General features: G+C 40.8%; 1 protein-coding gene across 1 annotated transcript; it reads right to left on the bottom strand.

Moving 5' to 3' along the window:
* Window positions 1–311: 311 nt before the first annotated feature.
* On the bottom strand, window positions 312–62089 carry LOC120519006 (basement membrane-specific heparan sulfate proteoglycan core protein-like). The gene is made up of 13 exons (XM_039742077.1): window positions 61945–62089; window positions 60464–60496; window positions 53235–53519; window positions 47363–47641; window positions 35718–36002; window positions 33517–33783; window positions 26921–27208; window positions 20745–21026; window positions 16260–16538; window positions 13265–13549; window positions 11961–12233; window positions 6530–6817; window positions 312–1250 (listed from the first exon to the last, which is right to left on the bottom strand). Exons 1-13 carry the CDS (start codon window positions 61976–61978, stop codon window positions 1216–1218), a joined length of 2913 nt encoding a protein of 970 aa, XP_039598011.1. The 5' UTR covers window positions 61979–62089; the 3' UTR covers window positions 312–1215.
* Window positions 62090–121896: the final 59807 nt, after the last annotated feature.

Genomic DNA, 121896 nt, shown 5'->3' with positions numbered 1-121896 from the left:
TTTTTTAAAACATCAACAGCTTTATACCTTTTTCTCAATGACATAACTATAGACTATTTATAACACTATTTTTCTGCAAGGTGTTTCCACTAAAATGAAAACATAAATATTCTACAGCTATCCACTAGATGGCAGAACTGCTATAAGTAACTGAGAAGCATGGCAGCAAAACTCACAAGAAAGTTGGCTGCATATGTGGTTGCTGTTATATATTCGTATTTTCTGTATACGTTCTAACACAAATAAGTTCCACAGGGTGATGAACAACAAGAACACTTTATTTTACAAACTGAACCAACCGCAAACGCCATTACCCTTCTCACACATGCTGCTCTAAATCTCCACCCCCTTATTTATATTACACATGCGCACACAACCATTTCCTTTACCATATAATAACATTTACAAATGAAGCTGTATACATAACAGTGGCCATATACTGAGATACAAGTTCTCTCATATGTCAAGCCCTGACGGGCTCAATGATATACGAGTTAGCTTGTACGTCATATTCAAAGTGTTAAAGCAGCAGCAAAAGAATAAATGAGTCAAGAGTTTTAATGAAGATTAAATCCAGAGGAAACATTGCAGTACAATTCAGTAGGATGAATTAACATTTTAACATCATTAAAAATTAATAACATTTGGTTAAAAGTAAAGTGAAAGTTTGCAATTATGAAAGCAAACATACTTGACATTTCCCTACAGATTAGTCAGTGGGTTAGCACTGATATATATGAAGTAACTTGTGAGGTCGTTTTCTCCTTCTTAACCATTCAGGTCTGCTGTGTCTGGTGATACAACTTCTATGTGACATCAAATCCCAATGTGGACTCTTTTCATATGTAACTCCTGCCTGGTGGAATGCGCTGTCAACTTCCATTCGAAATTCTGAGTCCCTTGACGTATTTATGAAACATCTGAAGACTCTGATGTTTGGTGAATTTCTGTCTAACTGATATCAGTTGCCAGGTGTTCAGAACCCAGGAATTGTCACTCGCTTGTATTTTGTTCTCATCTCTTTACTTGTGATGATCAGTTTTGTCATCTTATCCTGTAACATTTGTTCCTAAACAGTCCCTCACAATTTCTCAATTATGTTGACCTCTTTTGTAAGTTGCTTTGGATGAAAGCATGTGCAAAGCAAATAAATGTAAATGCAAAGAGTGCAGACTTGAAGCCTGAAGCCTTGAGTTCACTTCTGTTCTTTCAGTTTTAACAGGATTTGCAGTCATCGTTATTTAGGTCTCCTAAAAATAAAAGATCAAGATCATAACAGAGTTTATTCTTGATATTCTTACAATTCAAAATTATCCTGATTAGTCAAATCAGTAGAGTGTTGTACTGTGTTAGCCATAGATTGATACAGGTTGCCTGATTAAGGGGCCTTAGCTGCCTTGAAAGCTTGCATTTGTAATCTATTTAGTTAGACAATAAAAGGTGTCATTTCACCCTACTTTCACCTGATTAGTCAAAGCAGAATAGATAAAAACAGTGCTCAGCATGCTGAACTTTAAACTGAATTTCAAAGTAATCTCTTATATATATTTCTGTTCTGGTTCGTCCTGCTTCCACTTCAAAACCGGTCCCGCCCACACGCAGCCGACACGGCATTTCTCGATTCCTATTTGTCGTCTTCCACAGATAACTCAACCTCCTGGCCACGGACCATACTGTTTTAAAATATATGGACAAATTTATCACCAAATCTCTCCACTATACACTAACATTTTTACCTCTCCAGGATATGGACAGTTGTATGTTTTTGACACAGTGCAAACTGCTGAAGTACGCAAACTCTGCATGCAGTAAAAATGTACTTCTCCAGCAAGATTCAATGCTCAAAACCATCAACCCCTTCGCTAAATCATACAAACACATGCATGAAATCACTCAGTTGAATCCAACAGCATCTGTACGAATGGTTTCAAGGAAAACCATGGGCAGGATTTACGATGATACAATGCCCCGACATGTCACACCGATGTTGCAGCGATTTTCGTTGGTGAACCCCCTGCCGAAAGGAACATTTGCGTCTATCCCAGAGGCAACTCCTGTAAACAGATTTCCACACTCATTATGAATTGAGATCCTATGGTTTACCCACTTTTATTCCCTTACGGAGACATTGGCTGGCACAAAGATTAACAACATGTTCCCGATGAAAGAACCGCCAACCGATTCAGGCTTACTCAATGCCAATTTTATGCGTACAGATTATCAATGAGGAATACATTTAGTATTTTGCACTATTCCAACAGTACGTCGTAGACGCGTATGTTAAAACAGTGGGCGCGCTTCTCAACTATCTCAGATTACATCAACAAGATCTGCGCATGGAACAATAGAAAGGACTATCAGACGCACTGCAAGCAAAGGCTGAAAATAACAACGTACGTGTAGGCAAAATGATCATATTACCGTCCACATTTCCAGGAAGTCCAAGATACATGCAACAAAACTATTGTTGTACGTGGCTTTTTCTAGAGTTCGATCTTTCGACTCATTATCTGTCGTCTCCAGCAAAACACCTATTCACAACTACATCTTTCAAGAAGTATTTCTTTCTTCTTGACTTCTGAATTCCTTTCTCTCCGTTTTCTGTTGCTTTTCTTACACAGCCGTATGCTACAGTCGGCGTCGGGCTAGTGGTTAAATATTTTAACAATCTGGCAGAATTTTTGTTAGGAAACAAATTTTATTATCTAAACAAGAAGTGGAACTCTGGATTGATAACTGGGGTTGGAGAAAGAGAGGACAGTTTACTTCTGTTGCTGTTGTTCTGACCGTCCTTACCCAGCTGGCTGTGCAGTGTGACGGTTATTACGATCAGGAAAGCTGAACAGGTGTTGTAGTCTGAATTCTGTTGTTATCTGAGGTTCTTGGGACTACTTGAGTGATGGCCTTCTGGCTTCTTTTGCACCGTTTGTCTGGTTTAGCCATGTTGAGCTGGCCAATCTTTTTACTTGTTGCTTGTTTATTTCTTGTTTGCCGTCGACCATCTTTGACCTGACACTGACAAACTCCCCAATCCTCAACTGCCTTCATATTTTTTTCCTTGTGTTTTATTAACTGTGAAATTTCCTGAGACACTGGGCTTTGGTTATAGTGGCATCAGCTAATTGGATGTACCAGTAGTATTGTGTAACTAAATGAGTACTTTGTTCTACAGTATATCTCTCTATTAATAAAATATAACATCTGTCTGTAGAATTATACATACAAAAAAAAAATCCAAAATGAAATCAATCAAATCCAGGACTGCCAAAACAATGATGTGTCACAATCAGTACATTCAATTGTCCACACTAGGATTAGAGACCTAATTTGAGACGCATGATTTCAGCTTCTCCTCTGACGACAGCGCCAGTGAACATCCAAACCTGTCTAATTTTTTTTTGTCTTGGATTCTGTACTCACTTGTCTGAATTTCATTGCGAACTCTCTAAAGTTTTTTTTTAATCCATCCATCCAACTACAGAACCACATTAATCCAATTTTGGTGGAAAAAAATGATAAATTTTACAATATCAGCAGAGTGTGCAAGCGAAAAACAACTCTGGAGAGACCACCATTTCATCACGGGATGGAATTCAAGCCAGGAGAGCCAACAGCAGGGGCAAAAATCTTTAGTTAAAAGAAACATGTCCTTTCTTCTGATATAAATCTTATTCTAAAATTTTATTAATTAGATTTTGCAATATATTAAAAAAATTTTGAACAGATCCTTTAAGGAACAATTTTTCTAATCACTATATATCAAACCACTTACACCTTAACACCAGCAAGACCAAGGAGCTGGTGATGGATTTTAGGAGGCCCAGTCCCCTCATGGACCCTTTGATCATCAGAGGTGACTGTGCAGAGGGTGCAGACCTATAAATATCTGGGAGTGCAGCTGGATGACAAATTGGACTGGACTGCCAATACTGATGCTCTGTGTAAGACGCCTGGACAAATTTGTTAAGAAGGAAGGCTCTATTGTAGGAGTAAAGTTGGACAGTTTAACATCTGTGGCAGAGCGACGGGCATTAAGCAAACTCCTGTCAATCATGAAGAATCCACTGCATCCACTGAACAGTGTCATCTCCAGGCAGAGGAGTAGCTTCAGTGACAGACTTTTGTCACCGTCCTGCTCCACTGACAGACTGAGGAGATCGTTCCTCCCCCACACTATGCGACTCTTCAATTCCATCCGGTGGAGTAAATGCTAAAATTATTTAGTTATTGTCTGCTTTTACATGCATTTTTATTACTATTTAATTTAATATTGTTTTTTGTATCAGTATACTGCTGCTGGATTATGCGAATTTCCCATTGGGATTAATAAAGTATCTGTCTATCTATCTATATATAAAATCCAACATCTGTCTGCCTGTCTGTCTGTTTGTCCGCTTTTCATGAGAGTACTAATTAATGGATTTAGATCGTTTTTTTTTCTATAATTTGCTTGAACATTCCTGTTGATTTTGCAACTACTTTCATCGTCCTAAGAATCATAGTTTGCTTGTAGCAGTGATATATTCGCGCTAATCTGAGACAGAGGCTGTGGGCCGAGGGGAGGGGATAGCATGGCATCAGGAGTGGGGAGCTAGGCAGGTCCCTCCTCATTGTCCTTTTTCACTAATACGCATAAGTGTCGGATGACCTCCTCGCAGGCTCAGTCAAGGTTTGTAGTAACCCTCTGAGATGATATGGGGTGCTGCTGCTAACACTGTCATCTCCTTCTTTCTCCACAGTCCCGAGAAGCCTCCTTGTGAAGTCATTTAACCCCGCCCCTTCCCAGCCAACCATCATAAATCCCTGGCTGCCTTACAACATACATTTTAGAAAAGGTCATCCACCTGAAGCTAAGCATGTTCAGATGCAGTCAGTACTTGGATGGGAGACCATCTTGGAAAAGCTTGGGTGACTGCTGGAAGAGGTGTTGGTGAGACCAGCAGGAGGCTCTTATGCTGTGGTCTGTGTGTGGATCCTAAAGCCACAGTGCAGTGACAAAGGCCACTGTACTGTAAAAATGGTGCCATTCTTCAGAAGAGATATAAAATTGAGGTACTGACTCTGTGTGGTCATAAAAGATCACTGGGCATCCTTTATAATGAGCAGGCTGCATTCCAATGTTCAGGCTAAATTGCCCATCATGGCCTCGTCATTCTGGCTCCCCTAATCATCCCCTGTCTCTAATTGACTATCTCTCTCTCTCACCACTTCACCACCTAATAGCTAATGTGTGGTGAGTGTACTGGTGCAAAAATGGCTACCATTGCGTCATCCGCATGGTTGCTGCACATTAGTGGTGGTTGAAGTGGCTCCCCACTCACTGTGAAAAGTGCTTTGAGTAGTGAGAAAGCGCTATTTACATGTAAAGGATTATTATTATTATTATTATTATTACTAGCTAGAGCAACCCGATGGACAGAACTCTGCTACGAGCGACTGCAACCCTGCTACCCTTTGTTTCCTGAATATGGGATGCAGGCCAAAGAATGTTATTTCTTTTCTTGTTTTGTTTTTTTGTTGTCTACAGACAATTAAAGGGACAAACCTGGTTGGCCCCTCAAAATTTCTTTGCTGTTTCGAGACCTGTCATTCCCATAATATAATTATACTAGCCGACGCCGGCTGTAGCATACGGCGGTGTAAGAATAGGAATGGAAAACGATGTTAAAGGAATTCAGAAATCAAGAAGAAAGAAATACTTCTTGAAAGACGCATTTGTGAATGGGTGTCTTGCTGGAGACGATTTGTGTCAAGAAATAGCCCACTGATAGGAACAGGCAGTTGCCGGATCCCAGAATAGAGATGATGTTGTACAAAAACCCGTCAACTGAGAAGATACTCTTGTTCATTTTATAACAAAGGCTTAGGAAACAACCGTCACAGTATAAGGAAAATAGCAAGGAATGAAACTAATGCCAATGGTCCTGTAGCAGGCTACGGAAAAGACTCCGAGGCACACACATGGCCGAAGTGAAAGGTCACGCAGTCAGGCTAGATAAAGGGCAGTGATGTGACATCAATGGGGTCATGAGAGAGGAGCGGGGAATGCAGTAGTCTGAAGGAGGAATAGGAATCGAGAAAAGCGGCGTGGGGGTGTATGAGAGGCCGCAGGCAGCGTGGGGAAGTGTTTGGAATAGGAATCGAGAAATGTTGTGTGGGCTGCATGTGGGGGGGACCAGTTTTGAAGAGGAAGCAGGACGAAACAGAAGAGAAATATATATAAGAGATATGATTTCTAATAAAGTCAGCAGAAACTAGTTAATAGTTCTACCAATACAATAACTGTAAAAGGCCATTAGAGAGCACTGCTTCGTAATGTGCTGATTGGGTGCTGATTTGAAAATGAACTTAATCTGTGAAACTGCAGGGACTCTCCAGTAGAGGACGATGTTACTTAATGTAGGAGGAAGCAGGACGAACCAGAAGAGAAATATATATAAGATATAATTTCAAAAAGTTAGTCCAGTCTGTGCTGCACAGGTGAGTGACCTCCGCACCCCACTTAACCCTCCTGTTGTCACGTGCTTACCTTGATCAGTCAGTGTCACAGCATTGCTGAACTTTGTGTAATGGTCAGGATCTTCTATAAAAGCGTAACACCAGTACTTTCCAAAATCTGATTGAGCCACAGACTGGACAGTGTAAGTGTCTTCGGTGATGTTCTTAAGCTCATTCCACACGCCTGCCTGGCTCCAGTGGTACCAACGATATGTCCAGCCAGATAAGTCACCGTCACTGCTGCACTCCAGAGTCACGTGGTCACCAGTGTTAAGTGGTACCTTCGGATTCTTTATCTTCAGTGTCACTTTTTGTGTCGCTGTAGAGAAGAAGACATCAGCGTTACACTCAGAGACCAAAGTGAAGTTTCTAGCTAACGTTCAAATCCTTGCATTTGCTTTTCACTGACAATGTCATGATTTGACTTTATTTTGATATTTTTGTAGTTATTTCTTGGTTTCAAAAAATATTAAGCCATGCGTTCATGTGATTCTTAGGTCAAGAATGTAAGAAACTTGACAAACGAGTCCGCCAAGCTAAAAAGTAGATAAGGTTTGTGCTTCAACTACATACCTTGGTAGTGTGTTTCACAAAGCTCAAGGAAGAATTCATGTGGTTGTAGGAAGAGTCAGCACAGGTTAGCCGACTAATCAATGGGAGCAAGAGATTGGGAGGGAATGAAGCAGTAGTTTGATTGGTTGAATAGAGGTGATGCCTGCAGTCAAATCACTTGGAGTAGCAGAGTGTTGAGAGATTTTTCAATGGGTAAAAGGTGTAATTATGCTAATTACATTTATTAGTAACTAGTGGGAAGGCCACCACCACATCCCACCAACCCCCCCACCACTCCTGATGTCACGCTTCCCCCTCCCCTCGGCCCGCAGCCTCTGTCTCAGATTAGCGTAATAATATGCTACTCGATTAGCACAAATAAATCGCTCCTGCAAGCAAACTATGATACAAAGTCGCAAAATTAACCGGAATGTTCAAGGAAATTACCGCAACAAAAAACCAATGTAAATCCATCAAGTAGTTCTCTTGTAAAAAGTAGACAGGCATACAGACAGACAGACAGACGCTGGATTTTATATATATAGAGATACATTTCTCATATGTTGAAAAATGAGTTCCTGTTTGTAAAGTAAAGTATATACCAATACCAATACAAAAAAATGGTTTTGCTAGATATCGGCATAATATACCATGATGTAGATTGTAGGCCATAGCACTCACTTCTGCCTCATATGTTTCATAGTGTGGCTCAAAATCAAGCATCCCACATAGTTATGGCCTCAACTGTCCAATATGGTGCATGCTTACTTTGTAGCCTTGTTGACTATTGTCGTTGTCAGACACTCTTAGTTCTGCTAAACACTACATTATTGGTGTATTACCTAAGACAGCAAAACAAATACACATTTATATATTTTAATATATATACTGTCACACACGTGTGCATGGGAAGCAGCTGATTATACACCTGCCCCCTCTTTCTGAGTTCTCTACAGGTCTTACCCGGGAAATCCCACCAGGAGCCGCCATTTCCAAGAAGGACACATCACTTCCGGTTCAGGCCCCAAAGATGATGTCACTTCCAGTTCCGGCCCAGAGGATGACATCACTTCCGCCCTCTGTCCTATAAAGCCCACTGCCTTTGCTCTGGCAGGCAGTTCTGTTTTGGACTCTGTTGTGTAAACTATATACAATGCCTCAAATACTTTTGCAGCCAGGATACCGCATTAAATGGGTGGCTGCCCCAAACCTTTCCACGCCTCTCGTCTCTACTTATTACAATACACACTGTATATATAGAAATATATATTTTTTTTAATTTTTTGAAAAACCAACTTCAGCCATCTAGGCCAGTGACAAAAGAAATACTACAGGCAGCCAAGGAGCTAACAGGAGCATGACCCTGCTATGGTCCCTTTTTTGTGATACAAGTCTAGCTTTACTTTCAACAATTTTCAGAACATGTACTGTACCTATTGGAGGGCCACCAACAGATTGATCTGCCATTGACTAACCAGCCACTCAACTGAAAGTTGCACTCGTTCTCAGCAATGACAATAACAGGAAAGGCATAAGTGTTTTTCAGTTAAATGTTTTGAACAATTTAAATGGCTAGAATACAGTATGGCTAAGGATGCAGCGTACTACAAAGCGTTGTCACACATGCACACCTGGGGACCACCTTTCATTAGGACATTAGAACCCTCTAGATGAGAACAGGCCATTCAGCCCAGCAAAGCTCGCCAGTCCTATCCACTTATTTCTTCCAAAAAAACATCGGGTCGAGTTTTGAAAGTCCCTAACATCTTACTGTCTACCACACTACTTGGTCACTTATTCCAAGTGTCTATCATAGATAGATAGATAGATAGATAGATAGATAGATAGATAGATAGATAGATAGATAGATAGATAGATAGATAGATAGATAGATAGATAGATAGATAGATAGATAGATACTTTATTAATCCCAAAGGGAAATTCACATAATCCAGCAGCAGTATACTGATACAAAGAAACAATATTTAATTAAATAGTAATAAAAATGAAAAAAATGAAAATAAAATTAATGTTAGCATTTACTCCCCCAGGTGGAATTGAAGAGTCGCATAGTGTGGGGGAGGAACGATCTCCTGTCTGTCAGTGGAGCAGGACGGTGACAAAAGTCTGTCACTGAAGCTACTCCTCTGCCTGGAGATGATCCTGTTCAGTGGATGCAGTGGATTCTTCATGATTGACAGGAGTTTGCTTAATGCCCGTCGCTCTGCCACAGATGTTAAACTGTCCAACTTTAATCCTACAATGGAGCCTGCCTTCTTTACAAGTTTGTCCAGGCGTGAGGCGTCTTTCATCTTTATGCTGCCACCCCAGCACACCACCGCGTAGAAGAGGGCACTCGCCACAACCGTCTGGTAGAACATCTGCAGCATCTTATTGCAGATGTTGAAGGATGCCAACCTTCTCAGAAAGTATAGTCGGCTCTGACCTTTCTTACATAGAGGATCAGTATTGGCAGTCCAGTCCAATTTGTCATCCAGCTGCACTCCCAGATATTTAAAAGAATCATTAATTAATTAATTAATAATTAATTAATTAATCATTTTTTGTGTAAAGAAAAATGTCCTAATGTTTGTGCAAAATTTCCCCTTCACAAGTTTCCAACTGTGTCCCTGTGTTCTTGATTAACTCATTTTAAAGTCACCGTCTTGATCCACTGGACTAATTCACTTCATGATTTTAAACACTTCAGTCAGGTCACCTCTTAATCTTCTTTTGCTTTTAAATCTTTCCTCATAACTCATGCCCTGTAGCTCTGAATCAGCCTAGTCGCTCTTCTCTGGATCTTTTCTAGCGCTGCTATGTCCTTTCAGGCTCTGAGAAGGCAAGCAATACCACTTTTGAATAAGTGGGGCTACTGGTGCTCACCGTTTCTCTTTCTCTTTTTCTCTCCACCACAGTTCCCGAGAAGACCTCGCAGGACACCACAAAGTGCAGAAGTTTGAACTGAGAAGACGTTCATCAACACGCTGGAGAAGAAGTTTACTGAAAATACTGAATTGTTTAAACTTGAGGTTGTATGTTTAGGACATTTCCCCAAATGTCTGTCCAGTCAGCTGTATTCCATAAACTGCTTTGAAATAATCAGCTTAAAGAGGAGAGCATTTTAGCAGCGACAATAACTCAGATTTGCAGCCCATTTCAGCATTTCTTCAGCTAAGACGCACGTATATTCATCACTTCTGTGTCTGCTGACATGACATTAATTCTCAGTACTGACTGGGCATTCATCACAGGTGAAAATTCAGAGTTTCAGATGTGGGTAAAACAACTGAAACTGAATGCTGTCATTCTAGTTTATGGAAAAAGTTCAGATGTTTAAACTAACATAATCATCAAAGGTGACTGTGTGCAGAGAGTGCAGACCTATAAACATCTGGGAGTGCAGCTGGATGATAAACTGGACTGGACTGCCAATACTGATGCTCTGTACTGTACCGTACTGACCCCTACTCTCTCTTCTGTTTCTTTTTCCGGTTTCTTTGTGGTGGTGGCCTGTGCCACCTCCACCTACTCAAAGCTTCATGATGCTCCAACAATGATGGATGGATTAAAAGGCAGAATTCTACGTGACCATCATCATCAAGCCCTTCCGTGAGAACCCTAAATCCAAAGAGGACTGTTTCATTTATGTTAGGTAGAATGCCCAGAGGGGACTGGGTGGTCTCATGGTCTGGAATCCCTAAAGATTTTATTTTTCTCCAGCCGTCTGGAGTTTTTTTGTTTTTTCTGTCCCCCCTGGCCATTGAACCTTACTCTTATTCGATGTTAATTAATGTTGATTTATTTTGTTTTCTTATTGTGTCTTTTATTTTTCTATTCTTTAATATGTAAAGCACTTTGAGCTACTGTTTGTATGAAAATGTGCTATAGAAATAAATGTTGTTGTTGTTGTTGAAGAGAGGACAGAGCTGACTATACTTTCTTAGAAGGTTGGCGTCCTTCAACATCTGTAAAATGATGGTGCAGATGTTCTATCAGACGCTTGTGGCGAGCACCCTCTTCTACGCGGTGGTGTGCTGGGGAGGCAGCATAAAGAAGAGGGACGCCTCACACCTGAACAAACTGGTGAGGAAGGCAGGCTCTATTGTAGGCACGGAGCTGGACAGTTTGACATCCGTGGCAGAGCGACGGGCGCTGAGCAGACTCCTGTCAGTCATGGAGAATCCACTGCATCCACTGAACAGGATCATCTCCAGACAGAGGAGCAGCTTCAGCAACAGACTGCTGTCACCGTCCTGCTCAACTGACAGACTGAGGAGACCCCACATTATGCGACTCTTCAATTCCACCTGGGGGGGTAAACGTTAACATTATACAAAGTTATTGTCTGTTATACCTGCCTTACATTCTCCACCTTGCATTTTTTAAATTGCACTGCATTGTTATCACTCTTTAATTAATATTGTTTTTATCAGTATGCTGCTGCTGGAGTATGTGAATTTTCCCTTGGGTTAATAAAGTATCTATCTATCTATCTATCTATCTATCTATCTATCTATCTATCTATCTATCTATCTATCTATCTATCTATCTATCTAACATAAAAATAAATCAGAGATGCTGAAGCTGACATCACAATTCAAGCTGTCCTGCTGACCAAACTGAACTGCAATTTTAAGGCTACACAATTTAAAAAAATGGACCTTCAAAGACGTCAAACTGGGCTTATTTTCATGATGTATAAAACACATAGTGGGACGCGTGGGACTTGTCAGTACTCCCTGTTGTGTATTTCTGTATGGCAACATAGAGTGTAAATGAATTAGTTAAAAGAAGTCATTGAACCTTAAATGAGTTAAAGCTCCCTTCTGTAAATTCTGCTGCTTGAGTTGTGCTGGACTGTTAGTGACCATTTCACACTGCTGACCCTCCAGTACTCACACACTCACCTTGAACAGTCAGTACTAAAACATCACTGAGATATGGAACAAAATTAGATGAAGAGCCGTAACACCAGTACACTCCGCTGTCAGACTGAGTCACACTCTGGACTGTCACAGTGTTTCCAGAGACGCGGCGAAGATTCATCCATCGAAGTTCTTTCTCCCATTTGTATTTAGTGCTAGTTAAGCCCCCATCAATGTTGCATTCCAGAGTGATGTTGTCTCCGACGTACACGGGTTTCCTCTCATTCCCCATTTTCACTGTTGCCTTTAATTCATCTGCATATAAAAAGAGATGAGATTTAAATGACAAGAGCAAGAAATCAGCCAACCACACCTGCTGCTTTAAACTTTGTAAGTGAAGCGAGTTTCTATTTTTGAATTCTCATCCCTCCTGTTATGTTCTCATGCTGAACATGCCACAGGGTGAGGTGGGTTTACTTGTGTAACGGGGATTTATTCAACTTGCTTAATTTCCCCCGAATTCCCTTAATAATATTGAATTTAGTTTGTGATAAAATTGTTTTAAATTATTTTTATTGTTTTTTTATATACAGTATATTATTGACCTTTGCCCCATGTCATGATTTGCAGGCTTTGTTTGTCTCTCCCCAGTCGCACTTAGGCTGGCTAGAGAGAGTGGAGTCATATATGATGGGAAGCTAATTATGTGGTTGGTTATTTTTTGTGTCACCGTTTTCAGTAATCTTGATGAATAAAACCCGAGCAACATCCTGACTTCCGTGTGGTCCTTTGGGTTTCCAGTTCACAATGCAGTGCAGTGACCGTGTCTCGAACGCAGTGGCAGATTAAGGACCAGCTACACTCGAAGGCTCCTCAGTAGAATTAAATCAGCTGACCAGCCTGTAAAGTTCTGTGTCCTCATGATTTTTCTATTTTTAGAAACATTATTTGTTTATTCAGGCAGAGCAGAACTGAACAGGCACTAAAGCGCAATGGTAGTGAGCCTGCTAACCACACACCATGTCGGTAAAAGAAGAAGAATCAAAGAAACAAACCAAAAGATGCCTTTATGGGAAACTTTTTATGAGAAGAGAGACAAAAAAGTTCATCGTGTGGGGAGACTTTTTCATTTGTTCCTCTGAGTTAACAAACAGACTGGCAGTAAGAATGAGAGGTGGGCTTACTAAGTTTTAGTTTATTTCCTTACAGAGATCTCTAATATCAAAGAATTTACACTTCAATGTATAACTCTCCTCCTCTGAAGTTTATAAGCCCCAACATGGAGATACAGTAGTGTGCTGCACAGTAAGTGACCTCTGCACATCACTAAGTTGTCACAAACTCACCGCGAACTTTCACTGTCACAGCATTGCTGACCTCTGAGTAATCAGGTGGATCATCTCTGACAGCCCAACACCAGTACTCTCTACTGTCAGAGGTCCTCACAGACTCCATCGTGTACGTATCTCCAGTGATGCCAGTAATCTCTTTCCACTCATTTCCCCAGGTTTTGAACCAGCGATATCTCCAGCCAGGTAAGCCCCCCTCAATTCTGCACTCCAGAGTCACATTGCCTTCTTCGTAAATCAATTCCTTCTGAGTTCTCAGCTTTAGGGTGACATTTAGGTTTTCTGTAAGGAAGAAAAACAATCAAATGTACACAGTGTGTCAGAGACCTACTTAAACTGCTGCTTTAATGTCCATAAACCAGTGAGTCTGTAGCTAAAATGAAAATCCCTGTTTTAATATTATCATTTCTAAGACGTCTGACTGAATTTTTTCAGTGCGTAATAATAATAATAATAAAAATAGTTCTTTACATTTATATAGCGTTTTTCTCACTACTCAAAGCACTTTACAGAGTGTGGGGAGCCACATCAGCCACCACTAATGAGTAGCCTCCTGGATGATGCGACAGCAGCCATTTTTTGCACCAGTATGCTCACCACACAGCTGTTAGGTCGTGAAGTGGTGACAGATAGTTAGCCAGTTAGAAACAAGTGATGAGTAAGGGGCCAGAATGATAAGGCCATGGACGGCAATTTAGCCTGGTCATTGGGGTACATCCTACTCTTTATCTTTTATGATCACAGAGAGTCAGGACCTCAGTTTTACATCTCATCAGAGGGACTGCACCAGTTTTACAGCCCAGTGTCCCCGTCATTGCACTGGGGCATTGAGACCCACATTCGGACCACAGGGTAAGTGCCCCTGCTGGCCTCGCCAACAATTTTTCCAGCAGCAACCTAAGGCTTCCAAGATGGTCTCCCATCCAAGTACTGACCACCCTTAATTTCAAGTGGATGACCTCTTCTGAAGCACAGGTGGCATAGCTGCTTTTCAACAATATGAAGACAGCAGGCCTGTGTTTAAAAAGTGAGTGTATTGAGTTTCAGTGTCCATTCAAAGAATTCCCATTTCAAAGAGTTAAATGTCAGCAGTTCTGAAGTTACAGGACAGCCGGGTGCAGATGTTGCTCCTCTAATAATATCAGTGTTGGGCAGTTTGTGACCACTGCTCATGTCCTATCATCCTCTTGGAGTTCCACCATCAGTGTAACTGAGTTACCGAGGTTGAAAAACACAAGGGACCCCTCTGTGTGTGTCACACCAGTGCACCACCTGATTGTCATGTTTCAGACGGGGTTCCTCCCTAGCTTTGGTTCAAAGTCTTGTTTCATGTCTTTTTTTGTTCATTTTTGTGCCATTTATTTATGTTAATATTACTTTTGTTGATTACGTGAATTCTTTATTTTTGATGTTGTCTTTAAGCTACCTGTGTTATGCCCCAAGTGTTTTGTAGGTGGTCCCCCAAGAGGAGGGACCACCTGTCAATCATCGGTAGGAATTGCCTTCCACCCTTTAAATCACTGGAGGGTCTCCCATTGTGTGACAGTTTGGGAGTCTGATCAGTTCTTGTGTTTCTCTGTGCTTTGTGCCTTTTTGATTTCTCTGGAGTGTTGACCTTTGTGTTTTGATCTTTGACTTTGCCTCGTGATTTCTATATTAGGATTGTGTTCACCTTGGGTTTTCCTTCTGGTTTTAGGCAACTCCATTTCGCTCTTGTACTCTTTGGAGCGCCACAGTATCACAGAGCATCTTTTCTGGAGAATAAAACATTTTTTATTTTTATGAAATGTCTGTGTTTGCCTGTTTATCTCACTGGGGTTTGGTGGTAGAGCCCCCAATAGTGGGCACTATTGGAAATGGTTTTGCAGCTTTTGGAGACTTACATGCCTTACGAGTTCTAGTTCTTAACATCGATAAAACTGATTCTCTAAGCTGGAGGTAAAACTCTTAATGTCACATCGACTGGACTGTGTGTCACTGCTGACGACTGCTGGAAATGTAGTTTTGTTTAGTAATTTGTTTTTTTCGCCTCATGCCCTGACACAGGAGTAGGCACTATGGTGTAGTGGTTAGCTCAGCTCTTTTCTGCCTATGCTGGGGAAAAGGCATACTGTGAAAAATAAATAGGAGCACTGAGACCAGTAGATGAGAGAAAATCATTGTCAAATGAGTAACAGAGGCCTGATCCAAGACATAAAGAGAATTAGGAAATCAAAATCTAATATAATCAAAATGAAATATGACTGGATACCATAAACTGATTTTCAAGAGCTAAACACACTGCAAAGATTATTTTTAGAGTCCACAGACTTGGACTTCGGCATTAGCATGGCAGCATCATTTATAGGCAAGCATTCAAAATGACAAGGGACCCCTGTGAACAGAAACAGGCAGAGAAGAAAACAACGTTGCAGTGACTATGCAAATGGCCACAAAATGGAGGGAAGTCTCCAAAATTCTGAACAGAAAATGCAATGACATTAAAAAAAATATATCAACCATAAAATGGAACAAAAAATATATATTTTGGGGACATTTGGTGGAGGTTACACTGGCACACCCAGCTGGGAGGACAGCCTAGGGAAGACTCACGGCACATTGGGAGGATTAAATCTTGAAGATGGCTTGTGAATGTGTTGGGATTCCACAGTATGGGTTTTCAAGTGTGGTTGGGGAAAGAGATGTTTGGGCCTCACTGCTAAGACAGTTGCCGCGACAAATTGTTCTCATAAATAAGTGTCTGAAAATAAATGAATGAATGAGTGGTGCAAAGTGCAAAATTATAACATTGTACTTTACTTCTCCAGTGTTCTGGGTTCAAATCTCAGCCTAGGCTTTGGTCTCTGTGGAGTTTGCATGTTCTCCTAATGTCTGTGTGTATTTTTCTTAATGCCCTCCAGTTTCTAACCACATCCGAATACTGTACAGCTGATTTGACTGGAGTCTTTGAATTGTCCCAATCATAGTGTGTGTGTAAAAGTTACACACTTACCTTGAAAATTTAGCGTGACAGCATTGCTGGGCTCAGAGAAATAAGGAAGGAAATGTCTATTACCAACACACCAGTACACTCCAGTATCAGACTGAGTCACAGACTGGATCGTGTAAGTGTCTCCAGTGGTGCCATTAAGTAAATCACTCCCTCCTGCCCAGTTCAGTTTGTACCAGGAGTATGTCCAGTCAGTAAAGCTGCCCTCAATGCTGCATTTCAGAGTCAGTGTGTCTCCGACGTGCACAGGTCTCTTCATTTTCAGTGTCGCCTTTAGTTTATCTGTATGGAAAAAGAAATGCAATTTACAACAGAGAAGAAACAGACATTCAGAGCTGCTGCTTTAAAACTACAGTGGTTTCTCTTTAAAATTTCCTTCCTTTAATATTTTCATTCTTCATAGTTTCGAATGGAAAGTGGAGTTTGTTCTAAGACTTCTCAGTAGAAGGACATCAGCAGGCCAGCATGGAAGAACTCAAAGCCATTTTCCAAAAATACCAGCATCATACTGGACTTGCCTTCTGCTGCCATCATGATGAAAAGTTCAGGCCATCCTCTTGCCTCTACATATTGTCACTCGTTCATTTGTACGTTGTTTAATTTTTAATTTCTGTTTGTAAGAAATAACAAGAAAGTTTATAGTCCAGGTGGCCCTGGATGTCTGGAATAGTCCTGTGGCAGTGGCTCAGTAGATCATCTCACCAGCTACAGTAATCCCTTGCTATATCGCGCTTTGACTTTCGCGGTTTCACTCTATCGCGGATTTTAAATGTAAGCACATCTAAATATATATCACAGATCTTTTGCTGGTTCGCGGATTTCTGCAGACAATGGGTCTTTTAATTTATGCTACACGCTTCCTCAGTTTGTTTGCCCTGTTGATTTCATACAAGGGACGCTATTGGCGGATGGCTTAGAAGCTACCCAATCAGAGCATGTATTACATATTAACTAAAACTCCTCAATGCTATAAGATATGCGTCCCGCGCGGAGCTTGATTGTTTGCTTGTCTCTGTTTCTCTCTCACCCTCTCTGACATTCTCTGCGCCTAACGGAGGAGCTGTGAGCAGAGGTGCTGTTTGCTTAAAAGATACTGACGCTCCTCTAAAAAAATACGGCTTTATTGCGGTGCTCGGCATATTTAAAAGCACAAAAGCACATGCATTGATTTTTTGATTGTTGCTTTAATCTCGCTCTCTCTCTCTGACGTTATCTGCGCCTGACAAGGGGGCTGTTTGCACAGAGGCTGTTTGCTTAGAAGATCCTGACGCTCCTCTAAAATGCCGCAAACTTAAAAGCACAAGTATTGATTTTTTGATTGTTTGCTTTTCTTTGCGAGCGCTCTCTCTCTCCCTCTGAAATTCTCTGCTCCTGAAGAGAAGAAGATCTATTTGCATTCTTTTAATTGTGAGAAAGAACTGTCATCTCTGTCTTGTCATGGAGGACAGTTTAAACTTTTGACTAAAGGGTGTTATTTCATGTCTAGAGGGCTCTAATAATGTTAACAGTGTGGGAGAGTTTATAAGGGCTTAAAATATATAAAAATAACTACACAAACATATGGTTTCTACTTCGCGGATTTTCGTCTATCGCGGGGGGTTCTGGAACGCAACCCCCGCGATCGAGGAGGGATTACTGTATTTGGATTTGGGAGTTCAGATATCAATGTGAAACAATTAAAGTCACCCAAAATAATATCAGTAATGTGAGTGTTTATTTCTAGAAAGAGATGTCTGATCTGATAAAATCTGCATTGCAATCAGAGAATTTTCTTGACAGTTAAAATAAACTGCAAGGAGAATAATGGATGCAAATGTCCTTGTCAGATAAAGTGTTTATCAGAAATTCTAGACAATGTCAGAAGGCTCTTCTCTACATTGTCACTCTGGTGCACCACAAATTGTTCATTTGAAAGCACATTCTGCAACATTCATGACGTCAAAAAGCTCTGAAGAGACTAAATCCACATAGACTGGCAGCTTCATCATGGATGAACAAACTACGGCCAGTGCTGAAGTGAGAGGGCAATCATCTTGCGACTAACTGAAGCACATCCATTTTATTGTGCAGAGATTGGACATATGAAAGAATCAAACCCTATAAAAGTGACCAAAGACCATGTTTTCTAAAACGGACAAAAGTCCTGACTCTGTGTCCACTCTTTCTTCGATCTGTGTTCACGGTTCTCAGGCCAAGCGTCTTTCCTCCTGTTTGCGCTTCTCTGTGGCCTACTATGTGGACCACTGTCAAAGTGTCTGCTGCAGTGGGACCAGATGTATGAGAAAGTACTCCGTTGGTGAAGACAGAAAACCAGCGAAAATCAGCACAGGTATACAGTGACCCCTCGCTATATCACGCTTCGACTTTCACGGCTTCACTCTATCGCGGATTTTAAATGTAAGCATATCTAAATATATATCACGGATTTTTCGCTGGTTCGCGGATTTCTGCGGACAATGGGTCTTTTAATTTATGGTACATGCTTCCTCAATTTGTTTGCCCAGTTGATTTCATACAAGGGACGCTATTGGCGGATGGCTTAGAAGCTACCCAATCAGAGCATGTATTATGTATTAAATAAAACTCCTCAATGATATACAATATGCTTCCCGCACGGTGCTTGATTGTTTGCTTTTCTCTGTCTCTCTCACTCTCTCTGACATTCTCTGCCTGACGGAGGGGGTGTGAGCAGAGGGGCTGTTTGCCTAGAGGACACGGACACTCCTCTAAAAAATGCTGAAACACTACCTTCACATTGCTCCCTTCTTTGCAGCCGCTTTATCGCGGTGCTTCGGCATACTTAAAAGCCCAACAGCACGTATTGATTTTTTGATTGTTTGCTTTTCTCTCACGCTCTCTCTCTCTATCTCTCTGACATTCTCTTCTACTGACGGCATTCCTTTGAAGAGGAAGATATGTTTGCTTTCTTTTAATTGTGAGAAAGAACTGTCATCTTTGTCTTGTCATGAAGCACAGTTTAAACTTTTGACTAAAGGGTGTTATTTCATGTCTAGAGGGCTCTAATAATGTTAACAGTGTGGGAGAGTTTATAAGGGCTTAAAATATATAAAAATAACCATACAAACATATGGTTTCTACTTCACGGATTTTCACCTATCACGGGGGGTTCTGGAACGCAACCCCCGCGATCGAGGATGGATTACTGTAAATAATACTAAACCAAAGACACTTGAACAGAGACAGTCGCAACTAGTGTCTTCTCTTCAAGTCCATCTTCTCACTAATGGAAGACATAATTGTGTAATTTAAGTTTTTTAATATGTAGATCAGTTTTCTCATGTTCAAATCTTTACTCACTATCAGACTTTACAGATTAAGTAATAAGAATAAAAACACACAAATCAATAGATCAGCATGTCGCCTCCTCAAAAACTGTCACATGAAAATTTGTTTATCATCCTTGTAAGATTTGATGAACAACTTCTGCCTTAGGTAAGAGCAGCTACAGACCAGGAGAAAGACACTAAAGCACAACGTGACTGTCACACTTTGAAAACAAACATCACACACACTAAGTGTGCTGCCTCCAAAGGTAACGTTTTATCAAAAAAAAAGACTTAAAAGAGTTTTACGAAAGATGAGACTTTTCTCATCTGCATCTCTGAGTTAACAGACAAACTGTAAAGAGTGGAGGCGAGGGCAACTCTTATCTTCAGCACTTTTGGACCAGGGTGGTGATCTTACTCAGCTTCAGTTTACTTCCATACAGAAAACTGTCATTTCAAAGATAAGGTAAATATCACCTGTTGAAGTTACACTTCACTCCTCCAAAACCACCAAGTAGCCACATGGAGACAAAGCCTCTGTCCTTCCAGTATGCCCTGAACAGGGAAGTGGCCGCTACTCACTGCTGATCCTCATGTGGTCTCACACACACACACGCACACACACAGTCAATGTCAATTTATTTATAGAGCACATTTAAAATGCCGTTGCCAAAATGCTTTTCATTAAAACATACAATAAACATAAAATAAAACAAACAGAATAAAATACAATAAAACACAGTACAACCAGCAGTAAACTGAAACAAATGACTAAAAGGAGAGAACCATCAGTATTACTGAAGGCCACGGAAAGCTACAGAATAGAAATGCATCTTCAATCTCGTTTTAAACAGTTCAACTGAAGGTGCCTCCTTAATGTAATAAGGTAAAGAATTCCACAGATGAGGTGCAGCAGCTGCAATAGCCATGTCCCCCTTAGTTTTGCTCTTGGTACGAGGGACCACAAGAGACACCTGGCCGATAGATCTAAGCTCTCTGGATGGCTGGTGTATAACACATAATTCAGATAAATAGGTGGAAACATACCCATGTAATGATTTAAAAACCAGCAGCATTTTTTAAGCAATTCTAAACATACTTGACTGTGTCTATAGTAACAGAATATTATTTATCAGAGCCAGTCCATTGCCTAGGGTCGATCATTCCTATTGAGTGACTACACATAAAGTTGTTTACTCACCTTGAACAGTTAGTGCCACAGGATTGCTCAACTCAATGTAATAAGGATGATCGCCTCTGACAGCAGCACACCGGTACTCTCCATTGTAATGTGTCATCACACTCTCAATCGTGTATGTCTTATTGACAACATACAAATATTTCCATTGGCCTGAATGTCTTTGAAACCAGCGATATCTCCAGTTAGGTAAGTCACTCTCAATGCTGCACTCAAGAGTCACATTGTCCTCTATGTAAACAATTTCCTTCTCATCCTTTATCTTTAGCGTCACCTTAGGATTCTCTGTATATAAAAAAAAAAAAAGACGTCATTCACAAAGTGACACAAAGCTGACAGAGCCACTCCAGCCTGCTTGTAAATAAATGTGAGTTTCCAGTTCAAAAGTTTGTACTTAAATCACTAGATTTGTGTTTTTTCATTCTTAAAATGTCCAACAATGAGGCTGGCATGTAAGAATTTACTTCCCTCAGTATTCCAGTTTTAGTTGTGCTTGATATTATTTTTAAGTTCCTTGTAACTTATTTACAAACTCACTGGACTTTTCCAGTGTTGAGAACTTTACATACAATGGAATCTTAAAGTTAAGATAAAAATAATAAAAACATACACATCAGTATATTGGCAATCTGTCACTTTACATTTTTTTACATGGATATTTATTTTGCATCATTTTAAGACTTCATGGATGCTTTTCTTATGGGGAGAAGTAGAAGAATTGGACAGAAACACTAAACGTAATGTGAGAGACCCTGCTGACTACCCAAGGGCCACAGTTTTATGTTTATTGAGACGGGAATCATAAGACACCTTCAAGGGAAACATTTAATCAAGAAGAGAGTTTAGAAAGAGGAGTGAGAGACCAAACACTTCTTGTCTTATATGTGACTCTGAGTTAACAGCCAAACTGAAAACTAGCTCGTTTTTTTAACACTACTGCTCTGGTGAAGAAAGCTTCTTGGGTTATGTTTTTCGTCCACTGAGTGAACTGCTATACCAAAAAATTTAATATCATCAGTTCTGAAGCCACCTGTCTGCTGTGTTTTGATGGACCCTCTCTATTTATTACATCATCACTGAACATTTAATTACTGCAGCTCAGGTCTGATCTTCGTGTAACAGAATTACCGAGGGAGATGAAAAATGAGAAAGATCTGTCTTGTGTATGTGCATCTCATGCAAGTGCACCACTTTATGAGATTAATTCTTCAGGCCAAACAGAAGACTCCTGATTCCGTATCCATTGATTAGTTCGTAAATGCAAATAGTACCTGAACATTTTATTTTTTTACATGGTGATTAGACACAAGATCTGGTACCTCACTGTAGTGGTCAAGTCTGCTCCAAAATCCTGGGTCCCAATCTCAGTTCTTGCTACTGTCTGCGTGGGGACTGCACATTCTCATAATTTTTATGTGGGTTTTTCTTTATGTTGTTAAATTTCTTTCTGTATCCCAAAACTATGAAGGCTAATTCTTTGGGCTTTAAATTGACCCATCCTAGTGTGTGTGTGATCACGTCCTGTGATGCACTGGTGGTCTCCCCAGAGTTGTTCTTTTGCTTGCACACTCTTCTGACTAATTTTTTCACCAAAATTGGATGAATGTGTTTGTGTAGTTGGATGGATGGATTAAACAAGTTTACCTCACAGGATCACAGTCAAACTCAGACAAGTGAGTACAGAATCCAAGAAAAAATAAAAAATCAGAGAGGTTTGGATGGTAACGGGTACCAAATGACATACTGTAGTCAGGGGAGAAGCTGAAATCACCCATCTCAAAAAAAGACTCTAAACCTAGTAATGGACACTGAATGTACAGACTGTGATAAATAATTGTTTTGGCAGTCCTGGAAGTCACTTTTGAAATGTTTTATATTGAATATTTCTATTGGTTTAATAATTTTATAGTTGCTCTTGGGACTGTTTTTTATGTATTCACCCCACCTCAACTTTGCTATCCTTGGTGCCAGTCACATTCAACCTATAAAAGATGGTGGCCTCAGAAATATATATCCGAGTATTGAATCTTATCAAAAACAAAGAAACACATAGCATAGTAACCAGTCTATTTAATAATTCTAATTTAGCATTTCGTGTTTTGGTCAATGCTTTTCTTTTCATATCGCTGAAAAGGTCTATTTTAAGCACAAATCCCATGATAACAAAATCATTTCAAGGACATAAAAAAACAAATAATTATTTGCAGAGAAAGTATGGATTTCACAAACGTAGAATTTGTAGACCGATTCGATCGGGCTCCCAGTCGCTAGTTTTTAAATAAAGAGGAAGTGATTCAGAGATATCTGTAATTAATGATATCTTTAAATAAAGATCTTTGGCAAGCCATTTAAAGATAACTTTAAATAAAGAGGTGTGCCAATTAGAGATGGATTTCAAGATACCTTCAAATGATTAAGATATATCGCTAAATGATTTGAAGACATCTGGAAATATTTAGAGATAACTTTAAATCAATTCAAAATATCTTTAAATGATAAGTTGTCCCGACATATAAGTGACCAAGTAGTGTGGTAAACAGTAGGGCTTTAGAGACTTTTAAAACTCAACTTGATGTTTTCTAGAGGAATTGAGTGGATAGGACTGGCGAGCTTAGTTGAGCTGAATGACCTGTTCTTGTTTAGAATGTTCTGATGTTCTACAGCTCTTGACATGTGACAGAATATAACATTATGTAATAAACTCAAGGCTGTACAATTTCAGTGTCAGAGTGGCCTGAGCCCACATTGATAACATCCGGTGCAATCAGGACCCACTCTTGAACACAATCAGATGGCCCAAATTTAGAATCTCCACTGAACATAACAATCACGTCTGTGGGATGTGAAAGAAAAAACCTCCGCGGTCTCAGGGACAACATGTGCACTCCACATCGATTCATGGGATTCAAAACCATCGTTTGGACTCTCTGGAGCTCCTGAGATAACTGCTGTGTTGACCATAATGAGAATGTTTATATTCAGACATTTGCTGTCAGGAGGGATTCTTGGAACTGAAAGGCAAACCACACTTCCTAATATCTTAAAGAATAAATATATACAGCACATGATGTGCAAAGTGTGACACATCTGAAGTGTGGGCTTAATGTAAAGAGCAGTCTACAAGGAGGAAGAATCACCTGAAGCACATTTGTTGAGCTATGTTGCATACAAGATGCAGATAAGTGAACTTTACTGGATTATTTGAAAGCACAGTGGATGGTGTTAAACATTTAAATAAAATAAATCTAACCTGTGAAAAAAATTAAGAAATAATAAGCCATTCCAAAAAAACAGTAATCTCGAGAAGCAGGATATTAGAGCAAATAATCAGCAGTAAAAAAAAAAAACAAATTACTGACAGAAATAAATGCAGTAAAAAGCTTTAGAGACTGGTGTTGATGCTGCAGGACATTAGAAGTTAGAGTGTAAATGTGACACCCTGCTGATTGAGTAGCACAGTGACACGAGATACTGGACACGTTTAACTCAGAAAAGAATTCAACCTCCGCGGCTTTTTTCAAATCTGTTATTGTAAAATAAGTCTGCTGGGCAGCTTTTCCAGTCATATATGATACATAAAGTACATTTTCAGTGTGTAAAGTCATATTTAAAATATCTGGAACGTGCTTGGGCTAAATATCTATACATTGGAAAATATTTCTGAATACAGAGTAGATAGACATATATACAGACAGACAGTCAGACAGATAGATAGTGTAAGAGTTGAATTTGAATCCTGGTCCAATGTGCACCTAGCCTGTGTCTGAATCTCATATCCTTCTGACCTTATGCTTAAAAGCTGATGCTGTTATTTTATTATTCACTATGAAAAATGCATTTTTATTATTTTTATATAAACCTTAAGAGAAAATGTTATATATTATGGTATAATCATCTTATATATAAACATCTACACATGGAAGTCTTTGTGTGTCTGTCTGTCCGGCCCGGAATTGCGAGGCTACGGTATGAAACTCAAAGTGCCGGCAAGGCGGCCCCAAGTTAACGAGTCGGAAGAAGAAAGAAGAATGAGGCTATTGCACAAAACTAAAAGAAAGCGGCGAGTAAAGGCAAACGACAGAAAAACTCATTTGCCGCTGATAGACAAGAAGGCGAGCACATCCACAAAACAAAACCACTGACTCTGCATTTCAATTTTTTTCTGACGATTTCAATAGTTTCTAGGAGTCCGGGCTTTTTGCAACATAAGCTTACACAGCAAGTTTTTCTAGATTTTGCTTTGTACCAAGTTTCCTGTTGATGTACCCAGCTGAATTATAAATTTAGACCATTGTTCTATAAACCATGAGAAACAGGATAAACATGAGAAAACTCACACATCTCTTAAGAAAAGAATAATAACAATACATTTAAAAAGTCACGTATACCCTAAGCTAACAGGACTATCAATCCACCTAGTGGGCGGGTTAAACATTAGTCATTTAAGGAATCAACGTTTGTCACGTCCCGTTCAAAACTGGGTGTAACTGATCATGTCAAAAGTTTTTATTTATGAATGGATTAGCAGTAACTTTCTCAAACTAAATAAGGAGAAAACAGAAATCTTAGTTATTGGTAAAATTGGATATATTGAGGGTATTAGAAATAAACTTGATTCCTTACGTTTAAAAGTCAAGTCGTGGATATAGAATTACCTATTGACTCTGACCTAAGCTTTAAATCACACATTAATCAGATTATTAGGACTGTATTTTTTCACTTACGAAATATATCTTAAGTTAGACCTCTCATAACTTTACAAGATGCTGAGAAATTAGTTTTCAGTCGACTAGATTACTGTCATGCACTCCTTACAGGACTGCCTAAGACAGACGTCAATCGGTTACAGTTAGTACAGAATGCAACAGCAAGAATCTTAACTAGAAAAAAAAAATATGAGCACATTTTATCAGTTTTAGCGTTGTTACAATGGTAACCCATGTCATTTAGACTTGACTTTAAAATACTACTACTAGTTTACAAAGCATTATATAATCTTTCCGTGTCCTATATTTTGCAATGTCTGTTCCCTTACAATCCAAGTTGTAGCCTCAGGTCTTCAAATAAAGGTCTCATTATAATTCCAAGAGCCACGTTTGAAAGAACAGGTGAGGCGGCCCTTTGCTGTTAAACACTTAAAATCTGGAATACTTTACTGATAGAAATTCATCAGGCTAATACTGTGGAACAATTTAAAAAACTAAAATCCCATTATTTTAACATGGCTTTTTCATAGCCACATTTCAATTGTATCCCTATTAGATTATATGAGTATTAGAGTATCATTTTCCTCTAAGTTCTACAATTCCGTGCTAACCTCTTCTTTTCTCTGCTGTCTTTTCCAGTTCTTTTGTGGTGCCTTAACTCGGTTGGCCGCATGACTATACATCTAAGAATGGAGTGCTAAACAAGTAAATGTATCCAGAGATAAAACCCAAACAATAGAAGCAAATAGCAGAGCAAATTACAAAAACAAATATATCAAAATTCAGAGCCACCTAACTAGGCTCTGCTATCTGCCAGTTTCTCTCTCTTTCTCTACTACTCCTCTTTATCCTGACAAGTCTCTTTATACAACTTTAACTCCTTTAATTTTTTGAATCTACCATTTTCCCTAACATACATCAAAATCCATCCATCCTTCTATCCATTTTCCAGCCCGCTATATCCTAACTACAGGGTCACGGGGGTCTGCTGGAGCCAATCCCAGCCAACGCAGGGTGCAAAGCTGGTAACAAACCCCGGGCAGGGCGCCAGCCCACCGTAGGGGACCCACACACCAAGCACACACTAGGGACAATTTAGGATTGCCAATGCACCTAACCTGCATGTCTTTGGACTGTGGGAGGAAACCGGACCTCCAGGAGAAAACCCACGCAGACACGGGGAGAACATGCAAACTCCACACAGGGAGGACCCGGGAAGCGAAACCGGGTCACCTAACTGCGAGGCAGTAGCACTACCACTGCGCCACCGTGCGGCCCTACATCAAAATCATTAGCTTAAAATGTCCTTCTAACCTTAATAATGTATTCTCCAGATGATTCTTTAATAATACCTGATATTCAAAATAACCAATTGATAAATAAATGTAAAATCTATTGACCAGCCACATTAAGACAAGACCTCTAGTGCCTCCAGTCTGCACCCCGCTGACCCTCCTGTTGTCACACGCTTACCTTGAACAGTCAGTGTCACAGCATTGCTGAACTCTGTGTAATGCAGAGGATCATCTCTGAAAGCGTAACACCAGTACTTTCCACCATCAGACTGAGTCACAGACTGGAGAGTGTAAGTGTTTTTGAAGGTGCTGTCAAACTCTTTCCACATGCCTGCCTGGCTCCAATGGAACCAACGATATCCCCAACCAAATATGTCACCATCGATGCTGCATTTCATAGTCACGTCATCACCAGTGTAAAATGGGACCTTCGGATTCTTTATCTTCAATGTCACTTTTTGTGTTGCTGTAGAGAAGAAGACATCAGCTTTACACTCAGAGACCAAGATGGTAGAGCCAAGGCTACATAAATGAAGTGAGATTCTAGCTAACATTCAAATCCCTGCATTTGCTTCTCATTGACAATGTCATGATTTGACTTTATTTTGACTTTTTTTGTAATTATTACTTGGCCTCAAAAAATGTTAAGCTGTGCTTTTATGCGATTCTTAAGTGAAGAACATAAGAAATTTGACAAATGAGAAAAGACCATTCAGTCCATCAAGATTGTTTGTTTCGCTAAAGACTAAGCTGTCCCAATATCACATCCAGAGAGTTCTTAAAGGCAGATAAGGTTTGTGCTTCAACTACATGCCTTGGTAGTTTGTTCCACAAAGCTCAAGGAAGAATTCATTTGGATGGAGGGATTGAAAGGGAATGAAGTACTAGTTTGATCGGTTCAATAGAGGTGGCGCATTTAGTCAAATCAACTTGAGGAGCAGAGTGTTAACAGGCACTTCAATTGTTAAGAAGGGTAATTAAGCTAATTACATGTATCAGGAATGCATTTGTCATCTGTTGAAAAATGAGTTCCTGTGTGTAGAGTATATACTAATACATTATACCGATATCTAGCAAAACCTTCACACTTTTCAGTTATACCATAATATAGATTTTAGTTCATACCACCCACTTCAAGCACACGTGTTATATAGTGTGGCTGAAAATCATGCATCATACATAGTCATAGCTATGGCTAGACATAGGCTAGACATTGTGGTGCATTCATACTTTGTAGTGTTGTTCGCTATTGTTTTTTTTTTTTTATATTGTGACCCCCGTCACCCCCCAATGCACTGTGCACTGCAACTCTGCTAACACAGACATTGATGTCTTGTCCGTTTCCTTGTTTTGCAACTGCTTTAGCTGTCAACCTTCCCCCTGTCAGTTCTGCATTGACAGGAAACCTCTAGCTAAGAAGATGGTTGTTAAGTTTATCTGGGGAACTTTTAAAATTGACAGCTAACCTGGCCTTGGACTCAACTCTCTGTCTGTCTGCTCTCCTCCAGAATGTGCCTGCTGACTCACAGCTGCTGCTGAGTGCTGAAGTGCCAGCTCCCATTTAAATAAAGGCTTGAGAATGTTCCTGTCTTTGCAACAATAAAGCTGATTACTCGGAAATTGGACTCACTTCCTTCTCACTTGTGCAAGTCTGTGACCCAAACTATATATACTGCTCACATAAATAAAGGGAACACTTTTTAATCAGAGTATAGCATAAAGTCAATGAAACTTCTGGGATGTTAATCTGGTCAGTTAAGTAGCAGAGGAGGTTGTTAATCAGTTTCAGCTGCTGTGGTGTTAATGAAATTAACACCAGATGCACTAGAGGGGCAACAATGAGATGACCCCCAAAACAGGAATGGTTTAACAGGTGGAGGCCACTGACATTTTTCCCTCCTCATCTTTTCTGACTGTTTCTTCACTAGTTTTGCATTTGGCTACAGTCAGTGTCACTACTGGTAGCATGAGGCGATACCTGGACCCTACAGAGGTTGCACAGGTAGTCCAACTTCTCCAGGATGGCACATCAATACGTGTCATTGCCAGAAGGTTTGCTGTGTCTCCCTGCACAGTCTCAAGGGCATGGAGGAGATTCTAGGAGACAAGCAGTTACTCTAGGAGAGCTGGAGAGGGCCATAGAAGGTCCATAACCCATCAGCAGGACCAGTATCTGCTCCTTTGGGCAAGGAGGAACAGGATGAGCACTGCCAGAGCCCTACAAAATGACCTCCAGCAGGCCACTGGTGTGAATGTCTCTGACCAAACAATCAGAAACAGACTTCATGAGGGTTGCCTGAGGGCCCAAATGTCTACTGTGCCCTGTGCTCACTGCACAGCACCGGGGAGCTCAATTGGCATTTGCCATAGAATACCAGAATTGGCAGGTCCACCACTGGCGTCCTGTGCTTTTCACAGATGAGAGCAGGTTCACCCTGAGTATATGTGAAAGTAGTGAAAGGGTCAGGAGAAGCCGTGGAGAATATTATGCTGCCTGTAACATCGTTTAGCATGACTGGTTTGGTGGTGGGTCAGTGATGATCTTGGAGGCATATCCATGGAGCGACTCACAGACCTCTACAGGCTAGACAACGGCATCTTGACTGCCATTAGGTATCAGGATGAAATCCTTGGACCCATTGTCAGACCCTACGCTGGTGCAGTAGGTCCTGGTTTCCTCCTAATGCATGACAATGCCCGGCCTCATGTGGCAAGAGTATGCAGGCAGTACCTGGAGGATGAAGGAGTTGAAACAATTGAATGGCCTTCACGATCCCCTGACTTAAACCCAATAGAACATCTGTGGGACATTTTGTTTCGGTCCATTAGGCGCCGCCAGGTTGCTCCTCAGACTGTACAACAGCTCAGGGATGCCCTCATACAGATCTGGGAGGAAATGCCATAAGACACCATCGGTCGTCTCATTAGGAGCATGCCCCGACGTTGTCAAGCATGCATACAAGCTCGTGGGGGCCACACAAGATACTGAAAAGCATTTTGAGTAGCAGAAATTAAGTTTTTGAAAAAATGGACTAGCCTGCCACATCTTCATTTCACTCTGATTTTAGGGTGTCTACACAATTGAGCCCTCTGTAGGCAGAAAACTTTTATTTCCATTAAAAGACTTGGCATCCTTTTGTTCCTAAGACATTGCCCTGTCGTTATTTGTATAGATATCCAACTTCATATTGAGATCTGATGTATCTAATGTGTTTCTTTAAAGTGTTCCTTTAATTTTTGTGAGCAGTGTATATACCTACAGCCAATCAGACCAGTGATAAAATAAATACTACAGGCAGCCATGGAGCTAACAAGAACATAACCGTGTCATGGTCCGTTTGTCTGATACAAATCTACATTTCTCTTCAAAATACGTATCTATAGGAGGACAACGAACAGATTGGTCTGCCATTGACACACCAGCCACTCAACGCAAGATGGACTCATTCTTAGCAATGACAACAATAGAAAAGACATACTGTTAGTGTTTTTCTGTTAAATGTCATGAAGAATACAGTATGGCTAAGGATGGAGTTTACTACAGAGTGTTGTCACACATGCACACCCGGGGACCACCTCACAGGCTCCAGGTAAGCGATACCATTTGGTAATAATAGGGGACCCTGGCCTAACTGTTTCTTTTCTCTCCACTACAGTTCCAAGAAGACCTCCCAGGACATCACCTAGCACCACCCAAAATGTTTATTTCAGGTGGAATAGGGTTGCCCATTTGGCACCCTAAAATTTAATTGAAACCCTTAACCCTTCCATCTTGTAACAGTGTGCAGACATTTCCAGATGTGCATAGTGAGTTAGGTTTAGTAGAAATGGGTTAAAAATTGGAAAAACATGAGAACACTGAACAGCAACTCAAAAGCATGCAAGGCAACTGGGGTCCATGAGGCTGTGGCATAGTTTTGAAACAACTTCTGGGAATTATAATAATTCATTTATACAGGGAAGCATCAGCATTTGAAAGCTGTTTTGGACATTGTTTTATTCAAAGGCACAGTAAAACTGAAGAGTCACATAACAAAGAAATTGTTATATAAATGTCCGAAGGCATTGCAGAATATGACCTGTGAATTTAAAATAAGCTCAAACAACTTCCTAAAAATGCGAATCTAATGAGCTCAGTCGGCAGCTTCACTACTGTTATAGAAAATAAAAGCTGAATGGTATGAAACAACTTTGACCTTGGTTGACAAGTATAATGAGAAGTCGAAACACAAACTTGTTTTGGTGTGCATTGGCCACTCTCATGTAGGGACAATCAAAGAAAAGGCAATTGGATTTATGCAAGGAGCAGATATGACTCATAACTCAATATCAGAAATAACGCGACAGGTTTTGGAGTTGTGGGACAGGGTCCCTCTCTGTGTGTTGGAGTCTGCCTTAATGTGCAACAGTCATGTCTAGAAACTGGGGAGGGAACACAAACGTTTCCTAAGCTGTATAATTATACTGCAGTTTCCAAAGTCTAAATCTGACTCTGTGCACTGAGGCTCTGGTACCTGGACACATACGCACTCTTATAAAACTCTAAAACTCCTTAGATAATTTCATGACGGGGTCTCAAAGGCCTTCATGGAAATGCAGAAGGAGATGCTTTTGGTAGACACTGCCTTGAACCGACACATGTGGAGTTCAAAATCAGGATCTGTGATTAAAATACTCATAAATGGCCAAACAAAACTAGAGGCAGATTCTTTATTACAACATATTCAGATAAAAGAAGCTTTTCTTTCTACTTGTAACATTTGAAACATTTTTTGAATCTCAATGAAGTTTGCTTTACATCCTAGTGATCCCAGAGTTCCACCCGGATAAAGCAGTCAAAGTTAACTGAGGAGTTAATGGACAAACGTGAGATTGCTCACTTTAATGCCACCGTCTAACATAATCAGAATCAGCTTTATTGGCCAAGTATACAGTATATACACATACAAGGAATTGGACTCCGGTTCTACCTTGCTCTCTGTGCATGTGTAAGCATGTATATATTATATACACATGGGGACCAGTTCAGCACAAGTACTATCTCTGATGCTGTGAGATCGACTCAAGTGTTCACGAGAGTGATGGCCTGTGGAAAGAAACTGTACAAGTGTCTGGTAGTTTTGGTGTACAGCACTCTGTAGTGCCTACCAGAGGGAAGCAGTTGAAAAAGACCATGACCAGGGTGTGATGGATCTGCTATGATGTTTTCTGCCCGTTTCCTGAATTGAGATCTGTATAGGACCTGAATGGAGGGCAGATCAGCACCAATGATTTTTTCTGCAGTCCTGACTGTCCGTTGCAGTCTGTTTCTGTCCTGTTTTGTGGCAGATTCTTTGATAACTGGGGGTCTGCTAATATTTAGATTAGATTAGATTAGATGAACTTAATTAATCACAGGGGGAAATTCACATACAGTTCATTTAACGCATCACAGATCTAAGGCAAACAAGTAATTGTGTCCTACAAAGATGACAGCAGATCTTTAGAGGACGTGTATAGGGTTTTATATGCTGCAACTGACAGTCACCCAGGATCCATGACATTTGGAACACAACAGCTGCTAGATTTCCCATGCCCGCTTTACAGAACAGGTATCCAGGACACAGAATTCTCTATGACTTCTCAGCTAGAAGCCCTTGATATCTGCCCTGATGATATTTTTCAGCTGTTGATAATATCAAGACATATTTGCAGGATTTACTGTCATCATATCATTGGAAGAACTTATGCATTATGTCCTCTGAATTAGAAATGGCTATGTCTCTTGACACTAATGAGATTATTGTCCTCTTCAGTTCTTAGATTGGTAGGCCTGCAGCTGGTCTAGAAAATCAAAACCTAACAAGAAAGGTAAGCACTTTCTGTATGTGTGTGTGTGTGTGTCCTCTGTGACACAGGAGTGTATAGCTGCCTAATTCATCTGAGTGGCAGTATATGTATGATATTCCACTACTTTGTCTGTGTGATTAGGCCTTATGAGGACTTGACTATACATTTTTGGAATTGTGTCCCTATACTGGCAGGATAGTAATTCAGACGTCAGGCCAACCACTTTTGCAGAGATGGCAGCTTCCTCACACCAAAACAAATTTCTGGCTATGCCACCAAGCCAAGTGTAATAATAAAGATATCCATATGGACTGATACAGGGCATTACAGATTAGGATTTCAGTGATGGCCCTAAAAAGGGGATTTGATTTGGTCAAAGGAGACATTCTATGAGATTTACTAATAAAAATGAGCAACAGACACAACACAACAATGGCCTGGACACCCAGTCTCCATCAAACTGTGATTCCCAGTCCCAGTAGAGCACAGAGTGCAAAAGTCTGAATTGAGAAGATGTTCATCAAGTCTAAACTTCAGGCTGAAAACACACAACATGCTGGAGAAGAATACTGAGAATAGTTAATTGTCAGAGTTGAGGTCATATGTCTAGGACATTTCCGCAAATGTTCGTCGAGTTAGCTGTATGCCACAAACTCTTTTGAAATAATCGTCTTAAAGTGGAGAGCATTTTAGCAGTGAGAATAACTCAGATTTGCAGCCCCACCTGCTTTTTCCCCACAGTGCACTCCTTGTTGTGTGTGTTTCTGTATGGTGATACAATGAACTCAGCTGAAATAAATTATCAAAGTGTAAACAAATTAGTTAAAAGAAGTCATTGAACCCTAAATGAGTTAAAGTTCCCTTCTGCAAATTCTCCTGCTTGAGTTGTGCTGGACAGTTAGTGACCACAGCACACTGCTGACCCTCCAGTACTCGCACACTCACCTTGAACATTCAGTAGTAAAACGTCACTGAAATATGAAAATGGTGAATAGCCAGAACACCAGTACGGTCCACTGTCAGACTGAGTCACATTCTGGACTGTGAGAGTGTTTCCAGAGACGGTGTGAAGATTTGTCATCCAAAATTCTTTCTTCCATTTGTATTGAGTTTTAGTTAAGACCCCATCAATGCTGCATTCCAGAGTGACGTTGTCTCCGATGTACACGGGTTTCCTCTCATTCCTCATTTTCACTGTTGCCTTTAATTCATCTGCATAAAAAAAGAGATGAGATTTAAATGACAGGCTTTAGGGTGAGGTGGGTTGGCTTGTGTAATGGGGATTTATTTAACTTTCTTAATTTCCCCACATTCCCTAGTTCATTTAATAATATTGAATTTAGTTTAGGATAAGATTGTTTAAAATTATTTTTATTCTGTTCTTTGTATACTGTATATATTATTGACCTTTGCCCCTTTGTTTGCCTCTCCCCTAGCTAGAGAGAGTGGAGTTATATATGATGGGATGGCGATTATGCAGTTGCTTATGTTTCTGTGTCATCATTTTCAGAAATCTTGATGAATGAAACCTGAACAACACCTGAAGACTTTTGTGTGGTCCTTTGAGTTTCCATTTCACAATGCAGTGTCTGTGTCTCGGACGCAGTGGCAGAATGATGACTAGCTACACTCGAAGGCTCCCATCAGGAGTCACCACAGTGAATCATCTTCTTCCATAGCTTTCTTTCCTCTGCATCTTGTTCTGTTACACCTATCACCTGCATGTCTTCTCTCTTCTCCTTCTTCTAGGCCTTCCTCTTCTCCTCTTACCTGGCAGCACTATCCTTAACATCCATCCATCATCCAACCTGCTATATCCTAACTCACAGGTGTCTGCTCAAGCCAATCCCAGCCAGCAGAGGGCGCAAGGCAGGAAACAAACCCCACCACAGGGCACACACACACACACACCCACACACCAAGCACACACTAGGGACAATTTAGGATTGCCAATGCACCTAACCTGCATGTCTTTGGACTGTGGGAGGAAACCCACGCAGACACGGGGAGAACATGCAAACTCCACGCAGGGAGGACCCGGGAAGCGAACCCGGGTCTCCTAACTGCGAGGCAGCAGCGCTACCCCCTGCGACACCGTGCTGCCCTATCCTTAACGTCCTTCTCCCAATATACTAAGCATCTCTCCTCTGCACATGTCCAAACCAACGCAATTTTGCCTCTCTGACTTTGTCTCCCAACTATCCAACTTGAGCTGACCCTCTAATGTCCTCATTTCTAATCCATCCATCCTCGTCACACCCAATGCAAATCTTAGCATCCAGCTCTGTCTCCTGCTTTTTGGTCAGTGCCACCGTCTTCAGCCCATATACTGTAACATAGCTGGTCTCACTATCGTCCTGTAGACCTTCCCTTTCACTCTTGCTGATACCCATCTGTCACAAATCACTCCTGACACTCTTCTCCACCCACTCCACCCTGCCTGCACTGTCTTCTTCACGTCTCTTCCTCAATCCCCCGTTACTCTGTACTGTTGATCCCAGGTATTTAAACTCATCCACCTCCGCCAACTCTACTTTCTGCATCCTTACCATTCCACTGACCTCCCTCTCATTTACACATGTGTTTTCTGTCTTGTTCCTACTGACCTTCATTCCCCTCCTCTCATATCTCCACCTCTCCAGGTTCTCCTCAACCTGCTCCCTACTATCGCTACAGATCACAATGTCATCAGCAAACATCATAGTCCATGGGGACTCCTGTCTAATCTCATCTGTGAACAGACACTAAAATGCAATGTGAGTGAGCCTGCTGACCACACACCATGTAAGTAAAAGAACAAGAATCAAACCAAAGAAACAAACCACAACATGCCTTTAAGGAAAACGTTTTATGAGAAGAGAGATAAAAAAGTTAAGTGAGTGGCAAGACTGTTGTCTTTTTTCATGTATTCCTCTAAACTAACAAACAGACTGACAGTAGGAATGATTGGGGCTCCTGAGGTGGGCTTAGTAAGTTTTAGTTTATTTCCTTATATTCTTTTCTCAAAGAATTTATACTTCCATGTACGGTCCTATCCTCAAAAGCTTATAAGACTCACATGGAGATTAAACCCTCTGTTGCTGAGTCTCAGACAGAGAGTAAGTGACCTTTGCACATCACTAAGTTCCCCGTCGTCACAAACTCACCTTGAAGATTCACTGTCACAACATTGCTGACCTCTGAGTAATCAGGTGGATCATCTCTGACAGCCCAACACCAGTACTCTCCAACATTATTGGGCCTCACAGATTCTATCGTGTACGTGTCTCCAGTGATGTGAGTAAACTCATTCCAAACACCTCCGAAGGATTTGAACCAACGATACCTCCAGCCAGTTACGTCTCCCTCAATTCTGCACTCCAAAGTCACATTTTTACGTTTGTAAATGTATTCTTTCTGATTTCTCATCTTTAGTGTGACTTTCAGTTTCTCTGTAGGGAAGAAATGAAAAAAAAAACAAATGTACAAAGTGACTCAGAGGTTTGAGTGCTAATCAAACTGCTGCTTTAAAGTCCATAAATCAGTGAGTTTCTAGCTAAAATGAAACTCCCTGCTTTAATATTGTCATTTTTAAGGCTTCTGAGTTAAAAAATTTTTCAGTGCTTAATAATAATATTAATATTCTTTACATTTCTTTCATCTCTTTTCTAACTACTCAAAGTGCTTTAAAGAGAGAGTGGAGAGCCACTTCAACGACCACTAATGTTTGGCATCCACCTACATGATGTTACAGCAGCCATTTTTGTGCCAGTACGCTCACCACACATTAGCTGTTAGGTAGTGAACTGGTTAGAGATAGTTAGCCAGTTAGAGACAAGGGATGATCTGGGGGCCAGAATGACTAGAACATGGTGGACAATTTAAACCAGGACATCAGGATAGACATTACTCTTTAGGAAGGATGACCAGGGATCTTTTATGTCCACAGAGAGTCAGGACCTCAGTATTACACCTCATCCAAAGGACGGTGCCATTTTTTACAGTACAGTGTCCTCATCACTGCACTCGGGATCCACATTCAGGCCACAGGGTATGCGCCCCCTGCTGGTCTCACCAACACTTTTTTCAACAGCAACAACCAAGCTTTTTCCTAGATGGACAGGCATCCAAAATTCTGGCTAGGGGCCGCAAATTTGCTTAGCTTCAAGTGGGTGACCTGTTCTGAAGCACAGGTGGCATGGCTGCTTTTCAACAACAACAACAACATTTACTTATATAGCACATTTTCATACAAATAATGTACCTCAAAGTGCTTTACGTGATGAAGAAAGAGAAAAAAGACAAACTAAGAATTAAAATAAGAGAACACTAATTAACATAGAATAAGAGTAAGGTCCAATGGCCAGGGAGGACAGAATAAACAAAAAAAAACTCCAGATGGCTAGAGAAAAAATAAAATCTGCAGGGGTTCCAGGCCATGAGACCACCCAGCCCCCTCTAGGCATTCTCATCCATCCATCCATCCATCCATCCTCTTCCGCTTATCCGAGGTCGGGTCGCGGGGCAGCAGCAAGCAGAGGCCCAGACTTCCCTCTCCCTGGCCACTTCTTCCAGCTCTTCCGGGAGAATCCCAAGGAGTTCCCAGGCCAGCCGGGAGACATAGTCCCTCCAGCGTGTCCTGGGTCTTCCCCGGGGCCTCCTCCCGGTTGGACGTGCCCGGAACACCTCACCAGGGAGGCGTCCAGGAGGCATCCTGATCAGATGCCCGAGCCACCTCATCTGACTCCTCTCGATGCAGAGGAGCAGCGGCTCTACTCTGAGCCCCTCCCGGATGACTGAGCTTCTCACCCTATCTTTAAGGGAAAGCCCAGACACCCTGCGGAGGAAACTCATTTCAGCCGCTTGTATTCGTGATCTTGTTCTTTCGGTCACTACCCATAGCTCATGACCATAGGTGAGGGTAGGAGTGTAGATCGACTGGTAAATTGAGAGCGTTGCCTTACGGCTCAGCTCCTTTTTCACCGCGACAGACCGATGCAGAGCCCGCATCACTGCGGATGCCGCACCGATCCGCCTGTCGATCTCACGCTCCATTCTTCCCTTACTCGTGAACAAGACCCCGAGATACTTGAACTCCTCCACTTGGGGCAGGATCTCTCCCCCAACCCTGAGAGGGCACTCCACCCTTTTCCGGCTGAGGGCCATGGTCTCGGATTTGGAGGTGCTGATTCTCATCCCAGCCGCTTTACACTCAGCTGCGAACCGATCCAGAGAGAGCTGAAGATCACGGCCTGATGAAGCAAACAGGACAACATCATCTGCAAAAAGCAGTGACCCAATCCTGAGTCCACCAAACCGGACCCCTTCAACACCCTGGCTGCGCTTAGAAATTCTGTCCATAAAAGTTATGAACAGAATCGGTGACAAAGGGCAGCCCTGGCGGAGTCCAACTCTCACTGGAAACGGGCTCGACTTACTGCCGGCAATGCGGCATTCTACCTAACATAAATGATCAGTCCTTATTGTATTCAGGGTTCTCATGGAAGGACTTGATGATGACGGTCACATGGACTTCTGGCCGTTAATCCATCAATGTAAAACAGTATGAAGACAGCCTGAGTATAAAAAGTAAGCTTGCTGAGTTTTGGTTTATGTCCATTGAAAGAACTTCTATTTCAAAGAGTTACATGTCATCGGTTCTGAAGTTACAAGACAGCCGTGTGCAGATAACAACAACAACAACATTTATTTATATAGCACATTTTCATATAAACAGTAGCTCAAAGCGCTTTACATAATAAAGAATAGAAAAATAAAAGACACAATAAGAAAACAAAATAAGTCAACATTAATTAACATAGAATAAGAGTAAGGTCCAATGGCCAGGGGGGACAGAAAAAACAAAAAAACTCCAGACGGCTGGAGAAAAAATAAAATCTGTAGGGATTCCAGACCATTAGACCGCCCAGTCCCCTCTGGGCATTCTAACTAACATAAATGAAACAGTCCTCTTTGGATTTAGGGTTCTCACGGAAGGACTTGATGATGATGGTCACGTAGACTTCTGCCTTTTAATCCATCCATCATTGTTGGAGCATCATGAAGCTTTGAGTAGGTGGAGCTCCTCTATTAATATCAATGCTGGACAGTTTGTGACCACTGCTCCTGTCCGATCTTCTTGTAGTTCCACCATCAGTGTAACTGAATTACCAAGGCTGAAAAACGCAGGGGACCCCTCTGTGTGTGTCACACCAGTGCACCTCTTGATTGTCATGTGTCAGCCAGGGTTCCACCCCTGTCTGTGGTTCAAAGTCTTGTTTCATATCTTTTTTGTTCATTTTTGTGCCATTCATTTCTTTTTAATGTTGCTTTGTCTTTAGCGTACCTGTCTTATGTCTCATGTGTTTTGTGGGTGTCCCCAAACAGGATGGGCCACCTGTCAGTCATTGCCAGGAACTGTACTCCACCCAATAAATCTGGGGGGCCTCCAACAGTTTCTGGTGGTTTATTTTGAATGTGCTCTGGGTGTTTGATCAGTTCTTGTGTTTCTCTGTGCCTTGTGCCTGTGGTATAGTGGGTCCATAGCTGAAAAAAACTAAAAAGTGGAGGTTTTAATAAATAATCGATTGGCCTTCTCCGTGGGCGCATGCACAGCTGCGGGGAGTTTGTGGAGTAATTGGGGTGAGAAAGCACCTGCACGTGAGGGTGTGGTCTTTCTCAATTGCTTCATCGGCTACTTGTGGCACGTCACTGAGATGCAGCGCCCACAGAGCCTTAAAAACAAGTTAGCGCAAGGCAAGAGGGGAAAAGAAACAAAACAGGAAAAAAACAGATGGCGGAGTTTAAAAAACCGAGAGAAAGGCAGAAGCTGGAATGACCCAGTGCTTATATCGAGAGACGCAGGTGGACAGGGATGGTGCCCCAGGATAGCGCATGTGGCAATCACTCAGGAGGGGCATGAGGATCACTCAGCTGAGCAACCAGGAGCAGGAGTGATCGCTGCGCTCCAGAGTGTCCTTTCGATTGGCAGCGGTGGGAGAATGGCGCACTTTTGCTGGGTGGAGCCTGGATTGGCAGCGGTGGGCACAGAATGCCATGGATTGGGCGGCGGGGACACAGGCTAGGTTTAAAGGATGTCTGCACCTGTTGGTGGACGTCTCTCCATGCTGTGAGGTCCGGGAAGGCTAAGCCAGGGAGGCATCGGTTTTAAAAGGGAAGCACCGGGTACTGAGGATTTTAAAGAAGGCGTCCACATGTATTTGAACCTTGTTTTTGTGGATTTATTTATTTGCATTTTTAACCTCCACTTTTCACTTCATTTTTATGGATTATTTATTTATTAACTATTGAGCACTGCACTTTCTTTTTGAACACTTCATTTTTGTTGATTGGTTTGTAATAAAAGCACTTGAGCACTTTTCACCATCCTGTTGCTTGGTGTGTTTTGTCCCCATCTGCCATGCTGATTGCAATTATGGTACTGATGGTGTTGGGTTCAAGAGGCTCCCAAATGGGAAGAGGGAGCAAAGAACTGACTCACACCATCACAGTGCCTGTTTAGTTTCTCTGGAGTTTTGACCTTTGTGTTTTGATCTTTGACTTCGCTTTGTGAGTTCTGTATTGGGACTGTGCTTGCTTTGGATTTATTTAATAATAATAATAATAATAATAATAATAATAATAATAATGTGTTTTATTTATATAGTGCCTTTTCCATGCTCAAGGCACTTACAGAATATAAGAAAGAACGGCAGGGTATACAGTGTATAGCATAGTACAAACCAAATAAATAAATAAAGAAGAGTAAGACAGTAAATTCAGAGAAAGCCCAACAGACAACAGAATTGATGGTCCAGCACACACACACACAGAGGTTACATTAGCATCTTGACAGAGAGGTAAACTGAGAGAAGGGGAATGAAGTCAAGTAGAGCTAAAAGCCTTCCTGAACAGATGAGTTTTAAAAGAATTCATGGAGTCAGCTGACCGGATTAATTTCGGTAGGTCATTCCAGAGTCTGGGCGCTATACAGCTGAAGGCCCTGTCACCCATGGAGTGTAGATTAGTGTGGGGCACAATAAGATTACCAGAATCAGAGGACCTTAGTGAGCGGGCAGGCACATAGTGATGGAGAAGGTCACTGATGTAGTTTGGCGCGAGGTTGTTTAAGGCTTTGTAGGTTATTAGAAGGATTTTATATTTGATTCTGTAAGACACGGGGAGCCAGTGAAGACGGAGCAGGATGGGTGTGATGTGCTCGCTGCTGCTGGTTCGAGTCAGGACTCTTGCAGCCGAGTTTTGAAAAAAGCTGGAGCTGAGATATAAGATTAGAAGGGACACCTGCCAGCAGCGAGTTACAATAATCAATGCGGGATGTGATAAACATTTTTATGTTGTGTTTTTAGACAGCTCCATTTTGCCATTCTGGTCTTTAGAACTCTCACAGTATATCACAAAGTATATTTTGTGAAGAATAAAACATTTTTTTATTTTTGTGATGTGTCTGTGTTTGCCCATTTATCTCGCTGGGGTTTGGCAGTATATCACCCTCTAGTGAGAATTATTAGAAATGCTTTTGCAACTTTTTGGGACATGCCTTAGGACTCCTACTTCACAATATTGATGAGACTGATTCTGACGGCCGAATGCAAGACCCTTAATGTCACATCGACTATACTGTGTGTCACCGCTGATGACTACTGGAAACATAGTTGTGTTTTTTTTGCCTCGTGTCCTGACACAGGAGTAGGTACTATGGTGTAATTGTTAGTTCAGCTCTTTTCTGTCTACACTGGGAAAAAGGCAAATTGTGAAAAATAAATAGGAGCACCTGGACCGGCAGATGAGAGAAAATCATTGTCAAATGACGAACAGCTCTCTGAGACAAAATATAAAGAGAATTAGGAAATCAAAATCCAATTTGAACCCCAAACTCATAATCAAAATGAAATTTTATCAGATTCCCTAAGCTGATTTTTAAGATCTAAATGCACTACAAAGATTGGTTTTAGAGTCCAGATATTTGGACATAACTCTCTTTTCTTTTGTATTTGTTTCCCTCTCGTGGATATGTTTGTGTTCTCTGTAGGACAGCTGTGACATTTGGCTCTTATGAACTTCTGATATTAAAGGGATTGGTTTCAGGGTTCTTACTGACTGATACCGTCTCACTCCACATTATCTCTAAGGGAGGAAACGTTTGATATTTAGCTTGAAAAGTTATTTCCATAAAAGCAAAGGTTATGTGGCAATAGTTTGAATATTTTGAGACAACTGAATACTTTTCCCTTGGTGTATATGTATTTATACTAGCTGTACCCCATGACTCCGCCCGCATAGTAGTGAAATAGGACAAACTTTAAAAATCAATAAACAAACAGATATCACTAGATAAGCGGAGGCAAGGTACACTGCAAAAACGTAAGGGTTGATCGACTCAAACGGAGGCTGGTGCGTGAGTGAGGAGGGCCCTGACTGGCTCCCTACTCCTGACATCATGGTTCCCGCTCCCTTCAGCTTGCAGCCTCTCTCTCGGAATAACATGAATAAATCGCTTCTGCAAGCAAACTGATTCTTAGCGGGATGAGAGAAGTCGCAAAATCAACCAGAATGTTCAAACAAATTTTAGAAAAAAAACAGATCTAAATCCCTTTAGTAGTTCTATCGTTCACTAGCTAAGTGAAGGTAAGGTATGCCCCAAGGCTGGCGCATAAGTGGAGAGGGAATGCCCCCTCCCCTCGGCCCGCTGTGTCTCTCTTGGATTCGCCCAAATAAATTGGTACTGCAAGTAAATTATGATACTTAGTGCGATGAGTGACGTCGCAAAATCAACCGAAATGTTCAAGCAAATTATAGAAAAAAACCTGATCTAAATCTGTTAAGTAGTTCTCTCGTGACACGCGGACAGACATACAGACAGACAGATGTTGGATTTTATATAAATATATATATAATATTCAGGAACATTTTTTATTGAGGGATTTTTTTTAACATAATGGATACAATGAATGGAAAGTTGTGCATTGTGCTTACAACCTGCATAAATTATATTTGGCTATTAAAAACAAATTGACCAAGGGACAAGCTGAGACTGGGTAAAATGGCCTTCTGTTTTACCGCTGGTGTTATTTTTCTTAAGGGGTACCCCCACCGAAACAGGCCTTACAACTTATGAGATATTATTTTGGGATTCTTAAGTAACTTTCAAAAATTGCAAAGTATGCAATACTGACAAATATGGAACAAAGCTTTTAAGTTTTTGTACACCTCCAGGTAAAAGCTGCTCTTCCTAGCACATTGGAAAGAACAGTAGTTGCATTTGAACCCAGAGACTGAGCTGTGCTAAAGGTCTGCAGATGAATGAATTATCCAACTCCAAGGAGAAACGCCATACCAGAGAGGAGATCAAGCCATGGATTAGGCCATCAACGAATTGACTACAGGATAAGGTACTTAAATTCTAGTCCAAGGGATCATGGGTTCCTGCTGTTAACATCTCAACTGCTCTGGTGACCATTGATGCCGGAAGATGATTGTGGGTCCAGAATTGTGAAGGGCAACCTGCATGGCATCCACACCAGAGCCCCAGTCACCAAATCAAAAGCTCCAGATATTGATATCTTTTGCTTTGGTGTATTGGACCCCAAGATCTGATTCACACTGTTACTCTTGAAGGATCTATGTTCTTTACTGTCCTTTGTTTTACCAAGTACTTGAATTTTTCTTGCCTTAGCATTCAGAATCACACTCTAATCTCTATTGTTCTGCAGCAATGTCTTTCAAAGAAGATTTGAACCATGGAGTTTTGGAATTTACAGGAGGAAAAGGTAATTATTTGCAGGCACAGCAAGGCAAATGAACTCTTTTCATGAGCAACATGTACAGTGGTGTGAAAAACTATTTGCCCCCTTCCAGATTTCTTATTCTTTTGCATGTTTGTCACACAAAATGTTTCTGATCATCAAACACATTTAACCCTTAGTCAAATATAACACAAGTAAACACAAAATGCAGTTTTTAAATGATGGTTTTTATTATTTAGGGAGAAAAAAAAATCCAAACCTACATGGCCCAGTGTGAAAAAGTAATTGCCCCCTGAACCTAATAACTGGTTAGGCCACCCTTAGCAGCAATAATTGCGATCAAGCATTTGCGATAACTTGCAATGAGTCTTTTACAGCGCTCTGGAGGAATTTTGGGCCACTCATCTTTGCAGAATTGTTGTAACTCAGCTTTATTTGAGGGTTTTCTAGCATGAACCGCCTTTTTAAGGTCATGCCATAGCATCTCAATTGGATTCAGGTCAGGACTTTGACTAGGCCACTCCAAAGTCTTCATTTTGTTTTTCTTCAGCCATTCAGAGGTGGATTTGCTGGTGTGTTTTGGGTCATTGTCCTGTTGCAGCACCCAAGATCGCTTCAGCTTGAGTTGACGAACAGATGGCCGGACATTCTCCTTCAGGATTTTTGGTAGACAGTAGAATTCATGGTTCCATCTATCACAGCAAGCCTTCCAGGTCCTGAAGCAGCAAAACAACCCCAGACCATCACACTACCACCACCATATTTTACTGTTGGTATGATGTTCTTTTTCTGAAATGCTGTGTTCCGTTTACGCCAGATGTAACGGGACATTTGCCTTCCAAAAAGTTCAACTTTTGTCTCATCGGTCCACAAGGTATTTTCCCAAAAGTCTTGGCAATCATTGAGATGTTTCTTAGCAAAATTGAGACGAGCCTTAATGTTCTTTTTGTTTAACAGTGGTTTGCGTCTTGGAAATCTGCCATGCAGGCCGTTTTTGCCCAGTCTCTTTCTTATGGTGGAGTCGTGAACACTGACCTTAATTGAGGCAAGTGAGGCCTGCAGTTCTTTAGACGTTGTCCTGGGGTCTTTTGTGACCTCTCGGATGAGTCGCCTCTGCGCTCTTGGGGTAATTTTGGTCGGCCGGCCACTCCTGGGAAGGTTCACCACTGTTCCATGTTTTTGCCATTTGTGGATAATGGCTCTCACTGTGGTTTGCTGGAGTCCCAAAGCTTTAGAAATGGCTTTATAACCTTTACCAGACTGATAGATCTCAATTACTTCTGTTCTCATTTGTTCCTGAATTTCTTTGGATCTTGGCATGATGTCTAGCTTTTGAGGTGCTTTTGGTCTACTTCTCTGTGTCAGGCAGCTCCTATTTAAGTGATTTCTTGACTGAAACAGGTGTGGCAGTAATCAGGCCTGGGGGTGGCTACGGAAATTGAACTCAGGTGTGATACACCACAGTTAGGTTATTTTTAACAAGGGGCAATTACTTTTCACACAGGGCCATGTAGGTTTGGATTTTTTTCTCCCTAAATAATAAAACCATCATTTAAAAACTGCATTTTGTGTTTACTTGTGTTATATTTGACTAATGGTTAAATGTGTTTGATGCTCAGAAACATTTTGTGTGACAAACATGCAACAGAATAAGAAATCAGGAAGGGGGCAAATAGTTTTTCACACCACTGTATTTAATGAATATTTGTAACCATTGTTTTATTAATGGAAATACTGCATGATTATTATGAATTTAAATTGTTTTGGGTTTAACCCGTATAGCAAGTCAGCACTAAGAGTAAAATCAATGTGTAAGAGTAAATATTTTCTAGATAGATGTTTTTTAATAAGCCTGTTGATACTTGGTGAGAAAAGACCAGTCACCTTTAAGAATTCTGTGTGTAATTTGGACTATTAATCAGAGTTTATCACCTGATTATTAGTAATTATCATATTTGCACTTGCAGCATTACCAGTTAAAAGTCAGTCCAGTTTACACCTTCTTGGTTATTGATTTTAATAATAGAATGAATAATATTGAGTTTAACATTAAGGAAAATTTGTTCACTGAGAAGAATGATTGAAATTTAAGAGATGATAAATAACAATATTTTTGGGAATAGAGACACCCAGGACAAAATGTCTACATCTATTATAAGATGAAGGCTATTGAAACAAGCAAAATGCACCATTTGTTTGATAAGCATTGTTTTTCATGAAGACTGAATTTTATTACGTAATAGCAATTGATACACAGAATGGAACAAATGTCAATAATACTGTATTAGGAACTTCATGTTAGGATTAGATACAACATTAGGACATAAAATGTAAGATAGTGTGTTATGATTACATGTGCTAAATTAGATACAGGATATAGTACAACCCTTTAAAAGTTTGTAGAAGAGGGTATAAGGGAAATAATGTTTGTGGGATAATGTTGTTTTTTTTAGGAACTGGGGTACTTAGTTCCATATAGACAGAAACCATTGGTGGCAATACAAGACAAATAATTAATACTATGGCTTCTTGGGCATAAGTAATATAGAAGATAGCAAAACAAAGTAATAATTCAGGACTAAAGAGATGGACTGTCTTATGTATGCAGTGGTGAGTGTGCAGTTTGTGAAATTGCAAAGCCCTGATGATCCTAGGTGGCGGCAGAAGATTTAAATAAAATACTCAGTTACAACTCTTGCAATTTAAATACATAAGCCAGTGACTGGCAGTGTTGATGTCTTCTAAAAGGAGGATTGATACTTACTTTCAGCACGATATCTGTTTGCTTTATGCAACAAAGACGATAAGACCACAGCTGAATATACGTTGGGCAACTTTGTAGATGAGAACATGAGGATGCAAACATGGTTGTGTGTATTTGGACTATCTCTGATATTTGTATACATCATTGGCAACATAAACTAGAGACATTTTGAAGTTTTCAGGTAAATACTTGTACTGTCTGTGTCACCACCAATGATAATATTAAATGATTTGATCATAAATGAAAAATACAGGAATAGGTATACTTCTGTAAGCTAACATAATTAATGTTTGTTGGATATGAATGAATTAAATACATTGATCAAACAGTTACTGATAATTTTTTTTCTCATCATACTTAGAAGTTATGGAACACAATTTTACATGTTATTGTTTGTGTTTGATTTTCAGTGTTCAATATTATTGATTTTATTTGAATGATTTGCACTGATTACTGTTTTTTCGCAGATCAGGAGGAGAGAATGGGTGATAGGATTGTTATTGAAGAAGGCAGGCCCTGAGGTGAAAGGCAGCACAGGTTGTTGAAAAGCTGGCACCCCTTCTCTCAACTTGAGTCCAAAATATAGTGTGGCTTTAACAATTCCCAAAGGGAGGAATATGTTACACTGTATGTAAATGCTGTAGTTTATAAAATGAACATATTTCCTTAAACTATAGAAGAGAACTCCCTGTTCAAGCATTAGCTAAATAGTAATAAATGTTACAGAGGGACAAGCTTTTCTCTTGCCTGATTACTGACTTCTCCTGTTAGATGATATGTTTCTTTCTTTTATTAAGATATTGATTTCTAATGCACCCTCTGCAAATTTGCCTTTTTACTATTACTAAAGAGATGTGCATTGAAAATACTATCTGCATTAGGTGGACTATAACACACCCCTAAAATAAGGCTTTTTCCCAAATGCTTTCCAGATTAAGCCAATGAAGCCAGATGTCCTCACTAAGATGGGGCTCATCCTCCAAGTGAGTAGGACGTACATTTAAATTCCATTTCAAATAAACAGCAACACCACCTCCTTTTCTGTTCTGTCTATTCTTCCTACAAAGATATGACTTTAAAAAATCATAGGATCTTCTCCTTTCCAAGTAATGTGTAAAATGTAGTGATGACTCACTAAGCTCAAACGATACTCAAAAGAGAGCTGAATGTATGTTACCAAACATTTAAGTTCAGACGATCAGATTATGTCACTGCCTTAAACTTCTAAACTATAAACCCACTGAGAACATTCATGGGAATAACATGTCTGTGGTCACACACTTACCTTGAAAACTTAGTGTAACAGCATGGCTGGGCTTGGAGAAATAAGGACGCAAATGTCTTTTACCAGTACACCAGTACACTCCAGTATCAGACTGAGTCACAGACTGAACTGTGTAAATTTCTCCAGTAGTGCCATTAAGTAAATCTCTCCCTTTTCTCAAATTTAGTTTGTACCAGGTGTATGTCCAGCCAGTAAAGTCACTGTCAGTGCTGCAGTTCAGGGTCACTGTATCTCCAATGTATACTGGTTTCCTCATTTTCAGTGTCGCCTTTGGATCACCTGTATGGAAAAGGAAATGCAATTTTAAATGGAGAATTAATAGACAATAAAAGCTTCTGCTTTAAAACTTGCAAATGAGTGTGTTTCTCTTTAAAATTTAATTCCTTTTATATTTTCATTCTTTACAGTTCAGATGGTAAGGGGAGTTTGTTTTAAGACTTCTCAGTAGAAGGACATCAGCAGTTTTATTTCATCACAGTCGACTGTGCTTACGTCGAGGTCAGCTTCCAAAGAGACTGACATCATACAGGACTTGCATTGTACTGCTGTCATGATTAAAAAGTTCAAGGGCCTCATGAATAACACGGTGCGTATCACACTAAAACATGGAGTACGGACAAAATCAGAAATGTTCGTGCGCACAAAAAAATCCAGATGCATTTCATCTGCTGCATCTCATCTTACAATGATATCGTCATCATATGTAAATATGCGCTAAAGTGGCTCAGGTTGTGCAATATTATAACTGTATTGCAAGTTTACAGTGAGGTAATTGTACTTATAAGTACAGACAGTTCTACAAGGAGCACTTGATGGACTGATTGCTTGCGTTTATAGTTCTTGGGATGAAACCGTTTCTGAACCGCGAGGTCAGTACAGGAAAGGCTCTGAAGCGTTTGCCGTATGGGAGCAGTTCAAATAGACAGCATGGCTTAGGCAGCGAGTGCTTGATGCTGTATCCTGATAATTCTCTTTCTGATCAGCTACTGTAGAGCTGTGATTCCACACTCAGATACAGTGATATAAATACCCTGAGTGATGCAGTGAGAGTAATATGGAAAAAGATGATCCACTGTGGCAGCCCCTAACAGAAGCAACTGAAAGAAGAAGAAGAGGGTGCAGTGAGAGTAACAACGCTAAAGCAGCTATGATATTTGGAATAGTTTAGCCATTCCATGGACTATTATATTGTTACAGGTTAATTACAATCAGTAATTGTATAAAAATAATTACAATTACAGATGCCGTAAACTAATAAACAATATGCTGTTAATTTCAGTGTATATGATAAAGCCGTGTCAGGGATGTGGATCTAAAAACGAAAGGGAAATCACACTGGAACAAAACACTGCTTTGACGCTGGGTGCCGCGAGTTTGCAAAACCGAGTGGAGAACTTGCGTACGCCAGGGTTTGAGCTAGCGTGAAAATGTGAGTTGCTTTACGCCAAGTTTAGGTTTTATACATCGCAATTTGAGCATGGAAATGGGCGTACGCAACATTTTTGTGCATATGCACTGTTTATACATGAGGCCCCAGGCCATCTCCTTGTCTTTGCATATCCTTACTCATTCACTTGCAAGCTGTTTTTTATTCATGCTTCACATGATTTTAATTTCTGTTTGTAAGAAATCACAAGGAATTGTATGGTCCATGTTGCCCAGGAGGTCTGTGGAATAGGCAAGCATCTGGAACAGTCCTGTGGCTGTGGCTCAGTAGAACATCTTACCAGCTATTTGTATGTGGGAGTTCAGATACCAGTGTGAAATAATTAAAGTCACCTAAGATAATATCAGAAATTTGGGGATTTAGTTTTAGAAGGAAATAACTGATCTGATAAAATCTACATTTCCATCATAGAATTTCCTTGACAGGCAAAATAAACTCTAATCAGAATAATGGATGAAATGGTACCCATCAGATAAAATGGTTATCAGAAATTCTAGATGATGTGAGCAGGTTCTTCTCTACATTATGACTGGCTACACCACAAATTGTTTATACGAATCAATACTCTGCAAGTCTGAACGACCTAAAACTAGGGAGACTGATAGCCTCATCATGGACAAAGACATTCCTTCTAGTGCTAACTCTTTTAGGGCGGATGTCGACTTTTGTCGACAGGAGGGGTTGAGGGCGCATGTTGACTAAAATCGACATCCAGGGATAGAGGGCGATAATCAGCTGTTAATGGCGACAAATCTCACTGTCACGTCACAGGCATTCCCTCTGTGCTTGGAGGAATGCTAGACTCGTTGACTCGGCAACTAATCCTAGCGTGTGCGTGAGTTGCGAAATGTAAACAATGGCAAGATGGCATCGACATGTGACAAGGGAGCGAAGTGAGTGCAGAAAAGAAAACACTCGGCAGACAATGTTTTGCGCATTATCGCGGAGTCGGACTCTGATTTTTCAGAATCGGATTTTATTGACAGTGATCAGGAGATCGAGCAAGAGAGTGAGAAGCCGGCATCAGCTGATCAAACACCAGCCGATGCCGCGCCAACGGATCTGCTGCCAGTTGAGCGCTTCGCGCAGCCAATGCATCTACGGCAAGGTTCGCGTGGGATAAATACACAGACATTGATCCATTGAGTACCGATCTGGCTGCTGGACTTCACAAGACGTCATGGCTTGCTGTTGCTTTTCAGCTACCGTCAGATGAGATAAACAGGTAGGCAGAGAAATTTTTTGAATCGCGGGCTGCGTTTGCATCGCATTCTCGTTTTTCAAAGTGTAAACCCACAACAAAAGACGAGATGACGCGTGCTGTGGTATTACAAATAGAGATGGGACAGAACTGGTGATATAACTTCAGGGAGCATTAGTCCAAACGTGCTTTGTCCCCTGATGGCTTTAACAGGTTATGCAGCATGGTGATAGGTATGTGCTGCTGCAAAGACAGTGCATGCAAGACAGTAACATTTGTCAAAAGTAAATATTTTTTGTTGATTTGATATGTTACACAATTGCTTTGTGTTCTTTTTTAAAAAATGTCAGTTTTTGGAAAAATATTCAGCCCTGGGAGATAACAAAAAAAAAAAAAATAGCCCTAAAAGAGCTCAACTGAAAGGGTAATTGGCTGGTGACTAAGTGAAGTACATCCATTATATTATATATATAATTTCTTGATAAATTTCAGTCAGGTTTTAGAACAAATCACAGCACAGAAACTGCACTTGTTAAAGTAGTAAATGACTTGCGGGTAAATGCAGACAGAGGCCATTTATCTGTTCTCATCCTCTTAGATCTGAGTGCTGCATTTGACACCATTGATCATAATATTCTTAGAAATCGCCTTAGTCAATGGGTGGGCCTCTCTGGCAGTGTCTTAAATTGGTTTGAATCCTATCTGGCAGGGAGAAAATTCTTTGTTAGTTGTGGTAATCAAATCTCAAAGACACATGATATCCAATATGGTGTTCCACAAGGCTCTATCCTGGGTCCGCTGCTCTTCTCAATCTACATGCTTCCGTTAGGTCAGATTATCTCAGGGCACAACGTGAGCTACCACAGCTATGCTGATGACACACAGCTGTATTTATTAATAGCACCTGATGACACCGACTCTCTCGATTCACTAACACAATGTCTTACTGGTATTTCTGAATGGATGAATAGTAATTTTCTCAAACTAAATAAAGAGAAAACTGAAATTTTAGTGATTGGCAATAATGGATACAATGAGGTTATCAGAAATAAACTTGATGCACTAGGATTAAAAGACGGAAGTAAAAAACTTAGGGGTAACTGTTGACTGTAACCTGAATTTTAAATCGCATATTCATCAGACCACTAGGACAGCATTTTTTCACTTTAGAAACATAGCAAAAGTTAGACCTCTTATATCATTGAAAGATGCTGAGAAATTAATTCACGCTTTTGTTTTCAGTCGACTAGATTACTGTAACTCACTCCTCTCAGGACCACCCAAAAATGACATAAATCATTTGCAACGAGTGCAGAATGCAGCTGCTAGAATCCTAGATAGGAAAAGAAAATCCGAACACATTTCTCCAGTTTTGATGTCACTTCACTGGTTACCTGTGTCTTTCAGAATTGACTTTAAAATTCTGCTTTCGGTTTATAAAGCCTTAAATAATCTCGCTCCATCTTATATATCGGAAGGTCTGACACCTTATATTCCAAATCGTAACCTTAGATCTTCAAATGAGTGTCTCCTTAGAATTCCAAAAGCTAAACTTAAAAGAAGTGGTGAGGCGGCCTTCTGCTGTTATGCACCTAAAATCTGAAATAGCCTGCCAATAGGAATTCACCAGGCTGATACAGTAGAGCAATTTAAAACACTGCTGAAAACACATTACTTTAACATGGCCTTCTCAGAACTTCACTTTAACTTAATCCTGATACTCTGTATGTTCAATTCATTAAAATAATTATTCATGTTGGCTCTAAAATCCGCACTGACCCCTACTCTCTCTTCTGTTTCTTTTTCCGGTTTCTTTGTGGTGGCGGCCTGTGCCACCACCACCTACTCAAAGCATCCTTATGCTCCAACATTGATGGACTAAAAGCCGGAAGTCTGCATGACCATCATCATCAAGTCCTTCCGTGAAAACCCTAAATCCAAAGAGGACTGTTTCATTTATGTTAGGTAGATTGCTCAGAGTGGACTGGGCGGTCTCATGGTCTGGAATCCCTGCAGATTTTATTTTTTTCTCCAGCCATCTGGTGTTTTTTTTTGTTTTTTCTGTCCACCCTGGCCATCAGACCTTACTCTTATTCTATGTTAATTAATGTTGACTTATTTTATTTTCTTTCTGGGTCTTTTATTTTTCTATTCTTCATTATGTAAAGCACTTTGAGCTACATTTTTTTGTATGAAAATGTACTATATAAATAAATGCTATTGTTGTTGTTGTAGTGAGTGGACATATGAAAGAATCAAACCCTGTAAAAGTGGCCAAAGCCCATGTTTTCTAAAATGGATGAAAGTCCTGACTCTCTGTCCACTCTTTACTCTTCCTGTAGTCACGACTCTCCAGCCACACCTCCCTCTTCTTGTTTGCATGAAGAACTAGTGGTTGTGCTGCAAGTCTACTAGATGAACCACTGTCCCAGTGTCCTGCTGCAGTGGGACCAGATGTATGAGAAATTATTCCATTGGTGAAGACAGAAAACCAGAGAAAATCAGCACAGGTATAAATTCTGTAATTTCAACATTGAATGAAATTTACAAAAAGCATTGACAAAACAAACATGGACAGTCACACTTAGTGTCCTCCCTTTAAGTCCATCTTCTCACAAATGGAAGATGTAATAATTAAATTAAAGTTTCATGTGAACATTGTTCAAATCTTTACTCACAATCAAACCTTACAGATTAGTTAATAAGAATAAAAACACACAAATCAATACATCAGCATGCTGCCTCTTCAAAAACTTCAGATGAATGTTTATCATCTTTGTAAGATTTGATGAATGACCCTTGCCTTAAGTAAGAGGTGCTACAGATCTGGAGAATGACACTAAAGCACAACATGACAGTCCCACTGTAAAAACAAAAATCAAAGTTTTAAGTGCTGCAAAGATGCCTTCAAAGGTCACATTTTATCCAAAAAAGAGTTAAAAGAGTAAGTAGGCAAACTGTAAACAATGGAGATGAGGGTAACTGTTGTCTTCAGCACTCTTACTTACTGTAGCTTTGGTTTACTTCCATACAGAAAACTCAAATTTCAAAGAGGAAAACATCACCTGTTGAAGTTACACTTCACTACTCCTCCAGAACCACTAAGCAGCCACATGGAGATACAGCCTCCATCTTTCCTGTGTGCACTGGACAGTTAAGTGACTGCTGGTAACTGCTGACCCTTATGTCATCACACACACACACACACACACACACATACTCACCTTGAACAGTCAGTGTCACATTATTGCTGAACTCTATGTAGTAATGATGATCATCTCTGACAGCTGCACACCAGAACTCTCCACTGTCAAGCGAGGACACCCTCTCGACTGTGTAAGTGTCTTTAGTGATGACACGCATTTCCATCCATGTGTCTAAATGACTTTTATACCAGCGATACTTCCAGTTAGGTAAGTCACTCTCAATGCTACACTCCAGAGTCACATTCTCACCCTCGTAAACTACGTCCTTCTGATTCTTCATCGTTAGTGTCACCTTAGGATGATCTGTTTAAAAAAAAAAAAGATGTCATTCACAAAAGTGACAGAAAGCTGACAGAGCCAATGCAACCTTTAATCAAAAATCTCTTAATTAATTGAGTTTACAGTTAAATGGTTTGAGGTTAAATCACTATATTTGGGATTTTATTCCTAACATGTCCAATTATAAGACGGATATATATATATATATATATGGGAGAGGTTGCAAAATCAACCAGAAAATCATAGAAAAATACCCGACCTAAATCCGTTAAGTATTTCTCTTGTGAAAAGCGGATAGACATACAGATAGACAGATATAGAGATTAGGAAAATTCTTCCTTATAGGATCTGTTTGAAACTTTTTTAATACATTACAAGATCTAATCAATGAAATTTTGGAATAAGATTTATATCAGTGGAAAGGATATTTTTCTTTTAATTAAAGATTTTTGCCCCTGCTGTTGGCTGTCCTGGCTTGAAGTCTGTTTTCTTAGGTTTTGTCTCCTTTTTGTTCATGCTTTCTTTTTTTAACTTTCTGACGTGCTTTATTTTCTTTTCATTTTTTTTTTAATTCTATCAAGTCATTTGTTGTATGAATTGATTGTACGGAATGTTATTTTCCTTAAATTAAAAAAAAAAAAAAAACTTTGCAGGCCGGTCCTTTAAGGCTTCAAATGACCTCACCCTAGTGTGTGTGTGATGAAATGGTGGTCTCTCCAGAGTTGTATTTCACTTGCACACTCATGTGATGTTGTAAACCCTGGATCATGTTTTTCACCAAAATTGGATTAATTTGTGGTTTTGTATTTGGAAGGATCGATTCAAAAAGTTTAGAGAGATGACAATGAAACTCAGACAAGTGAGTACAGTATCCAAGACAAAAAAACAAAAAACAAAACAAAAAAAGGCAGGTTTTGATGTTATGTGGTGTCACATGACATACCGTCGTCTCAAATAAAAACTCTAATCCTAAGCCCTGTAAGCCCCGGTGTCACAAAATTACAACGTCACATTTAACTCTCTCTCCCAAAAACACATTTAATTTTTTTCTTTTTTTTTTGAAATACCACATTTGCATAATCAATGGGCTCTATTGTTTAGCCTTGCAATGTCATTGGATGGCGGATGTTTATATAGGTTTGGCCATAAGGCCATGAACTCATATGACCTGCGAACTTTTCTGGAAGCACATCTCCTCGTTTCATTGCACTGGATATTTCAGCACTGAAGTAAGCAAAATTTCTGAAATATTTTTTTTTGTGATTGTTAGAATGTATAACTCATGGAAATGTTACGTTATGGTAGAATGCATGCATCAAATTAGATTTATATCTTGTTATGTCTTAGTTCAGCGTTTCTCAGCCTTTAAGTATTTGCGACCTGAGTTTTCATAACAGTTTTAATCGCGCCCCCCTAACATTTTTTTGAAATGTAGACGCATATTTTATTAGACCTACTTAACTTTTATCGACATTTATCTAACTCTATATTTATTGTTCTAGTATTGTTCAGAATGTAGTTTAAGTTAATTTGTTTTGGTTTCAACAGATGTTTTTTTTTCATATTTTCGATTCTTGTTCTCTTTTTTTCACGTCTTTGCACCCCCCTTTGTGTTACTTCGCGTCCCCCTAGGGGGGCCCGCCCCACAGGTTGAGAACCACTGTCTTAGTTGTAATTTTCCAACGCTGGGTGAGAGTGGTAGTCAAAATAGCATGTGCACCTTGCACAGTACATGTTATCATTGCAACTCTCATTTGCTTAAATAAAGTATTAATATATATAGAAATACAATATATTTGATTGTTACATTACACAATGTGTAAATGTCTGTTATTTGTCATAATTTATAGGTAAGACGAGATTTGGGAAATTCTGAATCTATGAATTATTTCTGGTTGCTGTATTTGAAGCTCTTTCAGTACCAGTATTTGAAACTGCACCTGTATGATATCAGTAGATATATAGTTAATTGGGATTTTCTTGCCTTTCTTTGTCTGCCCATATATCTGCTTGATGCACAAAACAGACAATGGCTTTGGAAACCTTTGAGAGGATGATGCAGGTGCAAATGTTCTGGAAAGTAGGGATGTAACTACTTTGGGAGGTTGCATGTATGGTGCATTGTTCAGGGACAGGTTTGAATGTTCTGGAATGTGGGGATGTAAGTGGTCTGAAATTATTTATACTTGATCGTACTCTAACTCTTACTACTATTTCCATTAGAGAATGTGACCAGCAAAGAAACTTGTCTACACTGGGTATGATATGTGTGAAGTTGAGATGGAATCAGACACCAGTGATTCAAGTGATGAGGAGGTGGATGAAATTGCTGATGAAGTGAACAAAGAGAACCAGACACTCACTGATTGTCCAACTGATGATGAGGAGACAATTGTGACAGCCAAACTAAGCCAACCAACAAAACAATTTTCCAAAGAAAGAGTTGCTCAACAGGAGACAGCATCCACTCTAATCCTGGTAGGAATCAATTTCTACTGTTTACCATATTTAATATTTCACTGAATATAATGTTTTAATGTAAGTTTGACATCATAATTAATTATTTTCTTATCTAATTCAGACAAACACAGCTGACATCACAGCAAGGAGAAGGTGACCATCTTTAGCCAGTTGGAGTCCAGTGTCACAGGTCATACCACAGAGCCTAGACCTCAGAAGAAACCATCCATGTGTGATGGAAGTCCACCAAATGTGGTCCTACCCAAGAGATCATGCAAACCACCAGCAGATGTGTACTGTTACATGGTTGCACATTTCCCGGTGAAAACAAACAGAGGATGCTGCAGACACTGCGTAAAAGGCAACAGGAATACGCTCTGCAGGAAGTGCAATCTCCGTCTCTGCTCTTCTGAGGAGAGAAAACGCTTTCTGGAGTACCACTGCAAGTGAATACTGAACAGTGGTTCTTTTACAGTTTTCATTTAGTTTTACGCATAATATTTTCATTCCATTTCTTAAATAAATTATAATTCATAAAAATATGACTGCTGTGTGATTACTATTCATAATATATATTGTTAAAGTCCTATGAAAGCCAATCACACTTGACTGGACCCTTGGCTGTTCTGTATACAGGCAGTCCCCGGGTTACGTACGAAATAGGGACTGTAGGTTTGTACTTAAGTTGAATTTGTATGTAAGTCGGAACAGGTACATTATTTTAATAAATGCTATTGTTGACCGACTGTAACCAAGTGCTCTGCCAATCAATGATGGAGTTTCACCTCTCCCTGACCTTTTTATTATTTCTACTTTGTTTTCAATGCTGATGGTTTTTCTCTTCTTTACTGTATCACCGCCACTTGCATCAGATTTGTGTTTCAGAGACATTGTTGAAGGGTGAAGACAAAAGGTTAAGATGAGCTCTTCTGCACAGCACTGTACACGCTATCACAGAAGGAAGGCACCAGTCGTCAACACGTCTGATGTGCTGACAAGAGACAACTTCCTGCTATGTACGTAACTGTACAAGCAGGCTTGCTATTGAGAATGACTGGGGCATTGATGGGTGATTCATCACCAGCCCACCTCACAGTCACCTCCACTACAGTATGCTGCCTGCAGCATCCGCCCACCGAGAACGAACACGGTGCAGCCAAAGACGGGTAGTGAATCGCCCACCACCACCCACATTCAACAGGCAGCCACCCTACAATGCCACCCACCGCCGCCCCGTTCACCCTCAATGGCTTCTGTTCAGCCACAACCTGGTCACCGCTTGCAGCATTACCAGACGCCCACCGAGAACGAACGGGGCAGCCATGTGTGGTGGGCAATCAGTGAAACCGCTTACTGCTAGGAGCCGCCCGAGGGACACTACACTGCACGGGCAGAGAAATCGCCCCCCTTCAACCACCGCTTGCAGCATCCCCAGGCCGAAGATGACGGAGTGGCAGCTACTGAGGCGCATGCGTCACAGCTGCGGCCTCGTTCGTAAGTTGTAGGTCGGATGTCCGTAACTTGGGGACTACCTGTATTTGTTCTGACAGCATGAGAGTAAATGGCCAAATTCTGCTTCCAGCTAGGCCCAACGTTGCAATACAGTAATCCCTCGCTATATCGCGCTTCGACTTTCGCGGATTCACACTATCGCAGATTTTAAATCCACATCTAAATATATATCACGGATTTTTCGCTGGTTCGCTGATTTCTGCGGCCAATGGGTCTTTTAAATTATGCTACACGCTTCTTCAGTTTGTTTGCCCTGTTGTTTCATACAAGGGACGCTATTGGCAGATGGCTGAGAAGCTACCCAATCAGAGCATGTATTACATATTAACTAAAACTCCTCAATGATATAAGATATGCTTCCCACGCGGTGCTTGATTGTTTGCTTGTCTCTATCTCACCCTCTCTGACATTCTCTGCGCCTGACGGAGGGGCTGTGAGCAGAGGTGATGTTTGCACAGCAGCTGTTTGCCTAGTGGATACAGACGCACCTCTAAGAAATGCTGCTTTATCACGGTGCTTACAGAAGCACACTTATTGATTTTTTGATGGTTTGCTTTAATCTCGCTCTCTCTCTCTCTGACGTTCTCTGCGCCTGACGGAGGAGATGTGAGCAGAGGGGCTGTTTGCTTAGAAGATACTGACGCTCCTCTAAAAAATGCCGCGGCAAACTTAAAAGCACAAGTATTGATTTTTTGATTGTTTGCTTTTCTTTGCAGGCGCTCTCTCTCTCTGAAATTCTCTGCTCCTGAAGAGAAGAAGATCTATTTCCATTCTTTTAATTGTGAGAAAGAACTGTCATCTCTGTCTTGTCATGGAGGACAGTTTAAACTTTTGACTAAAGGGTGTTATTTCATTTCTAGAGGGCTCTAATAATGTTAACAGTGTGGGAGAGTTTACAAGGGCTTAAAATATATAAAAATAACTACACAAACATATGGTTTCTACTTCGCGGATTTTCATCTATCGCGGGGGGTTCTGGAACGCAACCCCCGCGATCGAGGAGGGATTACTGTATTACGTTTACGTTTAACGTTTCCCTAAAAACTTACTAAAGCATAATTTTTTTTTATAAAATCTTTATTATTTGTGTCAAAGAATTCCTAAAACAATATCTGACAGGTGAAAACATTTTTTTTATATATTTGGGTCTTACAGGGTCTAACTAGTGTGGACAATTAAATGTACTGATTGTGATCAATTCACATTGTCATTGTTTTGTCAGTCCTGGATTTGATTGATTTCATTTTTGATATTTTTTTTTATGTATACTTGTACTGGTTTAATAATTTTATAGCTACTGTTATGAATCATTTTTTGTACGTTCACCTCACCTTTCCTATTCTTGGTTTCCGATCACATTTAACGTACAATAGACGGTGACCTCAGCAATATGTATCTGAAGTCTGCATCTTATCAAAAAGAAGGAAAAAGCATAGTGTGGTAATCAAACCATTGTGTTTCGTAATTCTAATTTAGCATATTGTGGTTTAGTAAATGCTTCCCGTTTCATACTGTTCCTCAAGTCAAGTCAGGACAAGTGGCTTTATTGCATACCATCCGTTCACCATATTATAGCAGACAGTGGCGTGAAATAACCTTCAACAAGAGCGGAGTGCAGCATATTCATGAACACAGCACAAGTGCAAGACAGATAAAGAACTTTACTATACTATAAAAGATAAAGAATAATTAAAATAAACAATAGGTAATTAAAGAGAGAGAAATAATTGAAATAATTAGTAATGAATAAATAATTAATAAATAATAACACTAAAACTAATAGTAAAAAACAACAGCAGTGATAACAAATGTACTGCATATAAATTTGCTACTGGGACTGATCTGAGTGCATGAAGGCAGCACAGAGTTCACAGTCCGGACCCCCAAGGTGTAGAAGCTGTTGTGGTACTTGGCGGAACTGGTTTGGATACCACAGTATATTCTGCCTGAATAGAAATGGGACAAAGCGACCATGGGAGGTGTGGGAGTTTTCGTTCTCAATGCTGTAAGCTATGTGGATACACAGCTTTACAAAGATGTCTTCAATAAAGGGCAGATGGCCTTCCTCAAGTCAACAAACATCTCTTTCGTCTGGTCCACATTAAGAGTCGGGTTGCTGCAGTTGCACCAGTCTGCCAGTCGTTGAATCTTCATACTATAAACTGACTCATCGGGATTGCAGATGAAACCCACCGCAATTGTGTCATCCGCTTAATGAAGGTGTTGGAGCTGTAAGAAGCCGTTCAATTGCGAGTCAACAGAGTGAACAGAAGTGGACTGAGTACTGCTTTTGTGTATTTAGTTTTCTAAAATAAAAATCTCTCATTTTTCACCTTTTCAATTAGAATTGGAATTCATTTAAAGCATAAAACAAATGGCAGAGCATCTGTGTCACAGAATCCTGCATTGGATCAGGCCATTTAAGGCCTTGTTAATTTTTGTGGGTTTGGGTGAAATCCAAAATTTCTAAAAAAGTGTTACAGATCTGAGTAAAAACCATTTAAGAATTCAATTAAAAAACAACATTTTGCTGTTTCTTGTATTGTGTTGCTTTTTTCCCTACCTACCCTGACAGCACAGCCTGCAAGTGTAGTCAACATTGAAAAGAACCACAGAGTTAAGTGTGGACAGGGACAGAAATGCCTGTCATCTTATTCTCCAATGGAAAACCAATAGCCGCCTCCTGACACCTTTATTTTCATTGTGAAAATAAAATGGCCAATAACATTAAACAAAAGTAACAACCACAAGAGTATATCAAATTATAATTATTATTATGTTCTTCTTCTTCTTCTCTCGGCTGCTCCCATTAGGGGTTGTCACTGCGGATCATCTTTTTCCATATATAATTATTATTATGTTAAGTCCAATATATGGAGACACTTGTGTCACTGTTGGTTAAATGGTAACCCTGGGTTTGCTTATAACTGTAAAGCACGAAAAAAGTCACAAAACTTAAGGAGTTACTTCCACTGGAAAATTTGAAAGCTTGTTACCTGCATATGCCAAGGAAGTCATCACCGTCAACCCTGAAAATAAACAAGAAAGCAGAAGTTTATCCAGAGTTCAACTTTAAGCTGTGAGTTTTCAGTTCCTTCACGAATATCGATGCTGGTAGCCACTTCGACTCAAACATCGAAAATGCAGAAGTCACAGAGTTCAAACAAATTCAGAGGGTCTCTTAAAGCTGACAGCGTGATTCCATTGTTGTGCACATTGCAGATTTCTAACTCAGCTCTCATACTGGCCCTTATTATTAGAAAATATCCTGAAATGCAGGATTGCTATTTTTCACACTGTCGTCAGCTATTCTTACAAGTGGGAAATGAAGCGAATATTTTCATGTTGACAGTTTCTCTTCTACAGCCACTGGTTGATTGGTGACTGAATATAAGCCTAAAATGAAGGAGTGTGTCTTGCAATACGTCAGCACCATCCATGAGTGGTCTCTGCCTCACACCTCTACACTGCCAGGATAGCATTTAATATCAAATAAACCTAAAAACGAAATAAGCCAGCTCAGAAAATAGTACAGAGACTAGATGGATGGATTATACCCTCATGCTGCTCTTTAACGAAGGTTTTGTTTAACGTGAATTTATTGCCGTAATATTATCAATTACACAGAATGTCATCTGTTGAAACTCATAATTGTAACATTTCAGTACAAACATTTCAGATATTGAAATCTGATAAATTTGTTAAGTATAATGCAAAAGTTGCCTTTTGAATCAACATTTTGACAAATTCTTTATTTTTATCTATCTATCTATCTAGAAATTCACTTTATATATTTAAAACATTTTGACAAATTCTTTATTTTTATCTATCTATCTATCTATCTAGAAATTCACTTTATATATTTAAAATTTGGTCAGTATTTTTAAGTATTACATTATGCAGTGTATTCAACTTAGTGTTATAGCGTTATAAAACTCATTCCGTGTGTGCTCACTTTGACTTTATGATTTCAAAACTGATTTTATGTTCACAAATATTTCTCAACGTACAGATTTTTAACCCAAGCACTTTCCAAATATTTTAAATATGATTTTACATACTAAAAATGTATTTCATCTATCACATCTGATTTGAGAAGGTGTCCAGCAGATTTATTTAACAATAACAGATTCTAAAGAAGCTGCCGAGAGTGAAATCTTTTCTGAGTTAAATGTGTCCAATATCTCTTGTCACTGCGTTACTCCATCATCAGCAGGGTGTCACATTTATACTCACATTTCTAATGTCCTGCAGCATCAACACCACTCTCTAAAGCTTTTTACTGCACTTATTTCTGCTGGTAATTTGCTGCTGTTTGTTTTTTTTTTCACTGCTGAACATTTGCTGTGATGTTCTGCTTTTCACCATTATTGCTTTTCGTATAATTTTTTTTCACATATAATTAATTCATTTTCCATGATTTTCACAGATTAGATTATTTTTATTTTAAATGTTAAAAACCATCAACTGTACTTACAAACAATCCAGTAGAGCTGACTTGACTGCATCATTTTTGCAGCACAGAACAACAAAAGTGCCACAGCTGAATCTTCCTCCTTTGCATAAAATGACCACCTTGTTGGCTGCTCTTTGTGTTAAAGCCCACACTTCAGACATGTCAAAATTTGCAGATTATGTGCTTTGTATTTATTCTTTAAGATATTAGGAAGTGTGGTTTGCTTCTCAGTTCCAAAAAACCCTTATGACTCCAAACGTCTTTATATAAACATTTTCTCGTTATGGCCAACACAGCAGTTATGTCGGAAGCTGCAGGGAGTCCGAACGCTGGGTTTCATTCCCATATCTTGCCGTTATCGATGTGGAGTTTTACATGTTGTTTCAGAGAATGTGTGGATTTTTCTTTCACATCCCAAAGACATGAGTGTTCAATGGAGATTCATAATGTGTCCCATCTGATTGTGTTCATGAGTGGGTCCTGACTTGCACCTGACATTATCAATGTGGGCTTTGGCCACTCTGACCCTGAAATTGTACAGGTTTGAGTTTATTCAGGACAGGTCAGGTTGGGGAGCATGCACTGGTACAGAACGTTGCCACACCAACCACACGACAAAACAACTTGGGATCCTGGTTGGCAACTCCCCTGGCAGACACATAGTAGACTCCCACCCTTCAGAAAAGACCCTCTATGTGCCACAGCCGGGTGTTACATGGGTGTCCCCTTGGCCTGGTCCAGCCACTCAGGTCCTCTTACAGTGTAGGACAGAATGCATGATTATACAAAGAAGGTGGCTAAGTTGCTGGTCTGAGAGGGCTGTGGCTTTGGGAAAGAAACTATTGAGGTGTCTGTTAGTTTTAGTTTTAATTGACCTGAAGCGTTAAAGTTTTTGGAACAAATGACAAGCTGAATGAGATGAGATCATATAGTGATTATTTTGACCTGGTTAGTGACATGAGATGTATACAGGTCTGCAACATGTGGGAGTGTGCTCTTGCTGCACCAAACCAGACAACAATGGAGAATGTGATTACACTTTCAATTATGGCTTTGTAAGACTGAACTAGGATTGCCTGGGAAATATTTCATTTCTTTAGTTGATGTAAGAAGTACAACCGCTTCTGAGCCTTTTTACTGGTGGAAATGGCATTAATGTCCCAGCTTAGAATGTTTGTGATAGTTGTACTCAGAAATTTGAAGGATTCCACCATATTGTCTGCAAAAATCATTCATTTCTAGTGGGATAGGTTGTAACTGCTGTTTGTGAAAGTCAATGACCATTTTCGTTGTCTTGGTAGTATTGAGGACTAGGTTGTTGGAAGCACACCAAGACACAAGACAAGATGCCTTCTTTCTATAAGCTGTTTCATTACCATTAGTAATTATTCCAATAATGGTGGTGTCATTGGCAAATGTAATAATTTTTACTGAAGGATAAGTGGACCTGCAGTCATTTGTGTACAAGGAATCAAGTAAGTGGGAGTAAGGAGGAACACAGCCTTGAGGGGCACCTGTGCTAATATGGAGACAGTCTGAGAGTTGGGAGCCCACATGAATGTATTGTTTCTGGTTTGTCGTAAAACTGTAACTCCACATACAGATGGAAGGATTCAGTGCAGACTGTAGAAGTTTAGTTAACAACAGTTGAGGGACAAAGGTGTTAAACACTGAACTGAAGTCTACAAACAGGATTCTCGCATAAGTTCCTTTACAATTCAAACCCTTCTGCACAAAGTGAAGGCCCATGTTGATGGCATCATCCACAGGTCTATTTGCTCGATGTGCAAACCAAAGAAGGTCAAGATCAGTAGCAGTAACAGACATCAGATGGGTTAGAACAAGCTGTTCAAATACTTTCATTAAAACTGATGTAAGAGAAATAGGCCTGTAATCGCTGAGGCAGATTATTTTATCACTTTTGAGAAAAGGAACAATAACAGAAGCTTTAAAGCAATCTGGTATGGTGTTCTGTGCAAGAGACTGGTTAAAGATGTCTGTGAAGAGAGGAGTCAGCGGCCTAGCACAGGGCTTGATTGTTACAGGTGAGACAGAATCCGGACGGCTGATTTTTTGCAGTTCTGTGTTGCAAACAGCTTCCTGTCATCGTATTCTGTGATAGAAAAGGAAGAAGAGTGGTGAGGCATTTGTGAAGAAGTAGCTGGTGTCAAAACCCCTTCAGAAATGGAGGGGCAAAGGGGATTGTAGCTATTCAGCACCTTGTTGGTCAAATCTGCCATAAAACTTAAGATTATCAAGGAGGGATGAATCTGAGTAAGCACTGGGAGATGTATTTTTGTAATTCATAACAGACTGAAGGATTCTCCATGCAGAGGAGCTATTGTTTGCTGAAAATTGAAGCTCTAGTTTATTTTTGTGTTTCCATTTAGCATATCTGATTTCATTGCTTAGCCTATTCGTGGCCTGTCTGTGAGCAGTCTTATCACCAATTGTATGGGTTTCTGTTTTGACTCAGATCTGAAGAGGACGTTACCATATTTACTGCATAGGTTTTTGGCCTTCTCTCCATGTTCATAATAAAGATGCTGTGATAAGCTGTTCCATTTCTTTAGTGGTCAAGAGGTTAAATTGTGATTGCAAAATCTGTTGTTTTTTTCCTATAGTGTGTCTCATTGGGGGATCTGTAGTATTCTAGATCTTTTCTGGTAATTTTCCTGATTAAATCAGATGTCTTCTTGATTTTCAATTCATTTTTGTGAGAAAGATATGAAATAATCTGTCCTCTTAAAAATGCCTTCACAGTTTCCCAGAGTATACCTGCTGAGACTTCTGATGGTGTATTTGTCTCAAGAAAATAATTAATTTGCTTGGATATGAATTCTGTACAGTTCTCATCAGCTAATGACAGTGGATTAAGATACCAGCGAGATGCATGTGTAGGACACAGTAGTTTAAGCTCCATGATCAGAGGCTCATGGTCAGAGATAACAATAGTGTCATACTTACAAGATTTGATAGTGGGCAAAAAATTATTATCTATGAGGAAATACTCAATTCTTGAGCACAGTCATGTACGGGTGAGAAGAAGGAGTATGCTCTTAGGTTAGGATGTAAAAACCTCCAAGGGTCTGATAAGCTGTGATCTGTTTCAAAATGTAAAATTATCTTTGCAGTATTAGATGTTGTTGCTGTTGTAGCTGTGAATCTTTCCAGTCTGGATTAAAAGCACAATTAAAGTCTCCAGCCATTATAATCTAGCGAGTGTTCAGATTAGGGATAGATGCAAATAAATATAATCAAAATCATATTAATATTAGTTAAATTACCCATCACCATGACGATGCCCTTCAGAATGAGATATTGCATCTGGCACAACAAATGAAGTAGTTCTGTGTATTAAGATTCCCACAACCATCCCACACCATTTCTTTGTATAGCTGGAGTGAAACATTTTGCCAGACCACTCTCTTTGCAACCGAAACTGGTCCTTGTTTAATAAGTAAGTCTCCTGCAAAAATACTATCTTGGCATTTAGGCCTGTTAAGTGCAAAAGTACTTTCTTTCATTTTAATCTATGATTGAGACCCTTGACATTCCAAACTGTGTAATTTGTTTTTCTTCAACACACTTTATTCATACAAGGATCACCTTTGGGTGCTCCAGCCCTCCATAATCTTGTGTCTAACTCTAATTTCTTTTCACTATACGTTATATTTACTAATACAGGGTCTCCTACGCTCTCAAGACAGAATCAAACCCTGATGGCATGGAGTGGAAAATATATTGGAAACATTCCTTTGAAATTCAGGTCCACGTTGATATGACTGCATCATTCATGCTGCGGATCTCACGTTCTACCACATCCCAAAACTGTTCAGCTGGATTCAGATCCAGTGAACATGAAAGCCTTTGAAGAACATTAAACTAATTGCCATGTTCACAAAACCACTTTGAGATGACATTTGCTTTGTGACATGGTGTGTCATCATGTTGGAAGTAATCATTAGTAGATGGGTCAATTGTGGCAATGAAGAGTTGCTGATGGTCAGCCAATAATACACAAATAGGTTGCAATAGTCAAACAATGATGATTGGTATTAACTGGTCCAAAGTGTACCAAGCAATCATTCCTCACATGATTAGACCACCACCACCAGCTTGGAGTGGGTGCGTGGATTCTGCTCCTACCATCAAATTCTGACCATACTATCTGCGTGTCTCAGCAGAAATTAAGACTCATCAGACCAGGGTATGTTTTTACAGTCTTCAGCTGTCCTGCTTTGTTGATCCTTTGCCCACTGCTGCCTCAGCTTTATGTTCTTGGCTGACAGTAGTGGAACCTGATGTGGTCTTCTACTGTTGTTGCTCATAAGCCTCAAGGTTTTGAGATGAGTTATCATAGTGATTCTGTCAGCTCAAATCATTCTGGCCATTCTCATCTGATCTCTCTAATAAATAAGGTATTTCCACACACAAGACTACTGCTCAGTGAATGTTCTTTTGTTTTCACACCATTGTTAGTAAACTCTAGAGATGGCTGTGCATGAAATTCCCAGGTGATCAACAGTTAACAGAAATACTCAAACCAACTGTCTGCCATCAGCAATCATGCCATGGTCAAAACCACTGATATCACATTTATTCCGATGCTGGTGTTTGATGTGAACATTACCTGAAGCTCCTGATGTTTATCTGAATGATTTTATGCATTGTACCACTACCACATGACTGGCTAATTAAATAATTACACGGATAAGCAAGTGTACAGGTGTCCCTAATAATTTTTTTCATTGAGTGTATAGGTGTAAAATTTGCATTGAGACAGCTCATAGAGAAACATCAACAAAAAACAGAAAGCATTGCATATGGTGAGCATTGATTTGGAGAAGGTGTTTGATAGAATGTCAAGATGTCAGGAGGTGCACGACAGAGAAACGATGACCAGAGAAGTGTGTGAGGACTGTTCAGGATGTGTATGAGGGAGTGAGGACTCGGGTTAAAAGCAGTGTTAGGGTAACAAACGATCAAAGTTTGAGGAGGTCTGCACCAGGGATCCTTACCTGTTTGATCTGGTTGTGGATGTGCTGAGTCATGGGATGAAAATGACCAATCCCCTGGTGCAGGTATTTTGCTTATGACACTGCGTTGTGCAGCACAAGAAATAAGGAAGTGGAGAGGAAGTTGGAAGAATTGAACAGGGCTTTCGAAGATAGAGGATTGAAGATAAAAGACAATATTTGAAGTTTAATGATAAGCAGGATTTAGAAGTTTAACTGCAGGAATAGCTACTGAAAATAGGGGATACTTTAAATAAATAAGAACAGTGATGGAAAATCAAATGCAGAGATAACCCTTAGAGGGCAGTGTGGATGGAACAATTAGAAGAGGGTTTCAGGAGTATTATGTGATCAAAAAATTAAGGCGAAGGTTAAACATAAGTTTTTAAGACAGTGGTAAGGCCAGCAGTAATGTATTATGTATGCAGTATATAGTTGAGACATGGATACTAAAGGATCACAGGAGAAAAAGTTGAATGTGTCAGAAATTAGACTGTTGAGATGAATATGTGGAGTTGCAAAAAAGGATAGAATAAGAAATGAGGCAATCAGAGGTACAGCAAAAGTTGGAGAAAATCTAAGAAAGCAAAGTGGTTTTAAGTGGTGTGGACACACGATGAGGACAGACAATGACTACGTGGACAAAGGGATGATGGGAATAAAAGTTCAGGGGAAGAGAAAGTGAGGAAGGCCAAAATGGAGGTGAATTAATTAATAAAGTAAAAGAAGATCTGAAGGAAAAGGGCTTGACTGAGCAGGACGTGCAGGACTGAGCTGTTAGGAGAAGGTTGATCAAGAATGTCGACCCCACATACAAGTGGCAAAATATGAATAGGAAGAGGAAGTGTATAGGTCTAAAATAAAACAGATCTTTTCATCTTTGCAGTTTTCCTTTCACAGCCAAAAAAATTAACTGGTGGCCGTATGAGTGAAAATGCCCTGCAATGGATTGCCTCAATCCAAGGTTGATTTGTGCCTTGTTCCCTGTCCTGCCAGGATATTGTCTTACATCAAATAACTCAAAAACTGAATTAAGTCTGTTCAGAAAATGTATGAATGGATGGACAGATGATATCTTCAAGCTGCTCTTTAAATATGGTGCACAAAATTTTACTTGACTTAACTTAATTGTCTTAACTTTACCATTTAAATGGAATTTGAATCAGTCATGAAGTCAGGTCATGAATACAAAATCTCAGTATAAACTTTCTAGTAATTATTAGTTCCTCTAGGATTACTCATTTCTGCGATCACATAATTTAACTCCTATTTTTTAAGTCCTTGCACATTTAATAAAATGTAGAAATTTTCTTTAACATAAGTGGTTTTTGAAACCTTAGGAAAGGTTTTTAATTTTCAAGCTATGAGTGCCTATGGACTGTGCCATCAAACCAACACCCAGACAACTTGATGAGTATCGTGTATTGGGACAAAGTCAGTTAGTTCAAACATGGAACAAGTCAACAAGTTCAGGAACAACAATCTCCAGAAAGTGCAGGTAAACTGTTTTGAACTACATGTAATGTAAAAAAGAAAGTCCACAATTAACAACCATCTTTAATCTGTAAAGAATGTGTAAGAATAATACAAAAGGATCAAAAAATGAAACTTACAATACAGTCAGAGTACAGTCGTGGCCAAAAGTTTTGTGAATGACCCAAGTATTGGTTTTCACAAAGTTTGCTGTCTTAGTGTTTTTAGATCTTTTTGTCAGATGTTTCTATGGTGTACTGAAGTAGAATTACAAGCATTTCATACGTTTCAAGGGCTTTTATTGACAATTACATTAAGTTTATGCAGAGAGTTAATATTTGCAGTGTTGACCCTTCTTTCTTTTTCAAGACCTCTGCAATTTGCTCTGGCAGACTGTCAATCAACTTCTGGGTCAAATCCTGACTGATGGCAGCTCATTTTTGCATAATTGATGCTTGGAGTTTGTCAGAATTGGTGGGTTTTTGTTTGTCCACCCGCCTCTTGAGGATTGACCACAAGTTCTCAATGGGATTAAAGGGCTGGGGAGTTTCCTTGCCATGGACACCAAATTTCGATATTTTGTTCCCCAAGCTACTTAGTTATTTATCACGTTTGCCTTATGGCCTGGTGCTCCATCTTGCAGGTCACCAAACTGTTCTTCGATGGTTGGGAGAAATTACTCTCGTCGGATGTTCTTTATTCATGGCTGTGTTCTTAGGCAAAAGTCTGAGTGAGTCCTGCACTCCCTTGGCTGAGAAGCAACCCCACACATAAATGGTCTCAGGATGCTTTACTGTTGGCATGACACAGGACTGATGGTAGCGCCCACCTTTTCTCCTCCAGACAATCTTTTTTCCAGATGCCCCAAACAATCAGAAAGGGGATTCATCAGAGAAAATGACTTTACCCCAGCAGTGCTCAGCAGTCCAATTTCTGTTCCCTGTACCCTGTCCCTGATGTTTTTTTGGGAGAGAAGTGGCTTCTTTGCTGCCCTTCTTGACACCAGGCCATCTTCCAAAAGTTGTCGCCTCACTGTGCGTGCAGATGCACTCACACCTGCCTGCTGCCATTCCTGAGCAAGCTCTGCACTGGTGGTGCCCCATACCCGCAGCTAAATCAACTTTAGGAGACGGTCCTGGTGCTTGCTAGACTTTCATGGGCGCCCTGAAGCCTTCTTCACATCACTTGAACCGCTCTATTCTAACTCAATCAGCATGACAGATTGCGCTCCAGCCTTGTCCTCGTCGACACTCTCACCTGTGTGAACGAGAGAATCACTGGAATGACTTCAGCAGGTCCTTTTGTGGAAGTGGAAATGGGTTTTTTGGGATTAAGTTAATTTTCATGGCAACGAGGGACTTTGCAATTAATTGCAATTCATCTGATGACTCTTCATATCATTCTGGAGTAGATGCAAATTGCCATCATAAAAACTGATTCAGGAAACTTTGTGAAAATTAATATTTGTGTCATTTTCAACACTTTTGGGCATGACTGTACCCAGGGTGGCCACCTTATTTAAAAGAAAAAAAGAAAAGGCACACAATAATGCAGAATATGGCCATAAGCTCTTAAAATACAAAAAATCCAGACTAAAAAGAATGAAATAATTTTTTTGGGGATCAATTGTGGATTAATACAGTAAAACAACCAAATGCAGACAAACATTGTGCACAAACATTTAATATAATAATACTAGGCAGCCCCCTCGGCGCCCCATTTGCCAACCCTTTAAGTGAAGTGTATGTGGCTGGAGAAGTCCAAACTGACAGCGAGAATGTCAGCCAAGCCAACTGGTTCCCTGTACCCCAGGGGTACTGTCTTGATCAGCAGTGAGAATCCTCCTTAACCCAGTTCTGAATGATTTTGCCTCAGTGTTGTCACTTGCTCATGTTAGCCCCACATGCCCCATTAATCCTTGCTGATGAAAACTCTAATAGGGTAAAATTAAGAAAAGAGTCTCTTCGGTTGAAATTGATAAGCACCCAGGAATTCCATCAGGTTATTAAAACTGATTTAGCAGCAAGAAAGTTGATGGAGAATAACCTTTGTTGAGGACGATTTAGTGAGAAGAAAGAAAGATCAAGCAGATGAAAATGTTGAGGGAACAGAGGAATACTGAACAAGAAATGGAAGACAGAAAATAAGTAACATCAGACCAAAAAAGTAGCTAGGATGGGACATTCCCATAATATTTGAAGAAAAGGCCTAATGCTCCAGATTGACCTAAATGACATATTAGAGGCAAAGCCCATAATAAATGATTTATGGGGAGTGACACATATTTAGCATACAAATTTAAATTGAATATTTTGGAGGTTAGGGTTTGTGGTAAAGATAGCAACGTTTTAAAAAACAATGGACCATTGGAGACTGGTGGCCATGGAAGGGTCAAGTCGTCAAGTAGATTGAGTATGCAAAGTATGTTGTGAGGTATCTTGTATTTAGGGCTGTTACTGGTTTTATGGACTGAAATATGGAGCAGTTTAATTTGATTAAGCAATGGGGTGTAACCAGAAAAGATAAAAATATTTAACAGACATTAAGCTGGAGACCAAAAAGAAAGTAGAAAAATCAATGTCATAGTTTGACCTTAAGGAGTAAAATGAGCTAAGACAGGAATCTTCAAAATTGTCTCAGTGTGAGGAGATGCCTGACTTAGATCACGGTGGGAAGGAGACCAGGTTACCTACAATACATGGATCTAGATAATTAAAAATTAGGAGTATGGAAAAGTCAAGGTGGATTTTAATCCAACATTCTTTATACCTTACCCCACGCACTCAATGTGTAAGAAATTATTGGGCCAAGGTATAATTTCAGAAATGTTCATTTTAGAAAGGAGACAGGCAAATTAGAAAGTGCAGAATTCTTTGTTTATAGTGGAGTCACTGGCTCTCAGGTTGACCCAGGATGCACTGCGTCTGCAGACAAAAGATATCGGTGCTCATAGCAAAGAACAGGTCAAAGTGTCAGAAATGTGATAATGACATGCTCTCAAGTACAGGTTCTTAAATTATGTGTTGTCTAAATTGGGGTCAGGCAGAGTCTTAAATCACAATTGTACTCAATAGTAGAAGGTCTTGAATGGTTTTCGCAGTATCTTGCGATAGGATGCCACAGTAAGCCTAATCACACACCATTAATCCGCTGTCACTCTCCTCTGCGATTCTCTAAGGGCCACAAGAGGATGACAATTACTGGCTATTCTGGATCTCAAAGACACATAAAGGGCAGTGGGGATAGTCATTTGGTTTTGCTTGTCATTTTGGAAGTACTATGTAAGCTGACCTAGGAGCAAGGTATTATTTTTAGCTGTTTCTTTTTATTTTACAAGTAAGTAAAGTGTGGGCATTAGAGAAAAGTGATTAAAATTCTCAGGAAAAAAATGAAATTTTATACACAAAAATAAAGTCTGAAAAGCCAATGATCTTAGCTGTCAGGTTTTCATAAGCAAAGAATTGTAATTCATTTGCCTTTTGTCCTTAATTTTGTAGCCTTGTCCTTTCATACCTGGTCCCAAACAATCCCCTACTTGATTACTTGATTATGTTGAATTCTGTTGGAAGTCCCTTTGGATAAAAGCATTCGCTAAAAAAATAAACGTAAATGTAAAGACTGCAGACATGAATGCTGCAGAGTGTTGTTCTCAAGTTCACTTCTGTTCCTTCACTGCTAACAGGAATTGCAGCCATCACCATTTAGACCTACTGAAAATAAAATATTACAGTTAATTATGTACAACAGCAAGATAAGAATAGAGTTTATTTACATTTTCTTACCATTTAAAATGACCCTGGTTAATCAAAGCATATAAGATTTAAAAGTGTTTTATAAGGATGCTAAGGATAGAGCTGCCAGGGAAGAGGAAAAGAGGAAGGCCTAAGCGAAGGTTTATGAATGTGGTGAGAGATGACATGCAGGTGATGGGTGTGACAGAGCAAGATGACGAGGACAGAAAGAGATGGAAGAAGATGGTCCGCTATGGCGACCCCTAACGGGAGCAGCCGAAATAAGAAGAAGAAGATTAGATTAAAAAGTGTTTAGTGTTTTGGACTGTAAACTCAATGTAAAGGTTACATATTTTAACAATCTTGTTGAATCTTTTGCTAAAAAACACATTTTGTTATAAGCTTTTCTTTAGTAGCCCAAGAATTGTAACCCAGGATTGATAAGGGGGCTGCAGACAGAGAGAGCAGTTTACTTCTGCTGATGCTGTTCTGACTGTCCTTACCCAGCCGGCTGTGCTGTGTGATGGTTATGAAGTTCATGCCGTCTGAGCAGATGTTGTAGCCTGAAGGTCTTACATCTACTTGAGTGACACCCTTCTAACTTCTTTGACGCAGTTTGTGTGGTTCAGCCATGCTGAGCTGGCCCAGTATTATTCTCGTGGATTGTGTTTGTGTTGTTTACAGTCTACCATCTTTGACCTGACAGTGAAAGCTCATTTTGTGGTCTTCCTCCCAAACCCTCAGCTGTCTTGTATTTCTTTCCTGCTGGCCTGTAAGGTCTTATGGCTCATTCAGTGTTGTTTTAGGTTATATAGGTCCTTTGTGGGATCAGTTGCAGGCATGCCATCTTGTCACTCGATGTGCTCCTCGTACGAGGCTTTGAACATTTAAAAGAGTGAGCCACGGCCATCCTGAGGTCTCACTCTCCTGTCTCACCCAGGTTCCCTCTGCTCTGGTCGCTGCTTCCGAGCCACTGTACCCACTTGAAGAGGGAGATTTTGTGTTCTTTTGACCAGGAGTTGGGGCTGAGACAGCTGTTCCTTGGGTGGCCAGAATGCTTCTGAAAGAGACTTGTGCTTGTATCTGCCTGGACAGCAATAAAGTTTCTACCCTTTGAAAAACCACCTGTATTCTTCTGTGCAACTTTGTATATATATAGCAAAATACCCGCGCTTCGCAGTGGAGAAGTAGTGTGTTAAAGAAGTTATGAAAAAGAAATGGAAACATTTTAAAAATAACGTAACATGATTGTCAATGTAATTGTTTTGTCACTGTTACAAGTGTTGCTGTCATCAAGGATTTGATTATCATTATTTCTTTCAATCAGGTTCGTAATTGGAGGACATGTTGTGTTCAAGTTACATTCCCTGTTTGTCAACCGTTGTAAAGATAACACTTTTCATTCATCGAAGTGTTCACTACCCAAATCGCTACTTGTGAAGCTAAGATGTTTAACAGGCATTCCCGGTATTAACTTGTGGAATTGTCTGCGAGTATTTACCGACAGTGTGTCTATTAACTTGTGGATTTTTCTGAGAGTATTTAGCGACAGCGTCTCTATGAACTTGTGGATTTGCCTGCGAGTATTTAACAACAGCGTGTCTATTAACTTGTGGATGTTTCTGCGAGTATTTGGTGGCTGCGCCACGAAGTTGTTTCCATCTAGCTGCATCAGAAAATGTACCACATCTGACATGCCTCGTTTTTACTGTTTTCTCACAGCTTGGATTGCTGCTGTCATAATCAGTTTGAGTTTCATGGTTTGTGTCAATTACGTTAGTATTTGCAGGACTTGTGTTGAAGTGACATTCAGCATCTGTCAAGCGTTGTAAGTATACAACCGGCTTCATCGATAACTTCGCATCCAGCTTTTGAGAGTTGAAACATTCATAAACATCAAAGTGTCCACTACTGAAATCGTCACCTGTCAATCTAAGATGTTTATGAGGCTTTGGCGGTTCTCCAAAGGTGTAAAATATTTGGCCAATTCGGTACACTTGAAAGCGACAACCGAACAATTCAGCGGCAGCCATCAACTCACATGCCGAAGCATAGGTGAAGGGCTTAAGCATTTTAATCTTATAGTGTTCCTGTGTAGTATAATTATCTCCTGTACCGTCATCAGTCCACACCTTGAACCTGTCCCAGTCATTCAATACATAAGACACAATGGATATCAAGAGTGAGCCTGATATGGGCGTGCAATATGTAACACAGAGAATGGAAAAGGTAGGTGCCATCTCCGGGAATGGAAACCACTCGGTAAGTGACAGTTCTTTGATCGATGGTGATCACCTCGATAGACATGTTAATGGGGGTACGGTTGGAATGGTAAAATGGGTGCCTGAACAATATAAACTAAGTCTAAAATATAGTACCTACACAATAACTATAAGCGTAATAAATGAACAATAAAAAAAAGGCTGCAGTTATCAGCAGCGAGACATGAATACCGTGGCGAAGCAAGGAAGGAAATGAGGAGACTGGAGCGACGAATGGCCTTATATGGGCAGGCAGCCAATTACATGGGATGCGTGGGGATGGGTGACGCAATAAAGCAAGGAAGCCAACTACGTTGGAGGCGTGGGGATGGGGGACACAACGCTGCCTCACACGGCGACCGAGCTGCAGGCTATGGATGTATATATGTATGTAAGTAGGATTCAGTTATGACCGTTACGTGTAAAATTTCAAAATGAAGCCTGCTTAACTTTTGTAAGTAACCTGTATGGAATGAGCCTGCCAAATTTCAGCCTTCTACCTACAAGTTGGAGAATTAGTGATGAGTCAGTCAGTGAGGGCTTTGCCTTTTATTAGTATAGATATATATATATACTGTGGCAAAAGGCACTATATAGGCGTCGACCCGACACAGACTGAGAGCAGAGGCACGTATAAAAAGGCCCTACAAAGTCCCAAAAACACCAAAAGAAAAACACCCAAAAATACACTCTTCTTTCTCCTCCGCTCCTCCCAGGCAGCTTTGTCGTCCTCGTCCTTGTTCCGAGTAGTGGCTGTAGACTCTATTTATAGCCCTCCCGGAAGAGGTCCAGGTGGTAATTGGCCTAATTAGGCTGCACTTCCGGGTGTGGCTGCATTCCAGCCCACATGGGCTCGTTAAAGCTGTGCAGCTCCTCCAGGTGATGGCCACGGAACCCAACAGGTCGGAGCCCTGAAGTCCCACACCTGTGGCGCCAATGTAACCCAGGAGGGCTGCCACCACCTGTTCCGGGGGACGTAATATGCACCCCATGGCTACTCCTCTGGTCCCAGTGTCAAAGGGGCATCCCACCACAAAACATATTGTCATGCTTGGGTCACAAAGTTGCACAGATACTCTCAGGAACTTCCAGAGACAAAAACTTTATTCAAACACTTCAAACAAACATAAGTCTCTTTCAGTAGTGTTCCAGGCTCCATATCAACCCAGGGGGCACAGCTCATTCTCTTAATTAAAAGAACAGAAAATCTTGCCCTTCAAAGGCGAGCACCTCAGGAGGGGGAACCCTAACAGGGGCAGAGAATGTCTGGGGGAAGAGAGATAAGGCAGTGAGACAAAAGGACAGCTGCAGTACAGGCTTTTAAATGTTTGAAGCCCCGCATGAGATGCAGATCACACGGCACTGCAGCAGCAGCAGCAAACCTGCAGCTGATCTAGCACAGAGGAGATAAAAAACTGTATTTTTTTCCCATTTAATCACTGTTTAAAAGGGGGTTTTAGAGGAGCGGCCACGTCCCCTTGGGGCCGAGTTCACAATATATATATATATATATGCTTTGTTAGCTGGTAGCCCCCTTTGCTTTCATCCAATTGAACATGGCTACCATTTCATGATGACATGGGAGAATGAGCACCTGATGGGGTGAGTTTGGTCATTTGGTGGATATGTCACACCACTGGGGACTTTTGTTGCCATTTATGAGCACAGTATAGTCAAACATGAAATCTTAGTCATATAGTAGTCACTTCTTATCATCCGTTTATAATTGTTAGACTTTGCTTACTACTTTTGAACCATTTTCACCATTCGTGCACAGGCTTTTTAAAAAATATTTTAGGAGCATATTCTGTTGGCTTTGTTTCTTTAAATGAAAAATGGCAAAAACAGAAAATTCCTTAATGTTCATTTATGAGCTATTTAAAGTAAGCAGGCACTCACATGGACTGCATTGGGAAGGTGAAGAGAGACATTGTCATACATATAGAATTCCAACATTTTGCTTGCTTTCACAATCTAGTAATTAGGCCTGTTTGTGTAACATGTGTTTAGAGCATTTCCCCTGCAAACAAACAAACAACAACTTGACAACTCTTTGGCACATTTTGTATTCATTTTCTTTCTTTTTAATGTTTGTGCCTGCTGGTCGTGATGCTGCTTACTTATCCTGGTTTGACAGCTTTGTGTCTGTGCTGCACGTCAGCTTATCATTAAGGTCATTGACTCCTGCCATTCACATATATTTCTCTATTATAAAAGGAAATCCTTAGACAAGACTTTCTCAGAGATAATTTCAATTCCCGTGAGAGATAATTTCAAGCCAATTTCAACTTCCGTGAGAGATAATTTCAAGTCCCGCAAGACAAGACTTTTTTGCCAAGAGATTTTGACAAGTCCCGTCCTCCTCTCAAACATATACAACTATGCACCACAGTCCACTTACTTCTCATTTGTGTGAATGCTATTGTCAGACACAGTTCCTGCTCTCTCAGCTCCAAGAGGGGTCAGAAATAAAAGGCAAAGAATAGAAGACAAAGTAGAACGTCGTAAAGAGGTTCAAAAACGTTGGCGCAATACACATGCAGAGGAGGTTAGAGATTATGGAAGTACTAAAATTCGAAAGTCTCAACGAACGGATAGTAAAGATCGCATTAGCGCTAACAAATGGAAATTATTACTTGGTGAAATAATGGAACAGCGAAAAAAGTTTGAATATATGGACATAGATGATATGACAGAAGTATGTAGATACTGTTCGGCATTAAACTTTAAGATCATCTAATTCATGTTGCCATTATGGAAAAGTAGCATTTCTTCCCAATGAAGAGGCCTAACCGCGTGAATGAAATTATGTGTTGTTTGGAGAAAGTGAAATCCACATAGGTGTGAGGCAGAGATGCGATGGGAGGGGGTTGGCGAGCAAAGCGATCAGGGGGCAGAGCTCCCTAGTCATTGAAATAAATCAATTATTGTTTAGATTTCTTTTTTGTTCATCAATCTAGATATCGGTACATATTTTCCTCTGTAGAGTTATTAGCTTGCAAACTGATAAAATGTGTACAAGAAAACAATAAAAATGTAACCAGAACAGATGTTACCAGATTAAAGCCCTGTTATTTTATGCATGATACTCACCCAGATATGTCATCTCTCACACCGCCTGTCTCATTCAAAACCTCAGATCACATTGTGCACTTCAATATCATCTTCAGCAGTTCTGTAGGCAGAAAGCACTCTGATCCAGAAACACTCACTGACAAGGACCAGCAGCACAATTAGCACCAGAAATGATAATCCAATTCGAATTCCATTTCCTGTTGAATAATCCGCTGAAAGAAAAAAGAGAGGCATTACTATGTTTTTATTGTCAAAATCAGGAGAAACTATCAGTTTCAAACTCTCCAATTCAATAGCAACTTTGTTTTCATTCCTTTATATCTTGGCATAAATGTACAGGAAAGATTTACTAGTGTCAAATCATTACTGTGGTCTAATGAGAAAAGGAAAGAATCAGGGCAATGAAAATGCAGAAATCCACCACTAAAAGTAGCTGGAGGTCTATTGGTTAGTTGTTGATTTCACGCAATGCCTTTCTACTTGCTTAATAATAATAATAATAATTACTTACATTTATGTTGTACTTTTCTCACTACTCAAAGTGCTTTTCATAGTGAGTAGAAAGCTACATCAACTACCACTAATGTGCAGCATCCACCTGGATGATGTGATGGCAGCAATTTTTGTGCCAGTGCGCTCAGTACACATTAGCTGTTTGGTGGTAAACTGGTAAGAGAGATTGCCAATAAAAAACAGGGAATGATTTGGAGGGGAGAGTTTGGGCATGAAGGATTGGAAGCCTTTGAGTTAGATCTCCACATAACAAGCAGTGTCGACTTCAAAACATTGTTTTTCTTGAAAGCGCGTGGGTTTTCAGAGTGATAGAAGAGTATCGGCAATGAAGTCCCCACTCGAATTCGCGCACAACAAAAACATGAGCCTGTCCTTCATTGGCTTGTGGTCCAACAATGCCTTTTCCTCTTGTGTGGTGTATGTTCTCTTTGGTATCTTCTTCCAAAACAAGCTTGTCTCGTCACAAATAAACACTTGATTTGGAAGATACCCCTCCTCATCCACAAACTTGCTGAATGTTTTCACTAACGCTTCCGCATCTGTCTTTTCTGAACTCGCTGCCTTACCATGCCTTACCACACTATGAATGCCACTTCTACGTTTAAAATTTTCAAACCACCCCCTGCTTGCTTTAAACTCTTCAAGTTCAACACTCATAACGGGGGGTTTTATCCTTCAAATCACTGTGCAATTGTCTTGCTTTATCGCAGATTCTTCTGCCCTCACCACGCGTTTTTATGTAGTTATGCAGCAAGCTAAACACTCCTTCAACAAACACCCAAGGCACTGATGATATTCAGGCATTTAATGAAAGTGGTGTGAAACAGAATTTGTTAACTTAATATACATTTTTCCTTAAAAATGCCTTCAAATTGAATACAAACTACTTGTTATTATTTCCTTATGAAATGACATAAATATTACAAAACAGATTCTTTAGCGTAAAGACATCCTTCCGCTTCATATTCAAATGCATAATAATAGGCCTGAACAATCATATACATGCTGCATATATTTACGTACACACTAAACATTTGCAAAATAGTAAAAGGAACAACTAAAACTCAAGACAATGTACTGTATATACTAATAAAGAAACAAAATACCTACAGATTATGCCTTTACAAGGGTGAATAAATAGCGGATGGAAACGGATGTCTGCCACCTGCTTCTCCATGTGCTGCCTGCTTTAAGATGGAGTCTTAATAGCAGCATAAAACAATACCCAATCTAGCCACTAGAGGTTGCCCACGAACACATTTTATCAGAGGACTGAACACAGATCATTTCCTCACTAATGCTATCACCAGTCATCTGTTTTTCAACTTCCTCTAACACTTGAGGCCTTTGCTTACTGTTACCCCTTTTGCCACATCAGCTGCTTTGATGGCCTCTTTATTTTTCAAAATTGTCAAGATGTTGGACTTTGCCATCTTGTACTCGGATGCGATATCCTACCCGTGAACACCATGTTCATGCTTGTCAATGATTTCTTTCTTCACTTTTCCTTTCCAACACCACTATCACTCTTCACTTTCTTAGGAGCCATGCTGAAATAGTAACAGGAGTTACCATAACAAAGAACACAACACGTGTACAGTAAGAACTAGTGCGTACAGTACTGCACGCACGTCTGACCGCAATCCAAAGACTGGGAGAGAGTGGACAGGATGCTCGGCTAGCAGGGATTTTGTGGATCAACGAAAATTTGTTTGTTAACCCCAGCAATTTTTTTACAACATTTTTGGACCTGAACTGATTTGTTTGTGAACAGGAGTGTTTGTGACCCACAGGCATGACTGTACTGTATTTATAGTAGTGCACCGACTTATGGCTCTATTTGGGGCAGGTCAATTGGCTGTATATGAAATTGGCTGCATGTTGGTCATGAATGTAGATGACATTGCAATTGAGCCTCTGCAGGTTTGGTGTTATGAATGCTCTAACTGTTGATACAGATTAGTAGAAACTGATCTTCAATTCTTGGCGTGCACACGCTGGGTCCATGTTAGGCAGTGTGTTTCTGCCACTGGGTCTTTTGTTGCCATTTTGATTAGCAGGTCACCTAAGCCAGTATTTCTCAAGCATTGGGTCACAAACCAGGTTGCCACCAGTGAGTCGCGGTTTTCCATCATTGGTTCACAAGTAGGTTGCATTAAGTCACCTAAATGATCACCAGTGGTGCACGATGTGTCGTCCATTTCTGTGTGAGCTTGTTTCACCAAAGGGGCACTTTACAATTGGTAATACTGGGTCATCAATGAATTTAAAATGGCAAACCAGGGTTTTGGGAACATAAAGGTGGAGAAACACTGGAGTAAGGAAGGCAGAGTGAGCTGAATGCATAAATATTAGCCACATTGAGCAGTGTCATTCTAAACAAACCTTAAAGGCTCCTATAAGAGTCAAGAAACATATAAGACCTTTTGAATAAATAAAACATAATAAAATATTTTATCAAGTTGTAGATAATTGTTACCCCACTGTTTTCCTAATAATAATAATTGTTTTTCTTTGCATTGAGGTTGTAGCCAGAATGACAAATGTGATCTGGAACATGTTGACCAATCGGGTATTTCACACACATTACTGAGTTACACCGTGCTAGCTGAATAGGTAGGTATTATCCGCTTGTCATCCATATATATATAAGATTTCCTTACACTGTGGTTGGATCGGGAAACATCAAAGCGCAACTCTGGTTTTTACCACATTGCTCTTGCAACGGCGCTGAACAGTTACATCAGCCAGGGATGAATCACCCAAAGCAGCGTTTCTCAACCTTTAAGTATTTGCGACCCGAGTTTTCATAACAATTTCAATCACGTCCCCTAACGTTTTTTGGAAAGTTGCCCACTAATACCAATTTGTTATTTTTTACCTTTATCTAAAACTACTGACCAGCCACATGAAGACAAGGCCTCCAGTCTGCAACCTGCCGACCCTCCTGTTGTCACACGCTTACCTTTAACAATCAGTGTCACAGCATTGCTGAACTCTGTGTAATGCAGGGGATCATCTCTGAAAGCGTAACACCAGTACTTTCCACCATCGGACTGAGCCACAGACTGGAGACTGTAAGTGTCTTCGGTGGTGTTTGAAAGCTCATTCCACATGCCTGCCTGACTCCAGTGGTACCAACGATAAGTCCAGCCAGATAAGTCACCTTCACTGCTACACTCCAGAGTCACGTTGTCACCAGTGTAAAATTGGACCTTCGGATTCTTTATCTTCAGTGTCACTTTTTGTGTCGCTGTAGAGAAGAAGACATCAGCTTTACATTCAGGCACCGGGATGGTGGAGTCAAAGCTGCTGCTCTAAACCTCGTAAATGAAGTGAGTTTTTAGCTAACATTCAAATCCCTGCATTTGCTTTCCATTGACAATGTCATGATATGATTTTATTTTGATTTTCTTAGTCATTTCTTGGCCTCAAAAAATGTTAAGCTGTGCTTTTCTGCCTTTCTTTGGTGAAAAACATCAGGACATTGACAAATGAACAGAGAACATTCAGTCCATCGGGCTTATTTGTTTAGCTATGGAGATAACAAACCCTGCCATGGTCCCTTTGTCTGATATAAATCTACCCATATCTTCAAAAAATGCATCTACAGGAGGACCACCAATAGACTGGTCTGTCATCGATAAACCAGCCACTCAACCCAAGTTGGACTCATTCTCAGCAATGAAAATAATAGGCATGGCATAAGCACTATTTCATAAAATTGTATAAACAGTTTAAATGGCCTGAATACAGTATGGCTTAGTATGCAGTGTACTACAAAGTGTTGTGACATAGGGGACCACCTTTCTGAAGGTAAGCGATATCACTTAGGTATCTTTTATCTCCACCGCAGTTCCACGAAGACCTCCCAGGACATCGCTTAGCCCCACCCAAAATGCCAAGAGAAAGCTCTGCCCCTTCATCCCAGGATATCTTAAAAATGGGCAGCCCCTAGTAAAAATGCACTCTTTTGGAAATGGACTTCGATGACATCAGTGCCATACCTGTGGGCTAATTTAATAAACTAATATCTAAGTGCCAAGGGCATTATCCCTTTTTATTTTTGTTTTGTTTATTTATGATTAAACAGTGTTATCCGGTTGGCATTCCAACATTTCATTGACATCCTTGGCCTGTTTCCACCTGGTCACAGTGTGCAGACATTTCCAGATGCGCAAAGCGAGTTAGTTTTAATTGAAAAGGGTTTAAAAATGGGAAAATCATGAGAACAATAAACACCACCACATAGCAAGTCAAAGTCATACATGGCGACTGGTGCACATGAGGCTGTGGCACAGTTTGAATCGTTTTCTGGGGATTATAATAATTCATTTATACAGGGAAACCTCAGCATTTGCAAGTTGCTCTGGACATTGTCTTGATGTTTATAAAATAGGATATTCCTTTTCGAGGGCACAGAGAAACTAAAGAGTTAAATAACAAAGGAACGTTGTAGAAATGTCCGATGATATGACCTGTGAATTTAAAATAAGCTCAATCAGACATCTCTCTTTTATAAAAAAAAATCCTGGAAAGGAAAAGCAGGGAGATGAGACATGATCTTCTCGGAAGACATTTAGTCTTTTTTGTCTCACGGGGACCGTAAACATGAGACTTGGTGCCAAGAGATTGTCCCAGGGCCGTCTTGCGGAGATGTGGAACATGAGATTCTTGCAAGACACGCCCTTCTTATCAAATAAGAGCACAGCCAGCCAGGATAACACTCGGTCATGTAAAGGCACGTAGCACACACAGATCCTGTGCTCTCAGCAGAGAAAGAAGAGCAGTGCGGAGAAAAGAGACCCAAAAGCGTTGGAGAGAAAAAATGGCAGATAAGAGATTATGAAAGCAGCGGAATTAGAAAGGCTCAAACAAATGATGGTACGGTACACATGCAGAGAAAGGTACAGAATATGAAAGCAGTAAAATTCAAAAGTATTGTAGCTTCCCAGCCAAGTTAAAGCCTTTTTTGTTTTAAGTGCCTGTTAGGTACGATTGAGGGAGGGCAGAGTACAGCACGGAAGACTGATAGTGGGGTACTGATTGATGCGGTAAGGGGGAGGCGAGACGTGGGAGAATGGGTTGGAGAAGGTGCTAGAAAGTTGCGTTTGGGGTTACGAAGTTGCCGATTGTTCAAGTAGAATTTTTGTGACACTTTATTACGTCATTCGCTACAGTATCAAAAAAAAAAAGATAGTAAAGATTACATTAATGCAAACAAAAGGTAATTGATCATCAGAACCAGGTGTAATTGAAAAAATAGCAGGACAAATCGAGGTCAGAAATAAAAGGCAAAGAATGGAAAACAAAGTCTTTTCACCTCATTCAATGCACAAAACGTGGATTTACACAATAATGGACCATACGCTATGAGAATCTGTGGTCCCGCACCAGTTAAAGCAACGATTCCAAAGAAAAAAAAAAGCTTTTAAAATTGTTAATCCGATTAACCAAACACAGGGGTTGGCGGGCGAAGCAAGCAGGGGACAGAGCCCCCTAGTCTTAAAAATGCTAATCTATTGGGCTCAGAAATACAGAATGAGCTACCGCAGTCTGCATCTTCACGACTTGTATGGAAAATAAAATTTGGATGGCATGAAGCATCCTTTGATGTTTTTGCTGCCTTGGTTGACGAGTATAATGAGAAGTCGAAACACAAACTTGTTTTGGTGTGCATTGGCTCCTCTCATGTAGTGGCAATCAAAGAAAAGGAAATTGAGTTTCTGCAGACCAGATATGACTCTTAACGCAATATCAGATTTAACACGACAGATCTTGGAGCCGTGGGACAGGGTCTCTGTGTTGGAGGCTTCTTTGATGGTGCAGCAGTCATGTCTACAAACTGGGGAGGGAACACAAACATTACCTAAGCTGTAGAATTTCACTGCAGTCGTCACTGTCTAAATCTGGCTCTGTGTGCTGCGGCTATGATACTGGGACACATATGCACTCTCATAAAATTCTCAACTCCTTAGATAACTTCATGACAGGGTATCAGAGACATTCATGGAAATGCAGAAGAAGATGTGTTTGGTAGACAGTGCCTTCAAGTGAAACACTACAAAATCAGGTCCTGTGAATAAAATATTCACAAATGACCCAACAAAACTGGAGGCAGATTCTTTATTACAACAGATTTAGATGTTCTACTTGTAACATCTAAAACATTTTTCAAATCTCAGTGAAGTTTGCTTTGCATCCAAGGGGTCCCAGAGTTCCACCCTGCTTTTATGTGACTAAAATCTCAGTATAGGCTTTGCTGAATTCAGATGGGGACTTTGATAAAGCAGTCAAAGTTAACTGAAGGGTTAAAGGACAAACACAAGATCGCTCACTGTACTGTCACCACCTAACAAACGAGAGAGCAGCAGGTTTTAAAAGAACATGCATGGGGTCATGTATGCTGCACCTGCCTGCCTCCCAGGATCTATCGTTTTTGGCACAAAAGAGTTGTTAGAATCCCAGTGCCAACTATATGGATTATGTATCCATGAACCAGAATTCTCTCTATTTTCTCAGTTAGAAAACCCTTACCAACTAGCCTGAAAGATGTACTTCATTGTTAAGAGTTTGTTTTTCAGTTGTAAATAATGTCAAACCATGTTTGCAGTATTTAATGTCATTAGTGCATCTTAGTGTGGCATGGTAAAGAAACCAGGGTTCATGTCCCAGGTCCTTCCTCCCTGTGTGGAGTTTGCATGTTCTCCCCGTGTCCGTGTGGGTTTCTTCCTACTGTCCTCCCAAAGTCCAAAGACACAAAGGTTAGGTGGACTGGTGGCACTAAATTGGCCACAGTGTATGGTTGGGCTGGATGTGTGTTTGCCCTGTAATGGACTCGCACCTTGTTCAGGGTTTGTTCCTGCCTTGTGCCCAATGCTGGCTTGGAAAGGCTCCAGCAATCCCCGTGACCCTATTCAGGACAATGTGGGTTTGGCAATGAGAGACAGTTCATCTTAATAACTTGTGCATTCTGTCATTTGAACAGTAAATCATCTCTCTAGACACTAATGAGATGTTGGCCATATTCAGTTTCAAGCCCGGATGCCTGCATCTGGTCAAGAAGATCAAAACCTCGCAAGAAACGTAAACACTTTGTGTGATTGTGTGTGTGTGATCTCAGTGGCACAGGACTGTTCGGTAGCCTGAGTAACAATTACTTTACTTGTCCGTGTGAGGGACAGACAGAGAAAGACAGCATGTACAGTATGTACTGTATGTATGAGATTCCACTAGTTGTTCTGCTTTATTATACTTTATCAGGACTTGACTGTAAATTTTCAGAGTGGTGTCCCTATCTTGGCAGGTTGGTCAGTAAGAACTTTGGAAGCAGTTGCGGCATCATCCAAAAGCAAGTTTCTGGCTATGCCACCAAATCAAATGTATTAATAAAGATGCAAATATGAACTGATACAAAGCACCACAGATCAGGATTCCAGTACAAATATCTCTGCTGCTCGTCTTAATTCTGTTTGTTCAAATGAGGCATTTGATGAGATTTACTAACAGAAATGAACAGCAAACACAACCCAACAAAGGACTGAGCACACCGTCTCGGTCAAAGTGACCTTCCCAGTCTTAGCATAGCGTAAAGTGCAGAGGACAGAGCAGAGATGTTCATCAATTTTAACATATTAGTTTAGAAGACACAACATGCTGGAAAAGAATACTGAGAAATGTGAAACCTCACAGTTTAAACTTGAGGTCATCTGTTTGGGTCATTGCCTCAAAAGTCTGTCCAGTCAGCTGTACTCCATGTACTGTTCTGAAAGGTCATCTTAAAGTGGATAGCGTTTTAAACACCTGCTGAGCTGCACTTGTGTCCATCACCGCTGTGTCTGCTGACGTGACATTACAATCAGTTACTGACTGGGCATCCATCACTGGTGAAAATTCAGAGACTCAGATATGAAAACTGAAACAGAATGCCTTCATTGTGGTTTAGACTAATAACAATCAGAGATATTTGGACTGCCATTAAAGTTATACTTGGCCTACTGACCAAACAAAGCTGCAAATTTAAGGCTGCATGGCTTCCAGATAACTAGAACTTTACAGAATATTTACAAAATATGTCAAACTAACAAAACGTTGTTAATGATAAGGTGCCACATGAGAGGTTGGGCATCAAATTAAAAGAAGCGGGAGTTCAGGGTGATGTTTTTAGATGGGTGCAGAATTGGCTCAGACACAGGAAGCAGAGGGTGATGGTGCGAGGAACCTCATCAGAACTTTCCGATGTCAAGATATGTGACCAGCAGGGAGCAGTGCTGGAACTGCTGCTATTTTTAATATAAATAAATGATTTAGATTGGAATATAAGTAACAAGCTGGTTAAGTTTGCAGATGATACAAAGATAGGTGGATTAGAAGATAATTTGGAATCCGTTATATCATTACAAAAGGACTTAGATAGCATACACGGTTGGGCAGATTTGTGGAAGATGAAATTTAATGTCAGTAAATGTAAAGAATTACACATAGGAAGTGAAAATGTAAGTTTTGAATACACAATGGGAGGTCAGAAGATCGAGAGTACACCTTATGGGAAGGATTTAGGAGTCATAGTGGACTCTAAGCTACTGACTTCTCAACAGTGTTCAGAAGCCATTAAGAAGGCAAACAGAGTGTTAGGATATATAGCGCCTTGATGTGTGCAGTACAAGTCACAGGAGGTTCTGCTCAAGCTTTATAACACACTGGTTAGGCCTCATCTGGAGTCCTGGGTGCAGTTTGGGTTTCTGGGCTACAAAAAGGACATAGCAGCACAAGAGAAAGTCTAGAGAAGAGCAACGAGGCAGATTCAGGGCTACAGGGGATGAGTTATGAGGAAAGATTAAAAGAGCTGAGCCTTTACAGTTTAAGCAAAAGAAGATTAAGAGGTGACATGATTGAAGTGTTTAAAATGATGAAGGGAATTAGTCCAGTGGATCGAGACTTGTATTTTAAAATGAGTTCATCAAGAACACGGGGACACAGTTGGACACTTGTTAAGGATAAATTTCACACAAACATTAGAAACTTTTTCTTTACAAAAAGAACGATAGACACTTGGAATAAGTAACCAAGAAGTGTGGTAGACAGTAAGACTTTAGGCACTTTCAAAACTCCACTTGATGTTTTTTTAGAAGAAATAAGTGGACAGGCGAGCTTTGTTGGGCTGAATGGCCTGTTCTCGTCTAGATTGTTCCAATTTTCTAAAGAAGTTTATAACAAATGGAGTGAAATCTCGACTTTGTCGGCCCTCCTTGTGGTGTATTTCTGTATGGTGACTCAATGAGCTCAGCTGATGTAGGATATCAAAGTGTAAATTAACTATTTAAAAGAAGTAATTGAACATTAAATGAATTAAAGGTCCCTTATGATTGTGCCATGCTGGACAGTTAGTGGCCACTTCACACTGCTGACCCATCGGTACTCACACACTCACCTTGAACAGTCAGTAGAAAAATAATACTGAGATGAGGCATATATATATAGTCATAACACCAGTACACTCCACTGTCAGACTGAGTCACAGACTGAACTGTGTAAGTGTCATCAGTGTAACTCCATCCCATCCTTCTCCAGCTCCATTTCATCCATTCATAACTCCTGAAAGTAAAGTTGCCCTCACTGCTGCATTCCAGCGTCACGTTGTCTCCGATGTACACAGGTTTCCTCTCATTCCTTAATTTTAGTCTTGCGTTTAATTCATCTGTGTGGTAAAAGAGATCCGATTTAAATGACAACAGAAAGACATCAGCCAATCACATCTGCTGCTTTAATTGTGTAAACAGATTGAGTTTCTTTTTAGAATTCACATCCCTCTGGTTATGTTTTCTTTTTAAACAGGTCTCATGGTGAGTTGAGTTTGTTTGAAGACTCCACAGTAGAATTAAATCAGCCAGCCAGCATAAAAAATTGCTTCCTCATCATTTTTCTATATTGGGGACTTCATTAATTTATGTTTTCCAGACAGGAGATTTCCAGTGTTTAGAAATCTACACACAATGCAACCATACACATTGAACAATAAGAATAAAAACAGCCAAACATAAATGGCAATCTGTCTCCTTGATAATTATTATATGACTCCTTATTTCTTGTACTTTTAAGATTACCTTTTGCCTCAGGGGGAAGTGCAGCCAAACTGAACAAACACTAAAGCACATTGTGAGTGAATCTACACAGTATGTCAGTTAAAAAGGAAGAATCAAAAAAACCACAGGATGCCTTCAGGGGAAAGTTTGTTATTTTTTTTCATGAAAAACAGAGATAAAAATGTTTACTGCGTGGTGAGACTTTTGTTTTTCCATCTTTGTCTCTTGAGTTAACAAACTGGCTGACAGTAGGAATGAGTGGGACACCTGAGGTGGGCTTAATAAGTTTTAGTTTATTTCCTTACAGAGATCTCTGATTTCAAAGAGTTTACACTTTAATGTAATACTCCCCTTTTCTGAAGCCTTTAAGCCCCCAAGGAGATAGACCATCACAAACTCACCTTGAACTTTCACTGTCACAGCATTGCTGACCTCTGAGTAATCAGATGGATCATCTCTGACAGCCCAACACCAGTACTCTCCACTGTCAGAGGTCCTCACAGACTCCGACGTGTACGTATCTCCAATGGTACCAGTAATCTCTTTCCACTCATTTCCCCAGGTTTTGAACCAGCGATATCTCCAGCCAGGTAAGCCCCCCTCAATTCTGCACTCCAGAGTCACTTTGTCACCTTTGTAAATCAGTTCTTTCTGACTTCTTTTCTTTAGGGTTGCTTTTAGTTTCTCTGTAGGGAAGATAAAAAAAAACAAATGTACAAAGTGACTCAGAGATCAGAGAGCTCATCAAACTGCTGCTTAAAGTCCATAAATCAGTGAGTTTCTGGCTAAAATGAAAATTTTTGTTTGAATATTGTCATTTTTAACACTTCTGATGTTGACATTTTTCACTGCTTAATAATAATAATAATAATAATAATAATAATAATTCTACATTTATATAGCACTTTTTTCACTACTCAGAGTGCTTTAATAGAGAGTGGGGGGCCACTTCAACCACCACTAATTTGTAGCATACATAAGGATGACGCTACGGCAGCCATTACTGCAGTATGTTTACCACACATTAGCTTTTGGGTGGAGAAGTGGTGAGAGAGATAGCTGATACAGACAGGAGATGATAAGGTGGCCAAAATGGATAGGCCATTGGGGACACCAGGACACACCCTACTCTTTATGAAGGATGCCCAAGGAATTTTAATGACCACAGAGAGTCGGGACTTCAATTTTACATCTCATCCAAAGGAAGGCTCCATTTTTACAGCAGTGTCTCTGTCACTGCACTGGGGCATTGGGATCCACACTCTGACATCTCTGACTGCAGCATCACAAGCTTTTCCTACACAATCTCCCATCCAGGTACTGACCAGCCTGAATTTGCTTAGTTTCAGGTGGATGACCTGTTCTGATGTGCAGGTGGCATGGCTGCTTCTAAACAATATGAAGACAGCAGGCTGAGTATAAAAGGTAAGTTTGCTGTATTTCATTTCATGTCCAGTCAAAGAACTCCAATTTCAAAGAGTTAAATGTCATCAGTTTTGAAGTTACATGACAGCCGTGTGCAGGTGGAGCTCCTCTTTTAATATTATCAGTGTTGGACAGTTTGTGACCACTGCTCATGTCCGGGTCTCTTGCAGTTTCATCAGATTGGCCGGCCCAATGACCAATAGTGTGAAGGCAGCTTGTTGGCCGAGGTCTCCAAAACTGTGAAGAAATCTGAGTTCTCATACAGTATGTGATATAATCTGCTCTTGCATTTTGCATTGTAGCTTGTACTATTACTTTTGTATTGTTGTATTTCACTGTATTCTTGACATGGCAATGACAGATGGATCATTTAGCTCTGTGAAGAGGATTACTTGTGTTCTGTTTTGTGTGTTGTATTTACCCATTTGTTTGACACCTTTTGCATGCTCAACCTACTTGGTAAGGGGTCGCTCTCTGAATGGCCTTTCCCAACATTTCATCCATTTGTTCTCTACAAGGGTTTTTTTGGAGGAGTTTTTTCTTGTCTTCTTAGGGGGTCTTTCAAAAACAGGGCCTGTTAAAAGCCCGCTGTGGCACTCCTTATGTGATTTTGGGCTATACAAAAATAAATTGTTGTTGTAGTTCCAAAATCAGTGTAATTGAATTACTGAGGATAAAAAACACAATGGACCCCTCTGTGCATGTCACACCACTATCATGTTTCAGACTCAGTTCCTCCCCTGGCTGGGGTTCAAAGTCTTTTTTCATGTCTTTTTAGTTCATTTTTGTACCATTTATTTATGTTAATGTTTCTTTTTTTGATTATGTGCATGTTCTTTGCTTTTAATCTTGTCTTTACGCTACCTGTGTTATGTCTCATATGCTTTGTGTGTGGTCCCCAATAGGAGGGGCCATATGCCAATCAATATCAGGAATTGCCCTCCACCCTATAAATCTGGGGGATCTCCCATAGTTCCTGGTGGTTCATTTTGAATGCATTCTGGGAGTTTGATCAGTTCTTGTGTTTCTCTGCACTTTGTTCCTGTTTGATTTCGCCTGAGTTTTGACCTTTGTGTTTTGTTCTTTGACTTCACCTTGAATTTCTTTGTGTTTTTAGGCAACTTGATTTTGCCATTATGATCTTTGAGACTCCACAGTATCATACTGCATCATTTTTTAAAGAATAAAACATGTTTAATTTTTTATGAAGAGTCGGTGTTTGCTAATTTATCTCTCTGGGTTTTGGCAGTATACTTCCCTCTAGCGGGCATTATTGGAAATGCTTTTGCAACTTTTTTGGGACTTATGTGCCTTGGGACTCCCAGTTCACAACATTGATGAAACTGATTCTGTAGGTTGGAGGTAAGAGTCTTAATGTCACATCAACTAGACTATGTGTCACTGCTGATGGCTGCCTGAAATGTAGTTGTGTTTTTTTGCTTCATGCCATGACACAGGAGTAGGCACTATGGTGTAGTGGTTAGCTCAGCTCTTTTCTGTCTATACTGGGGAAAAGGCATACTGTAAAAAATAAATATGAGTACCTAGACCAGTCGATAAGACAAAATCATTTTCAAATAACTAAAAAAGGTCAGAGCTAAAAGATAAAGAGAATTAAGAAATCAAAATCAAATATGCGCCCCAAACTCATATTCAAAAGGAAACATGATGGAATTCTGATTTTCAACAGCTAAATGCACCTCAGATATTTTTTGGAGATCCACAAACTTGGACTTCAGCATTAGCGTGCCAGCATCTTTTATAGACAAGGTATCAAAATGACAAGGGAACCCTGTGTCTTGAAACTGACATAGACTAGATGTGATCAACAAGCATGTGTGTCACTTCCGGTTGAGAGTATGCTGTGCGCGTTTGGCTGCCGCTTCTCATTGGGGTAATTGCATTTGTTTTGTTTTGTCTCGTTTAACTTGACTGCTCTTTTTGAATTTGATTTACGAATGCCACTGGCGATTGTCTAGATAGCACCTGCTTCAGTCCTGCGCGAGCTCTCTTCCTTCTCTCCTGTTACTGCCTGAGTATGAATCTACTCTTGCTTCGTTTTGCAGTAGCCAGTCTGAACTGCAAATGTGCAGCCTGCCCGCTGTACTTTTCCTTTTCTAGCTGGTTATGCAGTGAGATTTGGGTTGGCTAATGTGTGTAGCTGGAGTTAGTATGGTGTTGTGTGGCATTCTGTTCGCTCTTGGTGGTGTCCACCGGTGTCTGGATATTCTTAGCCTGTTCTGTCTCTGGTTTGGAGTTGTGCTGTGTGTTGTCATTTCTACTTTTTTGGCAATGCAGCTCATATATTCTCCATTTGAACTTAAAAATCTTGACTGTCATCCATGATTGGTCTCCCTGACTTATAGTTTTTGCCAGTCACTTTGAATTATTCAGCATCCCCGCTATATTCACCGGTCTAAAAGAGGCCCCTCGCGGTTCTATGGCTCGGACGCGTCGATTTCAAGTATATTGACATCTCATCATGTTCACTGGCGTAACGCTGTCCAAGGAATAAACATGGGCCATCTCCGTCCTCTTCAGGAAGTGTCTGCGCCCTACTCTCCCGGCTGTTCCAACTTTAGGCTTGCCCTTTTAAACACTCGCTCCATCACTAACAAGACCTCGCTGATTAATGACCTCATCTCCCAGAAGCAAGTGGACATGTTTCTTCTTACAGAAACTTGGCAACAACCTGGTGACTATTTACATCTAAACTTGCTGTCTCCTCCAGGCTATAGCCACATATCTAAACCCAGGTTAACAGGAAAAGGGGGTGACCTGGCTGTGGTTTATAGATCTACCTTGACAATGATGGAACTCTCCTTTTTTGAAATCTCATCTTTTGAATATATTGCTCTTAAAATGGTTTCCTCCCCTCCTGTACTGCTTTTGTTAGTTTATCGCCCTCCCAAATCTGTGGTGAACTTTCTGTCTGAATTTAATGAACTTCTCACTGTAATCTCATCTCTTTGCCCTGCTGTAATTTTACTTGGTGATTTTAATATTCATATTGATATCAACTGCTCCCTTACAGCTGAATTTATCTCAACTTTGGATTGTTTGACTTGACACAGCTTGTGGATTTCCCCACTCATACTCAAGGTCATATTCTTAACTTGCTTTGTTCAAATGGCTTGAATAATGTCTCTGTCTCAGGTTCACTCTCTGGTATTTCTGATCATAAGATTATTGAATGTAACTTTATTATCACTACATCTGTCAAGAAAAAGTCTGTCTCCTATCACAACATTAGGTCTGATAATTCAGATTTGTTTACTGCTTCCCTTCTGTCTTCATCTCTTTCTGAATTGTATAGTCTTCCCTCACCCAAAAACATGGTTTCCCTTTATAACAGCTGTGTTTCCCAACTGTTAGATAACTTTGCTCCCTTAAGAACTAGGAATGTTCCAGCCTCCCGCTCTTGTCCCTGGTACACTGATGAGCTCAGAGCTATGAAAGCCACTAGCCAGCGTCTTGAATGGCTTTATAAGAAAACGGGCCTCATAGTTTATTCACAGCTTACACTGAGCACAAATTTAAATACAGGGATGCCCTTCACTGCTCGCTCCAACTATTATTCCTCTGTCATAAATGGTGTTATGTCTAGGCCTAGAACTTTTTTTAGGACTGTTAACAAACTCCTCCAGCGCCCTCCTCTAGCATGATGCCCCAATACAGCTGAACAGTGTCAGGCTTTCTTACATTTCTTTAATACCAAAATTGATCAAATCTATCACAGTTTCCCCTCCACACCACAGTCACTCAGTCATTCTGATCTGCCATCTCCATCATCAAGACTCACTTGTTTCTTGCCTGTTGACTCTCTTGCAATCTCTGAACTTATTAATAAGTCTAATTCCTCCTCCTGTCTGCTTGATCTTGCCCCCACTTCTCTGCTTAAGACTTGCTCATCCATAATTAGTACTATATTCCTATTGCCTCATTAGTAAATGCATGTTTCATTTCAGGTTCTGTCCCTACTGCCCTCAAAACTGCTGCAGTTACCCCAACCCTTACAAAACCTGAGCTGGATCCTTCTTCTCTCTCCAGTTACAGGCCTATCTCTAATCTCCCTTTTTTGGCTAAGGTGATGGAACGCGGGGTTGCTACACAACTCCATGCTTTTCTTCTAGATAATACACTCTATGAGCCTTTTCAGTCTGGCTTTAGTATACCGAACAGCACTGAGACAGCTCTTCTCCATGTAGTCAATGATCTTCTCTAGTCTGCAGATTGTGGTTCCCTTAATAATCTCCTCCTTCTTGACTTAAGTGCAGCATTTGACACTATTAATCATGAAATCCTCCTGACACGTCTCTCTCTCTGCTGTAGGGATCTCTGGCTTAGCCCTTCAATGGCTTACATTATATCTTTCTAATAGGCAACAGTTTGTCACAGTCGGCCGATATAAATCCTCCACCTCACCTGTGTCGCATGGTGTATCTCAGGGTTTAGTCCTTGGCCATTACTTTTTCTACTTTATATCCTTACTTTGGGTCAGATCATTCGCAGACATGTCCTTAACTTCCACTGTTATGCAGACGATATACAGTTATATCTTAGTACAGACTCCCCTACAGATTCACCTCCCAGCACACTGACGGAATGCATCACTGATCTTAAGCTATGGATGAAAAATAACTTTCTCAAACTTAAACTGAAGTGTTACTGGTAGGTCCAAAATCCCAACTTTCTAAGGCATTCATTTTTTCTATTTCTGTTGATGGTCCACTTGTCAAACCTGCTCCTGTTGTCAGAAATCTTGGTGTTTTGTTTGATTCATCACTTAACTTTGAGTTACACATTAGGTCTCGTTCCAAAATTTAATTCTATCATCTCCTTAACATTGCCCACCTCCATCCATTTCTGTCCTTGTCTGATGCTCAAACTCTAGTTCATTGTTTCATAATGTCTCGTATAGATTACTGTAATTCCTTCTTCATTGGCCTCTCTGCAAAATCTATACAGAGGCTACAGTATATTCAGAACTCCACAGCCAGAGTCCTCACCCACACAAAGCGTTCTCCTCACGTCTCCCCTGTTCTCTCCCAACTTCACGGGTTACCGGTTTTCTCAAGGATTAAATTCAAGATTCTGCTTCTTACCTTCAAAGCCCTCCGTAACCTTTGCACCCCTCTACCTCACTCAGCTCCTAGCTCCTTACACTCCTTGTCGCTCTCTCAGGTCTTCGAGCAGTCATCTCCTTACTGCCCCATGCACCAGACTCTCCACCTTGGGAGGCAGGTCCTTCAGTGTTATGGCCCCTCAGCTCTGGAACTCTCTTCCTCAGTCTCTCCGAGTTTGCTCCTCTTTCTGCACTTTTAAATCTCAACTGAAAACTTTCCTCTTCTATGAACTTTTGTCATCTGTGTAATTTTTTTTTTCACTCTGTATGTAAAGTGACCTTTGGTTTGTGAAAGGCGCTCAATAAATGTAACCGATTATTTTTATTATTATTATAGACAACAACATGGCAGCGACTATGCAAATGGCCACAAAATGGAGAAAAGTCTCCAAAAACTTGAAAAGATAATGGAATCACATGAAAAACAAAAACAAATTAATAATAAGCATAATATGGAACAAAATGTACAAAATGCAAATTCTGAGTACTGGTGGTGGAGGTTTTACAAGCATGACCAGCTGGGAAGAGACCCCAGGGAAGGCCCACGACCCACTTGGAGGATTAAATCTCCCAGATGGCCTGGGAATGTCTTGGGATCCCACAGTATGAGTTTTTAAGTGTGGTGGGGAAAAGAGACATTTGGGCCTCACTGCTGAGAATTTTACCCCCACAATGTGGTTTAAGATACATGGCGGAAAATGAATGAATAATCCAAAATTATAACATTGTGCTTTACTGCTTCAGTGTTCTGGATTCAAATCTCAGACTGTCTTTGGTCTGTGTGGAGTTTGCATGTTCTTCTAATGTCTGTGTGTATTTTCCTCTGTGCCCCCGAGTTTCCACCCACATCCCATAAACTATACAGCTGATTTGACTGGAGTCTTTGAATTTTCCCAATTTTAGTGTGTGTGTGTCCTTTGATGGACAGACCACCTTTCATGGATTAGTTTTTGCTTTGTACCCATTTTCCACACTGCACATTGCAGCTCCATACAGCACTAAAATTGGAATAAGTTAGTTCAATAACTGAGCGGATGAGTGGATAAGACATACTGTAGCTATGTCTGAACAGCTGAAGAATATGAGGTAGAAATTTAAACTTATCAGTCTCATCTGTTTTTTTACCACAATGCATCTCTGTGTCCATTGCCACTCTGACAGTTCTGTCCAGTCTGCTCATTACAACAGTTTAGACAAGAATAGGCCATTCATCAGGACAACAAAGCCCGACATTTCTGTCCACTTAAATCTTCTAAAACATCATCAATTCTAGTTTTGAAAGTCCCTAAAATCTTACACTCTATCATGCTACGTGGTAGCATAATCCATGTGTGAATGGTTTTCTGTGTAAAGAAAAACTTCCTAATGTTTGTGCAAAATTTACCCTTGACAAGTTTCCAACTGTGTCCCCGTGTTCTTGATGAACTCATTTTAAACTAACAGTCTTGATCCACTGTACTAATTCCCTTCATAATTTTAAACACTTCAGTCAGGACTCCTCTTAAACTTCTTTTGTTTAAACTGTAAAGGATCGGCTCTTTTAATCTTTCCTTATAACTCATCCCCTGTAGCCCTGGAATCAGCCTAGTCGCTCTTCTCTGGACCTTTTCTAGTGCCGCTATGTCCTTTTTGTAGCCCGGAGACCGAAACTGTACACAGAAATCCAGATGAGGCCTCACCAGTGTGTTATAAAGGTTGAGCATAACCTCCTGTGACTTGTACTCCACACATCAAGGCGCTATACAACCAGACACTCAGTTAGCCTTCTTAATGGCTTCTGAACCGAGTCCATTTCAACTCCTAGCTCTCCTGTACTTTTGATTTTGTGTATTAAAACCTAACATTTTTACTTTCTGCATGTAATTCTAGACATTTACTTAGATTAAATTTCATCTGCCACAAATCTGCCCAAGACTGTATGCTGTCCAAGTTCTTCTGTTATGATTCAACAGATTTGAGATTATTTGCCAATCCACTTATCTGCATACTTAGACAGCTTTTTATTTATATTCCTATCCAAATCATTGATATATTAAAAATTACAGTGGCCCCAGCACTAACCCCTGCTGTACACCACTCTTAACTTCACCAGTTCTGATGAGGTTTCTCACACCATCACCCTCTGCTTCCTGTGTCTGAGCCAATTCTGCAACCACCTACAAACATCAGCCTGAACTCCCACTTCTTTTAATTTGATGCCCAACCTCTCATGTGGCACCTCATCAAATGCTTTCTGAAAGTCAAGATAAATAATATCATAAGCTCCACTCTGTTCATATCATTTTGGTGCCCCCTCATAGAATTCAAGCATGTTGGCCAAACACAACCTCCCTCGTCTGAACCCATGCTGAGTGTTCCTAATAACTCCTGTCCTTGCCATGTGTTACTCAATGTTGTCCTTAATAATTCATTCCATTAATTTACCTCTAATGCACATTAAGCTTTATGGCCTATAGTTGCTTGGATGGTCACCCTTTTTATACAACGGGATAATATCTTCCATTTTCCAGTTTTTTGGAATTTCCCCAGTGTGCAAAGACTTCTGAAAAAATTGTGTCAAAGGTTTATATCTGTACTCAATAATATCCTCAAGAACTCAAGGATAAAAATTATCTGGTGGTGGAGATTTGCTAGATTTCAGCCTGTTTAATCTGAGCAGCACTTCTCTCTCTGCAATTTCCTAAACACTCAGTACCTCCTTAGTTGTCCCTGCTATTTCACTGTCTGTATTTTTAAAATCTTCTTTACTGTTCCTGATGCACTTCGTCTCCTCTTTGACTTTCTTTTACTACTAAAATAAATGAAAGAATCTCTTGGAATCGTCTGTCTCTCTATGTGCAATATTCCTCTCTAACTGCCTTATAGTCTCTCTAATTTCATAGAAACAATTATCTGATCACATACACATACAAATATAAAGATTTAAATAAAAACAAAAACAATGCAATTCAAAAATATTTTAAAATTATATTTTTGGAATGACATGTTCACTACTTTCTAGAATAGTCAGAAAACTGATTCTGGTTTGTAGTGAAAAAAATAATCACTGCTCATCAATTAATATAGAAAAGTAATAAAATAGAAGTATTTTAAAAAGCTATAACAATAAAGAGTGCATCAAGTTGTCAGTCAACTAGAGCAGAATGGGACGGAGGAAAAGATGGACAAAACTGTAGAGGGATACATTTTTTATATAATACTACAAAAAAAAAAAAAAGTATCCTGTTTCCACTGTAGTGTAAATAAATGTAAATTATGACATAATAAAGGCTAAGTTTTGTCATATAAAATATTGTGATTAAATAGCACATTAGTTACTTCAGAACTACAATAATGCGTGGTCTTCTGATTTTGTGAGATGGGTTTGCTGTGAAACTTGCAGTACGGAGGTGAAAATCAAAGTGGCAACAGCTATGAAGGAGAAAGAATTGTGGGAAATCAAGGTGCAAAGCCCATTGGCCTGCCCTAATTAAAATATATTTGCATGTTGAGAGCTTAAAATGAAAATTAGCAGCAGATGGCACCAGAGCTTATTTGTTTTAGTTTTCATTTTTACAGCTTGATTGCTGTTCAAGCTGAAAATAAATTTGCAAATGGTGTATTTTATTGTATTTTTCATTATTGCAGCATTCTTGCACATAGACTTTCAAAAATAAATGGCAAAAAAGAGACTACATTTACATTTAATAATTTACATTTTCATTCCCTTTCTTGCAGAAAATACCTCCCATACAGATGAAGTCTGATGTCAAAGTTTAAATTAATTAATTAAAAGGAGCCCTTGAAGCTTCACAGTCTTAAACTTTCAAATTATCAAATTATATAACACTAAAAATATTCATGGGAATTACGCCTCCGTGGTCACCTGTCAGTAAGAAATACACACATTTGACTCTCCTGGAGTTACACACTTACCTTGAAAACTTAGTGTAACAGCATTGCTGAGCTTGGAGTATCGAGCAAACCCATCTCTTTCACCAGCACACCAGTACACTCCAGTGTCAGACTGGGTCACAGACTGGACCATGTAAGTGTCTCCAGTGGTGCCATTAAGTAAATCTCTCCCTGCTGTCCAGTTCCATTTGTACCAGGAGTATTTCCAGCCAGTAAAGCCGCCATCAATGCTGCAGTCCAGGGTCACTGTGTCTCCGATCTGCAGAGGTCTCCTCATTTTCAGTGTCGCCTTTGGTTTGTCTGTATAGAGAAAGAAATACAATTTACAACAAAGAAGAAACAGACAATCAGAGCTGCTGCTTCAAAACTTGGCAAATGAAGGCGAGTTTTTATTTAAAATTCAATTCCCTTCTGTTACATTTTCATTCGTCACAGTTGGGATTATTAGGGAAGTTGTGTTTTAAGACTTCTCACTAGAAGGACATCAGCAGGCCAGCATGAAAGAACTTGTCTCTCATCACAGCTGACTGTGCTCACGTCAACACCATCTTTCAAAAAGACCAACATCATATAAGATTTTCATTGTACTTGTGTCATGATAAAAAGTTCAGGCCATCCTCTTGTCTCTCCATATCCTCACTCATTAACTAGTGCACTGTTTTTAATTTATGTTTCAGAGGATTTTAGTTTCTGCTTGTAAGAAAGGACAAGGAATATTATGGTTGCACAGGAGATCTGTGGAAAAGACAAGCATCTGATTTGATTAGGCAGGTAAAATAAACTCCAATCGGAATATTTGATGCAAATGTCCTTATCTGATAAAATGGGTATCAGAAATTCTAGATGGTGCCAGGAGGTTCTTCTCAACATTGTGACTCTGCTGCACCACATATTGTTCATATGAAGGCGCACTCTGCAACATTCATGACATCAACAAGCTTTGAACAGACTAAATCCAGAGAGAATGAGAGACTCATCTGGCTAGTGCTGAATAGAGCGGGCAATCAGCTTGCAAATAACTTGAAGCACATCCATTTTTATTGATGGTGAGTGGACATTTGAAAGAATCAAACCCTCTAAAAGTGTCCAAAGACCATGTTTTATAAAATGACAAAAGTTCAGAATCTGTCTCCACTCTTTCCTCCTTCTGTGTTTGTGGCCCCCGATGTTGTGCTGCAAGTCTACTAAGTGGACCACCATCCAAGTGTCCTGCTGCAGTGGGACCAAATGTATGAGAAAGTATTCCATTGGTGAAGATAGAAAACCAGCGAAAATCACTACATGTGTAAATGATGCTCTAATTTCAACACTGAATGAAATTTACAAAAAGTATTGACAAAAAATACAGACAGTCACAGTGAGTGTCCTCTCTTCAAGTCCATCTTCTCACAAATGGAAGATGTAATTGTGTAATTGAAGTTTCAAATAGAGATCACTTTTCTAATGTCCAAATTTTAGCTCATAGTCAAACCTTATAGATTAGGAAATAAGAATAAAAACACATAAATCAACACATCAGCATGCTGCCTCCTCAAAAACTGTCACAAGAATGTTTGTTTTCCATCTTTGTAAAATTTGATGAACGACTCTTGCCTCAGGGTAAGAGTTGCTACAGACCAGAAGAAAGACACTAAAGCACAATGTGACTGTTGTACTGTAAATACAAAAATCAAAGTTTTCAGAGTGACTAAGATGCGAGCTGCAAAGATGCCTTCAAAGATAATGTTTAATCAAGAAAGAGTTAATGGCGTTCAGCAAATGACGAGACTCCTTTCATCTGCATCTCTGAGTTAACAGACAAACTGTAAACAATGGAGACGAAGGCAACTCTTACCTTCAGTGCTGTTGGGTTCGTATGGTGATCTAACTCAGCTACAGTTTAATTCCATGCAAAAACGCTACAAGGATAAGGTAAAAGTCACCTGTTGAAAGTACACTTCACTCCTTCAAAACCACCAAACAGCCACATGAAGACAGAGCCTCCATCCTTCCAGCACCTGCTGGACAGGTTAATTGACTGCTGCTAACTGCTGACCCTCATGTCGTCACACACACGCACACTCACCTTGAACAGTCAGTGTCACATTATTGCTCAACTCGAAGTAATAAGGATGGTCATCTCTGACAGCAGCACACCAGTACTCTCCACTGTCATCTGACGACACAAACTGAAGTGTGTGTGTGTCTTCATGGATGCCATTAATATTATCCCACCATCTTGATGAGCTCTGTGTATACCAGTGATATCTCCAGTTAGGTAAGTCACTCTCAATGCTGCACTCCAGAGTCACATTGTCACCGTTGTAAATTGGTTCCTTCAAATTCTTTATCTTTAATGTCACCTTTACTTTCTCTATATTAAAAATAAAAAAGATGAGATTCACACATTGACAAAAAGATGACAGAGCCAATCAAACCTGTTCATCTGAAACTTGTAAATTAAGTGAGTTTCCAGTTAAAAGGTTTGTTCTTAAATCACTACATTTGTGTTTTTTCATTCTCAAGATGTCCAATGATGAGATTTTTCAACATTTCTCAGTAGAGTGAATGCAGAAGGCCATTGTGTAAGAATTTTCTTCTCTCAATATTCCAGTTTCATTTTTCTGTTATTTGTAATTTATAAACTCCTCAAATGAGTTTTCCAGTGTTGAGAACTTTAAGCACAATGAAATCTTGAAGTTTGGTTAAAAATAATAAAAACATACAAATCAGTATATAGGCAATCTGTCTCAATGTATTTTTACGTGGATAGTAATTTTGCATTTTTAAAGACTTGATGGATGCATTTTATTAGGAGAAGAAGTAGCAGAATTGGACTGAGCAACTAAACATTAATGCGAGAGACCCTGCTGATTACTGAAGGGTCCCAGTTTTATGTTTATTGAGAGAGGAATCATAACACGCCTTCAAGGGACACATTTAAACAAGAAGAGAGTTTAGAAAGTGCAGTGAGAGACCAGACGCCTCTCGTCTTATCTGTGACTCTGAGTTAACAGCCAGACTGTAAACCAGCGGGATGAGCTCGATTCTTATTTTTAACACTCCTGCTCTGGTGAAGTGAGCTTCTTGGATTACATTTTTCATCCATTGAGTGAACTTCAACATCAAAAAAATTAACATCATCAGTTCTGAAGCCACCGGTCTGCTGTGTTTCGATGGACCTCCTCTATTTATTACATCATCAGTGTACAGTTAGTTACTGCAGCTCAGGTCTGATCCTCCTGTAACAGAATTACTGAGGGGCCTGAAAAATGAAAATGATCTGTGTGTGTGTGTGTGTGTGTTTGTGTCACATGCAAGTGCACCACTTTATGAGATTAATTAATTCTTCACACCAAATAGACAACTCCTGATTCCATATACCTGTATACTAGTTAGTTCATAAATGCTAATAATAAATGAACATTTTAATGTTTTTTTTCCCTTTTGATTAGGCACAAGATTTGGCACCTTAGTGTACTGGTCAAGTCTGCTCCAAGATCCTGGGTTCAAATCTCAGTTCTTGCTACTGTCTGTGTGGAGACTGCGCATTCTCATAATGTTTGTCTTATGTTTTTCTTTACGTAGTTGTATTTCTTTCTGTATCCCAAAACTCTGCAGACTAATTCTTTAGGCTTCAGGGGGGTGTCCTCTCCCCACTACACTTCTCACTTTATGCAAATGACTGCACCGGTGGCAAGTTCAGAGTTCTTAAATTTGCAGGCGAAATAACACTCATAGGCCTCATTTCAAACAGTGATGAGTCCATATACAGATAAGAGGCTGAACATCTGACAGTGTGGTGCAGCCATAATCATTTGGACCTTTGAAACTCAGAAGGTGATCACAGACTCCAGGAAACAGACACCTGCTCACCTTTCATTGGCTGTAAAAGGCTTAGCCGTTGAGATGACAGAACCATTTAAGCTTCTGGGAACCATTCTGTCACAAAACCTAAAGTGGGACAATAACATCACATGCATTATTAAGAAAGCCCATCAGAGAATGCTCTTTTTGCATCAAACTCCCTCAGTCAATAATGCTCCAATTCTACACAGCCATCATTGAGGTCATTCTGACCTCATCTACACTATGACTGTCTGGTTTGGAGCTGCCACTGTTCAGATTAAGGCCAACCAGCAGCGCATCAGTAAACCCAGTGAAAGGATCACAGGCTGTAAGTTACTGCATATTGAAATGCTATACTTAATCCTACTATATCTTCATCTTTTGTATTGCCTTTGTATGCTGCACCATATTGTAGAATTTTCTATTTTCTACTTTTCTATTTTTCTTTTGTATTCTGTGTTATCCATGTGTTGCACCAATAATATCAAGACAAATTTGTAGTATACATTAGTGTACCTGACAAATAAAGTGAATTCTGATTGTGATTCTGATTGAAACAAAAAGATTTTATGCAGCAAATTCAATAAAAATGAAATATGGTAGGTAGACAAAACATTCATTAATAGCAATATATAAGACATTAAGTATACAGATTTTTCTTATACATTAGTATAAGTACTGACAGGGAGATATTAATGAAAATATTGAAATGTTTAATATACACTGTAATCTCTCACTAAAAGTTAGTGGCAAAATGACTGTATATGGTCACGTATAAGTCGGGTCTTGTTTCCTTTTAGGGACAATATAGCTCCCTAGTTGGAATCAGTTCTTTTGTAATTGAGGTGTTTTAAGCAACCAAAAACTATATAGATATGATATTAAAAGGCAATAAATACCTCTCCCATAGTGATATGGTGGTAAAAATCACATAAGAGAAAATAACTTAGCTTTCTTTACTGACGATTTACGCTGCATTACAGATGAGGAAGCCAAATAGCATGACAATACCAAGGTGGTATCTTGATCTATACAGTCTGCCATTTTTCGTCGCTGCACTGTTTTTAGGATGGATGACAACATCACCCACCTGTCCGTCGGCTTCAAAGTGTTTGGCTGCTGTCCAAGCCTTTTATACTGGTTCCTCCACGTGCAGGCCCCCAGGTTGGCAAATAATCCATATCCAAACAAGGAAAGAAGATCCAGTGTTCACTTCCAACAGAGGACAAAATAGCATACACCTGTCTTTAGGCTGACTACACATTCCTCAAGCTGTCTCCGTCCATCTTGTCCTAAACTTGGCTAAGCACTTCTAAATGCTGAGAGCCCCTTTTGGCCTCGCCTGTACATGTGAAAGGATTTATAAAATATTTTCTTGTACAGAGTACAGTGACATTAAACTTACATTCTTATTACAGGTCTTGAAACCCGAAAAATCGATCATAAAATCAGACCCTGACTTATACGCCCGTTCAAAAATGCGACACTTAATTTTTTTTTTAATATCTTCTTGCCTCCTCCAATCTCACATCATTTTCTCAGACGCATCGAATTTTATAGCAACAGCACAGTTACCAATTTCTTTTGCTACTTCGACGACATTTAATTTAATACCAGCTTCAAATTTTCTTCTGATCTAACGCTCCATCATAGATAAGGGATGCTCTTATGATAAAGGTGTATGTGGGTGTGAGATACAAAAAACAACAAAACAGTGAAAATGTTGCTTCGGAATAGTTCAGGTATAACCGTGTAGTCATGTAGGCACAATAGAGAAAGAGAGAGAGAGAAGCTAGGAGCACACGCTGATACAGCACATTGCCGCACCCACATTGAAAAAAAGGGTCGTGTGCGCCGTGGTTACTCTCTCAGGTGGGCGTTAGCATATCATAATCTCTTGGACCAATAGTGTGAGTTTTCCGCATTTGACTTATACAATCGACATTATAAAACACCGGAAATTATACTATAAAATCAGTCAATCAATTCCCAACTTATCTGCGGGAGAACTTATCCACGAGTATATACAGTATCCAAATTAATAACTAAGTAGATTCTAAGAGATAGTGACAGCTTAAAAAGCTAGTTATAATCTATTTATAACATAGAAAAAAAACTACCTTAGGTACCCTCAGGGTTAGTACACGTCTTCTTTTACCCAATCAGGTCCTCTTTCTCTGAAGTACAATAAGTGTCCTAGCAGATTTTCATAATAACAAACGCTACAGGAAGACACAGAGACTTTGGTTTCACCTATAACTCGGACGTACGCCTTAGTCAAGGCGACAGAGGGAATGACGTACATCCGGGGTGAAGAAGAAGACTTTTTATCTGACCCGGAAGTGATAGGAGATCACATGGACTGCGGGAATTGGAAACACTTCCGGGTCAGAGACTATAAAGGATTGTGGGAAAGCCCCAGACGTTGAGCTGAGCTGGGTGGAAGAGTGGCAACGCGTCTGGGAGTGTGGAGGATTATTGATTATTGTATTTGTGTGGATAAATGAGTATTGTGGAGAGGAGGGTGTTTTGTGCACTACTGTTAAATAATAAAGTCTACTTTTGCACTTTTATCTGGTGTCTGGCGTATTGTCCGAGGGTTCAAGGGTGCGATAGCGCCCCCTATCTGTCACAGTATGGTAAACTTCTTTTAGAGTGATAGTTTACTGTATTGAATAAAATGTAAATGTAAATTTACAAACAAACTTAAAAAGAAATATATCCGTTTTCGAAATGACCATTAACAAATTGGAGACAGGATGTACCTTTTGTAGTTTAAGTGTGTCTGTTTCAGTTACATACAGTATAAACAAACTGACTGTACAAGTGCTCAAACAAAGAACATCTTTCTGGAGTTGTGTGAAAAATTTCTAGTGTGTGCAGAAAAAGAGAAGCAGTAGTGAAGTCAGTGATTTAGTTATAACTGTGATAGACAGAATGGCAGTCATTCTGTTTTGTGATTTGGCAACTGAGGTGCTCAATCATCTTGCAGTGAAGACGTTTCCTCAAATGATTTGGTATTTTGATAGGGAAAAAGGTGGAATACGACTAAACCTCTGGGCATTAAAACCAAATGAGACAGCGCAAACTATTTCAGTTTTTGTGTATTCACCACTCACAAAGTCTGGCCTTGTAGAAAAGACTATTCCTTTTTCAGGTGATAAATACAAATTCAGGTGTAGAAGTGGGAACTCTGCCCCCAAATTATTGGAGTAATACATGACATCAGGGGACAGTTGCCTCTGTCCTTCCACTACCAATGCCTCCTGGTAAGGCACTAGCCAATAAATTGTCCCTCCATTATAAGGGCATCCTGAACAGGGTAAGGAACCATTGACAACCCATGCTGTCTGTAACAATATGATATAAAATGCAAGTCTTATGTAACATGTCCACTTTTTAACTTCATAGAAAATGGTAACCCTGGGTTTGCTTCTCACTGTAAAGAACAAAAACAGTCACAAAGCTTAAGGTGTTGGTTCAACTTGAAATCAGAAAGCTTGTTACCTGCATATGTCGAGGAAGTCATCGCCATCAGCCCTGAAAAATAAAGAAGAAAGCAGAATTTTATGCAGAGTTCAACTTTAAGCTTTGAGCAGCAGTTTTCAGTTCCTTCATGAATGTCAGTGTTTATAGCCACTTGAAATCAAATATCTCAGAATAGATTGAATTTTATTGCCGCAGCGCAGTTACCAGAAGAAGAAGAAAAGGAAGAAGTCAAATAGTTTGAATAAATTCAGAGAGTTTCTTAAAGCTGACAGCTCAATTCCGCAGATGTGCACATTGCATATTTCACACTGGCCCATATTATAGGAAAATTTCATGAAATCCAGGATTGCTATTTTTCCATACTGTCCTCGGCTATTGTTACAAGTGTAAAATGAAGCGGATATTTTCATATTCAGTTTTCCTTCTACAGCCCATGGTTAATTGGTGACTGTGTTTAAGCCTAATAATGAATGAGTGTGTCTTGCTATGCCTTATTCGCTCCATCCACAGCTGCTCTGCGAGAAGGAGCCCGGCAGATTTATTTGACAATAACAGATTCTAACGACACTGTTGATAATAAACTCTTTTTAGAGTTAAACGTGTCCAGTATCTCATGACACTGCATTACTCCATTATAAACAGTGTGTCACATTTGCACTCACATTTCTAATGTCACACAGCATCAGCACCAGTCTCTAAAGCTTTTTACTGCACTTATTTCTGTCATAATTTGCTTTTGATCTTTTTACTGATTACCTTTTTCTCTAATATCCGGCGTTTCAAAATTACTGCATTTTTGCTATAGCTATTATTTCTTCATTATTTTCACAGATTAGATTTTTTATTTAAAGGTTTAAAACCATCAACTGTACTTACAAAAAATCCAGGACAGTCCACTTGACTGCATCTTATTTGCAACACAGCTCAACAAATGTACCTGAGCTGAATCTTCCGCCTTTGCAGGAAATGACCAACTTGTAGACTGCTCTTTGAGTTAAAGCTCACACTTCAGATGTGTCACAATTTGCACATTATGTACTGTGTATTTATTCTCTAAGATATTGAGTATGGTTAGCCTCTCAGTTCCAAGAAACCCTTGTCACACCAAATGTCTAAATTTAAATATCCTCTTTATGACCCACACAGCAGTTACCTTGGAAGCATCAGGGAATCTGAATGCTGGGTATGAATTCCATGTCGGTGGAGTTTGCATGTTGTCCCTGAGACTGCATGGGTTCTTCTTTCACATCCCAGTAGAGATTCTCATTTTGAGCCATGCGGGTTTGTTCATGTATGGGTCTTGACTGGCACTTGACATTCTCAGTGTGGACTCGGGCCACGCTGACCCTGAAAAAAGAAAGATAGATAGATAGATAGATAGATAGATAGATAGATAGATAGATAGATAGATAGATAGATAGATAGATAGATAGATAGATAGATAGATAGATACTTTATTAATCCCAAGGGGAACGGTGACAGCAGTCTGTCACTGAAGCTGCTCCTCTATCCGGAGGTGATCCTGTTCAGTGGATGCAGTGGATTCTCCATGATTGACAGGAGTCTGCTCAGTGCCCGTCGCTCTGCCACAGATGTTAAACTGTCCAGCTCCGTGCCTACAATAGAGCCTGCCTTCCTCACCAGTTTGTCCAGGCGTGAGGCGTCCTTCATCTTTATGCTGCCTCCCCAGCACACCACCGCATAGAAGAGGGTGCTCACCACAACCATCTGATTGCAGATGTTGAAGGACGCCAGCTTTCTAAGGAAGTATAGTCGGCTCTGTCCTCTCTTGCACAGAGCATCAGTATTGGCAGTCCAGTCCAATTTATCATCCAGCTGCACTACCAGGTATTTATAGGTCTGCACCCTCTCCACACAGTCACCTCCGATGATCACGGGGTCCATGAGGGACCTGGGTCTTCTAAAATCCACCACCAGCTGCTTGGTTTTGCTGGTGTTAAGATGTAAGTGGTTTGAGTCGCACCATTTAACAAGGTCCTTGATTAGGTTCCTATACTCCTCCTCCTGCCCACTCCTGATGCAGCCCATTATAGCAGTGTCATCAGCAAACTTTTGCACGTGGCAGGACTCAGAGTTGTATTGGAAGTCCTATGTATATAGGCTGAACAGGACCGGAGAAAGTAGTCCCCTGCGGCGCTCCTGTGCTGCTGACCACAATGTCAGACCTGCAGTTCCTGAGACGCACATACTGAGGTCTGTCTGTAAGATAGTCCATGATCCATGCCACCAGGTGTGAATCTACTCCCATCTCAGTCAGCTTGTCCCTAAGGAGCAGAGGTTGGATGGTGTTGAAGATGCTAGAGAAGTCCAAAAACATAATTCTTACAGCACCACTGCCTCTGTCCAAGTGGGAGAGGGATCGGTGTAGCATATAGATGATGGCATCCTCCTCTCCACCTTATCCTGGTATGCGAACTGCAGAGGGTCGAGGGCATGGCGGACCTGTCGCATCAGGTGGTGAAGCAGCAGCCTCTCCATGGTCTTCATCAGGTGTGACGTCAGAGCAACAGGCCGGAAGTCATTCAGCTCACTAGAACGTGATACCTTTGGGAGTGGGGTTATGCAAGATGTTTTCCAAAGCCTCGGACATTCCCCTGTTCCCGGCTTAGGTTGAAGATGCGCTGTAGAGGACTCTATAGCTCCAATGCACAGGCCTTCAGCAGTCGTGGCGATACTCCATCTGGACCCGCTGCTTTGCTGGCACGGAGTCTTCTCAGCTCTCTGCTTACCTGGGCTGCTGTAATTGTGGGTGGGGATGTCTCTCCTATGGTGGTATCAGCAGAAGGATGGGTGGAGGGTGCAGTACTCCGAGGTGAGAGTGGGTTAGGTATGTACAGGTCTGAGTTTATTACAAAATGTTATATTCTGTTACACATCAAGAGCTTGCGTTTGCTGGTGAATGACCAGGCGGGCTTTTCACTTTCTAAATCCAGATGGTACAGAAGCAATTATGGAAGTTACTGGGCTGGTAATACAAAAACTATCCAGTAGAAACTGAGATTAAGAAGTGACATAATTGAACTGTTTAAAATTAGTCTGGTAGATCTTTCTAAAATAAGTTCTTCAACAAGAACACAGAGACAGAGATGGACACTTGTTAAGGGCAAATTTCTCACAAATTTTAGAGATGTTTTCTTTACACAGAGAGCCATGAACACATGGAGTAAATGATCAAGTAGTGTGATAGACAGGTTTTGGAGGCAGCTTGAGGGCTTTATTGATGGTGATTACCCACTGAACCAGGGGTTGGCACTTCGTGCCAATATCTTTTCTTCTTGTATCTCCGCAGAATGGAAGATTGGCGGTCATTCCATTGCTGACGTCGCTTCCATTTACTGTCCTCCAGTACCCTCTATAGTGGACGTATCACCATCCACATACAGACAGTAGACCTAAACGACCAAGAAAGCTAATAGGATGTTAAGTTATATGGCAAGTTGTGTGGAGTACAAGTCAAGGGAAGTTGTGCTTAAGTTTTAAGCACAGTAGTGAGATCACACCTGGAGTACTGTGTTCAGTATTGATCTCCATATTACATAAAGCCATAACAGAATGAGAGAAATTCCAAAGAAGAGTGTCAAGGATGATTCTGGGACTTACAAACACCTAATGTGCCAAGTGCTCAGGGAGGTGGTCATTGTGCCTTGTGGAGCATCCAGCTGCAGTGGCTGGAGTGGAACCCAAACTGTTGATTCGTACTGCTATTTACATATTTTTCACATTTCCCTGTGGCATTTGTGGGCCAGTGGAAGAGTCAGGTCCTAGTTTTCTTCTAACATCTTTAATTAGTGACAGTTTTACCCATGACACCAGTCTCAAATAATATACCTTGTTCTTTTGCAGCTTTGGCCCATGCTGACCTTAAACTTTCCTGTTTACTGGTTCTAGACAGTCATTTGGGAAGCCAAGCAGCTCAGTAAATCTGTAAAACAGAGTGATTGCTGGACAAAGAACAATTAACACTAAGCTATGTTTTTCTAGTCCAGGCCTTTATCACTATTGTATTATGTATCTAATCAATACATGCATAAGATAAAGAAAACACAAAGCACACAATCCTTCATAGTCCCTCACAGTTCTTCCCCATATCAGGGTGGCAAAGTCTATTGTGGCAGCACAGCATCCAAGGTGGTGGCAAGTCCTGCATATGGTGCCCTTCCATCACAAGGCACCTTCCCATATATATTTTTTTAAGTCCCGGTGAGATGCTTAATACACTGTATTATTGCAATAATAAGACATTATGCAGTAAAATAATCAGAAGAAAATAAAAAAGTGAATAGATTCTGTATTAATAATAGCATCCATCCATTATCCAACCTGCTACATCCTAACTATAGGGTCACGGGGGTCTGCTGGAGCCATACCCAGCCAACACAGGGCGCTAGGCAGGAAACAAACCCCCGGCAAGGCGCCAGCCCACCACAGGGCGCGCACACACACACACACACACACAACAGGCACACATTAGGGACAACTGAGAATCGCCAATGCATCTAGCCTGCATGTCTTTGGACTGTGGGAGGAAACCGGAGCACCGGGAGGAAACCCACGCAGACACGGGGAGAACATGCAAACTCCATGCAGGGAGGAACTGGGAAGCGAGAGTCTCCTAACTGCGAGGCAGCAGTGCTACCCACTGCGCCAATTAATGATAGCAGTACAAAAAAATTTAATTTTCTAATACAGTACAACTAAAAATTCTGATTTTTATGCAAACAGGCATAAGGCTGTTGTTTCAAAGTTAAAGTGAACTTTATTGTCATCTCAACCATATACAAGTATACAGATAGACAAAGTTGCGAAGCTCAGAGTTCACAGTGTAACAGCATGACCTGCAAATAATAAATTAAAAATAGAATTAACATTTAAATTTAAAATTAAAGTACAAACAAGACAAGACATTGTGCAAAGACAAGACAAAGAAGTAGCAGCAATATTGACGTGTAGTAAGCAAGTCAATATTTCTGCTTGATGCAATGTATGGTATTTGCAATCTAGATACATTAATCAATCATAGTCAATATATATGTAATATAATTAATAAATAATAGATAATACAGAAATTATCAGTGTATGATTAATAGTTGTTTAAGACGTGTAAACAATGACAGGTCAGAATGTTTTAGAGCAGAAGGATATCAAGAGTGTCAAAATCCTTAAAGGTCAGTATGAGATTTTCAGTTCTTTTCTACCATCACACTCATCTTTGCAGGACAGTGGATTGCATGTATAAAAGTTCTGTTTTTAGAGGTGGTTGAGGCCGTGTTGGAGATCCCGGGGGCAGCCTGGTGTTAAGAAGTCTGACAGCTTGAGGGTAAAAACTCTCCTGCAGCCTGACAGATCTGGCTTTGATGCTACAATATCTTCTCTTGGATGGCAGATGTGTGAAAAGTCCATGTGAGGGGTGTAAGGGGTCCTGCACAATGCTTCTGGCCTTGCGGACACAGCATTTGTAAAATTTGTCCTGTAGTGAAGTGTGAGCCACCCCAATAATGTTCTCTGCTGTCTTCACTATCCTTTGCAGGCACTTGCGGTCGGATATGTTGCAGTTGCCATTGCAGACAGTGATGCAGCTGGTCAGAACACCTTTAATGGTGCCTCTGTAGAACATGGCGAGGATGGAAGGGGGAAGACTTGCTCGCTTCAGCCACCTCAGGAAGTGTAGTCTCTGCTGGGCTATCTCAATTAGTAATGAGGTGTTATGCATCCACGTAAGTTCCTGTTATGTGCACACCGAGGAACTTGGTAGTCCTAACAATCTCCACATCTAAACCGTTGACACTGAGTGGGATGTGGGCAGGATGTGATTTTCTGAAGTCCACAATTATCTCTTTTGTCTTATCGACATTGAGAGGTAGATTGTTGTCTTCACACCATATGGACAGCCATTCCACCTCATCTCTATATGCTATTTCATCATCCCTGCTTATCAGTTCCAGCACCATTGTATCATCCGCAAACTTGATGATGTTGTTGGTGTTGTGCATGGCTGTGCAGTCGTGAGTCAGCAGGGTTCAGAGCAGTGGACTAAGCACACAGCCCCGCGGCGCTCCAATGCTCTGTGTGGTGTTGCTGGAAGTGTTGCAGCCCATCTGAACTGACTGGGGCCTCTCTGTCAAGAAGTCCAGGATCCAATTGCACAGGGTGGTGTTCAGGCCCAACCTGCTCAGTTTTACAACCAGCTTTTCAGGGATGATTGTGTTGAAGGCAGAGCTAAAGTCTATGAATAGCATCCTCACATATGTGTCTTTTTTATCCAGATGTGTCAGGGAGAGATAAAGGGCAGAGCATATGGTGTCCTCAGTTGACCTGTTTGAGCGGTATGCAAACTGAAGAGGGTCAAGGGAGGCAGGGAGATTAGTCTTTATGTGTGACATGACTAACCTTTTGAAGCACTTCATGATAAATGGCATGAGTACAACTGGTCGGTAGTCATTCAAGCATGTCACTGATGACTTCTTCGACACTGGTATGATGGTGGTGGACTTGAAGCATGCTGGGACTGACGACTGGCTCAGAGATGTGTTGAAGATGTCTGTGAGGACACCAGCCAGTTGACTGTCACATTCTTTGAGCACACGACCAGGTATGTTGTCAGGTCCTGCAGCCTTGCGTGGTTTGATTCTGGATAGAGTCCTATTCATGTCAGTTATGGAGAGACAGAGTAGTTGGTCAGTGAAAGAGGGTGTTGCTTTTCTCGCAGGCTCTTTGTTCTGCATCTCAAACCGTGCAAAGAAGTTCTTCAGCTCATCCAGAAGGGAGGCATCACCATGACTACTGTGTGGGTTGGGCTTGTAGTTTATAATTGTCTGAACGTCCTGCCACATACGACGTGTGTCTCTGGTGCTGCTGAAGTGTTTGTTAATCCTCTGCGCGTATGCCCACTTAGCTCTCCTTGTAGCATGAGACAGGTTGGCTCTGGTTACCCTGAGGGCGGCCTTGTCTCCAGATCTGAAGGATAGATTTATTTCTGTTATTACAGGCTGGAAGTCCATCAGATATTGAAAACTGTTAGGCCAAACACTAGCAGCAGTAGGAAGACTACACACGTACAAGTGTAACTTATATTCAGTAACCCCTGATTTTTACTTTGAAATCTGTATCATGTTAGCCATTACGGATGCAATGAGAAGTCAAAGCAAAATGATACCTCTTGTTGGCTAAGTGAACCGATTACAATATGCAAGCTTTTGAGGCAACTGAGGCCCCTTCTTCAGGCAGGTTGTAATCTGGCTTACTGCCAGCAGCCTTGAAAGAAAAAAAAAAGTTTGACTTCAACTTCAAATATAACAGTTATTAGCTCATTTAGAAACGGTTCCGTCAGGAGCCACTGTGAAACAAATGTACTAAAATAGATGAGGGTGTTAAAGAGGAAGAAGATGAAAACAGTTTCTTACAGTCAACACTGCTTTCTGTAGATGTGTACATCTTAGGCTGCCTGCTTAACCTTCATTTTGGCAATTTATTTTTTAGGAAAGCAGTTATGAATTCTTTATTGCAAGATTATTATTTGTGTGGCATTATATAAAAGTCCAATAATGCTGAAAAAACTAGAAGAAAGAAGAGATACATATATATTGTGAATAAGGCGCTATATAAGTGCCTGACCCAGCACAGATTCACACAGAGGCACGTGTAAATTGAACAGAAATCTTTATTTTCTCTTCAGCCGTGGGGCACGTCTTCCCCATGTCCCACAGGCCCAACACAGTCCCAAACACTTAAACACAGTCCAAACACTCTTCCCCTGTGGAGTACGTCTTCCCTGTGAACCCCACAGGTATAACACAGTCCCAAAGCACCTTACTTTAAACACAGCAATCCTTCCGCTGGCACCACCACTCCTCCCAGGCAACCTCGTCCTCTTCCTCTCGATTCTGGCCCTGAGTGGTGGTTGCTTGCTTCTTTTTTGGCCCTCCCAGGAGTGCTCCTGGTGCTCCATCTCCCATGAAACCCTGCAGGAAACTGAGGCATCATCAACCTCCAAGCGTCCCAGGGTAGGTACTGAGGAGTCCATGGCTGCTCCCCCGGACCATATACAGCAGGATCGTCCCGACCGGGCATGGGACACGGCTGTCCATTACACCACCCCTCTTCCAGATGAGTCTCGTGAGACTTAGCGGCCCGTCTCGCGAAAGCTGGTCTTCTCCATAATGGGGAGTTGGTGTCCTCAGCACTATGGTTCTGCCCTGTGAAAATATAAGCAAATGGTTTGGGGGTGTTGCCCCGACGTCGCTGCCATTTGGACGTCCTCACAGGACATCATCGCCAAATGTGGCCACAGTTGCTGCAGTTGTAGCACACTCGACTACCTTCGGTTCGACTTTTGCGGGAGTGGAAGCAGGCAGGAAACTATAGGGGTTCCAAGCGTCCCAGGGGAATGTACTGAGGAGTCTCTGGTGGCTCCCACGGAACATGAGCAGAAGGGCCGGGCATGGAACCCAGCTATCCATTACATTGCCCCTCTCCCAGATGAGACTCGTGGGGCTTATCGACCTGTCCCGCGAGGGTCAGTCCTCTCCGGTATAGGGAATCAGTGTCCTCTACTCCACCCTGTGTACTCCAACACCTGGGGGTGTTGCCCCGACGTCCCTGCCACTCAGACGTCCTCTCTGGACAACATTTCCAGACGTGGCCACAGCGGCCGCAGTTATAACACATCCAATTCTCCTTTGCCCGACCCCTGCGGGAGCAGAAGCAGGTAGTAAACTCCCGCCCCTCCTCCCTATCAGTTGAGGGCTTATGGCGACTTTGCTCCTCTGCTGCACAGCCCGTCCATGCTTTCCCGTCAACGGACTCATGCTGCTCTCTTTCCGGAGTTTCTGGCTTCTTCTTCTGGCTCTTTTTCTTTCCCTAAGGTGTATTGGTGGTCTGAGTCCCTTTTTGGGAAGAAGAGGGACTCCTCCCCGTCTGCACCCCTCTAGATGCCCGTGAGACCGGCACCGGCAGTTGGGGCAAGGTAGTTTGGCAGCTGACATCTTTCAGCTGCCTCTCAGCACACTCTCCTGCCATGTTATCATTCACCATGGCAACGTCTTGTGTAGGGGGCAGGCCGGCCTGGCAAGCCGTGTTAATCGTGACGGCAGCTTCTGTGCTCCCCCCCGCCCTTTCTTTTACAGCACAGGCTTCACTTACTTGTACTGCTCTGTCCTGCAGGCTGGATGATGATGTACTGCGTCTGCTGAGCTATCCAGCAATGGTTTCCAACGGCGTGCCAAGTCTCTTGTCCAGACCTCCCTTCAACTCCTGCAGGACCTAAAAGATCTGGTCCAGAGATTGCAGAGGTAGGAGGACCGCCTCCACCTCGTGTGCAGCCCAGGAGAAGTCAGAGTTAAGCTCACCTCGTCTTGCGCCGATCGTGAATCTTGGAGGCCCTGTGCTTTCTTTACAGGTGCCTCCAGGACATCTTCGGGAGCGGGGTGGAGGTTCGTCGTCCCCGTCTGGATACCGCTGTCGACAGGCAGCCGACAAATATCTCCCCTCCCCTTACCTATTACAGAGAGGGGTTCCTCCTGCTCCACTGGAACAACCATACCAGGGACATCTTCCGGGCTCTCGTCTCTCGACCGTTGTCTGGAGTCGAATAGGGCCCTCAGGTCAGCGTCGCTCCCCTCGGAGCTTGTCTCACCGTTGCGCCACGGACAGGCATCAGCCAGCCATTGACAGGGATTCGGCTCTTTTGTACCTAGGAGGCAGGCAGACGGAACAAATGCATACCTCAGCCATGGTGAATCATCTCTGGGTCCGTCGCCGACCTTTCTATGGATCCCGTTGCTCTTAACGGCATGGCCATGTCTGTTCGCTGGCTTTCGAGCCCATCCGATTTTCTTTTTCCCCACTCGGTATGTTGTTCCTTCGGGCGTCTTCCCTGCTACTCTCTGCCGCTCGTGTAGGCATGTGCCTCGCGCTGCATTGCTGCCTTGGGAGTACACACTGCGCTTGTAGTGCGCTCTCCACCTCGGGAGTGTGCTCTGTGGTAGTAGTGCGCTCTCTGTCTCGGGAGCGCGCTCTGTACTGTGCTGTGTCTGATCACCCGCGGTTATGTCGGGTGTGCGCTACTTGCGCTGTTGTGTCGCGCACGTGCCTTGCTCCACTGCATATAGCAGCACGCTGCTATGCCGGGCCTCCACACAATATTTTTGTACAGGTCCCAGTCCAAATGGATGGACCGGAATCCTGCCGACTACGCCAGTTTGAATAAGGCGCTATATAAGCACTCGACCCGGCACAGATTCACACTGAGGCACGTGTAAATTGAACAGAAATCTTTTTATTTTTCCATATATATATGGAAGCAAGGTCTGTGATATGGTTTACATATTTGTAGCTCGAGATCCACGAAGGGACAAAATATCATGCACCTTAAAACAGTTTTTATTCTTGTGCTTTTGACAACTTGCCAGGTGCCATCATCAGAAGAAAATGATTAGACAGACAGGAATCAAAGGCAATATATAGCAGGTGAGGAGGAAGGTTGTAAGGGTGAGGGGGATAATAAAGTGGGATTCGGAAGGTGTTGGTGATGAAGTCTTTTTTATTACTTAGATGTTCTCCTTTTTAAACCTGCATATGCTGTCCAAGTGTCTGTTAATGGTGTTTTCATTAGAGAGCCACAATTCAGGCAGCTCTCTAGCTCTCTTAGTATTGGCCCTGAATTTTGCTTTCACAGGGTCCCAGTTAAACGTGTGTCCGGTGGAGCTTGTAATTGGCATTGCAATGGTTCTGTATACTTATTGCAAGTCTTTTAAATGTATGTCCCATGTACAATGCTGGGCATGCATTATATGGAATGCTGCACACTGTGTTTCTTGTCTCTATGGTCGACTTTTTGCTTTTGTCATTGCTTTGTCTTGGTAGAGTAATATATTACTCTATTTTCCCCTTTTGTATTATTATTTTGTAGCCTTGTCAGAATGCCTCAAATCTCAAATCTTACCACTGTTCCTTTCTACATTTATAACCTCAGGCAATTAGGTGTAGTAAAAGACAAGCAGGAGTTAAGTTACACTTCAAATAATGTATTATTGATAATGTTCATAAATAATAACAATATGCAAAGTACATTTGACAATCATCAGGCAAGATGAATATGGGGCCTGAGTTGCCTCGAAAGCTTGCATACTGTAATCTTTTTAGTTAGCCAATAAAAGGTGTCAGGTTTCTTGACTTCTCAATACAATCATATTGGCTAACACAGTACAACACCCTTGTCTCTTGTGGGAATGTTTTTAATTTCACAGAAGTTCATTAAATCTATCTATCTATCTACAAACACAAACTAGAATGACTGAAAAGTCAAGTCAAGTGAAGTTGGGGAGCATTTAATGGTACCTTGTGTTGCCACACCCACTACATGACGAAACAACTCGGGATCCTGGTTGGCAATCCCCCAGGCAGACATGTGGCCCAGTCCCACCCTCCAGAAATGACCCTCTATCTTCCGCAGACAGGTGTTACGTGGGTGAGCCCTTGGGGGATCTAATGAGCTGGATCACCCTCTGTAGTGCCATAACTGACGCTCTCTCGCAATGCAGGTAATGTGCCTCATTCGGGATTCCATGAGCAATCGCTCATTCGACGCAAAGTCAAACCAACGGTACTCAAGGATTCTCCGGAGAGACACAGTACCAAAGGAGTCCAGCCTTCATCTCAGGTCACTGGATGGCGTTCATGTCTCGTAGTCATATAGCAAGACTGGAAGCACCAGGGCCTCATGTATAAATGGTGCGTACACACAGAAATGTTGCGTAAGAACGTTTCTACGTTCAAATCGCGATGTATAAAACCTACACTTGGTGTAAAGCCACGCACGTTTCCACTGTACCTCATACCCTGTCGTACGCAAGTTCTCTGCTCGGTTTTGCAGACTGGCGGCACCCAGCGTCAAATCAGTGCTACTGTTTCTGTGTGGTTACCCTTTATTTCTTAGAACCACATTCCTGACGCGGCTTTATAAATACACTGAAACTAACCGCATATTGTTTATTAGTGTAATGCATCTGATTGTAATTAACTTGTAACAATATACTGGTCCAGGGAATAGCCATAGTATTCCAAATACCATAACTGCTTTAGCGTTGTTACTCTAACTGCACCTTCTTCTTCTTTCAGCTGCTCCCTTTAAGAGTTGCCACAGTGGATCATCTTTTTCCATATTACTCTCACTGCACCACTCGGAGTATTTATATCACTGTATCTGAGTGGGGAATCACAGCAGCAGCTGATCGGAAAGAGAATTATCAGTATACAGCATCAAGCCCACGCTGCCTCAGCCACAGCAAAATGTTTCAAAGCTTTTCCTGTACGGACCTCACTGTTCAGAAACAGTTTCATCCCAAGAACTTTAAACGCACTCAGTCAATTGCTCCTTTGTAGAACTGTTTGTACTTATAAGTACAATTACCCCACTGTAAACTTGCACAACCTGCGCCACTTTATAAAGCGTGTATTTACATGCGATGATGATTATATTATACAGATAAAACTTTAACTTCATTTAAATAATCTGAATTGTTAATAATAAAACATGTGAGGACACGGTGCAGCAGTGCTAGCAAGTTTATGTATTGGTCCTGCCTCGCGCTGCATATTTGCTGAGGCTGGCGCAACACTGGAAGGATAGATGGATAGAATAATTAAACACATACTATGAAGATATTTCAATGTCCCTTAAAAGTTTTGAAGAATCTGCGTTTTAAGCTTACAGATGGCTTAACGTCTATTACAGAGCTGATTGTGTGGCGATTGGGTATTTGGGGAAAGAAAAGTAAGGACAGGAATTTGAGGTTAGTACGTTTGAAAGAGACAGTACTGCTGCAATAAATTATTTCATCGAAGGTTGTGTATGGCGCAACAGCATCTTGTGTGAGACATGAACAATCACTGTGCCATTGTGTTCCCATGTTTAATAACATGCTTTCATTCCAATCATCATGAAAATGATATCACATATACATCTCAGTATTTTAATTATTCAGAGAGCTGTTATATCACGAATGTAATGGATTCTGTGCCCTGTCGGAGAAAGAGAAAGAACGGAAGCACGTAGTGATTCACACATATAGAGCACATTGAAGATCAAATACAAAACAAAGCATTTAACATGCTCTTAGCTATGATGGGATTTGCAAAACTAGTAAATTAAATGATTTTAAGATGAAGTTTATGATGTTCTACTTTAATAACAAAATAAATTATATGATTAAAGTGGAAATTTCGAGATTAAAGTTGACATTTCGTGCTTTTTTTCCCCACTGTGTGCCTATTTTTTTTTTGTCTGTACCCTAATAAGCTCAGACGGTGGGCTACAACTCGCCTTTTCACAGCGATTTTGATATGTAACTTCTTTCTTATTTCGGACACTGTGCGACTTTGTGAACTTGAGCTTTCGAGTTTCTCCATCACGCTATGTCACTCGATCAACTTCCTTTTGTTGATTATACTACGGTTTAATTAAACAAATAGTATGTTTTTCCTTTGCCTCCACTTGGTATTCGCTGAAAATCTTATATTTTCCCCCGTGCTTTTCCCATTGTCTTTTTACAGAACGCTGAGCTTAAGGGCTATTTATATTGATTTGCATATTCAAAGAGGCGTAATTTTGGGAGGAATTGGGGTGGGACAGCAGGCGCGTGCAAGCGTGTTACTTTTCACGATGACTGGGATTTATGGAGTGGAAGAATGTGGAAGCTGGAGTACATACAGATTCCTGCATCTAGATTTTTCTGTGTGTAAGCACATTTCGGCTTTTGTGCTTACATCATGTTATAGTGCGAATTCTACGCACAGTGTTATGCATGAGGCCCCAGGATTCTAAAGACTTGGACCTTCGTCCTTTTGCATAGCTATCAGGAGCACCACACACCCCTTTCCAGCGACCTCATGACCCCCCCATGCTCTCCCAATCCGTCTACTGACTTCATAGAAAGTGTCACCAGAGTCATGGATGTCACTGCCAAGGTAAGTAACTATCACTCAATGACTGAAAAGGATAAAAATTAAAAAGAAAACTCTCGACTTGGCAGTTCCAGTCCCACTATGGCACTATACAGGCATATTGCTAGTGGTATGAAGGAGCCCCAGTCACTTTTTTTGACACACTTAGGCTGAATAATTCGTTGGCTGAAAGACCTCAGTTTTAGTGTGTCAGAGAGAAGATGTGCAACATTGTTCAGCTGTTCTCAGTTTTGTTTTACATTAGTTATAGTTTGGTTTGAAGTCCCCCCTCTTCGAACCGCCACCTTATCGTGGTGGAGGGTTTTGCGTGTCCCAATGATCCGAGGAGTTATGTTGTCTGGGGCTTTATGCCCCTGGTAGGGCCACCCAAGGCAAATTGGTCCTATGTGAGGGATGAGACAAAGAGCGGTTCAACATAACCTCCTATGAAGAACAAAAAATTTGGATGGCGTTTTCCCTCACCCGGACATGGGTCACCGGGGCCCCCCTCTGGAGCCAGGCCTGGAGGTGGGGCTCGATTTTTGAGCGCCTGGTGGCCGGGCCTGCACCCATGGGGCTCAGCCGGGCACAGCCCAAAGAGGCAACGTGGGTCCCCCTTCCCATGGGCTCACCTCTTATGGGAGGGGCCAAGGAGGTCAGGAGCAGTGTGAGTTGAGTAGTGGCCAAAGGCTGGGAACTTGGCAGTCTGATCCTCGGCTACAGAAACTGGCTCTTGGGATGTGGAATGTCACCTCTCTGAAGGGGAAGGAGCCTGAGCTGTTGCGTGAGGTTGAGAGGTTCCGGCTAGATATAATTGGGCTCACCTCGACACACAGCTTGGACTATGGACCCAATCTCCTTGAGAGGGGCTAAACTCTCTACCACTCTGGAGTTGCCCCTGGTGAGAGGTGCCGAGTGGTTGTGGGCATACTTATTGCCCCCCGACTTGGAGCCTGTACATTGGGGTTTACCCCGATGGACGAGAGGGTAGCCTCCCTCTGCCTTCGGGTGGAGGAATGGGTCCTGATTGTTGTTTGTGCGTATGCGCCGAACAGCAGTTTGGAGTCCCTGGAGGAGGTGCTAGAGGGCATACCTTCTGGGGATTCCCTCGTTTTGCTGGGAGACTTCAATGCTCACGTGGGCAATGACCGTGAGACCTGGAAGGGCGTGATTGGGAGGAATGGACCCCCCGATCTGAACCCGAGCGGTGTTTTGTTATTAGACTTCTGTGCTCGTCAAGGATTGTCCATAACAAACACCATGTTACAGCATAGGGGTTTCATATGTGCACGTGGCACCAGGACACCCTAGGCCCCAGTTCGATGATCGACTTTATGGTCATGTCATCTAACCTGTGACCACATGTCTTGGACACTCAGGTGAAGAGAGGAGCGGAGCTGTCAACTGATCACCACCTGGTGGTGAGTAGGCTTCGATGGTGGGGGAGGATGCTGGTCAGGCCTGGTAGGCCCAAACGTGTTGTGAGGGTCTGCTGTGAACGTCTGGCAGAGTCCCCTGTCAGAAGTAGCTTCAACTCCCACCTCCAGCAGAACCTTGACCACGTCCTAAAGGGAGGTGGGAAACATTGAGTCCGAATGGGCCATGTTCCCTGCCTCTATTGTTGAGTTGGCTGTATGGAGCTGTGGCCGTAAGCTGGTCGGTGCCTGTCGTGGCAGCAATCCCCGAACCCCTTGGTGGACACCGGTGGTAAGGGATGCCGTCAAGCTGAAGAAGGGGTCCTTCGGGACACTTTTGTCCTGTGGGACTCTGGAGGCAGCTGACAGGTACCGGCAGGCCAAGCAGAATGCAGCTTATATGATTGCTGAGGCAAAAACTCAGCCATAGGAGGAGTTTGGGGAGGCCATTGAAAACAACTTTCGGACGGCTTCAAGGAGGTTCTGGTGCACCATCCAGCATCTCAGGAGGGGGAAGCAGTGCAGTGTCAATACTGTATATGGTGGGGATGGTGCGCTGCTGACCTCGACTCGGGATGTTGTGGGTCAGTGAGGGAAGTACTTTAAAGACCTCCTCAATCCCACTAACATGCCTTCCAATGAGGAAGCAGAGCATGTGGACTCGGAGGTGGGCTGTCCCATCTCT

This window comes from Polypterus senegalus, chromosome 18 (genome assembly GCF_016835505.1).
Source record: "Polypterus senegalus isolate Bchr_013 chromosome 18, ASM1683550v1, whole genome shotgun sequence".
NCBI classification, from domain to species: Eukaryota; Metazoa; Chordata; class Cladistia; order Polypteriformes; family Polypteridae; genus Polypterus; species Polypterus senegalus.
This window is presented reverse-complemented; position numbering and strand designations above follow the sequence as displayed.

Excerpts from the sequence above, each read along its gene's own strand:
- LOC120519006 (XM_039742077.1), bottom strand. The coding sequence starts at position 61,978 with ATGATGCAGTCAAGTCAGCTCTACTGGATTGTTT. Across the intron at positions 16,539-20,744 it reads TGTGGCACTAACTGTTCAAG|ATAAACTAAAGGCGACACTG; the intron begins GTGAGTAAACAA and ends TTTTCCATACAG. Across the intron at positions 6,818-11,960 it reads TTTAGTACTGACTGTTCAAG|CGACACAAAAAGTGACACTG; the intron begins GTGAGTGTGTGA and ends TCTTCTCTACAG.